This window comes from Amborella trichopoda, chromosome 2 (genome assembly GCF_054954075.1).
Source record: "Amborella trichopoda isolate Santa Cruz 75 chromosome 2, AtrichopodaSantaCruz75HAP2 v2.0, whole genome shotgun sequence".
Lineage (NCBI taxonomy): Eukaryota > Viridiplantae > Streptophyta > Magnoliopsida > Amborellales > Amborellaceae > Amborella > Amborella trichopoda.
The window spans coordinates 49,876,754-49,990,509 of record NC_142337.1 but is presented as its reverse complement, the minus strand read 5'-3'; the positions used below and the strand labels follow the sequence as shown (position 1 = coordinate 49,990,509).

At 35.1% G+C, this 113,756-nt stretch overlaps 1 protein-coding gene, 36 non-coding genes and 1 pseudogene across 38 annotated transcripts; 36 read left to right on the top strand and 2 right to left on the bottom strand.

The window, feature by feature from the left end:
* Positions 1 to 6,009: 6,009 nt before the first annotated feature.
* Positions 6,010 to 6,081, bottom strand: TRNAD-GUC (transfer RNA aspartic acid (anticodon GUC)). Its single transcript has one exon. It is a non-coding gene; the product is annotated as a tRNA-Asp (tRNA).
* A 2,210-nt stretch (positions 6,082 to 8,291) lies between these two features.
* GAUT10 (galacturonosyltransferase 10) lies at positions 8,292 to 23,040 on the bottom strand. Its single transcript, XM_006841742.4, has 2 exons — positions 22,799 to 23,040; positions 8,292 to 10,166 (listed from the first exon to the last, which is right to left on the bottom strand). Exons 1-2 carry the CDS (start codon positions 22,946 to 22,948, stop codon positions 8,715 to 8,717), a joined length of 1,602 nt encoding a protein of 533 aa, XP_006841805.2. The 5' UTR covers positions 22,949 to 23,040; the 3' UTR covers positions 8,292 to 8,714.
* A 25,106-nt stretch (positions 23,041 to 48,146) lies between these two features.
* Positions 48,147 to 62,355, top strand: LOC105420431 (putative galacturonosyltransferase 10; annotated as a pseudogene). The gene is made up of 2 exons (XR_016049478.1): positions 48,147 to 48,719; positions 60,808 to 62,355. The product of XR_016049478.1 is annotated as a putative galacturonosyltransferase 10 (transcript).
* Positions 62,356 to 63,219: 864 nt separating this feature from the next.
* On the top strand, positions 63,220 to 63,305 carry LOC148783303 (small nucleolar RNA U36a). Its single transcript, XR_016050752.1, has one exon. It is a non-coding gene; the product is annotated as a small nucleolar RNA U36a (small nucleolar RNA).
* Positions 63,306 to 63,560: 255 nt separating this feature from the next.
* On the top strand, positions 63,561 to 63,649 carry LOC148783302 (small nucleolar RNA Z223). The gene has a single exon (XR_016050788.1). It is a non-coding gene; the product is annotated as a small nucleolar RNA Z223 (small nucleolar RNA).
* A 954-nt stretch (positions 63,650 to 64,603) lies between these two features.
* On the top strand, positions 64,604 to 64,724 carry LOC148783301 (small nucleolar RNA Z278). Its single transcript, XR_016050726.1, has one exon. It is a non-coding gene; the product is annotated as a small nucleolar RNA Z278 (small nucleolar RNA).
* A 291-nt stretch (positions 64,725 to 65,015) lies between these two features.
* Positions 65,016 to 65,104, top strand: LOC148783300 (small nucleolar RNA Z223). The gene has a single exon (XR_016050779.1). It is a non-coding gene; the product is annotated as a small nucleolar RNA Z223 (small nucleolar RNA).
* Positions 65,105 to 65,881: 777 nt separating this feature from the next.
* LOC148783299 (small nucleolar RNA snoR134) lies at positions 65,882 to 66,024 on the top strand. The gene has a single exon (XR_016050744.1). It is a non-coding gene; the product is annotated as a small nucleolar RNA snoR134 (small nucleolar RNA).
* A 1,188-nt stretch (positions 66,025 to 67,212) lies between these two features.
* Positions 67,213 to 67,301, top strand: LOC148783298 (small nucleolar RNA Z223). The gene has a single exon (XR_016050781.1). It is a non-coding gene; the product is annotated as a small nucleolar RNA Z223 (small nucleolar RNA).
* A 746-nt stretch (positions 67,302 to 68,047) lies between these two features.
* LOC148783297 (small nucleolar RNA snoR134) lies at positions 68,048 to 68,190 on the top strand. The gene has a single exon (XR_016050748.1). It is a non-coding gene; the product is annotated as a small nucleolar RNA snoR134 (small nucleolar RNA).
* Positions 68,191 to 69,509: 1,319 nt separating this feature from the next.
* Positions 69,510 to 69,596, top strand: LOC148783296 (small nucleolar RNA Z223). The gene has a single exon (XR_016050785.1). It is a non-coding gene; the product is annotated as a small nucleolar RNA Z223 (small nucleolar RNA).
* A 726-nt stretch (positions 69,597 to 70,322) lies between these two features.
* On the top strand, positions 70,323 to 70,465 carry LOC148783295 (small nucleolar RNA snoR134). Its single transcript, XR_016050747.1, has one exon. It is a non-coding gene; the product is annotated as a small nucleolar RNA snoR134 (small nucleolar RNA).
* An 8,514-nt stretch (positions 70,466 to 78,979) lies between these two features.
* Positions 78,980 to 79,065, top strand: LOC148783294 (small nucleolar RNA U36a). Its single transcript, XR_016050754.1, has one exon. It is a non-coding gene; the product is annotated as a small nucleolar RNA U36a (small nucleolar RNA).
* A 227-nt stretch (positions 79,066 to 79,292) lies between these two features.
* Positions 79,293 to 79,378, top strand: LOC148783293 (small nucleolar RNA Z223). The gene has a single exon (XR_016050780.1). It is a non-coding gene; the product is annotated as a small nucleolar RNA Z223 (small nucleolar RNA).
* Positions 79,379 to 80,117: 739 nt separating this feature from the next.
* LOC148783292 (small nucleolar RNA snoR134) lies at positions 80,118 to 80,261 on the top strand. Its single transcript, XR_016050742.1, has one exon. It is a non-coding gene; the product is annotated as a small nucleolar RNA snoR134 (small nucleolar RNA).
* A 1,613-nt stretch (positions 80,262 to 81,874) lies between these two features.
* On the top strand, positions 81,875 to 81,960 carry LOC148783291 (small nucleolar RNA U36a). Its single transcript, XR_016050755.1, has one exon. It is a non-coding gene; the product is annotated as a small nucleolar RNA U36a (small nucleolar RNA).
* A 257-nt stretch (positions 81,961 to 82,217) lies between these two features.
* On the top strand, positions 82,218 to 82,306 carry LOC148783290 (small nucleolar RNA Z223). Its single transcript, XR_016050787.1, has one exon. It is a non-coding gene; the product is annotated as a small nucleolar RNA Z223 (small nucleolar RNA).
* Positions 82,307 to 83,040: 734 nt separating this feature from the next.
* On the top strand, positions 83,041 to 83,184 carry LOC148783289 (small nucleolar RNA snoR134). Its single transcript, XR_016050743.1, has one exon. It is a non-coding gene; the product is annotated as a small nucleolar RNA snoR134 (small nucleolar RNA).
* Positions 83,185 to 83,813: 629 nt separating this feature from the next.
* Positions 83,814 to 83,926, top strand: LOC148783288 (small nucleolar RNA Z278). Its single transcript, XR_016050727.1, has one exon. It is a non-coding gene; the product is annotated as a small nucleolar RNA Z278 (small nucleolar RNA).
* A 62-nt stretch (positions 83,927 to 83,988) lies between these two features.
* LOC148783287 (small nucleolar RNA Z278) lies at positions 83,989 to 84,109 on the top strand. The gene has a single exon (XR_016050728.1). It is a non-coding gene; the product is annotated as a small nucleolar RNA Z278 (small nucleolar RNA).
* Positions 84,110 to 84,838: 729 nt separating this feature from the next.
* LOC148783286 (small nucleolar RNA U36a) lies at positions 84,839 to 84,923 on the top strand. Its single transcript, XR_016050757.1, has one exon. It is a non-coding gene; the product is annotated as a small nucleolar RNA U36a (small nucleolar RNA).
* Positions 84,924 to 85,157: 234 nt separating this feature from the next.
* On the top strand, positions 85,158 to 85,246 carry LOC148783285 (small nucleolar RNA Z223). The gene has a single exon (XR_016050786.1). It is a non-coding gene; the product is annotated as a small nucleolar RNA Z223 (small nucleolar RNA).
* Positions 85,247 to 85,992: 746 nt separating this feature from the next.
* Positions 85,993 to 86,136, top strand: LOC148783284 (small nucleolar RNA snoR134). Its single transcript, XR_016050741.1, has one exon. It is a non-coding gene; the product is annotated as a small nucleolar RNA snoR134 (small nucleolar RNA).
* Positions 86,137 to 86,928: 792 nt separating this feature from the next.
* On the top strand, positions 86,929 to 87,037 carry LOC148783283 (small nucleolar RNA Z278). The gene has a single exon (XR_016050725.1). It is a non-coding gene; the product is annotated as a small nucleolar RNA Z278 (small nucleolar RNA).
* Positions 87,038 to 87,775: 738 nt separating this feature from the next.
* LOC148783282 (small nucleolar RNA U36a) lies at positions 87,776 to 87,861 on the top strand. The gene has a single exon (XR_016050750.1). It is a non-coding gene; the product is annotated as a small nucleolar RNA U36a (small nucleolar RNA).
* Positions 87,862 to 88,088: 227 nt separating this feature from the next.
* LOC148783281 (small nucleolar RNA Z223) lies at positions 88,089 to 88,177 on the top strand. Its single transcript, XR_016050778.1, has one exon. It is a non-coding gene; the product is annotated as a small nucleolar RNA Z223 (small nucleolar RNA).
* Positions 88,178 to 89,763: 1,586 nt separating this feature from the next.
* LOC148783280 (small nucleolar RNA U36a) lies at positions 89,764 to 89,849 on the top strand. Its single transcript, XR_016050756.1, has one exon. It is a non-coding gene; the product is annotated as a small nucleolar RNA U36a (small nucleolar RNA).
* A 257-nt stretch (positions 89,850 to 90,106) lies between these two features.
* Positions 90,107 to 90,195, top strand: LOC148783279 (small nucleolar RNA Z223). Its single transcript, XR_016050777.1, has one exon. It is a non-coding gene; the product is annotated as a small nucleolar RNA Z223 (small nucleolar RNA).
* Positions 90,196 to 90,943: 748 nt separating this feature from the next.
* On the top strand, positions 90,944 to 91,087 carry LOC148783278 (small nucleolar RNA snoR134). The gene has a single exon (XR_016050738.1). It is a non-coding gene; the product is annotated as a small nucleolar RNA snoR134 (small nucleolar RNA).
* Positions 91,088 to 91,869: 782 nt separating this feature from the next.
* On the top strand, positions 91,870 to 91,990 carry LOC148783277 (small nucleolar RNA Z278). The gene has a single exon (XR_016050729.1). It is a non-coding gene; the product is annotated as a small nucleolar RNA Z278 (small nucleolar RNA).
* Positions 91,991 to 92,730: 740 nt separating this feature from the next.
* Positions 92,731 to 92,805, top strand: LOC148783276 (small nucleolar RNA U36a). The gene has a single exon (XR_016050759.1). It is a non-coding gene; the product is annotated as a small nucleolar RNA U36a (small nucleolar RNA).
* A 234-nt stretch (positions 92,806 to 93,039) lies between these two features.
* On the top strand, positions 93,040 to 93,128 carry LOC148783275 (small nucleolar RNA Z223). Its single transcript, XR_016050776.1, has one exon. It is a non-coding gene; the product is annotated as a small nucleolar RNA Z223 (small nucleolar RNA).
* Positions 93,129 to 93,880: 752 nt separating this feature from the next.
* On the top strand, positions 93,881 to 94,024 carry LOC148783274 (small nucleolar RNA snoR134). Its single transcript, XR_016050746.1, has one exon. It is a non-coding gene; the product is annotated as a small nucleolar RNA snoR134 (small nucleolar RNA).
* A 1,697-nt stretch (positions 94,025 to 95,721) lies between these two features.
* Positions 95,722 to 95,807, top strand: LOC148783273 (small nucleolar RNA U36a). Its single transcript, XR_016050753.1, has one exon. It is a non-coding gene; the product is annotated as a small nucleolar RNA U36a (small nucleolar RNA).
* Positions 95,808 to 96,063: 256 nt separating this feature from the next.
* On the top strand, positions 96,064 to 96,152 carry LOC148783272 (small nucleolar RNA Z223). Its single transcript, XR_016050789.1, has one exon. It is a non-coding gene; the product is annotated as a small nucleolar RNA Z223 (small nucleolar RNA).
* Positions 96,153 to 96,829: 677 nt separating this feature from the next.
* Positions 96,830 to 96,972, top strand: LOC148783271 (small nucleolar RNA snoR134). Its single transcript, XR_016050745.1, has one exon. It is a non-coding gene; the product is annotated as a small nucleolar RNA snoR134 (small nucleolar RNA).
* Positions 96,973 to 98,635: 1,663 nt separating this feature from the next.
* Positions 98,636 to 98,721, top strand: LOC148783270 (small nucleolar RNA U36a). Its single transcript, XR_016050749.1, has one exon. It is a non-coding gene; the product is annotated as a small nucleolar RNA U36a (small nucleolar RNA).
* Positions 98,722 to 98,951: 230 nt separating this feature from the next.
* Positions 98,952 to 99,041, top strand: LOC148783269 (small nucleolar RNA Z223). Its single transcript, XR_016050783.1, has one exon. It is a non-coding gene; the product is annotated as a small nucleolar RNA Z223 (small nucleolar RNA).
* The last annotated feature ends 14,715 nt before the right edge of the window (positions 99,042 to 113,756 follow it).

Sequence of the window (113,756 nt, the reverse complement as noted above, 5' to 3'; positions counted from 1 at the left end):
GCTCACGGGCTTTAAATACCCTCTATTTCTTTGATGTCAGCTCAAACTTTTGCTTATAAATCTACTTTCCGTATTGAAAGCTTTATGATGACTTGAAAATCTATTTTCTTTGGTATTAATATAATTTAAAATTAAAAAATATATATAAATCAAGCATATCAATAAATATTTAGATTTAAAAATTGATGGTTCAGATAATTTGTTATAATATTCGTCATTTTTTTTACTTCAAATTCTTTTTTTTTTCATGTCTATACATATCGAGGTCAAAATAATCAATTGGGGGTTCTTAAAAACCAAAACACTATCTTCTATAGGATTTTTGAGGTGCACTTTACTTCAATAGTGTAAGGTTGGTTGCAACCATATGTAAACATTTTCCTCTTTCTAGCAAGTAGGTAAAGCCGCTCCACGAAATGTAGTCAAAAAGAAAAAAAAATATTTGATTAAAAAGAAATAAAAAGAATATGATTATAAAATAAAATAAAAGAGGAAACTATCATAAATATACCTTAATTTTCGTCTAATTGAAAAAATAATCAACTTCCATAAACCTCGTCAACACCTTTTTTTTCTCATTTTTGACATTTTTTAACCAAAATAGCATTCACAGTTGTCATATTAGAATAGTTACTATCGCATTTTATATAGTATTTAAAATTCCATAATAACTTGAAGTAATATTACAGTACTCGAAAGACCGAAATGACTAGCGCATTTTTAAATGCCTATCATTACAGTAGTTTAAGTACCATAAAAACTATCGCATCTTATACAATATCGAAATATCTGTTAACGTATGGATATAGAAATGTATCATACTGATACATATCAATATGGATATGCATATGTATGGATACATATCTCTTGATAAGATTAAGTGTTGTCTATCCATAACTATTGATATTTATTTTTAACTGTTATTGGCCATATATTTACACGAAGTCTTGTATATTCTGAAAATTCTAACATGGTATCAGATCTAAGTTTCAATCCTGGGACCTGTGGGTTATGGCCCACCACCCTGTAACTTTTGAAACCCTCATTCTTACATTTGGCCATCCTCTCTCTCCCTACTTTATACTTTGTTGCCCACTTTTGTTGGGCAAAAAGTGCACCTCTAAGTTTTTTATTATTCCAAAATGCATGCCTCCATTTGATAGATGGAAACCTCTTTATTTGGGTAAAATCTTTTTTTTGTTGGGCATCCTTTCTTTCATTCTACACTTGCAAAAAGTGCATTTTAAGCAAGTGCACCGCTAGGTTCTTTACTATTTTATAAAAAGTAAACCATTGTTGTTGTGCTTTCTCTTAGCTGTCTCTCTGCCGAGTCGTGTTTCAACTATTTGATGTTTTGGATCTTACTGTTCTCAACTCCTAATCTAAAGTCTAACTATTTTTGTTGATCCGCTGCTGACTTCTGTTGACTCTTCCAAGTGCCTCATGTTTGATGATCGAATTTCTTGACCCTGGTTGATAATCAAGTTGATGTTACTTAATCATGTTTAATGCTTTAGTTTTTCGTTACTCAATCTTATTGGATGATGGAGTTTTTCGTTACTCCATCATGTGTGATGATCAAGTTTTTTTTGTTACTCGATCTTGTTTGATGATTGTGTTTTCTGTTACTCGATCTTGTTTGACGATCGTATTTTCCATTATTCGATCATGTCTGTTGATCAAGTTTTTCGTTACTCAATCTCGGATGTTCTAAAGGCCTGTTTATCTGTTGTTGATCGAATTTTTCGTTACTCGATCATGTTTGTTCCTGAGGTCTGCCGCTTTTCTGTACTTGTTATTCAAGCAATCTGAGCATGGAGACCACTGCTTCTATCGGTCACACCAGGAACCTGAAGATTGAACTCATTTGTTTATGCAGCTTGTTGTTCAAACTCCATATGCTTTGTGTTAAAGCATCTTGAGTTTAAGAGAGGGTGTTAATGTATGGATATGAATATGTATCATACTGATACATATCAGTATGGATATGCATCTATATGGATACATAGCTCTTGACAATATTGTAATAATGTCGTATCTTATAAAGCCCCATGAAGCCCTTTTTTTCATTACGGTTTACTGTTTTAGGGTGGCTCTGTTCTTCTCCTCTGATTCAAAATTTCTCGAGGCTCAATCTTTCACTGGTCTCATTTCCCTCATCTCATCAGATTCTCCATTGAGATAAGAAATCTTCTCCCTTTTTTTTTTTTTTTTTTTTTGTTCAGCATTGCCAATTTTAGGTTTTTTATCTAATTTAGGGTAAATTGGGCGAGTTTTCCATTGTTTTTTAGCATGTTTTTTAATAGGACTTTGGTGTTGGTATTGTTGAAATGAGTACCCTGTACTATTTTGGGTTGATATGGCTTTGATTACCAGCTTAATTTGATTCTTATTATTGTGATGGTGGTTATCAACTTGGTTTTAAGTTGGATGTTTTGAACCTGGTTTATGTCACAAATTAGCTATTATTTATGTTTAGAAAAAACAAAGACAAAAAGAGAAAACATAAACTCAGAATTAGCAATAAAAAACCTCAAAAACTTGGCTTATTTTATTTAGAAAAAACAAAGAATAAAGATAAGTTTTCATTATTTTATCAGTTAATATCACAAGCCAAAACCTCAAAAACCTAGTTCATTTATGCAATATTTTAAACAAAAAAATTACAATGGCCAAGCCAACTACATCAAGTACTATAGAAAAAACAACATAATATTTGTTAAAAAAATGTTATCGCATATCCAAGGAAATATAATTAAAAGCTTGACTATTTTGATGACATACCTATAAAATAGAGTTGGTGTGTATATTTGATGCTCACGGATTGGGAAATAGCTCTCAAAGACCTCGTTCAGAGATTGAAAAATAAAATGAGATGATAGAAAATAGAGGATAAATTAGAGAGAAAAAGAGAGAGGAGGATAAGGAAGAGAGAGAGAAGGCTAAAGAAGAGAGAGAGGTAGAGAGAGGAGGCTAAGGAAGAGAGATGTGGGGTTAGATAGAGTGGGATGGGAAACCATGGTTTTTAGGATGAATAAAATTGCAAAAAGCGCAAGAGAAATTAAATTTAGAAATATTCATGGTTGTCTTTGTATCGTATAAATCATCCAATAAGGTTACGACACTTTAAGTATCATAAGACATGCAAATATCTTCACGACACTTAAAGTACCGTGATGCCTAAGACTTCAAGTTAGGTAGTATTACAGTAATTCGAGTACCGTAATAAGTCTTGGGGTTATCACGGCATTTTAAATGCCATATAAAATGTGGTATTCATTACAGTACTTAAAATATCGTAATTCAATATTCACAGTAATACAATTACCGTGAAGGCTATTTCGGTAAAAAAAAATCAAAATTGAAGAAAAATGGTATAGACGAGGTTTATAAAAGTTGAAGGTCTTTTTCCAATTATGTGAAAAACAAGGTATATTTCATATAATTTTTCAAAAAAAAATTAAAATAAAAAAAAACTAAATTTTGTGGTTAAAAAATAAATTAAAAGGATGTGGCTGAAAAAGAAAAGAACAAAAAAAAGATGTGATTAAAAAAGAAAGAAATAAAAGGGAAAAAATGATGTCCATACATCTTGAGGTCAAATTGATCAGTTGGAGGGTTTTTCAAACTTGAAACACTTTATTATGTGTGTGGTCAAAAAAACCAAAAAAAAAAAAAAAAAATCTAAAAGATGTGGTTAAAAAAGTTTAAAAGGATGTTGTCAAATAAAAAATATGTATCTTGAGGTTAAATTGATCAATTTGAGGGTTCTACAAAGCTAAAACACTTTATGATATGTGGTAAAAAAGGAAAAAAGAAAATAAAAAAACAACACTAAAATATGTGGTTAAAAAACTTTAAAGGATGCTGTCAAATAAGGAAAGAAGAATAAAATGATAGTGTTTAAAAATGGTGAAAAGTTCATATAGAGCCGAAGCTCTAAACAATCAAATTTGAGCCTACGTCAAAAATTTCATTAGAAGGGGTTGTTTTGATGCTCAAATATCTTCAAATTGATCATCTCGACATCAAGATGCATGGACATGAGAAGAAAATGGATTGTAAGTTTTGAAAATAGTGTATTTTGTAACGCATTTTTTGACCGTCAATTTTCAAGATTTTCAAGATATCATAGATATGATGATCTACACTATTTTTGAAGCTTTAAACTTTATAAATAAATATGAAAATACATTTTAAAGCTATCACAAAGATTTCCAATATTGAAATCACATTTCTCGACACTATTTGAAGGTAGGCTCTTATTTGCTTGTTTAGAGCCTATGCTCTATACAAACCGCACCTTTAAAAAAATAAGAAACAAAAAGACAAAAAAAAAAACCGCACCCTTAAAAAAGAAAGTCAGAAACAAAAACATAAAAAAAAAAAAAACGCACCCTTAAAAAAGTAAGAAACAAAAAAAAGAGGGTGTAGTTGGCATACGGATGCGTCTGTAAACTGTAGAAAGAATGTGCACCTTCAAATTTTATCATAGTATATAATTTTAATGTAAATGTTCTTACGATTATCTCAAAATCTCTTTTTATATCTAATTATAAAATTTTAAATTTCAAAAATGGTTAAAATCAAGTAGATCTATAAATATATGAAAATCTTGAAAATGGACGGTGTAGAATATATTGTAAAATGCGCTATTTCTGAGACCTAAAATCTTTTTATTTTTCATGGTCATACATCTCGACATCAAGATGATCAATCAAAGCATTTTTCAACATTAAAACTACCTTTTCCGATGGATTTTTGAGGTGCATCCGTAGTTCTACATTATAAGGTTGCATCCTTATATAAATTTTTACCAAAAAAAAAAAGAAGTAAGAAGCAAAAAGATAAAACCGGACCTAAGAAACAAAAAGATAAAAAACCGGACCCTTAAAAAATGTAAGTAAGAAACAAAAACATAAAAATAAACTGCACCCTTAAAAAAAGTAAGAAACAAAAAGATAAAAAAAAGAAAAAGAAGAAGAAGAAGCAAGAAACAAAAAGATTAAAAAAAGCGCAACCTTAAAAAAGTAAGTAAGAAACAAAAAAATAAAAAAAAACCTCACCCTTAAAAAAGTAAGAAACAAAAAGATAAAAAAAAAAAAAGAAGTAAGAAACAAAAGGATAAAAAACCGGACCCTGAAAAAAAGTAAGTAAGAAACAAAAACATAAAAAAGTAACGGCACCTTTAAAAAGTAAGAAACAAAAAGAAAAAAAAACAGATAAAAAAAAAAGCACCCTTAAAAAAGTAAGAAACAAAAAGATAAAAAAAAAAGAAGTAAAACATTAAAAAAAAACAGCACCCTTAAAAAAAATTAAGAAACAAAAAAATAAAAAAAAGAGAGAGTAAGAAACACCCTTAAAAAGTAAGAAACAAAAAGATTAAAAAAAAAGACACTGCACCCTTAAAAAACAAGTAAGAAACAAAAAGAAAAAAAAAAAAAAGTAAAAAAGTAAGAAACAAAAAGATAAAAAAAAACAAAAATATAAAAAAAAGTAAGAAACAAAAATATAAAAAAAACAAAAAGATAAAAAATGTAAGAAACAAAAAGAAAAAAAAAAAAAAATGCATTTCCTTGATTGAACGCGGAAAAAAACATTAACGCACCCTTAAAAAAGTAAGAAACAAAAAGATAAAAAAAGAAGAAGTAAAACATAAAAAAAAAAACGGCACCCTTAAAAAAATTAAGAAACAAAGAGATAAAAAAAAAGAGAGTAAGAAACACCCTTAAAAAGTAAGAAACAAAAAGATTAAAAAAAAAAGACACAGAACCCTTAAAAAAGTAAGAAACAAAAGAAAAAAAGAGAAGTAAAAAAGTAAGAAACAAAAAGATAAAAAAATTTAAAAAAAGTAAGAAACAAAAAGATAAAAAAATTTAAAAAAAGTAAGAAACAAAAAGATAAAAAAATTTAAAAAAAGTAAGAAACAAAAAGATAAAAAAAAAAAACAAAAAGATATAAAAAAAAAAAAAATGCATTCCCTCGATCGCACGCGGATAAAAACATTGACGCCGTTGCCGGGGATCGAACCCGGGTCACCCGCGTGACAGGCGGGAATACTCACCACTATACTACAACGACCGGTTGATATTTTTGTTACTTAAGTTTATTTGACAGGCAAGATCAATGCAATTGACGGCTTGCGTTAACCTACAACGGTGGGCGCAATTTATTTTTATTTTTATTTTTAGTTTTTTGTACGTGTTGTATTTATGGGCCGAAATCCATACCACCTCTTTACAAAATTTGAGCTCAAAATATTTTATAAAAAATAATAAAATGAAAAAGTTTATATAAGATTGCAACCTTAAATTGTAGAATTACATATGCATATCAAAAATCCATCGGAGAATGTTGTTTAATGTTGAAAAACTCTCCAATCGATCATCTCGACATCAAGATGTATGAATAAAAAACAAAAAAACAAAATTGAATCCTAAAAATAGTGCATCTTGCAACACATTATTTAGATTATCCATTTTCAAAATTTTCATATGTTTATAGATCTACTTGATTTTAATTATTTTTAGAATTTAAAATTTTATAATTAAATATAAAAATAAATTTTCAGATAATCCTAAGAACTATTTCCATGAAAATTACATGTTAAGATAAAATTTGGAGGTGTGTCTTAATTGGATTGTTTAAGGTTGCAACCTTATGGAAACCACACTCTATTAAAAAAAAGGAAACAATCATGTTGCCTGCCTGGGTTACATCTGAATCTACTGTTCCTTAGGTAGGCCAGCTCACAGACATATTCCTTATCTTAAAGGCTAGTATACCTTTAATTCTTTAGGTGTGGTTTGTATAAGATTGCCTCTTTATACCATAGAAGTAAGGCGTACCTCTGAAATTTGCCTAGCAATGTCGTTTGAGTGTTAGAAACTATATGATTATTTAAAAATCTATTTTCATTTTTAGTTATAAAATTTAAAATTTCAAAAATAGTATAAATTTAGTAGATCAATAAACACTTTAAAGTTTTGAAAAAGAGACGGTCCAGATAACTTTTTATAGGATGCACCATTTTTTTTTTGTGTTTTTTTTCTTTCTCTCATGTTCATACATTTCAAAGTTGAGATGATCAATTGAAGGGTACTTCGATGTCGAAACACTCTTTTCTATAGAATTTTAAGATGCACCTTACTTCATAATATAAGGTTGCAAGATTATGTAACCTTTTCCTGATTCTTTTGGCCCCAGTCTGTCTGTTGACCCAAACTTCCTCAACATCCACACAATCCCATATTACAATGTCATCAGACTGATGAAATTAATCCGGTTAGCTTAAAAATTTATTATCTATCTTAAAATATAGTGAAATTTATAGAAAAAATAATATTTTATTTTTAAAATTAAAAAATAATATCATATATTTCATATTTTACAATCAAATCCCATTTTGTAAGGGTATAAAGTGTACTTTAAATTTTTATATCTTTTTTTTACATATAGGATCAAACCTAAATTTGGAATATCATACATCTCACCTTAGATACCTATAAAAATATTTAAAATAATTTAAAATAAATAAAATTATCAAAATACATGTTAGAGCAATGATTTCATGCAACGGTTACATAGTAATATAATGCAAAAACCTTCAAAAACCATGTTTGCGCAATTTGTTTGATCCAAATTTTAAAATATGCACTATTTCCATTCTAATGAACAATAACAAAAAAAAAAAAAAAATTTGAAAATGCAACTTCGAAAGTATTTGTTTAGCCCAATTGACATAGGCCATCCATTTTGATAAGATACTTAGATCAATGCCTTACAAAGATTTTTTCGTTTTTAATTTTTTTAGATGGCTTTATTAACATTAGATGAACAATGTTAAAAAAAAAAAAAAATGATTTTCAAGTTGTAAAAACTAAGATCTTGATATTCACCAAATGAATGGTCTAGATTAGTTGTTGAAGGGATTTCATTTCGACAAAATCTAGAGTTCAAATCAAACTTTTTTTTTTTTGGATTGATTTTTGAGATGAAGAGTGTGCAAAATTTTGGATCATACAAATACCACAAACATAGTTATCTAAAAATGTGGTTGCATTACAATCCTTGCATTAGATTGTTGGCCTCCAATTTAAATTCTGAACACAATTGTTGGACCAATTGTGCTCCAACAGTGGGTATGCCTATAAGCTCATTTGATAATAACGAATTAATTAAATTTCCTTGTACTTTGTATCATGATGTATGTCTTATTTGATTCATCTTCCCATCTTATAACTTGCCGTTTTGTTAGCTTTTGATGTTGAAGCCCCCAGCCACACACCAAGTTTAACTTGATGGTACATGTCATTTAATTCATTAAATAAAGAGCTTCAATTAGCTATTACATTGGGATCATCGACATTAGATATTACCCATCTAAAGTCATGGATTCGAACCTTCAAAAACAGCAGAATATCAGAGCCCCTCTCTCTCTCACACATACATGTGCATGCATGCACACATGGTGGAGCTGCCTTGGCACATGCCTGCCATTCAAAAAAACTGAAGGAGAAACCGAATGAGCCCCACCCCAAAATTAGTAGCCAACCCAACAAAATCAAATACAATCTAGCCGCTGACAATTGCTCCTCAATTACCCACAAATATCACATCCAAAAATATTAAATAAGAGAACATGAGAAAAAAATAAAGGAGGCCCCTAAAAATGGTAGAAAAAAATCGCTAATCTCAAATTCTCCGAACCCAGCTTAATGCACATTACATTGCTGCAACAAGGGGTGTGAGTAACCAACATACTTCTCCCACAACCCCTTGTATTTGCTCATACCAATTTTAAGCCAAGGCTTCATATTTCCATTATAATGAACCACTGCCCCATTCTCAATTGCCTTAGGGTCGACATTGGGATCATACCCTAACCCTAGAACATGCCATCTTGGGTCCAGAGGCTCTGTTAACCCATAAAAAGTAAGCAATCCAGGAGGTAAAGTCCCAAGCTTCCAAAGAGTTCGGTCCACATTCCTCTCTTGCCAATAGTGATAGATGCCTGTCACATTCCTCTCTCTCCACTCCACCAAATCAAACACATTCATCCCAAAAGCCCAACCACAAGCATCAGGATCAAAGTGGGCTCGAATCAAAGGGTGGGAGAAGTTCAAGTATTTGTGATATCGATGGAAAGTTTCTAAGCATGTTTCTACGGCACCATTGACATTTCCATGCAAATCCAAGGAAAAGAGGGGGGAGAGGTCCTTCTGCACCACCACATCATCATCTAAGAACACCAACTTCTTTAGGAAAGGGTACACCTCAGGGATATAGAACCTTAGGTGGTTGAGCATCGATAGATACTTTGGATTTCGAAACTTTATCGGGCTTTTACTATCTGGGGTTCCGGAGAAGTAGTAGGACTGAGTTTCTGAGTCTTGAAGTTGCTTCAAAACTGGGGCATAAGAGGCATTAAGCCAACTGAAGTCCTCTATATTTTGAACCTCTACAGTTATTCCTTTGAATCGGTTCATAGAAAACCAAGCTTTCATGGCTGGCAAATTGACCCCATCAGTGACCAAGTGGAAGACTATGAGATCAGGGCGGTTCGCATTCAAGGCAGTCGAATTGACCACAACAGAGGCAGCAAGGAGGTTATCGGAGAAAACACAAAAGTGGTAGAGGCTATTGTCCCTGAGTTTTGAAGCAAGCCTCTTCTCTGAGAAACTAGGGTTTCGAGAATTAGAGTTTTTGAACCACTCAATCGTAAGCTTGGTGCCGAGGCAGTAGAGGCTCTTGGGGATCGCCTCGGCAGCCAGCTGGCCAAAGGTGGTGCTTTGGACAGAGGCAGAGTTTACTCGTTCTTCAAGTGCAGAAATTTGTGCCTTGAGTTTCATTATCACTGTCGCGCTGTCATAATGGAGCTGTTTGGCTTGGTGGATCAAAAGAGACATGTCTCTAATAGAGGTTTCGGCTTCAGAGGCTGTTAACGGGCTTGATCTTGTTGCTACATTGGAGAGTAGGATTTGAGAGTTTCGGATTTGGGCACTGAGCTCCCATGCAAATTGCAAGTTGTTGCTTTCTTTTGCTATCACAACAAAGGCCTTAGCAAGGGAGATTTGATCTCCTAATTGCCTGGTTAATGAGTAGGGGTCCACCATTTCTTCAGTGATGTTCAGTCCTGGTATGATACTCGCCTGCCTTCGAGCTTGCTGTAGAATAAATGGAGAAGCTAGTGAATGCAAACACAAAATTTGGGAACCAGTTGCCAACATGGAGCTTGGCCTAGAATTAAGGACAAGGAAAGGAAAAGTTCCAAAAGACATATGAACATATCAAGCAAATATAAGAATTCTCAAGAAAATTTGTTATGATTTAAGCATTAGCAAATTACATTGCTCGGTTCCAACACACTTCAAAGTATGAAACTCTTTAATGGAAGTGTGAAAGTAACATGAATCAATTCTTAACAGATAGTTCAGAGTCGGTTCCTACATACTATGAAACTCTAAAATGGGAAAGTGAAAGCAACAGGAATCAGTTCTTAACAGGTAGTTCAGAGTTTCCAGAAGCAAACATGTGGCAATTTTGAACAACACAGACAAATGAACTGAACATTTTTTTTCTATTCAAAAGAAACACATCAAGTATTTACTGAAAAAGAAAAAAGAAAAAATAAAACATGGAGACCCACATCTGCCTTAATCTGCTGTCACATAGGGCACTCACTTAAGAAAATTTATAATTCAAACTGAGAGTATCATTTTATGTCTCCTTGCCAACACATGGCAACGGTACAACGAGTGAAACAGTTTCAAAAAACCACTGAAAGAGCAAGAACACCACATTCATAAAATGCAAACCACCATCATGATCACATAATGTGCATACTATTACTCATAAACATAACCTGAAAGCCATCATTCTCGTCCTGTTCAGCCCAAGTGCATATCTTGCTTAGGAACAATATCAACGAATCTTCATCTTCAAAATGATAATTACATGTAAGGTGTTACTATGGCGTAGTAGATATGGTATGATCATTTATTTTTGTAGCTACTTGGTCATTTTCTTATTGCATATATTTATTTTTTGACGCATCATACTTCCTTTTGTTGCTGCCACAATGACAAAAAAGCTTGAGCCATTTGACTATATTTACAAGTACAATTGAATCATGGACTCCACAATGGCACATTTTACTATGTCCATATCTTGAAATAGTAACATGGAAGACCTCAAGGGTTTTACATTGGTGAGTCAACATTTGGTGAGGATAACGCTTTCTTTCTGTAGTCACAAAATAAAATCGGTGTACACACATCATGCAAGTTTATGCTGTAAATACTAATCTGTAATTACATAGTGTGTATCATAGTTGTTGGAAACACATGGGAACCAGAATCATTTTAAGAATCAGAATCATAGAATCACGGCCAGCTAGAAGATTCCTGTTTTTGGAAGTGACATCCATACAATGGGAATCACGGCGAGCGAGATTCCTATTTTTTGAAATTGAGAATTGACCAAAATGGAATCGAGATTCCGCCACATATGGAATCAAGATTTTGACCTCCTTGGAATTGAGATTTCTACCACCTTGAAATCAACCCCCAGGGAATCGAGATTCTAAAATCTTAAGAATCGAGTTTCCAATGTATGTGGAACTGATATTCGCACCAGTTTGGAATCGAGATTCCGGCATATTTGGAATCAATTTTCTGACGTATGTGGAACCGAGATTCCTGCTGGTTTGGAGTCGGGATTCATATTAGTGTAGAATGAAGTTGATCCCATCTGGCAATCGAGATTTGTAACTCTATGGAGTCAAGTACAAAGCCCTATAGAAACAAGTCTCCTATATCAACGACATCTCACGCTTTATCGGCTTAGAACCTATTTAAGCAATCGATATCAAATATATATTATTAGACTTGTAGAAGGGTTCCTCAGATTTGAAGTCAATGTATTGATTCTTGAACTTAGGGTCAAGTAGTCCACTAGGGAAACTATCTACAAAAGATACAAATGTTATCCCATGTATTTCCAAATTGTGATCTTGACTTCAATATTATACAGACAAAATAGGATTTTCTTTGTGCCATGGTATTTATTGTATGTGTTGTAGCTACCAATTACACTTTAAAGTAAAGGAAGTTCATCCTAGCACTATTAGAAATGTGATACGAGCCAATCCTAGCACTATTAGAAGCATTTGCACTATTAGAAGTATTTGAATTGAATGAAGATTTCTACTCCAATTTCCTTTAAAAAGTGGTAACCACTCAGAAAATTGGACACTATGTACTTCAAATTGTTTTCTTTATTCTTGTATTTTATTATGGAAAAAGTTTATATAAGGATGCTACCTTATAATGTAGAACTACAAATGCCCCTGAAAAATCCATCAGAAAAGGTTGTTTTAATGTTGAAAAACCCTTTGATTGATCATCTCGACATCCAAATGTATAACTATGAAAAATAAAAAGATTTTAAGTCTTAGAAATAGTGCATTTTACAACATATTATCTACACTGTCCAATTTCAAGATTTTCATATGTTTATAGATCTACTTGATTTTAACCATTTTTGAAATTTAAAAGTTTATACTTAGATATAAAAATAGATTTTGAGATAATCCTAAGAACATTTTATATCAAAATTATATACCATGATAAAATTTCAAGGTGCACCTTACCTCTACACCTACAGATGCATCCGTATGCAAACTGCACCCTTTTATTATTTCTTTTTTGCTTGCATTCCCATTATGCCCTTGTGATAGGGAAGAAATTGAGTCAAAACATCAAGCACACACATGGATACATTATGGCATGAATTTTCAACACGTGGGTAGAGAGAGATTTTGACATCAAACAGGGTTTTTATGGACGATGGAGGTCGAAGTAAAATTCTATGTTGATTGAATCACAGTTCCTGCTCCCAAGAACCGAGGTAGTTTATGCTGCAGATTCTAGATTCAAAACCATAACGAATCAAGATTCATCACATGTGGAATCAAGATTCCATAAATGTTGAAATCGAGATTTGAAACATTTAGGTAGAGGTTCAACAAATAATGGGACTGAGATTCCTAAAAAGGTATGAAACGAGATTCCTAACTTATGGAATCTAGATTCCTAAGTTCCAAAAAACGGTTTCTGTGACGATCCCTTGGCGGAATCGCCGAATCGGGATTCCGAACGGGAATCGCGACCTCGGCAGAGAGATTTGGGTAACTTGTAAACTGTTTCCTCCCTAATGTGCAATTCAATCATTTTGATTGGTGAAGAACTACATAAATTTTTAGATTTAAATATCTTACTAATGATATTTACTTTAGCATTCACTTTGATCAATGGGGTGACTTGGCAATTGGATTGCTACTAACATTTCATAATTGGAACATGCACAAGTCACCAATGCTTTCCCATTGCATCCAATCACCCTGCATCATTACTACATGCACTTGCTAGAAACTACAATAATTAAAAGCCCTAACTTTACTACAACCCTAGGCTTTTCATGCCTCAAATGCACATTCAATCAGAAGCCAAAAATCTCCACATATTCAAAGTTGCGGTAGTCCGCAACCTTCAAGTTCCCCACTTGTATCATATGAGATCATTTGTTTGAATATATTGCAACATTTTGCATACGTTTTAACTCTTTGAAGGCTTTTGATTGTCTCAAAGAGACACACCTTCCGGGAAGGCAATCTGATTTGCGGAATTGTGGTTATGGTGCTAAGGGCTGCAGCATAACATCCAAAGATCAACTCTCGCCGCCAATCTAACTAGCCTTAAAGCAATGACAGACGTCAAAGCTGAGGAAAATTGATTATCTCTACAACCTCATCATGTCATTACAACTGCTTCTTTTAAGAATGTTATCTAGCACAACTAGAACATTTAGATGAGGATACTGTATTATATTGTTCTAACGCCAGAGGGACACCAATTTCTAAACTGATACTAAAACAAGCCAGGAAATGTATTTACAGATTAGCAAAATTGCCTCAGGCCAATGCTACAACCCAGATTCTAGTTTCTCTAATTATAGTGGACACCAACTACACTAAACCAAGCATGTATCAATAGTCAATGGACAGCGATCATCACACATGGGAGGTTTTCTACCATATTGAAGGGCCAAGTAATCTTCTATACTGGCCTTTAAAGCTGTAGTTCACCCTATTTGAGTTCGTAGGAACTGAACATGGATGTAATTGTTCTTGGTAAGTAGGCAGAACCACCATAATTTTGTTGAGTTGCAGATCATAGATGCAGTTAAATTCTTAAGATTCACAAGTACGTCTAGTAAAAAATGAAAGCATGTGTGTGAAAAAATTTGCAATGCTACAAGGAAGTGCAGCAACAATGGAGTGCAGCGAAATGCTAGAACAGATAATTAAGAAATTTGTAAACGGCTTTCTTAGTTAGAGATTCAGAAACATGTCAAGGAATTTTGATGTGGCCTCGGTCATTTTGATAAAATGGAGAAGGCATTTCCTTATAAAGTATGTTAAGTAGCTTAGGAATATTTTAAGGGGCATGTAATGATGATCTTAAAAGGGTATTTCAGGGAACCATGTTTTTTAAGAGCAATCATTTAAGTGTTAGAAATATGTTCTAAAAGTTTTCAAAAAGGAAGGTCACATGATAGTTCAGGAAAAGTAGGAATGCTTTAGAAAATGTTTTGAGTTATCCTATAAAAGGATAAAAAGATGTATACGAAGAACAATCTCCATGGAAAGAAAGCTAGAGTACTGACTACTGAGGAAAAAGAGAAGAGATTACCAGAAGAGAGAGAGAGAGAGAGAGAGAGAGAGAGATGAAATGTGTCCTAAAAATTTTACAAAAGAAAGGTCGCATGATAGTTCAAAAAATGTTTGAAGGCATGCTTGGAAAGTATTTGAGTTATCCTATTAAAGGATAAAAAATGTATTAAAAGAACAATATCCAAGGAGAGAAAGCTAGTGGCAGAGGGAGGAGGGAGGGAGGGTGGGAGCCATAGGTTTTTCGGGAATTTTCTCATCAATGCAAACTTGGGGTTTGGGTTGAGGGACAGAAATAAAAATTCAAGGTTTGCTACCAGTTTATTGCAAGTTGGGTTTTTAGGGCATTTTCTCATCTGGTTTGGGAGGGAAAGAAAAAAAAAATCAAGGTTTGCTACCAGTTTATGCAAGTTGAGTAATTTTTGGGAATATAGATGATCAAGTAATTTCAGGAAGAAGACAGATTAAACACAGGTGTTATAATTTGATTGGATTTGCTAGGGCAAGAGTTTGTATGGTTTTATTGGATTTCCTGGGGCACGAGTTTGTATCATGAGGATACTGTATATTATGAAGACTCTTTCCATAGGGCACGAGTAGAGTGCATAAGCATTGAGTAAGGCCTTACAACACTCGTTGGTATGGATGATGGTCTTCCTCTGATGTCTCCAAGCCAGCCATAATAGAATCGATAGGCGTAGTAGCCGATACCAGGTAGCTCTGTTCTCACCTATCTATTGGTTGGTTAACCAAATATGGTTCATTAACATGACTTCTATCTTCCATTCTGTTATATCTTACCCCACCTCTGAACCTTTGTTGAATTGCTATCTATCAAACTATATATATCTCTAGAATGGGGATCCAAGCATCACCAATACCTATGCACCTATAAAATATTCCTCATGTTTCTTTCTGTTAGAAATGGCATAGTATGCAACATAATAGGTTACATTCACAACAGATCCTAATTCAACACAAAGTTGGATTTTTTTAAAATCCAGATTATAAACCAAACAGTAATTGGACCCTATATATGCTACGAATATCTCGATTTCAATTCCAAAAAATTATCCAAAAATAGCCACATTAGCCACTCAGTACTTTTCATGATCCCGTGGTTGCGCTGCCAGTTACTAGGATTGCCCAAGAAGTGATCGCTCTAGCTTCGGAAGCTTGATCCAGCGCTCCAAGACAAGGGATCTCGATTCCAGACGCTTTTTGAATTTAAGGATCTAGATCTGCAAAATTGAGGATCTCGGACCCTAGTTAATGGGATCCATATCCCTGTCATCCAAATCATGGGTCCATGAATTAGCTAGCTCTCTCTCTCTCTCTTCTCTCTCTCTCTCTCTGTGCAAAAGCATATATCTAAAATATTCATAAATCTGAATTGGTTTTTGGCATAGGGATCAACCAATTGAGAAAGAATCCCAATGCCCATAACAGAAACCAGGGTTTGAAGCTCTCTCTCTCTCTCTCTCTCTCTCTCTCTCTCTCTCTCTCTCTCTGCAAAAGCATATATCTAAAAAATTCATAAATCCGAATTGGTTTTTGGCATAAAGATCAACCAATTGAGAAAGAATCCCAATGCCCACAACAGAAACCAGGGTTTGAAGCTTGAAGTTTGAAACTTAAACTTGTAAATCGCGAAAATAAAAACCATAACTTACAAGCTGCTGCCATATTATATTATGGAACCAGTATATGAAGTAGAGTAGCTGCAAAGCTGAAACTTCACCATGTCCTACCCTAAATCCTTTACATTTCACCTATTGGAAGCTCTTTAACGCTTTATACAATTTATCTGGGTCTCTAATGCCCCTCTTGTTGACTATTTCTTCTATTAGAGGAATATTTACATGTTGACTCTTTCTTTGCCTTTGGATCATTTTTTCCTCTAAATTTATAGAGTGCTTGACCAATTGCATGCCCAATTGCATGTAAAGAGAAAAGACCCAAACAAATGAAAACAAGGATACAATTGTCATGCTAGAGCTCCTTCCATAACCGGGACTGAAGTTTGAAACCTCATAACGGGTTTTCAATATTATGCCTCACTTATGAAACACAATCCAATGATAACACAAAATTAAAAATCATTTTAAAAACATGATTCTTGTTTTTAATGATACTTTGGTTTTTGAAATTCAAAAAAAAAATTTATCACATTGTTCAACGAACTTTGTTCCGGAGCTAGAGTACCCTAGTTAAGTGCCCTTAGGGAGTCTCGATTCCAAGATGGACTGACCTCAATCTCCATATACTATATCACTTGATCTTGGGCAAATATGGAACGCTCCCTGAAAATTGGGATCACGATCCCTTCAACTCATGGTGTTTGGATCTTGATCCCTATCCCGTGGATCTTCATGCATCTCTCAAGCTTGTAGCCCCCATCCTAATCCAAGATCTAGCCTCGCTCCCAATCCTGGTAACTATGGTTTCTAGTTTCTAAACCTACTCATGACCTGGCGAATTTCCTACTAGCATATTTATGCATTTTGGACTTAAGTTATGGATGTGAGTAATTAGACCATTGTTATTAAGATCAAAATGGTCATTTGAAAGGGTGATGGCTCTAGTTCAGTCCAAACTGGTCTGACGACCAGTTGAACCAGTCGGACTGGATTTTATAAATATAAAGAAAAATTTGAACAATAGTTGAAAAATATTTGATGTATTACAAATAAGAGTTCACCAACTTTGTATGGTTGGTTGAACAAGTTAAAATCAATTAGTCAAACCAAAAAAAACCAGTAAATGTTGGTTTTGACTAGTTATTGACCAAACGCAATTTTCCTTCGAACCAGACCAGCAAAGGCAATAGTTAATGGCCCAACTGGTCAGACCGGGCAATCTGGTCCGCTCTTGATAAATATGGATTAAACCATATACATATAACCATGAACCTTAGTATATCAATAATACTCTAAAACCATAAACTCGACTATTAGATGAAGTACATACTTTAAACACAACCCATGGGAAACAATAGTTATACATTAGGTTTTACTTTTTAAACAACTAGTCCATTAATCTTATTTTTCTTAGTGAACTTGTAGTCCAACATAGTTAATGATACAATATTACTTCCTAAAATGTATTCTATGGGACCCTATAATTGGTCAATTGATTGGTAATGGTCATAAAGAGAGCAGGCGCTTGAAATGGGATTCATTTGTTTCACCATTGCATCACTTCCATTATGGCACAGAATAAGGAAACTAGTCCAATTTATCTATTAAGGAATTTTGTATAAGCACAAGCTCAATATGCATAATGATTATATTATACATTGTCGTAAGCTTTCCTCTTCCTAGAAAAACTTCGAGAAAACAATCAATTGCCCATTGAACGTATGAAATTCTACTAATTCCCCTTCTAAACCATTCTTAACTAAAGCTGCATAGTTACCAGATATTTTGTTTATAAACGAAAATCGAGGTTATTAGATATGTAAATTTAGATGAAGGAGAACCTTCACATGCTAAGTAATAAGACTCGTCAGCATTTATGGTAATTTGACATACCAATGCACTACATACTCTAAGACAGGTATACAGAAACGAGAAATCTATGTCGACATGCATGCATAGTTTCAAAAAGCGCTAGGCCAGTCCTAGGCGGCCTGGGGAGTCCAGGCTGCCCAACGCCTAGGTGGGCACCCAGAACCTAGGCAACCCAGTTGAATCCAAAAAGGATTCTACACTTATATATTGTATAAATATAAGAATTAAGTATTTAGGGCACATCAGAATTCAAAGTATATTACACATTAGCACACACTCCATAAGCATAACCATAAGTCGGTCCATATCCAATTAAAACTTAAAATTTACCAACCAAATTACCAAACTAAAGTTACCAAATACGAAACCAATGGAACTACAAATCCACTATCCACAAGGCCACAACCAAGAGGAAGAAAACAAAAATGAAAGCAATACCTGAAGACTCAAAAGAATCTTCAATAGTTCAATCAATGTTCAAAGTTCAATCATTATTCAACATCCATCATTCATCATCACAAAAAAGTAGGGTCAGCTGCATTTGCATCATATTCATTGCCATCAAAGTTGTCATCCTCCTCGACATATTGGTTGTCCTCCTTTGTCTCTTCTGAATCTATCTCTTCTTCCTCCACCCTCGTCCTCTATGCAGAAGATCTAGTGTCATTCACCCCTCGCCAAAAAGCTTTAGAAATGATAATATCTCTCACCTTCTTCCCAACCTGATCCTTGGACCACTTGCATGCTCTCCAGGAGGTAAACATTTGCCTTAACTGCACTCTCCTCAAATGTATGTTATCTAGGCATAAGTACCAGGTCGCATATCTCGTGATGCCAGGCCTTACAATCTTTTTCTTCTTTATAAATCTACGCATCATGATGAGGGTGAAATGGTGGCTATAAATGAAATTTGTAACTGACCTTGCCTTCTTCACTGCACCTGATTTCTCGGTTAAACTGCCAAGAGCCTCAAGCATGAGGTCTATACAATGTGCTCCACATGGTATCCAAAAGATTCTAAGATAAGCTATGCACAACAAATTAGCTGCAACAACATTAGGAGTAGCATTGTTTGTGACAACCAGTACAACAAGATGCTCCCCAACCTCCTTGATTCCCTTCTCTATAACTTGGAATATGTAATGGGCATCATGGATATGATTAGAGGCATCAATAGACCTCAAAAAAACAGTCCCTAAAGGACAATTCACAAGTAAATTCATCTGCCTTCTTCTCTTCCTATAACTCCAAGCATCAGTCATAATAGAAACCCCATATTGAGTCCATGCATCTTTCTTAACTTCTACAGCTTCCTTTGTGACACTGACCGCTTTTTTCAAAGAAGGCTCTGAAAACTCATATGGGTTGGGGGTTTTATCCCAGGTCCAAATTGGCCAACCGCCTCTACCGCGGCATAGGAGCTGCTTAGACGAGCGGTATTGAAAGGAATGCCCACCTCATAAAACCATGTAGTAACATAATAGGTAGCTTTATCTCTCTCTTCCTTCTTCATTATATTTTCAATGGTGGTTAGCTCCTTTGTTTTCTCTCCTGCAACCTCAGGGTCAGGCCGAGGCAAAAAACTATCCATAGGGCCTCTAACCCGCGGCTTCTTACTCCCAAAACTATAAGCAATTACAACTCTCTTTCCCTTCCCCCTAATAATGGATTGTTCTACCTCTTGACATCCCTCTCCAATCCCATCCTTATCACTATCATCATCATCATCATCATCATCATAATTGACCCGAACCCCGGACCTAATCTCTGCAACAGAGGCAAATCTCTCATCTTTTTTCATTTTTACCATACTCAAAAAATTGGTTATTTCCACTTTGAGAGAATCAAGAGTCTTTTTACATGGGGCAACATCCCCCCTGATATCGGCAAGATGTATCTTGAACCGGTTTATGCCCCCTTTTGTATCCTTCTCACAAAACTTGCATCCTATGCAATTTTTATCATTAGGATATGGGTTGTAGCCATATTTCCAACCGGGATCACCACTCCTATTAGATCCGGAAGAAGACATCTCAAAATAATACAACTTATACAAGCAATAAAAAAAAAAACTTACTTTAATTGCTCAATATCCAAACTTCCACCTTATAGATGCTTCTAAGGAATCAAAATCTTCTAAAAACCCCTCAATAGATTTAGAAAACATCAAAAATTAAATCTAAGTAGATGTTTTGATCAATTTCTCATAACTTTGAGAAACCCTTCGATCCTAAAGAAATCACCAAAAACTAGTTTTTTGGGGGGCTTTCTCTCTCTAAAATGGGCTCTCTAAAATGGGCTCTAATGAGTTTTAGGTTCATTTAGTTTCAAATGAACCTAAAACCCCCATTTTTGGCCCCTTAATATAAAAAAATGGACAAAAATAGCCCCCACCAAAAGTATTTTCCGCCTCTGAGTGTGGCGCTGGACCAAGGCGGCCGCCTAGGTCTGAGCGCTGGGTGGCCGCCTAGGCGGTTTCCTGGGGGCCTAGGCGGGTGCCCAAGAACCTCCGCTTTTTTTGGGCGCCTAGGCCTGGACGATGCGCCCAGACCCCCAGATCCGCCTAGGCGGCCGCCCAGGCACTGAGCGGTCGGCTTTTTGAAGCACTGCATGCATGTCTGGAAATTTTCTTGTATTGGACTTGCAAACCAAGTGTTTGTCATGTGGACACGCAAGTCCACAGAATGGGAAAAAAAAAGGAACATGAGTCCATTTTGTATGACACATGTGTCATACTAGACTTGGCAAATTATAGGTAGGTGAATCATGAGACGGATTCTTCGAATCTGAGTCAAACTCGTATCCTTATCCTTGTAACATGGTTCGCATGTGATGTCCCAATCATTCATTTGCCGTACTTAATCGTTGATTGATTATTTCAATGTATGCACAGCATTATTTTTTTAAATGTAAGTTACTATCATTAAGTGTTAGGCTCTTGACTATGTGTTCAGCATGTATGGGAGCCACACAAGGTCAAAAGTTCCATTTCAAATCCACATGTCCAAATAAAAAGCAATCGCCTTGAAGGAGTTAATAGATTGATTAGTACCCAAAATGATACCAAATTCCAAGTTTTGCATTCAAACTCTCAATAAAATTGGATTTCAACGTTACTATAAAGTAAAACTTGAATTGTTTGCCAATACTCGTGTCTGAGTATTCCTCCGACTCTGAGAGATGGTTCAGTAGCACAAAAAAAGTGAACATTAAAATAGCGGGAACAACACTTTTTCTACAAATGCACCTTGGAAGTTTCACAATTAGGCTCTTATTACATAGGACAATCTCATGGTTTGACTGTCACTATTATCTAAGAAAAACATATCTCATATAAATATAGCCAACGAGAAATACTCTTGGTCAATTCACAAACCCTTTATAACATGGTGTCAAAAAGAACATTTTGGCAAATGAATATAAGGAGAAATCTACTAAATTGCAGAAGATGGTGCGGCCTTATAGCATAAAGGCTTTAGTTGAACACTTGGTGAGGGTACTTGGTACAAATATAAATGACTATTGGACAAGAGGCTTGGAAAGAGCAGACTTGGAAGTTTAATGTTAACTTGTTCTCATAAGTGGGCTCGCCTTAATTGTTGTCTAGTGGGCACAGCCACATTAAACTATGTAAATAACATTTGATGTTGTGGTTTGATTTCTCTTCATTCATTTGGTTTATATGTAAGTGGTTTGATCAGCACAATAAATTCTAAACCAATTAACCAGATCCTAGAATTTGCCAAATGCCTAACAATTATAACTATGTGGATTTCAAATAACTCACACCTATGCCATCTAAGAAGCAAGAGCAAATTACAACTTCCCACTCCAAACAGGAGAAAAAATAAATGAAATTCGTATTTTACAGAACAATTAAAAGAATAATATTCATATAAAAGTTCACAGAATGAGTATCATTTGATGCAATTGTTTTTTTTTTTTTTTTCCATCATAGTTTCACACTGGAGCGGACCCCAAATAATTGGGATAAGGCTTGGATGATAATATGATAGTTTCACACTGGCATTTAATAAGTATTCACGCCTTGAAAAAGTATAATAGTTACCAGATCTTAAGAGTATCTGGCACACTCAAATTTTATTTAAAAAAAAACAAAAAAAAAAACAAAGGTACAAACAATATAACAAAGTCAAGCTTCAAAATCCCATAGCTACATAAAAGCCACAGATTCATCTCAAACAAACTGAAAAACCAGAAACCAAATGAAAAATGAAAGCAAAGCTTTCTAGTACTAAGCACGGAAATGGTCATCTACAATTATCTTCAGGCGACAAACATGCAGATCTAACATGTTTCCAAAAAGATGAGACATATCAAGCAAATATTACTAGAACTGGGTTTATACTTATCAACAAATGGAACATGAAATCTCTCTTAGCACGTAATATTTACAAACCAATATCATAAGATACATTGAAAACTATGAACTTCTGACACATATAATTCGCAAAGTGTGGTGCTTGTGTGGGTGTGTGTGTGTGTGTGAGAGAGAGAGAGAGAGAGATAGAGAGAGAAAGAGAGGAACCCTAACCTGGCTGAGTAATGGGTTAACTTCAGGCTTCCTTTCATGGCTGAAGATCACAATAAATAGAACAATCACCAAACCAAAAAGCACAATCCAAAACCCTCTTGAGAGCCTCCTCTTTGCTGGCCGCCTAAATTCAGCGGTCCTCCTCCTCATTTTTCAAATAAATAATCCCAGTTCATTTAAAAAAAATCACTGTCAGAACTCATTTCTTCCCTACCCTACCCTAAAACCCATAGATTATTCCTTATTACCAGTTCTTGAAATTCATCAAAATCCAACTATTACAGTAACTTCAAAGCCATGAAAGTTGACAAACGCCTCCACATCCCAGTCCAGAATCACATAAAGCCCCCTTCCTTATCAGTTGATGCAATTCATGAGAATCCGACTGCAACAATAACTTGAAAGCCATCAATTATCAGCAAAATAGAACAGGTATAACAATAAAGGGGTATGAATAGGTAAAGTAGAGAGGGATCTGAGTACAATATCAAGATCTATTAGGGCAACTAAAACCTAGATACTCAATCGTCGGGATCTGACAGGATTTTCGTTTTCAATCTTTTGATGTGTCAATAATCGAGACTGGCTCAGTTCACGGCAGCATCTACTTCAAACCCGAAAAATTGAAGATTGATGATGGATATTTTGATTGCTGTATTATGAGAAAGAGAGAGAAAGGTGTAACAGTGTGCTGTGTAACTGAGCAATGTCTCGTTGTCGTACGGCCCACGAGTTTGTTCGACTTGATGTACGTGATTCCAAAAAATATAAAATCATCTTGGAAGACCTAACATGGATTTATTTGATTTCCTGTCTCAGAATAAATAATTAAATTTTACTGAATTAAGGGAAAATATTCAAAATGTCTTTATGTCTTCAAAAAAAATTAAAAATAAATTATCAAATATATCTTAATTTTTGTCTATTTAAAACTTTCGTAAACCTCGCCGCACTTTATTTTTTCCATTATGAGCGTTTGTTTACCAAAATAACATAGTCGTATTACCCCTTTTTAAAAAAAAATTGAACGTTTTTTACCAAAATAACCTAGTCGTATAACCCTTTTTTTTTTCAATTTTGAATATTTTTTTATTAAAATAACTTTCACGATAGTTGTATTGCGAATTACGGTACTTTAATTACTATAAAAACCAAATCAATTACGGTACTTTAATTACTGTAATCCATGCTCTACGGCATTTTAAGTATCTTAAAAACTAGTACATATCATACAGCATGTTAAGTACCGTAAAAACTAACCCATGTTATACTTCACGCAGTAACTCTTTTCTCTTGCTCATATTTATCTCTTTCATCTTTTAAAAAAAAATTTTATGTTTATCTCTTATTTCTCTCTCTAATTCTTTTTAATATTTATTGCTTCTTTCTCTCTTTTATTCTTTTTAATATTTATCTCTTCTTTCACTCTCTCTTTCTCTCTCTACTTAGTTCATCAACTCAACAAATGCAATTCCAATGCGATACAAATCTAACTCTGTCTAATTTTCATTAGGAATGGGATTGAAATGAGTTTTTATAAGGGATAGTAAGGTACACAGGTTGTTATATAAATTTCTTTGAGAGAGAAAGAAGAGATAAATATTAAAAATAATTAAAAAAATAGAAAAACGATAAATATTAAAAAGACTTAAAAAGAGAAAGAAGATATAAACATAAAAAAATTAAAAAGATGAAAGAGATAAATATAAATAGGATGGAAGAGACAAACATAAAAAGTAGAAAAGTGTTTATAGCATTTCGAGTGGCGTATAAGATGAGTTACTTTTTACAGTACTATTGTTAGTTTTTACGTATTTTAGTTTTAAGTGTGCTTCACATTAATACAATATTATTTTGGTGAAAAAAAACGCCATGAAGATAAAAAAACAAAAGTGTCGGGAGGTTTATGAAAGTTAAAAGTTTTTTTCTAAATAAAAAAAAGGTATATTTGTAATAATTTCTCAATTTAAAAGCATAATTTTTGTATTTTAGTTTTAAGTGTGCTTCACGTTAATACAATATTATTTTGGTGAAAAAAAAAGCCACGAAGAAAAAAAAAAAGGTGTCGGTTTATGAAATTTAAAAGTTTTTTTCTAAATAGAAAAAAAGGTATATTTGTAATAATTTTTCAATTTAAAAACATAATTTTTTTAGAAGATACGTGGATGCCCAATTTTTCATTGGATTTTAAGATATTTTTAAAAACTCATAATTCTTAATAGATTTCTTAAAATCAAATACTTTTTGAAAAAATCGTATTTTAAACATAGACTACCTATTTAGGTAGTGGTTTGGGAAAAATAGGGTTGCGGAAGTGGTGTACATGAGAACCATTTGAAAAACATGCATACTAGCCATAAAAGCCCAACTTGTTAGTTGTATATTTGTACTTCTAAAATATAAATAATAATAATTTGGGTTGTTTGGAAGATTAGTAGGATTAACCAGGGAGAGCATTATGAAGAAGAGATACGGTTTGGATTTATGTAGAGAGAAGTTAGTAGGATTTGCTTTATGTAGAGGGGGAGACTAATAGCAATGCCTTTTATGTAGAGAGCATAGAAGAATGGCTTGCTTTGTATAAAAATAATGTTCTCTAGGAATGGTTTTGACTTTCACGAACAAAATATAAATGGTTTTTTTGTAGATGATCTTACATTAAATACAGTAAGACAATGAAATATGAATTACAATAATCTAATAAATCATAAATTATAAAAAATTACAAATTAACATAAATTACAATAATCAAATTAAACATGAATTACAATAACCCAAACCAGAGTTTTGCAAAACCCAAATATGTGTTTCAAAATTGTTGCAATCTAAATTGCAATAAACCCATAAAGGTTTTCGAAAACTCCATGGCGAATATTATAGGAGTTGTCGTGATTTGGAATTAGGGTTTCAAAAACAAGGATGGGGTTTTGAAACGTTTCAAAAAAAATACATATAAAGAATTAGTAATTGAAGGTTGTGGTTTATGTAAGGTTGCAACCTTAAACAATCCAATTAAAGCGCATCTCTAAATTTTATTATCACATGTAATTTTGGTGTAAAATTTTTTTAGGATTATCTCAAAATCTATTTTCATATCTAATTATAGAACTTTAAACTCCAAAAATGGTTAAAATCAAGAAGATCTATAAACATATGAAAATCTTGAAAATGGACGATCTAGATAATGTGTTGCAAGATGCACTATTTTTTGGACTCAAATATTTTTTTTCTTCGTATCTGTACACATCGTTGTTGAGATGATTGATTAGAAGGTTTTTCATCATTAAAACAACCTTTTTGGATGGATTTTTTAGGTGCATATGTAATTCTACATTTAAGGTTGCAACCTTATATAAACTTTTTCTTTTAAAAAAAATACTACATCGACTCACACTCTAAATATTTTGTATACATGTACTAAAAAACACGAACCAGGAATGGAACCCGGGCACGAGCAAGGTCTGGGTAACCGCCCCCAAGTGGGCTAAAATGGTCACAAACAAAAATCCAAGAAAACTCAAAAAATCCAAAAAACAATGAAAAGTATATTTAAAGTACTAATAAAACTACATAAGTGAAAAAATAGATTTTGAAAAATCAATTTGTATCCAGAAGTATTTTAGAAATAAACTAAAAAAGATGAAAATAAATGCAAAAATAAGTATTTATAGCCAATATACTTCACAGTCTTTTCCAAAACAATAGAAAAGATCAAAATATTACATTACAATCAAATTTTTATCTTTTTGAATTTTTTACAATTTTTTTTTAAGTTAGGGGTTCAAGCCACTGTAATCGACCCACCCAGGCTATGGCCGATTATGAAAAACCTAGCCGAGTCCAAATCGACCCGCCCGGTTTTGCGAATAGGACTTTTCACACGTCACGTTATCAGTGTGCATTTTCTATGGCTTGGGGGTGACTTTGAAAGTTGTGGAGCCAAAAGTCTCAATTTTGGCCAGGAGGGACATGACTTTTCCACAAGCACACTTAATTGGAAAAGTTTGAGGAATCTTTGGTTCTTAAGAGAAACTTTTTTACCCACCGTATTGAATAATGGAATTGTGTCTCGGGCGCGGTTTTCATGACGCCAGCCCGCATATTGTAGAAATGCAGGCTTGGCAATAAATTTATTTTTAAATATAATTTGATCTTAATTTTTTGAGAATATCTAATCTTTAAACATAGAGATTATGAATATGGAAAAAAAAAAATGAAAACTGAAAATAATAATTATATCAATGAAAAATTTGGACCTCTAGTTACCATGGTTTTTAGATGGACCACCTATTTGCATCCATCTTTAAGATGGATGCTTCATACATATGGATTGCCTATTGTAGAAATATCCAACCTACATGAAACAATTTTCCTTGTGTCTCAGATCTCAATAATTTTAACAAGTAGGAAATTGTACATATTAAAAATTTATTGAAACGAACAAATAAATGATACAAAGATCAAAGCATTCCAGCATAAAATATAGCAAACATCACATCATCAAGCAATCACAATAAAAGAAGTCATGCAGTAGAATCACTAACTTCAGGTCCAAGGTTAGAACTTCTACCTTATCCTACAGGAGAAGTGCCACTCACTTTCGTTCGAGGTGTAACACCTCACTCACACACAGTTCCCAACGTGCTTTGGGACTTTTGATAGACACTAGCCTTTCAAGACACTACTCCCTATGCCCACTTGGCAATGAGTTTGCAACGTCTGTATGCTAATCATTATGAATGGGGAGCGACCACCTAAACATCTCCTGCCCCTACTCCCGTCCTATCATGGGGAATCGGGAAAGTCACAACTACTGGCAACAAGTCAGGCCATGAAATACGCTCAAAGCATGCGAAGAAATCACATATCACATCATGTGCACCTTTATGCAATACTCCCAAAGCATGCCAAGAAATCACATATAATCACAAGAGACATCACCATATTATATTATCATGCTTATCAATTAAAAAAACAATAACATGTCAGTAGCATGTTATATATTAATATAATAAACATAACTATGTCATACTATCATGTTTATCAATTCAATAGACATTACTATATCAGTAGCATGCTATATATCAATGTAATAAATATCACTATGTCATATTATCATGCTTATCAATTCAAGAGGCATTACCATGTTAGTAGCATATTATATATTAATGTAATAAAATCATTATGTCATATTATCATGTTTATCAATTTAAGAGACATTACTATATCAATAAAATGTTATATATCAATGTAATAAACATCACTATGTCATATTATCATATCTATCAATTCAAGAGATATTATCAGGCAATAGCATGCTACATATCAATGTAATAGACATCACTATGTCAATTTCTGGTTTTTCCAGATTAACACTGTCCACCTTTAAGGTATCATTTAAACTTACAACCAATTTATTGACAATCTAAACTCATAACCAAACACCTTTCATATGGGAAGTAACCTCAAATATTGGTCTAAAGTTTGTCAAACTACTTGGTTTTCCAGGATGAAATTTATGTTATGCGTAGCAGAAAATACAGGGTGACACCCTACTATAAAAATGGCTATAACTTTCAAACTAAAAGGAATTTATTATGAGTCCAAGACTAATTTTAAACTATGCTCGTTTATCTAACATTTAAAAGTGGTTTCACATCATTTTAGTAAATTCTGATCAATCAAAAGCCTCGCACAAAAGTATATTAAATCCCTAGATTTTCATTTCACATATCTAGCATGCTTCAACATATAGTTAATAGTTTTAAAATTATATAAGATAGAAAGAAGGGGTCTTTTCTATGTGGAAATACATTCAACATCTTTCTGACTCACCAAAATTCATAGTCTAAGGCAAGGTTTAAGGTACCCTAATAATCTCTCAAACAATGACCACAATTTTGAGAATCATAATACCCTTTAATAGCATTTTAGCAAGGATGCACCCACACTCACTCTCTCTCACACACACACGCTCTCTCTCTCTCTCTCTCTTTCTCTCTTGAAATTTAACTTTGAAATAGGCAAAGAAACATGCATTATATTCAAAAAAAAAGAAACCCAAAAATCCTCAATTTTCAGTACCCCAAACTTATGAAATTTCAATTATTTGAGTCATGGATTTTACCCCCAAATTTACTACATTAGCTAATATAAACAAAGTCCTATTTTCTATACTAATTACATGAAATTTTATATTATTCTAAGTACTTTAGTTTGTATGAAATCAGAAATGCAATATTCCACTTATTGTTTAGATCCACAAGGTGGCATGGCCAAGGCTTGAGTATTGAATTCTTGCACAAGTGGCTTCAATTGATGAGAGGTGGTGAGGGTGAGAGGTGAGAGAACTCACAGTAGGAGGGTAAGAGGGCTCAAGGTAAGAGGTATGAAGGTTTAATAGTTGAGGGAGAACAAGAAGAACAGAGGAGAAAGAAGGGCATGTGAGGGAGTGAATAACGGGTGATGAGAATGAGTAAAACCTAATTTATTAGTGAGTGGGGGGTATATATATAAGTGTGGCGGTGGAAGCATGCATGTGCCACATGGCACTCAAGTGATGATGCATGAAGAGAGAGAGGGCATGCATGAGGACTATAATAATGGGGGTGAAAGTATGCATGTACCAAATAACACTCAAGTGATCAAACATGAGGAGAGAGATGGCATGCATGAGGAACACAACGATCAAGGTGGAAGCATGCTTTAAAAGAAAGAGCATGTGAGAGGAAAGAGATGGAAGAGATTGTATGTGTGTCATCATTATGTGGAGAGGCATGCATGATATAATCATGTGCATTGCGATGGGCTAATTTTTATGGGGATTTGTGCACATAAGATTGTGTGCATGTTTGGGGATACATGCATGCGAAAAAATAATCGGGGTACTGATCATGACTTTCTAACGGTATCTCGGATTTGAGCGATTTTGTACCGTCGGAAAGCTCACGATCCCTACAAAACACAGTACCACTCAAAACACCAGACATAGGTTAATCAACAAATCAAAAAAGAAACTCGAGGTAAGCATTAGTAGGAAACGATTCAGGATGTAAATAGAATCAACAACCGGAAAAGTCTCAGACCTTACATCATTCCCCCTTGAAAGGGATTTATTCCTCTAAATCGCATACCTTATCATAAAAAAACATTGGGGGGGGGGGGGGGGGTGCTAAAAGTGACACTCTTCTCAAAACAATCTACTGAGGCATGTTGAACATATTACTAATTTATGCCCATGATGGCGTCAAAATCCTAAACATCAAAGAGAATCAAATCTATAGGCAGAACTTTACCTCCCAATAGTACCCCACAGTGTCTAAACACTGTGTCAGTCACTATAGAGTCCCAACAGGTGTGCTTACTACCAAAGTATGATCAAGACGTTCATACTCAATGCTCAGGTGACATGCAAAATGTGGTGTTATAAAAGAGTGAGAAGCTTCTACACCACAAATTAAAAGCATACCTTTGATCACCGAAGTTGATGACTTAGCTTCCTCCCCATTAAGTGCAAAGGCCAAACCCTGAGTCTTTAGCTTAGACTCGCTCCTCGTAATTAGGCAGTCTCTAAACAAGTGGTCTGGCATGCCACACTTGAAGCATGCCTTCGTCTTCAGCTAGCACTCGAAAGTCACATGACCAGGCTTCGCACAGGAGGCACACTGGTTGGTTTTGCTTGACATTGCCCTGGAAGGTCTTCTGGGCCTTACCATTTCCCTGATTTCTTTTTTATTGAAAACATCTCGGAGGCGGAGGCCTTGCCTTTTGCTTCTCCTTGCTTAACCGATAATTATCACAATCTCTTTCTATCTTCCTGGCCAAGTACACCAATGGGGAGAAAACCTTAAGGTTGGCTGACATAATTCTTCCCCGGATATCAGGTCGCATGCCCCTCTCAAACTTCCTTGCCTTACGAGCATGCGAGCTGATAACATGCGACGCATATCGAGATAACTCCAAGAACCTAGCTGCATACTAATCCATGGTCAGCCTCCCTTGCTGCTTTTCTATGAACTCGACCTCCTTCCTTTCCTTCGCCAAGTTAGGAAAATATTTTTTGTTAAAGGCCCCTGGGAATTCCTCTCAAATAGGTACTGCCCCTAGTTCTTCCCAAGGCTGTTGGACCGAACGTGTCACTCCCCAAGAATTTACAATAATGATATTCTTGAGATGTGACAGTCAAAACATATATACATCTCTTGATATGACAAATTTACATTGGTGAATTCTTACAAAGCAACAAAAGAAAGTTTAAGCACGACTACAATATCTTCCAGAGTTGATCCTGACGAGCACTCAAAATGAAACCGCAGTTATCCTGAAAAAAATGTTTACCATAATTTGATGAGTTTGGCTACTCAGTAAGTGATCATCATAATCCTAAAAATAATCATGGTTGAAAGATATCAGTATTTTCAAAAAGGAAATCTATTAACATAAATGCATTAACAGATTCACTTTAAAAAATGCATACTATAATCCGAATAATTGAAATGCATATAACATTTTAACGGCAGTGCATAATTCAAAGGATTTCACAAATTACCCTACTGGCGTCCCAAGTAGGTCACCTATATACCCCATCAGCATCCTGATGGGTCCACTTAATCCCTATCGATGTCCCAGATAGGTCCACTTAATCCCTGCATGTCCACTTATACCTCACTGGCGTACCAGATGAGTCCACTTAATTCCTATCGACGTACCGGATAGGTCCACTTATACCTCACCGGCGAACCGGATGAGTCCACTTGCATACTCAAAGTATTTCTAGATCTCTTTAAACATCCGAAAGCCGCAATATCATGTACTCAACATATCATTGAAATTATTAATATGAATTTCACTGAAACCATTGATAACAATCACTTTCAATAACAATTCAAAAATAACCAGTCAAATATTTTGGGCTCAAATTTAAAAAGGTAGTAGTTCATAAAGACATTATAGCATAATTTTCAATCTAATATTTATAGGAAAATTCTTATAGAAATTCAAGAATACAGAATTATCACAATTTATGGGATGTTAATTTGCAAATAAACATTTCACAGACAATGCTATAATTAATTGCAAAATATCAGTTTTCAAATAATAAGGAAGTCGTTTGTACATGAAATTTACAATGTCTAAATATTCAAAAGTAGTAGAAAGAAATCTCACAATTGTACTAAAAGCAGAAATATCACATTTATTTTTAATAATTTTACAGTATCTAAAATTTTCTAACAATAGACAAAAAAAATAAATAAATTTATTTTCTAAGAATTTACAGCATTTAAGATTTCTACCATAGATAAAATATCACAATTTTATTAAAAAGATTATTTTTCAAAATAATGAGGTCGCTTGCGCATAAAATTTATCGCGCCTAAAATTCATGATAATAAACAGAAGTAATTATTTCATTTCATTTTTAAAAAGAACGAATTATTTTTCAAGATAATGAAGTCACTTACCTAAAATATTTGAGAGGGAGCTTCCGATAAAAATTCGGCTAAAGAGACTCAAAAAATTTTTAGGGTGGGAGTCCTCGCCTCTCTTATTTAAATTCTCAATATACCTTATTATATTAGTTTATTAAGTTACACCTCATACACGAGGTGTAACAATTATATTACACCTGAAACGTTTAAAGCCCATGTCCACTAAAGGACGTGGTAATGAAAGGAAAAAAAATTAACAAAGTGGTGATGGTCCCTAAGGACCATAATACTTATATGGACCATCACACTATAAAGAATTGTTTATTTATTTATATTTATTATATATATATTTACTTATTTTTTTTAATTTTTTTTTTGTTTTTTTTTTGTTTTTTGAAAGTTTAGGATTGTTACAGAATGCCACCAGTGTTCAGGGCCCCCTTCTAGCATGAAGGTACCCAACCTCAACTTCTGCTCATATGAGCATTGTAATACCCCAAAGGTCTTCTCAACTTGCATTAGCCACCTCTTGGCACTCTCTACTCCGCCATACCCCGTGAAGGCTGATGTCTCGAGCCTCTTAAACTTCTCTATGAGGCAACTATCATTATGCCCAGGGATAGGGGCAGCGGGGGCCAGCATGCTATCTAGCATGACCTACATCATGACTCCTAGAGTCTTAAATAACTCCTCGAAACTCCCAAGGTCCGCATTTCCTATGTCCGAACCACTGGCACGAGTTCTCCGCATCCTAATCTGAAATAGGAATCCCCAAAGAGTTAGACATAATCCTAAGGACATTACTGATACGCTAGGTTAAGAATCCTCTCCTGGCCGCTCTGATACCATAAATTCTGTCACGACCCCACCCCTACTGACCCCTTCTAGCCCACAAAGGCCAGCACCGAGTCCGCAGGGTGTCGGATCGGACACAAAGGTCAAAACAAACTCGGTATCAAACAAACACTCAAACAACTTGAAAAACCAACCGATGCATTGTACCTCTTATGGGAAGCCTGGTCATGTGACTTCCGAGTGCTGGCTGAAGACGAAGGCATGATTCAAGTGTGGCAAGCCAGACCACCTGTTTAGAGATTGCTCGATGATGAAGAACGAGTCTAAGCCAAAGACTTAGGGTTGGGTCTTTGCACTAAATGGGGAGGAAGCTAAGGCCTCAACTTCAGTGATCAGATGTATGCTTTTGATTTGTAGTATAGAAGCTAAAATTTTGTTTGATCCTGATTCTTATCACTCTTTTATAACACCACATTTTGCATGTCACCTGAGCATGGAGTTTGCACCTCTTGATCATGCTTTGGCAGTGAGCACATGTCACACCCCAAGAATTTACAGTACTGTTATTCTTGAGATGTGACAGACAAAACATATATACATCTATTGATAGGACAAATTTACAGTGGCGAGGTCTTACATAGTAAATAAAGAAAGCTAACACAACAACAATATCTTTCAAGGTTGATCTTGACTAGCACTCAAAATGAATCCGCAGTTATCCTGAAAAAATGTTTACCATAGTTTGATGAGTTTGGCTACTCAGTAAGTGATCATCATAATTCTAAAAATAATCATGATTGAAAGATATCAATATTTTCCAAAATGAGATCTATTAACAGAACTGCATCAACAGTTTCACTTTCAATAAATGCATAATTAAGTATAATTCGAGTAATTGAAATGCTTATAACACTTTTAACGGCAGTACATAATTCAAAGGATTTCACAAAATACGCTACTGGCGTCCCAAGTAGATCACCTATATACCCCATCAACGTCCTGATGAGTCCACTTAATCCCTATCGGCATCCCAGATAGGTCCACTTAATCCCTGCAGGTCCACTTATACCTCACCAGCGTATCGAATGAGTCCACTTAATCCCTACCGGCGTCCCAGATAGGTCCACTTATACCTCACCGGCGAACCGGATGAGTCCACTTGCATACTTAAATTATTTTTAAATCTCTTTAAACATTCGAAAGCAGCAATATCATGTACTCAAAATATCACTAAAATCATTAATATGAATTTCACTGAAACCATTAATAACAGTCACTTTCAATAACATTTCTAAAATAACCAATCAAATATTTTGGGCTCAAATTTAGAAAGGTAGCAGTTCGTAAAGGCGTTCTAGCATAATTGCCAATTTAATATATATAGAAAAACTCTTATAGAAATTCAAGAATACGGAATTATCACAATTTATGGGATATCAATTCACAAATAAACATTTCACAACAATACTATAATCAATTACAAAAATGTCAATTATTATTTTTAAATAATAAGGCAGTCATTTGCACATGAATTTCACAATGTCTAAATATTCAAAACAGTAGAAAGAAATATCACAATTTTACTAAAAGCAGAAATATCACATTTATTTCTAACAGTAAACAAGAAAAATAAATAAATTTATTTTCTAATTTACAGCATTCAAAATTTCTAACATAGATAAAATATCACAATTTTTATTAAAAATATTATTTTTCAAGATAATGAGGTCACGTGCGCATAAAATTTATCGCGCCTAAAATTCATGATAATAAGCAGAAATAATTATTTCATTTTTAAAAAGAATGGATTATTTTTCGAGACAATGGGGTCACTTACACACAAAACTTATAAAATAAAGATCCTGGACGGAAATATCACTATTTATTAAAAATAGACTATTTTTCAGAAAGACGATGTCACTTACCCACAAATGTTTGAGATGGAGCTTCCGATAAAAATTCGGTTCGAGAGAGGAGTTCACTGTGTTTCGACCAGAGAGAGAGAGAGATCTCAAAATTTTCTAGGGTGGGAGTGCTCACCTCCCCTATTTAAATTCTTATAACGTATTATTATAATATTTTATTACGCTCTACCTCATACTTGAGGTGTCGCGTTAAGCGTCTGCTTTCAACATACGAAAACCACGTCCGCTAAAGGACGTTGCCAGCTGCAAGCAGCAACTGCAAAGGCTGCAAACAAAAGCAGCAACAAAAGTTTTAAACCAAGTAAAAGTTTTTGAAAATAGTGATGGTCCCCAAGGACCATCATACTCAAACAGACTATCACTTATTTAAAAGCATCTTTTCTCCTTTTTTTTTTTTTTTTTTTTTTTTTTTTTTTGAAATTTTAGGATTGTTACATTCTTCCCCCCTTAAAGAAATTTAGTCCTCTAAATTTGTGTACCTGATTACTGAAAAAGATAGGGGTATTTTTCTCTGATTTCGTCTTCTAGTTCCCAAGTCGACTCTTCTCTTGAATGGTACTGCCATAATACACGGACTAAAGGAATCTCCTTGTTACGCAACACTTGCACCCTTCTATCCAGTATCAAAATTGACTGCTTAATGAAGGATAGGTCCTTCCTGATAGGTAAAGGTTCATATTTTAAGATATGGGATGGGTCGGGCTGATATTTTCGTAGTGAAGATACATGAAAGACATTATGGACATTTACCAATTCGGGTGGTAAGGCAAGTCTATAAGCGACACCTCCGATTCTTTCCAGGATTTCAAATGGTCCGATGTAACGTGGGCTCAACTTTCCTTTCTTGCCGAATCTCATAATGCCCTTTATTGGTGAGATTTTTAGGAAAACTCGATCACTTTCCTCAAATTCAAGATCTCTCCTTCGGTTATCGGCATAACTCTTTTGCCGACACTGAGCTGTCCTGAGCCTTTCACGAATTAATGCTATTTTATCTGTGGTTATCTGGACAATTTCTGGCCCCAAAAGCTTTCTTTCACCAACCTCGTCCCAACACATGGGTGACCTGCATTTCCTTCCATACAGGGCTTCATATGGTACCATCTGAATACTGGCTTGGAAGCTATTATTATAAGCAAACTCAATCAGGGGTAAATGGTCATCCCAGCTTCCTGTAAGGTCAATAACACAGGCCCTCAGCATATCTTCCAAGGTTTGGATGGTCCTCTCCGATTGTCTATCAGTTTGGGGGTGAAAGGCAGTACTAAAGGCGAGTCTCGTCCTATGGTTGACTGTAGTCTAGCCCAAAATTTAGAAGTAAACCGAATATCCCTGTCCGATACAATACTGACAGGAACTCCATGCAACCGCACTATTTCCTTAATGTACAACTGAGCCAGTCGATCCAAAGTGTACGTCGTGCGAATCGGTAGAAAGTGGGCAGCTTTGGTTAACCGGTCCACAATAACCCAAATGCTATCATGTCCTGAATTTGTTATAGGCAAGTCAGAGACAAAATCCATGAAGATGTGCTCCCACTTCCATTCTGGTACCGGTAAAGTTTGCAACAACCCAGCGGGCCTTTAATGTTCAGCTTTTACTTGCTGGCATGTTAGGCATTTAGACACAAATAGTGCTACCTCTTTTTTCATAGTATTCCACCAAAAGGTTTTCTTCAGGTCCTGATACATTTTAATACTTCCGGGATGTATTGTATAACGAGAATGATGTGCTTCTTCTAAGATAGCTTTCTTTACACTCTCATCATTCGGGACACAAACCCGACCTTTGAATCTTAGCAAATCCTTACTACATATAGAGAATTCATCTCTCTTTCTTTGCTTCACCTCTTCTATAATTGTTATAAGCTGAGTGTCTTTCTTTTGTGCCAATTGAATATGTTGGATTAATTGGGGTTCCGCCTTAATATTGGCAATCATACTTACCACACCATTAATGGACGGAGTTGGATGCCAATCCACTATTTCCTCTAACAATCGCATTTCTTGGATCATTAGATGAGCTAAGACTCCCGTAGATTTTATACTTAGAGCGTCGGCCACAACGTTAGCTTTTCCTGAATGATAATGGATTGTACAATCATAATCTTTTAAGAAATCCATCCATCTTATCTGCCGCATATTTTAATCCTTCTGAGAGAAAAGGTATTTCAAACTCTTATGATCCGTGTATATTACGAATTGCTCACAATATAGATAATGCCTCCATATTTTCAAAGCGAATACTATTGCAGCTAGCTCCAAATCATGAATTGGATATTTTTTCTCATATTCTTTCAACTGTCTGGATGCATATGCCACTACTTTCCCATATTGTATTAATACACAGCCCAAACCTTTATGTGAAGCATCACTATAAATCACAAATCCCCCACTCCCCTCAGGAATAGTTAAAATAGGTGCTGAAGTTAATCGAACTTTTAGTTCTTGAAAACTCTCCTCACATTCACTTGTCCATTCGAATTTGACATTTTTCTGTGTCAATCGAGTCAATGGGGTTGCGATTCGAGAAAATCCTTTTACAAATTTTCTGTAATATCTTGCCAATCCCAAAAAGCTTCGAACTTCAGTCACATTGCTTGGTTGTTTCTAATTAACAACGGTTTCAACCTTTGAAGGATCAACTGATAGACCTTTTTTTGATATGACATGTCCTAAAAATGTCACTTGTTCAAGCCAAAATTCACATTTACTAAGTTTGACATACAATTTCTTCTCTCTTAATATTTGCAATACTATTCTTACATGCTGCTCATGTTCCTTCTGATTCTTGGAATAAATTAAAATATCATCGATGAATACCACAATAAATTTGTCTAAAAAGGGCTTAAAGATCCGATTCATCAAATCCATAAATGCAACTGGTGCATTGGTTAATCCAAAAGGCATGACTAAAAATTCATAATGGTCATACCTTGTTCTGAAAGCTGTCTTGAGTACATCTTCACTTTTACTCTTAAGCTGATGGTATCCAGATCTAAGATCAATTTTTGAAAACACTTGTGATCCTTGTAATTGATTAAATAAATCATCAATTCTAGGTAATGGATACTTATTTTTCACTGTCACTTGGTTCAACTGTCTATAATCAATACACAATCTCATAGTCCCATCTCTCTTTTTGACAAACAATACTGGAGCACCCCAAGGTGACACACTGGGCTTGATAAAACCTTTATCTAATAATTCTTCCAATTGTTGTTTCAGTTCTTTAAGTTCTGCAGGAGCCATTCTGTAAGGTGCCTTAGAAATTGGTGTTATCCCTGGCACTAATTCAATGGAGAAATCAATTTCCCTGTCCGGCGGTAATCTTGACAATTCTTCAGGAAAAATGTCGGGAAATTCTCGGATAACCGGAGTGGTATCCAAATTTATTTCTTCCTTCCTATCTTCTTTGATATAGGCAAGAAAGCCTTGACACCCTTTTCGAAGGAGGCGATTAGCTCGAATACAAGAGATTAAATATGATGGGGAGTCTTCTTTGACACCATTGAAGTAAAATACTGGTTGATTCGGAATACTAAAGGTAACAATTTTCTTATAACAATCAATACTTGCATGGTATGCAGAAAGCCAATCCATGCCTAAGATTACATCAAAATCTTGAATTTTCAGGAGTATTAAATCAACCAACTGTTCCTTTTCTTCTATCTTTATTACACATGATTTATACATTATATTGGTGTTAATTGAATCTCCCATCGGTGTGGCTACCTCTAGAATGTATTCTAATTGTTCTGGTTCTACCTTTAAGTGGCATGCAAAGTGTTGTGACATAAATGAATGAGTAGATCCAGGATCAATCAAAACATGAGCTATTTTTTGGAATATAGTAAGAGTACATTGGATCACTGATTTTGAGGCCTGAGCGCCTTGCTCGGTAATCGCAAATACTCTTCCCTTCATCTGAGGCTTTGGAGCTATCTCTCCCTGCTTTGGAAGTTGTTGTGTCTGTAAGCTAGGACATTGTTTAATCTGGTGTCCCAATTTTCCACAATTAAAACAGGCTCCGGTATTCCAATAACAAGGGCTTGATCCATGATTTTTCCCACACTTTCTACATGGTTCTATTGGGTTTTGAAATGGTGAGGGCCTTGGCTTCTTGTTTGGCCTTTCAAACTGTTGTCGATTAGATGATGTAGGTCTAACATGACTGTTCTGATTTTTTCGTCTTTTGGTAATCTTCAAAATCTTTTTCGACAATTTGGGCACGATCCACTATTTCAGCATAAGTTCTTAATTTCAAGACTGATATTCTGCTTCTAATAGCTGACCTGAGACCCCTTTCAAATTTCTTCACCTTTCTTGCTTCATTGTTAATCATATGTGGTGCAAACCTGGCCAATTCAGTAAACTTGGCCTCGTACTGTGCTACTGTCCTATTTCTTTGGATTAATTCTAAAAATTCCATTTCTTTTTGGTCTCGAATAAAATCTGGGAAATATTTTTCATTAAATGCCTTTAGAAATACTTCCCAAGTCAAGGTTTTATTTTCTTTGACCAATACTCCTTTTGCCATTCGCCACCAGTGTTGTGCCTCACCTTCTAACATAAAAACTGCCAAGGCCACCTTCCTATCATCAGGACATTCCATAACCTCGAATATTTTTTCCAATTGCATAATCCATCCCTCGGCTTCCAGTGGGTTTACAACACCCTTAACAGAAGGTGGGTTTAATTTCTTAAATTGTTCGATATTACTCCCACCATTTCCTGTAACTGACTGCCTGGGTGGATTATTGTTTTCCATCTAATGTTGCATTAGAGCAACCATATTTTCCAAGGCTTTGTGAATTTCTTCCATATTGGCTTCAGCTATTCTGGATCTTGACTTTATCCCGGTCTGAACACAATAAATGTAATTTTAAGTACATTCTTTTTAAATTTCCTAAGGATCTTAAACCTATTGCTCTGATACCATAATTGTCACACCCCAAGAATTTACAGTACTGTTATACCTGAGATGTGACAGACAAAACATATATACATCTATTGATAGGACAAATTTACAGTGGCGAGGTCTTACATAGTAAATAAAGAAAGCTAGCACAACAACAGTATCTTTCAAGGTTGATCTTGACTAGCACTCAAAATGAATCCGCAGTTATCCTGAAAAAATGTTTACCATAGTTTGATGAGATCTATTAATAGAAATGCATCAACAGTTTCACTTTCAATAAATGCATAATTAAGTATAATCCGAGTAATTGAAATGCTTATAACACTTTTAACGGCAGTACATAATTCAAAGGATTTCACAAAATACCCTACTGGCGTCCCAAGTAGGTCACCTATATACCCCATCAGCGTCCTGATGGGTCCACTTAATCCCTATCGGCGTCCCAGATAGGTCCACTTAATCCCTGCAGGTCCACTTATACCTCACTGGCATACCGGATGAGTCCGCTTAATCCCTACCGGCGTCCCAGATAGGTCCACTTATACCTCACCGGCGAACCGGATGAGTCCACTTGCATACTTAAATTATTTCTAAATCTCTTTAAACATTCGAAAGCAGCAATATCATGTACTCAATATATCATTGAAATCATTAATATGAATTTCACTGAAACCATTAATAACAGTCACTTTCAATAACATTTCTAAAATAACCAATCAAATATTTTGGGCTCAAATTTAGAAAGGTAGCAGTTCGTAAAGGCGTTCTAGCATAATTGCCAATTTAATATATATAGAAAAACTCTTATAGAAATTCAAGAATACGGAATTATCACAATTTATGAGATATCAATTCACAAATAAACATTCACTACAATACTATAATCAATTGCAAAAATGTCAATTATTTTTTTTAAATAATAAGGCAGCCATTTGCACATGAATTTCACAATGTCTAAATATTCAAAACAGTAGAAAGAAATATCACAATTTTACTAAAAGCAGAAATATCACATTTATTTCTAACAATAAACAAGAAAAATAAATAAATTTATTTTTCTAATTTACAGCATTCAAAATTTCTAACATAGATAAAATATCACAATTTTTTATTAAAAAGATTATTTTTCAAGATAATGAGGTCACGTGTGCATAAAATTTATCGCGCCTAAAATTCATGATAATAAGCAGAAATAATTATTTCATTTCATTTTTAAAAAGAATGGATTATTTTTCGAGACAATAGGGTCACTTACACACAAAACTTATAAAATAAAGATCCTGGACGGAAATATCACTATTTATTAAAAATAGACTATTTTTCAAAAAGACGATGTCACTTACCCACAAATGTTTGAGAGGGAGCTTCCGATAAAAATTCGGTTCGAGAGAGGAATTCACTGTGTTTCGACCACAGAGAGAGAGAGATCTCAAAATTTTCTAGGGTGGGAGTGCTCACCTCCCCTATTTAAATTCTTATAACGTATTATTATAATATTTTATTACGCTCTACCTCATACCTGAGGTGTCGCGTTAAGCGTCTGCTTTCAACATACGAAAACCACGTCCGCTAAAAGACGTTGCCAGCTGCAAGCAACAACTGCAAAGGCTGCAAACAAAAGCAGCAGCAAAAGTTTTAAACCAAGTGAAAGTTTTTGAAAATAGTGATGGTCCCCAAGGACCAACATACTCAAACAGACCATCACCTATTTAAAAGCATCTTTTTCCATTTTTTCTTTTTTTTTTTTTTTTTTTTGAAATTTTAGGATTGTTACAGCACACATATTGGAGGACTCTCTAGTGACTGACATAGTGTTTAGACACTATAGGGTACTATTGGGAGGTCGAGTCCTACTTATATATTTGATTATCTGAGATATTTAGGATTTTGACGCCATCCTGAGCATGGATTGTTTGTATGCTCATCATGTCTCAGTATATTATTTTGAGAATAGTGTCACTTTCGGACCCCCCCTTTTTTTTTATGATCAGGTATGCGATTTAGAGGACTAAATCCTTTTCAAGGGGGGGACGTTGTAAGGTCAGGGACTTTTTCGATCATTGATTTTGTTTACATCCTGAATCGTTTCCTACTAATGCTTACCTTAGGTCTCTTTTTATATTTGCTGATTGACCTTTGTTTGGTGTTTTGAGTGGTACGATGTTTTTTTAGGGATCGTGAGCTTTTGGACAGTACGAAAATCGCTCAAATCTGAGATACCGTCAAAAAGTCATGATCCGTACCCGATTATTTTTCTGTGCGCATGCCAATGTATCGTGCGCATATACACACTCTTATGTGCATGAATCCCCATAAAAAGTCACCCATCCCTTTGCACATGATTACATCATGCATGCCTCTCCCCCCCACACAATAATTACACACACTCTCTCTCTCCTCTCACATGCTCTCTCTCTTCATACATGCTTCTACCCCATCACTGTGTTTTTCATGCATGCCCTCTCTCTCCTCATGCATGATCACTTGAGTGTCTGTGGCACATACATGCTTTCACCCCCATCATTGTGTTCCTCATGTATGCCTTCTCTCTCCTCATGTATGATTACTTGAGTGTCATGTGGCACACACATGTTTCCACATCCAACTTATATATATACCCCCCACTCACTCATAAATTAGATTTCACTCTCTCTCCTCACCCCTTCACTCCCTCAAATGCCCTTCACCTCTCACCCTCACTAGCTCTCATCGGCTGAAGCCCCTTGTGCAAGAATTCAAGACCCAAGCCTTGACCCTGCCACCTTGTGGATTAAACAGTATGAGGAATCTTGCATTTTTTATTCCATGCAAATTAACATGGTAGAATAATAGAAAATTTCATGTAATTAGTATAAAAAATAGGATCTTGTTTATATTAGCCCATGTAGTAAATTTGGGGGTAAAATCCTTGACTCAAGTAATTGAAATTTCATATGTTTGGGGTACTGAAAATTGGGGATTTTTGAGTTTGTTTGCTTTTGAATATAATGCATGTTTCTTTGCCTATTTGAAAGGTGAAATTCAAGTATGTGTATGAGTGTGGGTACATGCTTAATAAAATTATGTTAAAGGGTATTCTAATTTATGGAATTATGGTCCCTATTTGAGATATTGTTAGGGTACCTTATGCCTTGCCTTAGATTATGAATTTGGTGGGTCAGCAGAATGCTGAATATATTTCCACATGGAAAATACCCATTGATAATATATTATGTAATTTGAAAGTTATTAAGTATTTACTAATGCATGTCAAATGTGTGAAATGAAAATCTTGAGATTTAACAAGTTTTTGTGTGAACCTTTTAGCTGACCAAATTTTACAAAAATGAGATAAAATACTTTGAAATATTAGATAAATGAGTCTAGTTTAGAATTGTCTTTGGACTCATAATAAAATTCCTCATGGTTTGGAAGTTATGGTCATTTTTCTAGTAGGGGGACCCCTTGTATTTATTGCTCCGCAAAATAGAAATTTCATCTGATCAAATAGTTTGATAAACCTTAGACCAATATCTAAGGTTACTTCGTATAGGAAAGTTGTCTTGGTATGAGTCTAAACTATCAAGAAATTGGTTGTAGGTTTAAATAATCTTTAAATTTAATGATATGCCCTTAAAGGTGGACAATGTTCATATTGAAAAACCAGAAATTGACATAGTGATGTCTATTACATTGATATATAGCTTTTCTATTGACATGATAATATATCTTGAATTGATAAGCATGATAATATGTTATAGTGATGTTTATTACATTGATATATGGCATGCTATTGATATGGTAATTTATCTTGAATTGATAAGCATGATAATATGATATAGTGATGTTTATTACATTGGTATATAACATGCTACTGATATAGTAATGTTTCTTAAATTGATAAGCATGATAATATGACGTAGTGATCTCTATTACATTGATATGTAGCTTGTTATTGACATGATAATGTATTTTGAATTAATAAGCATGATAATATGACATAGTGATTTAATTACATTAATATATAGCATCCTACTGACAGACAATGTCTCTTGAATTGATAAGCATGATAATATGATAGAGTGATATTTATTACATTGATATATAACATGCTACTGACATGGTAATGTCTCTTGAATTGATAAGCATGATAATATGATAGTGACGTTTATTACATTGATATATAACAAGCTACTGACATGGTAATGTCTCTTGAATTGATAAGCATGATAATATGATAGTGACGTTTATTACATTGATATATAACATGTTACTGACACGGTTATTCTCTTGAATTGATAAGCATGATTATAAAATATGGTGACGTCTCTTGTGATTATATGTGATTTCTTGGCATGCTTTGGGCGTATTGCATGGCCATATTTTGCACCATTGTGTTTATGATGAAAATCAGATAGATCTTTCAATGAAGATCTCTCAATTTTAACACCTTCAGCTAAATGAAAATGAAATAGTAGAGAAGGTGGGACAAATCGAATTCAGATCTGAGGCCAGATCTTCCCGAAAATGAGCATATATGTTCTCAGATCTGTGGCAGGGCCAGCATGATCTAGAGCGTTCAAATTGCGATCTTAAATAAAATTAACAAAACAGATCAAAATAAAATTAAAATAATAAAATAAGAAGAAAAGGAAATAAATGGTATCACACCGGGTTAGATGGCTCGAGACTCCCGAGCCTAACAGGGCTCGCTTGTATCATAACAGATTCTCTTATGTCTCTCTGAGTCGGATGTTTATCAACAAATTCCTTCGATATGAAGGCTTTGATTTGGGATTTTGTGTCCTAAGGATAGATCCGGTCTGTATCCTAAGGGTAGATTTGGGGTTTCTCTGAGGGCTAAGGCTTCCTGATGCAATTTTCAATGTTTTCTCTAGTATAGTTCTTTCAGGTTTTTTATCTCTCTCTCTTATATCTTTTTCTTCCTTTGCAGGTTTCTAATCTCTCTCTCTCTATTTCTTGTTCTGGATGGTCTTTCTTTCTCTCCAATCTCCTAAGGTTTCTATCTCTAGCGTTTTCTTTTTCTGAAGTCCTCATGTTTCTCTCTCCATCCTCTCTAAATGGTCCCCAAAAGATCCTCGATAGGGGGCCAAATTTGTTGGGGAGAATAAACTCGCGCAATAAATAAATCCCTGGCCAAAAGTCCACCTTTTGAGGGTCACGGATATGGGCGACATGCCTAGTGTTGCCCAAAAAGGTAAAAAAGAAATATTCAAACCCTTAAAATTTTGTTTCGGGACAAAATGGTCCGGGCAACACTGGTAGTGTCACCCAAATCTGGGCGACACTAGGCCAGTCTAGGCCGGGCGACAGTGCCCGTGTCGCCCAAGTTAAACTTGGTCAAAGTTCATTTTTTTTAACTTTGAGTGCATTGCCCATCCTCTTGTGAAGCTGGCAGAAAACATTTGGGTTAAAACGACTTTTTTTACTATTTTAATGATTTTTTTTTGTAAAACAGGACATTTACTATAATGACTTGGGCGACACTTCCAGTGTCGCCTAGTTCAGGCTGCAATGTAGATAGCTAATCAGCACTGTTGGAAAGCCTGCGCCAGGAGACCGTCAGGGTAGATGCCGACCCCGTCGAGACGTTAGACTTGTATATATTTTTATGACAGTTTGCCTTTGGGCAGTGGCCCCTTTTGATTATGTTATGATCTAGGTTGTATATATATATATATATATATATATATATATATATATATATATATATATATATATATGGGTGCGGTTTGTATAGAGCCTAGGCTCTAAACAATGAAATGAGTGCCTACCTTCAAATAGTGTCGATAAATATGCTTTCAACACTGGAAATTTTTGTGGTAGCCTTAAAATATGTTTTCATCTTTATTTATATAGTTTAAAGCTTAAAAAATAGTGTAGATCGATAGATCTATGAAAACTTGAAAATCTTGAAAATTGACGTTCCAAAATGCATTACAAAATACACCATTTCAAAACTTGATCTATTTTTTTCTCATGTCCATGCATCTTGATGTCGAGATGATCAAATTAAGGATATTTGAGCATCAAAACAATTTCTTCTAGTGAAATTTTTGAGGTAGGTTCTAATTTGATTGTTTAGAGCCTCGGTTCTATATAAACTTCTCCATATATATATATATATAATTTTATTTTTTCTGTGTATAGGGTGTATGGGCCTCGGTATGGTCATGATGCATTTTGTAATGTTCTTGTTTTTATGGGAATGCTTATGCTTATCTTAATATCTGGTGAATGCTCAAATCTTTTTGGTTGGTTGGTTATTATAATTATTTTTCAAGTTGTTGAGTGCTTGTTTGATACCGGCTTTGTTTCGACCTCCGTGTCTGACCCTATGCCTTGCGGGCTTGGTGTTGGCCTTTGTGTTCCGGATGGAGCCGGTAGGGGGCGGGGTTGTGATTGAAGCAAGAGAGAGATGTTTATGGCAATGTAAATGTAAATGCAAGAGCGAGAGAGAGTTTATAGTATTGTAGACATGTAATTATGTAATTTGAAGTAGCGATTGGAGATATCCCACAGAGGATACTGGGAGAAAATACAACCATAAAAAGGTATAAAGACCACATCACAAATAAAAGGTGTTTCTCTTGAGGTAAGTGTGATAATAAAAGGTGTATTTATGTAAGTGAAGTTGGTGGGCCTTACCACAATACTTTTTATTAAAAGGTTTTGAAAACTTTTTACTGAAAAAATTGAAAACTTTTTACTGAAAAAATATTGAAAAAATGCAGTTCATTAGGAACCAAATGGTTTTTCATTCTTTGGCAATCAAATAACCGGCTCGTATGTTTTGAGAGGACACGGAGCGATCCGGAACGATAAAGATGATATCCGATCCGGATTGGGTGATTATGTCTAGGAACCGATTAGTTCTTTATTATCAGGCAAGCAAAGAACCGGCTCGTACCAGTTGGTTCTAAGAGCACACGGAGGGATCCAGAACGACGAGAACGATACCCAATCTGGATTGGGCGATTTTTCTAAAATCAACGATTTTTCAAACCTTGTGTTAAACAAATAAATTTAAGCTAAGAACTAAGCTTAAAACACATAAGAAAACTTGAATTATTTTGGCAAATAACCAAATCATAGTTGCCTTTTTTTAGAAATTTAATTTAAGGGAATTATAAAAAGGAAAAAATTTATATAAGGTTGCAACTTTATATTGTAGAAGAAAGGTGCACCTCAAAAATTTAGTGGAAGAGCGTTTTGAATTTGAAAACCTTCTAATTGATCATCTCGACCTCAAGATATATGGATATAAAGAGAAAAATGAATTTTTAATACTAAAATTCATTTTGTTCCAAGTTATCTAGATCGTTTATTTTTAAGATTTTTAAGTTTTTATAGATTTGCTCGATTTGCATCATTTATAGTTTCAAGTTCATATATGATTTTTGATATTGGAACTACATCTTTCTGCAAAATTTAAATACACGCCTTGCTTATCTAGTATAAAAAATATTCAAATTTTCAAAAATTAAAAATGCCATTTTTTAAATTTATATTTATACTCAATTTTATCATGATTTTTTCTACCTAGAATGCCGTTTGTGGCCCTATTAGGGCCGTAACACCGAGGCAAATCCCTTGAGCATGTACCCCTTTTGTCATCGTGGATCTAATGGAGCCATGATCCCAAAAGGCAGTATCTTGGACATCATGGCTATTTTTTTTTTGCTAGAATAAGTGGTTCGACTTTTTGAAGTTGCGGTCCGACATTTTGAAAGGGCAGTCCGACTGCATTTTGAACGGGCAGTTCAACATTTTGAAGTGGCAGTCCGGCGTTTTGAAGTGAACAGTCCCATGTTGTACAAGTACAGTCCGGTGTTTGCTTTTATTGGGATCCGAAATTGATTTGTTACATGAAGCAAATGTATTTTCGTTAAAAAAAATTAACTTTTTGTATAAGGGTATTGGCTAGGAAACATGATTTCTTTTGGGGGAAGTCATTCGAAAAAGTTGGTGGGTAAAGGTGTGTAAAAAGTCAATTTAATTGTTTTTATTTATTTATTTATAATTTTTCCAAGAAAATAAAAAAAAGACATGGACGTATCTGGCAAAAAAATATGTTTTTAAATTTTTTAAAGATATAAGGACATTTTGAATAATTTCCCTTCATTTAGTGAAGTTTAATTATTTATTATGAGACATCAAATCAAATAAATTCAGGTTAGGTCTTCAAATATGATTTTTTTTGTTTTGTTTTTGGAATCACAAGTTTATTCGAAAAGCCCACGAGCATCAATTTATAGGCTGAGCCAGTCTCGATTCATTGACACTTACAAAAGACTGAAAACGAAAATCCTATCAGATCCAGAACATTGAGTATCTGGGTTTAGTTGCCCTAATAGATTTTGATCTTGTACTCAGATCCCTCTCTACTTTACCTATTCATGCCCCTTTATTGTTATACCTGATATATTTTGCTGATAATTGATGTCTTTCAAGTTATTGTAGCAGTCGGATTCTTATGAATTGCATCAACTGATAACGGTGGGGGCTTTATGTGATTCTGGACTGGGATGTGAAGGCGTTTGTCAACCTTCATGGCTTTGAAGTTATTGTAACAGTTGGATTTTGATGAATTTCAAGAACTGGTAATAAGGAATGGGAATCTATGGGTTTTAGGGTTGGGTAGGGAAGAAATGAGCTCTGAGAGTATTTTTTTTAAATGAACTGGGATTATTTATTTGAAAAATGAGGAGGATGGCCGCTGAATTTAGGCGGCCAGTAAAGAGGAGGCTCTCAAGAGGGTTTTGGATTGTGCTTTTTGGTTTGGTGTTTGTTCTACTTATTGTCATCTTCAGCCATGAAAGGACGCCTGAAGTTAACCCATTACTGAGCCAGGTTAGGGTTCCTCTCTTTCTCTCTCTCACTTTCTCTCTCTCTCACCCACACAAGCGCCACACTTTGCGAATTATGTGTTTCAGAAGTTCATAGTTTTCAATGTATCTTATGATATTAGTTTGTAAATGTTACGTGCTAAGAGAGGTTTCATGTTCCATTTGAGAAGTATAAACGCAATTCTAGTAATATTTGATTGATATGTCTCATCTTTTTGGAAACATGTTAGATATGCATCTTTGTGGACTGAAGCTAATTGTAGATAACTATTTCCGTGCTTAGTCTGGAAAACTTTGCTTTCATTCTTCATTTAGTTTCTGGTTTTTCAGTTTGTTTGAGATGAATCTGTGGCTTTTGTATAGCTATGGGATTTTGAAGCTCGACGTTGTTATATTGTTTGTACCTTTGTTTTATTTATTATTATTATTTTTTAAAATTTGAGTGTGCCAGATACTCTTAAGATCTGATAACTATTATGTTTTTTCAAGGCCTGAATACTTATGAAATGCCAGCGTGAAACTATCATCCCAATTATTGGGGGTCTGCTCCAGTGTGAAACTATGATGGGAAAAAAAAAAAAAAAAACAATTGCATCAAATGATACTCTTTATGTGAACTTTTATATGAATATTATTCTTTTAATTGTTCTGTAAAATACGAATATATTTATTTTTTCCCCTGTTTGGAGTGGGAAGTTGTAATTTGGTCTTGCTTCGTCGATGGCATAGGTGTGAGTTATTTGAAATCCACATAGTTATCTTTGTTAGGCATTAGGCAAATTTTAGGATCTGGTTAATTGGTTTAGAATTTCTTGTGCTGATCAAACCACTTACATATTAACCAAATGAATGAAGACAAATCAAATTATCAAACCACTACATCAAATGTTAATTACATAGTTTAATGTGGTTATGCCCACTAGACAACAATTAAGGCGAGCCCACTACGGCCCAAAATGGATGTTGGCTAATACTTATGAGAACAAGTTAACATTAAACTTCCAAGGCTGCTCTTCCCAAGCCTCTTGCCAATAGTCCTTTATATTTATACCAAGAACCGTCACCAAGTGTTCAAATAAAGCCTTTATGTTATAAAGCCACACCATCTTCTAGAATTTAGTAGATTTCTCCTTATATTCATTTGCCAAAATGTTCTTTTTGACCCCATGTTATAAAGGGTTTGTGAATTGACCAAGAGTATAACTCGTTGGCTATTTTTATATGAGATATGCTTTTCTTAGATAATAGTGACAGTCAAACCATGAGATTGTCCTGTGTAATAAGAGCCTAATTGTGAAACTTCCAAGGTGCATTTGTAGAAAAAGTGATGTTCCTTCTATTTTAATGTTCACTTTTTTTGGGCAACTGAATGCAAAACTTAGAATTTGGTATCATTTTGGGTACTAATCAATCTATTAGCTCCTTCAAGTTAATTGCTTTTTATTTGGACACTCACACACACACACACTACGGACTACAAGTTCACAAACAAAAATAAGATTAATGGACTAGTTGTTTAAAAAGTAAAACCTAAAGTACAACTGTTGTTTCCCATGGGTTGTGTCACACACACACACACACACACACCTAAAGTACAACTGTTGTTTCCACACACTACTACGGACTACAAGTTCACAAACAAAAATAAGATTAATGGACTAGTTGTTTAAAAAGTAAAACCTAAAGTACAACTGTTGTTTCCCATGGGTTGTGTCACACACACACACACACACACACACACACACACACACCTAAAGTACAACTGTTGTTTCCCATGGGTTGTGTCACACACACACACACACACACACACACACACACTACTACGGACTACAAGTTCACAAACAAAAATAAGATTAATGGACTGGTTGTTTAAAAAGTAAAACCTAAAGTACAACTGTTGTTTCCCATGGGTTGTGTTTGAAGTATGCACTTCATCTAGTAGTCAAGTTTATGGTTTTAGAGTATTATTGATATACTAAGGTTCATGGTTATATGTATATGGTTTAATCCATATTTATCAAGAGCGGACCAGATTGGCCGGTCTAAGGGTTGATCCATTGACCATTGCCTTTGCTGGTTTGGTCCGAAGGAAAATTGGGTTTGGTCAATAACTAGTCAAAACCAACATTTGCTGGTTTTACTAAGTTGGACTACAAGTTCACGAACAAAAATAAGATTAATGGACTAGTTGTTTAAAAAGTAAAACCTAATGTATAACTGTTGTTTCCCATGGGTTGTGTTTGAAGTATGCACTTCATCTAGTAGTCAAGTTTATGGTTTTAGAGTATTATTGATATGCTAAGGTTCATGGTTATATGTATATGGTTTAATCCATATTTATCAAGAGCGGACCAGATTGGCCGGTCTAAGGGTTGAGCCATTGACCATTGCCTTTGCTGGTATGGTCCGAAGGAAAATTGGGTTTGGTCAATAACTAGTCAAAACCAACATTTGCTGGTTTTTTTTTGGTTTGACTAATTGATTTTAACTTTTTCAACCAACCATTCAAAGTTGGTGAACTCTTTTTTGTAATACATCAGATATTTTTCAACTATTGTTCAAATTTTTTTTTATATTTTTAAAATCCAGTCCGATTTCAACTGGTCGTCAGACCAGTTTGGACTGAACTAGAGCCATCACCCTTTCAATGACCATTTTGATCTTAATAACAATGGTCTAATTACTCACATCCATAACTTAAGTCCAAAATGCATAAATATGCTAGTAGGAAATTCGCCAGGTCATGTGTAGGTGTAGAAACTAGAAACCATAGTTACCAGGATTGGGAGCGAGGCCAGATCTTGGATCAGGATGGGGGCTACAAGGTTGAAAGATGCATGAAGATCCATGGGATAGGGATCAAGATCCGTACACCATGAGTTGAAGGGATCGTGATCCCAATTTTCAGGGAGCGTTCCATATGTGCCCAAGATCAACTGATAAAGTATATGGAGATTGAGGTCAGTCCATCTTGGAATCGAGACTCCTTAAGGGCACTTAACTAGGGTACTCTAGCTCCGGAACGAAGTTCGTTGAACAATGTGATTCATGTTTTTGATTTTTTGAATTTCAAAAACCAAAGTATCATTAAAAACAAAGAATCATGTTTTTAAAATGATTTTTAATTTTGTGTTATCATTGGATTGTGTTTCATAAGTGAGATGTAAAACTGAAAACCCGATATGAGGTTTCAAATTTCAGTCCCCTGGCATGAAAGAAGCTCTAGCATGAAAATGTGTATCCTTGTTTTCATTTGTTTGGGTCTTTTCTTTTACATGCAATTGGGCTTGCAATTGGTCAAACGCTATAAATTTAGAGGAAAAAACGATCCAAAGCAAAGAAAGAGTCAACATGTAAATATCCCTGTAATGGCAGATATGGTCAACAAGAGGGCATTAGAGACACAGATAAATTGTATATAGCTTAAAGAGTTTCCAATGAGTGAAATGTAAAGGATTTAGGGTAGGACATGGTGAAGTTTCAGCTTTGCAGCTATCAACATGTAAATATCCCTGTAATTGCAGATATGGTCAACAAGAGGGCATTAGAGACACAGATAAATATTATAAAGCTTAAAGGGCTTCCAATGAGTGAAATGTAAAGGATTTAGGGTAGGACATGGTGAAGTTTCAGCTTTGCAGCTGCTCTACTTCATATACGGGTTCCATAATATAATATGGCAGCAGCTTGTAAGTTATGGTTTTTATTTTTACGATTTACAAGTTTAAGTTTCAAACTTCAAGCTTCAAAACCCTGGTTTGTGTTGTGGGCATTGGGATTAATTCTAAATTGGTTTATCCCTATGCCAAAAACCAATTCAGATTTATGAATTTTTTAGATATATGCTTTTGCAGAGAGAGAGAGAGAGAGAGAGAGAGAGAGAGAGAGAGAGAGAGATAATTCATGGACCCATGATTTGGATGAGAGGGATAGGGATCCCATTAACTAGGGATCGAGATCCCCAATTTTGCAGATCGAGATCCTTAAATTCAAAAAGCGTCTGGAATCGAGATCCTTAAATTCAAAAAGCGTCTGGAATCGAGATCCCTTGTCTTGGAGTGCTGGATCAAGCTTCTGAAGCTTGAGTGATTATTTCTTGGCCAATCCTAGTAACTGGCAGCAACCAAGGTATCACGAAAGGTAGTGAGTGGCTATGGCTATTTTTGGGTAATTTATGGAATTGAAATCGAGATATTCTTATCATATATAGGGTCCAATTACTGTTTGGTTTATAATCTGGATTATAAAAAAATCAAATTTTGTGTAGAATTAGGATCTGTTGTGAATGTAACCTATTATGTTGCATGCTGTGCCATTTCTAACAGAAAGAAACATGGGGAATCTTTTATAGGTGCATAGGTATTGGTGATGCTAGGATCCCCATTCTAGAGATATAGAGTTGGATAGACAGCAATTCAGCAAAGGTTCAGAGGTGGGGTAAGATGGAACAGAATGGAAGATAGCAGTCATGTTTATGCACCCATATTAGTTAACCAACCAATAGATGGGTTGGAACAGAGGTACTGGGCATCAGCTACTTCACCTATCTATTCTATTATGGCTGGCTTGAGACCTCAGAGGGAAACCATCATCCATACCAACTAATGTCGTAAGGCCTCACGCCATGCTTATGCACTCTACTCGTGGCCTATGGAAAGAGTCTTCATAATATACAATATCCTCATGATACAAACTCGTGCCCCAGGAAATCGAATAAAACCATACAAACTCTTGCCCTAGCAAATCTAATAAAATTATAAAGACTTGCCTCTATATAACACTTGTGTTTAATCTGTTTTCTTCCTGAAATTACTCGATCATCTATATTCCCAAAAATTACTCAACTTGCATAAGCTGGTAGCAACTTGATTTTTTTTTTCTTTCCCTCAAAAACCAGATGAGAAAATTCCCTAAAAACCCAACTTGCAATAAACTGGTAGCAAACCTTGAATTTTTATTTCTGTCCTTCAACCCAAACACCAAGTTTGCATTGATGAGAAAATTTGCAAAAAAGTTATGGCTCCCTCCCTCCTCCCTCTGCCACTAGCTTTCTCTCCTTGGAGATTACTCTTTTAATACATTTTTTATCCTTTTATAGGATAACTCAAATATTTTCCAAGCATGCCTTCAAACATTTTTTTAACTATCATGGGACCTTCCTTTTGTAAAATTTTTAGGACACATTTCATCTCTCTCTCTCTCTCTGTCTCTTCTGTTAATCTCTTATCTTTTTCCTCAGTAGTTAGTACTCCAGCTTTCTGTCCTTGAAGATTGTTCTTCGTATACATATTTTTATCCTTTTACAGTATAACTCAAAACATTTTCTAAAGCATTCCATACTTTTCCTGAACTATCATGTGACCTTCCTTTTGTAAAACTTTTTGAACACATTTGTAACACTTAAAAGATTGCTCTTAAAAAACACGGTTGCCTGAAATACCCTTTTAAGACCATTATTACATGTCCCTTAAAATATTCCTAAGCTACTTAACATACTTTATAAGGAAATGCCTTCTCTATTTTATCAAAATGACCGAGGCCACATCAAAATTTCCTTGACATGTTTCTGAATCGCTAACTAAGAAAGCCGTTACAAATTTCTTAATTAACTGTTGTAGCATTTTTCTGCACTCCATTGTTGCTGCACTTGTAACATTGCAAATTTTTCCACACACATGCTTTCATTTTTTACTAGACGTACTCTTGAATCTTAAGAATTTAACTGCTCCTATGATCTGCTACTCGACAAACTTATGGTGGTTCTGCCTTATAACTAGTTAATTAAGTACCATACAGTACTTAGCAAGAACAATTACATCCATGTTCAGCTCCTATGAACTCAAATAGGGTGAACTACAGCTTTAAAGGCCAGTATAGAAGATTACTTGGCCTTTCAATGTGGTACAAAACCTCCCATGTGTGATGATAGCTGTCCATTGACTATTGATACATGCTTGGTGTAGTGTAGTTGGTGTCCACATTAATTAGAGAAACTAGAATTTGGCTTGTAGCATTGGCCTGAGGCACTTTTGCTAATCTATAAGTACATTTTCTGGCTATTTTAGTGATGGGAAATCACTCCGTTTATAATTTGGTGTTCCTCTGGCATTAGAACGATATTATACAATATCCTCATCGAAATGTACTAGTTGTGCTACATAACATTTTTAAAAGAAGTAGTTGTAATGACATGATGAGGTTGTAGAGATAATCAATTTTCTTCAGCTTTGACATCTGTCATTGCTTTTAAGGCTAGTTTGATTGGCGGCGAGAGTTGATTTTTGGATTTTATGCTTCAACCCTTAACACCATAACCACGATTCCGCAAATTAGATTGCCTTCCCAGAAGATGTGTCTCTTTGAGAGAATCAAAAGCCCTCAAAGAGTTAAACGTATGCAAAATGTGGTAATATATTCAACCTTATGATCTCAGATGATACCAGTGAGGAACCTGAAAGGTTGCGGACTACTGCAACTTTGAATATGTGGAGATTTTTGGCTTTTGATTGAATGTGCATTTGAGGCATGAAAGCCTTGGGTTGTAGTAAAGTTAGGGCTTTTAATTATTGAAGTTTCTAGCAACCGCATGTAGAAATGATGCAGGGTGATTGGATGCAATGGGAAAGCATTGGTGACTTGTGCATATTCCAATTATGAAATGTTAGTAGCAATTGAACTGCCAAGTCACCCTATTGATCAAAGTGAATGCTAAAATAAATATCATTATTAAGATATTTAAGTCTAAAAATTTATGTAGTTCTTCACCATTCAAAATGATTGAATTGCACATTAGGTAGGAAACAGTTTACAAGTTATCCAAATCTCTCTACTGAGGTCGTGATTCCAGTTCAGAATCCCGATTTGGCGATTCCACCAAGGGATCTTCACAGAAACCATTTCCTGGTACTTGGAATCTAGATTCCATAAGTTAGGAATCTCGTTTCAAACCTTTTTAGGTATCTCAGTCCCATTATTGTTGGAATCTCTGCCCCAAATGTTTCGAATCTCGATTCCAACATATATGGAATCTTTATTCCATGTTTGTTGATTCCTGATTCCACATGTTATGAATCTTGATTCGTTATGGTTTTGAATCTAGAATCTATAGCATAAACTACCTCGGTTCATGGGAGCAGGAACTGTGATTCAATCAACATGGAATTTTGCTTCGACCTCCATAGTCCATAAAAACCTTGTTTGACGTCAAAATCTCTCTCTACCCACATATTGTAAATTCATGCAATAATGTATCCATGTGTGTGCTTGATGTTTAGACTGAATTTCTTCCCTATCACACGGGCATAATGAGAATGCAAGCAAAAAGAAATAATAAAATACAAGAATAAAGAAAACAATTCGCAGTACATAATGTCCAATTTTTTGAATGGTTACCTCTTTTTCAAGGAAATTGGAGTAGAAATCTTCATTCGATTCAAATGCTTCTAATAGTGCGAATGCTTATAATAGTTCTAGGATGGACTTACTTTTCTTTAAAGTATAATTTGGTAGCAACAACGCATACAATAAATACCATGGCACAAAGAAAATCCTATTTTGTTTGTATAATATTGAAGTCAAGATCACAATTTGGAAATACATATAACATTTGTATCTTTTGTAGATAATTTCCCTAGTGGACTACGTGACCCTAAGTTCAAGAATCAATACATTGACTTCAAAATCTGAGGAACCCGTCTACAAGTCTGATAAGATATATTTGATATCGATTGCTTAAATAGGTTCTAAGCCGATAAAGCGCGAGATGCCGTTGATACAGGAGACTTGTTTCTGTAGGGCTTCGTACTTGACTCCATAGAGTTACAAATCTCGATTGCCAATTGGGATGAACTCGATTCTAAACTAATTTGAATCCCGATTCCAAACTAGCATGAATCTCGGTTCCACATACGTCAGAAAATTGATTCCAAATATGTTGGAATTTCGATTCCAAACTGGTGCGAATATCAGTTCCACATACATTGGAAACTCGATTCTTAAGATTTTAGAATCTCGATTCCTTGGGGGTTGATTTCAAGGAGGTAGACATCTCAATTCCTAGGAGGTCAGAATCTTGATTCCATATGTGGCGGAATCTCGATATCATTTTGGTCAATTCTTATTCCCAAAAAATAGGAATCTCGCTCCCCGTGATTCCCATTGTATGGATGTTTTCCAAAACAGGAATCTTCTAGCCAGCCTCGATTCTGCGATTCTCATTCTTAAAATGATTCTGGTTCCCATGTGTTTCCAACAATTATGATACACAATGTGATTATAGATCAGTATATACAGTTTAAACATGCATGATGTGTATACACAGATTTTATTTTGTGACTACAAAAGGCAAGCATTGTCTTCACCAAATGTTGACTCAGCAATATAAAACCCTTGAGGTTTACCATGTTACTATTTCAAGATATGAACATAGTAAAGCGTGCCATTGTGGAGTCCATGATTCAATTGTACTTGTTATAGTCAAATGGCTCAAGCTTTTTTGTCATTGTAGCAACAAAGAAATGCGAAAGGAAGTATGATGCATCAAAAAGTAAATGTATGCAAAAGAAAAATGACCAAGTAGCTACAAAAATAAATGATCATACCATATCTACTACGCCATAGTAACGCCTTACATGTAGTTATCATTTTGACGATTAAGATTCGTTGATATTGTTCTTAAGGAAGATATGCACTTGGGCTGAACAGGATGAGAATGATGGCTTTCATGTTATGATTATGAGTAATAGTATGCACATTATGGGGCAGTTTGGATACCTGAAAATATGTTGTCTGTGAAATATATTACTGGTGTAATACATTATTGCGTAATACATTACCTGCAAATGGATTGTTACTGTTTGGGTAGTATTTAGATGCAACTTGGGAAATACATTGCTACTGTTTGGAAGAAATATGGGAAATGCATTACCAATATTTTACCAACACTTGCCTATAAACTATCATTTCTTAATTTTTTGTCACAAAATTCCACTGAAATACGAAATTAAAGTGATCATCACACCATTCCAAAAGTATTTTCTAATAATAACATCATCACCATTCCAAAAAGATTTTCTAATAATAACTTGTACCATTCTGAAGTCATGATGACACCATTTACTACTTTTTTTGCATGCCTTTGGCACTTGCATGGATTCACATGTCTTCTAACATGATTCGACTTTGGTTTCAACATGATAAGTCATTAGAATAATATGATTAGAACAACATGATTTTATTGTGATAAGCCTTGATTTTATTTATTTTTTATAGAAGTCTTTCAAATGTCTCTCTAGATAATTTCAAATAAACAGTAAATTTATGATACCAAATTCAAAATCTTTATAGTACAAGTTAAAAAATGGGAAGAAGTTTGATTAATAAACTAGAAGGTTTGGTAATTGCAGTAGAAAATTTTGAGGCATTGGAGGAGACTAAAGAGGTATCTTATTTCAATTGAGCTTTTACTAATCTCTTATGAAGATTATGTTGTGTAAAATTTTTTATTATGATTGTGTAGGGCTTACAATCAATTGAGCTTTTACTAATCTCTTGTGAGATTATGTTGTGTGAAATTTTTTATTATGATTGTATATTCGTTCATAAAGCTTAGGACCAGACTGGTGTAGTCCACAAATACCTGAGTGGACTTCTTCTAACACCTTATTTGATTTCTTGGACGTCCACACATCTTAGAAGAATACCGTCAAACGACTGTCTGAAGAGAGCATCTCCTTCAAGGAGGGTATACTTGGTAAACATTCGACGTACGCTGTTGTGTTCGGCGTAATCTTCCGGGAGCCGGCCATGTTTTAGGAAACTAGTGATGGGCTCTCTCCAATCTTCTACCTGTTCAATTTCCATGCATATTGGGTCAAAGAATTATGGTTCTTGGTTTCGACCCTTAGCTCCTTGACTCCGTGCCATTTCTTGTTCAGTCTTAATTACTTCCTTAGCTGATAGAAGCACTCCAAATGGATAAGGAGGACACTGCAAGAAGATATTTCTCTTGTCATTCGCGTTGACCTCGATTCTTAGTTCAATGTGTCTCCATTCTGCCACCCAATTAAGCGTGGGTCTTGATGAGGACAACAAAACTGTAGAGCCGAGTTTCGCAAGTGCGTCAGCCTGCGAGTTTAGGCTCCTGGGGATGTGACTCAGGGATACATCTTCAAACTGGGGCATATATGATTTTGCAGTATCATGATAAGGTTTGAGAGTGTCTTTTCTCACAGCATAGATCCCTTTGAGCTATCAGATAACGAACTCAGAGTCGCCATAGATCTTGAGCTACCCCAAGTCGAGGTCGATGGCTATCTCCAACCCGATTATAAGGGCCTGATATTCTGCCTCATTATGAGAACCGGCTTGAGCGAGAGAGAACGAAAGTGGAAATACTGCTCCTCTCGGAGTCAGGAATACTACTCTGGTGCCTCCTCGATCTGATTGGAAGGCTCTGTCGAAGTACAATCCCTGCGCATGAGCAAGGTAAGCACAAAACACTTCTTCATCAGGGAGGTCGCTTGATAAAGGAGATTCTACCGGTATGGGATGTGTTGCAAGAAAATCAGCCAAGGCCTAGCCCTTGATGGCCTTCTGTGGGACATACGTGATGTCAAATTGACATAAATTTCACTTCATGACCAAGCAAGTAATGGCGGAGTTTTTGTACTATAAAGATCAGGGCCAAGCACATCTTCTCAATAGGGGGATAATTCTTCTCAGCCCCTTGCATCCTGCGGCTGAGATAATACAATGATGTTTCTTTTCCTTTGTCATTGTTTTGTGCTAACAATGCCACGAGTGACTCGTCCAGAGCAATCAAGTATAGGATAAGAGGTTTTCCCAACACAGGTGTAGAGAGCACTGGAGGGTTGAGTAAATATTGTTTGACGTCATCAAGAGTTGCCTAACATGCTTCATCCCAAATGAATGGCATATGGCTTACCAAGACTCTCCTGCTTCTCTCTCTTCAGGTTAGTTGTAGCGACTCTCTTGCTTCTCTCTCTTCAGGTTAGAAGCTGAAAGGAAAAAGTCCAGATGGGAGAAAGGGTCTTAAAGAGAGAGGGAGCACCTTATGCAAACCAGTTATTAGGGCTCAAGAGAGAGAGAGGGGACGGGCTTAGAGAGGGAGGGAGCATCTATGCAAACCCCAAAGATATTTTTTTAAGCGGGGGATAAGGCAGAGAGACGCGTGAGAAAGATTTTCCAAAGATTACTCATCAAGGTGCGTAATAGATTTTTCAACCCTCACCGCGTGTATTGGGTTTCGTGATTTTTGGGAAAATCTCGGACAATCTTGGATAATCTCTTTCCATTTCCTTGCTATTAAAGTGTACCTAAACAATGGAAATGTCATATTTCTTGTAATCTATTGTCATGTAGTAGATTTTCAGGTACCCAAACGGCCCCTATGTGATCGTGATGCTGGTTTGCATTTTATGAATATGGTGTTCTTGCTATTTCAATGGTTTTTAGAAACTGTTTCACTCATGTGGTACAGTTGCCACGTGTTGGCAAGGAGACATAAAATGATCTCTCAGTTTAACTTATAAATTTTCTTAAATGAGCGCCCTATGTGACAGCAGATAAAGGCAGTTGTGGGTGTCCATGTTTTTCTTTTTTCCTTTTTCTTTTTCAGTAAATACTTGATGTGTTTCTTTTGAATAGAAAATTATTCAGTTCATTTGTCTGTGTTGTTCAAAATTGCCACATGTTTGCTTCTGGAAACTCTGAACTACCTGTTTAGAACTGATTCTTGTTGCTTTCAATTTCCCATTTTAGAGTTTAATAGTATGTAGGAACCAACTCTGAACTATCTGTTAAGAATTGATTCCTGTTACTTTTACACTTCCATTATAGAGTTTGATACTTTGAAGTGTGTGGGAACCGAGCAATGTAATTTGCTAATGCTTAAATCATATCAAGTTTTCTTGAGAATTCTTATATTTGCTTGATATGTTCATTTGTCTTTTGGAACTTTTCCATTCCTTGTCCTTAATTCTAGGCCAAGCTCCATGTTGGCAACTGGTTCCCATATTTTGTGCTTGCATTCACTAGCTTCTTCATTTATTCTAAAGCAAGCTTGAAGGCAGGTGAGTATCATACCAGGACTGAACATCACTGAAGAAATGGTGGACCCCTACTCATTAACCAGACAATTAGGAGACCAAATCTCCCTTGCCAAGGCCTTTGTTGTGATAGCAAAAAACTTGCATGGGAGCTCAGTGCTCAAATCCTGCTCTCCAATGCAGCAACAAGATCAAGCCTGTTATCAGCCTTTGAAGCCGATACCTCTATTAGGGGACATGTCTCTTTTGATCCACCAAGCCAAACAGCTCCATTATGACAGGGCGACAGTGATAATGAAACTCAAGGCACAGATTGCTGCACTTGAAGAACAAGTAAACTCCACCTCTATCCAAAGCACCACCTTTGGCCAGCTGGCTGCTGAGGCGATCTCCAAAAGCCTCTACTTCCTCGGCACCAAGCTTACGATTGAGTGGTTCAAAAACTCTAAATCTCGAAACCCTAGTTTCTCAGAGGAGAAGAGGTTTGCTTCAAAACTCAGGGACAATAGCCTCTACCACTTTTTGTGTTTTCTCTGATAACCTCCTCTCTGCCTTTGTTGTGGTCAATTCGACTGTGTTGAATGCGAACTGCCCTGATCTCACAGTCTTCCACTTGGTCACTGATGGGGTCAATTTTGCAGCCATGAAAGCTTGGTTTTCTATGAACCGATTTAAAGTATAACTATAGAGGTTCAAAATATAGAGGACTTCAGTTGGCTTAATGCCCCTCTTATGTCCCAATTTTGAAGCAGCTTCAAGACTCAGAAACTCAGTCCTACTACTTCTCTGGAACCCCAGCTAATAAAAGCCCGATAAAGTTTCGAAACCCAAAGTATCTCTCGATGCTCAACCACCTAAGGTTCTATATCCCTGAGGTGTACCCGTCCCTAAAGAAGTTGGCGTTCTTAGATGATGATTTGGTGGTGCAGAAGGACCTCTCCCCCCTCGTGTTCTTGGATTTGCATGGAAATGTCAATGGTGCCGTAGAAACATGCTTAGAAATTTTCCATCGATATCACAAATACTTGAACTTCTCCCATCCTTTGATTCGAGCCCACTTTGATCATGATTCTTCTTGTTGGGCTTTTGGGATGAATGTGTTTGATTAGGTGGAGTGCAGAGAGGAATGTGACAGGCATATATCACTATTGGCAAGAGAGGAATGTGGACCGAATTCTTTGGAAGCTTGGGACTTTAGCTCCTGGATTGCTTACTTTTTATGCGTTAACAGAGCCTCTGGACCCGAGATGGCATGTTCTAGGGTTAGTGTATGATCCCAATGTCGACTCTAAGGCTATCTAGAATGGGGAAGTGGTTCATTATAATGGAAATATGAACCCTTGGCTTAAAATTGGTATGAGCAAATACATGGGGTTGTGGGAGAAGTATGTTGATTACTCACAGTTGTTGTTGCAGCAATGTAATGTGGCTTTAAGCTGGGTTCGGGGAAGTTGAGATTAGCGATTATTTTCTACCATTTTTAGGGGCATTCTTTATTTTTTCTCATTTTCACTTATTGAATATTTTTGGATGTGATATTTGTGGTAATCAAGGAGCAATTGTCAGTGGCAAGATTGTTTTTGATTTTGTTGGGTGGGCTACTAATTTTGGGGTGGGCTCATTCAGTTTCTTCTTCAGGTTTTTTGAATGATAGTCATGTGCGTTAGGCAGCTTCACAATGTGTGCATGCGTGTGTGCTAAAAGAGGCGACAATGTTTGATTTTGTTCCATCTTGGAGATGCAAGGCCCTCTTCACGAGGAGAACCTACTTGGAGTTGCCCCTGCATTCCTATGCATCACTGAATTTTATTTGATGCCTTGACGCATTTTCATGCTCGATCAACAACCAAGTGTTTGCTGTTTTAATTCTTGTATTATCATAGTGCATTAGATGAAGTAAATTCTTTGAACATGGTGCTTTGATTTTTATAAGATTGCCAAGTTTAATAGCAAATTGTTTGAAATTTGAAGAATGAGTGACTTGTGGTTCTGTCGTATTTTTATGGAAAATTCAGCGAGGCCGGTGACGATAATATGCATGTTGGAGGGTCAGGGTTCCGAGTCCTTGATTACAAGGAGAACCTACTTGGAGTTGCTCTTGCATTATTGCGACATTACCGCTGGATAGTAACTGTGGCTTTGATGTCTCTTGCCAACATCTGTTTTCTAAATTTGTCATATAATTGATATTGAAAACTATATTCTTTGTATTGTTTTTCCATGTTGACTAGCATTTTTAAATTGTAAAACATGTAATTGATTATGTCAATTTCTCAGGTGTTTTGTTTGCATTTTTCTTGTGGCCTTGTTATTAAATTGCTTTTTGGGAATTTTTGTGTTGTGCATTTCTTTACTGAATTTACATTTCCTTGTTTTGTTTTTTTTTTTTTTTAATTTCTGGTTTTACAATTCCATGCTGATTTTTGTGTAAATTGATGGCGATGATTTGAATTTATCCGCACTTCTGAGTTTATGAACCATGAAGCAAAAAAGTCATTGGTTGAATTTCTTAATATGAGCCATTAATTAAGTTTTCTCTTTTGTTACTTAATTCTTTGAATTCTTATTATCGTTTTGTCAATGGTCTTCAAAGTGTCATAAAATTGAATAGTTTTTTATGAACTTTTTTGAATTTAATGGTACCTCAACTTTTTAATTTTTTTTTTTCTGCCAAAAGATGATTTTATATTTTTCAGTTATGTGCTTAGTGTGGTTGACCGCACCATGTTTGTTGTTTGGTTATTCCTTTATATTAGTTTTTTGGACTACTTAGACAGAGTCGGCTGTAAGGATCATCATTCAACTCATTACCAGTTCTGCTTCATAAAATTTTTGATTGACAAATTGATTAATATCTGAGCCTTTTATTCTCTTGTCCTCGATATAGGTGCATTGTTTCGTTATTCTGTTTTGCTTGTAGCTATATAGTAGGATGAACTTAGCCATTGAGATCATTGGAGGTTGATAAATATTAGTGTGGTTTTTATTTGTCATGTAGGGTAATTTCTTTATAATTAATAACATGAGGGCTTTTGCAAAAAAATTATGATTTATTCATGTGATTGTAAGAAAAACCTCTTTCTACTTCTAAATGGTTAATAGTAGCCTCTTCTCACCTTTAGCTTGTGGAGTTTTTTGGTGCCACAAGTGCACAGTCATGGATGCAGAAACCAACCATGACGAGTTTAACGTGGGCACATTCCGATTTCTAATGGTTTAGTGTCTAAAAAACGTCGTCACACTGGTTTGGATTTTCTGTCATTTTATTGGATTTTTTATCATTTGCTTATGTTGTTCTAGATTAATTCCATTCTCCTATGTTTATTTATTTTTTCGGGGTTTGATTTCAATGTTTACTCTATTTCCATTTCTGCATATGATCTTTTTGTTAAAGTTCCTTATATTTGATCCAATCATCTCATTTCTCTGGATATTTCATGTAATCTGAGTTTCCTCTTATACCTCAAGACTTCTAGGGTTTCAATTACATGATGATGATGTTTTATGTATATTTTTGATGTTGGATGTCATATTTCTTGTGATGTTTCTATTTCTATACAATTAGGACCACTTGATTCGGTTTTCGATCAATGAATTCGATGTTCTTCGTTTGGTTTCCAATTAATCAATTGGGTATGTTATTTGCTGATGATGATTTTGTCCATGTTGGAGATACTGGGGTTCCAAGTCCTTGTTTTACAAGGAGAACCTACTTGGAGTAACCCTTGTATTGCTTGTGACATAATTGGATATTAACTGATGGCTTTAACGCTAAATTTATCCTCCATTTTTTTTTCAAAAAATTGGATGTGCTAAAAGAGGCGATGATGTTTTGATTTTGTTCCATCTTGGAGATGCAGGAGTTCCAAGTCCTTGTTCACAAGGAGAACTTACTTGGAGTTGGCCTTGCATTCCTATGACATCAATGGATTTTATCTGATGCCTTGACGCATTTTCATTATCGATCAACCCCCAAGTGTTTGTTGTTTTAATTCTTGTATTATCACATTGCATTAGATGTAGTAAATTCTTTCAATGGTCTTCAAAGTGTCATAAAATTGAAAAGTTTTTTATGTATTTTTTTGAATTTAATGTCTCCTCCGCTTTTCAATTTTCTTTTTTCTGCCAAAAGATGATGATTTTATTTTCAGTTATGTTCTTAATGTGGTTGACAGCTGCATGTCTGTTGTTTGGTTATTCCTTTATGTTAGTTTCTTGAACTATTGACACAGAGTCGGCTGTGAGGATCATCATACCGCTCAATGCCAGTTCTGCTTCAAAAAATTCTTGATTGATAAGCTGATTAATATTTGAGCCTTTTGTTTTCTTGTCCTCTATATATGTGCGTTGTTTTGTTATTTTGTTATTTTGTTTGGCTTGTAGCTGTATAGTGGGATGAACTTATGCCATTGAGATCCTTGGAAGTTGATAAATATTAGTGTGGTTGTTTTTTGGTCTTGGGGAAACTTCTCTATAATTAATAACTTGAGGGCTTTTCCATAAAAGTTATGATTTATTCCTGTGATTGTAAGACAAACTCCTTTCTTTTCTAAATCGTTAATTGCAATCTATCTTTGGGTATTGGGTGTGCCATTTGTTTCTAGGGACATAAGTGACTCTTCCATGTCTGCAGGATAGAATATGAACCAAGCAGGGTTAGGGTTTTTCCCATATTAAAAATGGAAAGGGGCCAAAGCTTGTCGCTATCTTTTTTTTCTCATTTTATGCTAGGGTTTCTTATCTATTGCTGTAGTTTCTCCGTTTCTAGGTTTTTTGTGCTTCCCTTACAAGGTTTCTCATATGTCGTTGAAGTTTGTTTTCGTCTTTGCTTTCATGTTTTCTATCGTTTATGAAAACTCTAGCCTTCATACTCAGATTTTGGCTATTATGATTTCTGATACTTTTGATTTTCGGAGTTTCATCTGTAAACCAAACAGTTAATAGGATTTCTCTATGCAATATGTTTCGGCTTACCTATTACAGGAGGCCTCGTTAGTACCAAAACCTTAGGATTTTACATCCCATTGTTTCCAAAGGCCTAATGTTCCTCAAAATCTTGGGTTTTATAACCTAGGGTTTTTCTCTGCTATTTCTGTCATAGCGTGATGCAAACCCGGGCTTCGCCTATATGTTTTCATGAAGATGAAAGCCCCAATGCCCGTGCAATATAAATCAGTTGTTGAGTGTTGTAGGTTGGCGAATCTATCGGTCTATACCTGTGTCAAAGCAACAACAACATCTTTGTTTAGCTATTAAAATTTTTAAGACTTGTTACCATTATGTTTGGTCACCTCTGTAGTTAGTTAATCATGTGAAAAATAAATAATATTGATGCCTCACCTTAAGCTTGTGGAGATTTTCGGTGCCACAAATGGTTTGTTATGGAGGAAGAAAGTAACCATGGCGAGTTTAACGTGGGCACATTCCGATTTCTAATTGTTTAGTGTGATTCTTTGTCATTTTCTTGGATTTCTGTCATTTGCTTATGTTGTTCTAGTTTATTCTTTTCTCCTATATTTTTATTTTTGGGGGCTTGATTTCAATGTTTTCTGGATTTACATTCCAACATATGATGTTTTTGTGCAAGTTCCTTATGTTTGATTCGATCATCTCATTCGTTTGGATATTTCATGTAATATGAGTTTCCTCTTATACTTCAGGATTTCTAGGGGTTTCAATTACATGATGATGATGTCTTCTATTTTTCTTTGGTGTTGGATGTCATATTTGTTGTGATGTTTCTATTTCTATAGAATTAGGACCACTTGATTTGGTTTTCGATCAATGAATACGATGTTCTTTGTTTGGTTTTCAATTAATCAATTGGGTATGTTTTTTGCTGATGATGATTTTGTACATGTTGGAGATACTGGGGTTCCAAGTCCTTGTTTTTAAAAGGAGAATTTACTTGGAGTAGCCCTTGTATTGCTGTGACATAATTGGATATTAACTGATGGCTTTAATGCTAAATTTTTCCTCCCTTTTTTTTTCAAAAAATTGGATGTGCTAAAAGAGGCGATGATGTTTTGATTTTGTTCCATCTTGAAGATGCAGGGGTTCCAAGTCCTTCTTCACAAGGAGAACCTACTTGGAGTTGCCCTTGTGTTCTTATGACATCAATGGATTTATTTGATGCCATGAAGCATTTTCATGCTCGATCAACCACCAAGTGTTTGCGGTTTTAATTCTTGTATTATCACATTGCATTAGATGAAGTAAGTACTTTCAATGGTCTTCAAAGTGTCATAAAATATAATAGTTTGTTTATGCACTTTTTTGAATTTATTGTCTCCTCCACTTTTTAATTTTTTTTTTTCTTCCAAAAGATGTTGATTTTATATTTTTCAGTTATGTTCTTAATGTGGTTGAAAGTTCCTTGTCTGTTGTTTGGTTATTCCTTTATATTAGTATCTTGGACTACTGACACAGAGTCGGCTGTGAGGATCATCATTAAGCTCAATGCCAGTTCTGCTTCAAAAAATTCTTGATTGATAAGCTAATTAATATCTAAGCCTTTTATTATCTTGTCGTCTATATATGTTAATTGTTTCGTTATTTTGTTTTGCTTGTCGCTGTACCGTGGGATGAACTTATGCCATTGAGATCCTTGGTGGTTGATAAATATTAGTGTGGTTTTTATTGGTCATGTAGAGAAACTTTTATAATTTAATAACATGAGGGCTTTTCCAAAACAATTATGATTTATTCCGGTGATTGCAAGATAAACCTCTTTCTACTTCTAAATGGTTAATAGCAAACCATCTTTGGGTATTGGGTGTGCCATTTGATTCTAGGAGCATAACTGAATCTTCGTATGTCTGCATGATAGAATATGAACCAAGCAGGGTTAGGGTTTTTCCCATCTATTGAATTGGAAAGTGGCCGAATCTTTTCGCGATCTTTTTCTTCTCCTTTTTTCCTTTGGTTTTCTCATCTGTTGCTGCAGTTTCTCCGTTCTTAGGTTTTTTGTCTTTCCCTTACAAGGTTTTTCATCTATCGCAACAGTTTTTGTTTGTCTCTGCCTGAATGTTTTCTGTCGTTCCTGAGAACCCTAGCCTTCATACTCAGATTTCGGCTATTGTGATTTCTCATATTTTCGATTCTCAGAGTTTCCTCTGTGCAATATGTTCTGGCTTACCTCTTACAGGAGGCCTCGTTTGTACCAAAAAACCTAAAATTTTACATCCCATATTTTCCAAAGGCCTTAATGTTCCTCAAAATCTAGGGTTTTATAACCTAGGGTTTTTCTCTGCTACTTCTGTCATTGAACGATGCAAACCCTGGGCTTCTCCTACATTTTTTATGAAGATGAATGCCCCAATGCCTGTGCAATGTGAATCACCTGTTGAGTGTTGCAGGTTTGCCGATCTATCGGTCTATACTTGTGTCAAAGCAACAACAACATCTTTGTTTAAGTATTAAATGCCTGTGCACTATGAATCACCTGTTGAGTGTTGTAGGTTTGCCGATCTATCGGTCTATTCCTGTGTCAAAGCTACAACAACATCTTTGTTTAGGTATTAAATTTTTCAAGCCTTCTCACGATTGTGTTTCGTCACCTCAGTAGTTAGTTAATGCTGTGAAAAATAAGTAATATTGATGCCTCACCTCAAGCTTGTGGAGATTTTTGGTGCCACAAATGCGCAGTCATGGAGGCAGAAAGCAACCATGGCGAGTTTAACGTGGGCACATTCCGATTTCTAATGGTTTGATGTCTAAAAAACATCGCCACACTGGTTTGGATTTTTTGACATTTTCTTGGATTTTCTGTCTTTTGCTCATGTTGTTCTAGATTTATTCCATTATCTTATATTTAGTTTTTTTTTCGAGGTTTGATTTCAATGTTTACTGGATTTCCACTGCAACATATAATCGTTTTGTGAAGTTCCTTATATTTGTTCCGTTCATCTCATCCCTCTGGATATTTCATGTAATATGAGTTTCCTGTTTTACTTAAAGATTTTTAGGGTGTCAATTACATGGTGATGATGTTTTTCTATATTTTTTTGATGTTGGATGTCATATTTGTTGTGATGTTTGTATTTTTACAGAATTAGGACCACTTGATGTGGTTTTCGATCAATGAATTCAATGTTCTTCTTTTGGTTTCCAATTAATCAATTGGGTTTGTAATTTGCTGATGATGATTTTGTCCATGTTGGAGATATTGGGGTTCCGAGTCCTTGTTCCACAAGGAGAACCTACTTGGAGTAGCCCTTGTATTGCTGTGACATAATTGGATAATAACTGATGGCTTTAGAGCTAAATTTTTCCACCATTTTTTTTTTTCCAAAAAATTGGATGTGTTAAAAGAGGCGATGATGTTTTGATTTTGTTCCATCTTCGAGATGCAGGGGTTCCAGGTCCTTGTTCGCAAGGAAAACCTACTTGGAGTTGCCCCTGCATTCCTATGACATCGATGGATTTTATTTGATGCCATGGCGCATTTTCATACTCGATCGACCACCACGTGTTTGCTGTTTTAATTCTTGCATTATGGCAATGCATTAGATGAAGTAAATTCTTTCAATGCTCTTCAAAGTTTCTTAAAATTGAATGGTTTTTTACGCACTTTTTTGAATTTAATGTCTTCTCCACTTTTTAATTTTCTTTTTTCTGCCAAAAGATGATTTTATGTTTTTCAGTTATGTTCTTAATGTGGTTGAAAGCTGCATGTCTGTTGTTTGGTTATTCCTTTATATTATTTTCTTGGACTACTGACACAAAGTCGGCTTTGAGGATCATCATTCATCTCAAAGCCAGTTCTGCTTCAGAAAATTCTTGATTGATAAGATGATTAATATCTGAGCATTATATTCTCTTGTCCTCTATATATGTGCATTGTTTCGTTATTCTGTTTTTCTTGTAGCTGTATAGTGGAATGAACCTATGCCATTGAGGTCATTGGAGGTTGATAAATATTAGTGCGGTTGTTATTGGTCATGTAGGGAAACTCCATTATAATTAATAACATAAGGGCTTTTCGAAAAAAATTATGAGTTGGTCTTGTGATTGTATGATAAACCTCTTTCTACTTCTAAATTGTTAATAGCAATCTATCTTTGGGTATTGGGTGTGCCATTTGATTTTAGGGACATATCTGAAGCTTCCATGTCTGCAGGATAGAATATGAACCAAGCAGGGTTTTCCCATCTATAAAAATGGAAAGGGGCCAATGCTTGTCGCTATCTTTTTTTTCTCCTTTTTTGCTTTGGGTTTATCATATATTACTGCACTTTCTCCGTTTCTAGGTTTTTTATCCTTCCCTTACAAGGTTTCTCATCCATCGCTGCAGTTTCTTTTCGTCTGTACCTTCCATGTTTTCTATCGTTTCTGAAAATGCTAGCCTTCTCACTCAGATTTCGGCTATTATGATTTCTCATACTTTCGATTTTTCGAGCTTCAAGGCTTACCTCTCATAGGAGTCCTCGTTAGTACCAAAAACCTTAGCATTTTACATCCCATGGTTGCCAAAGGCCTTAATGTTACTCAAAATCTTGGGTTTTATAACCTAGGGTTTTTCTCTACTACTTCTGTCATCGCACGATGCAAACCCCGGCTTCTCCGATATGTTTTCATTAAGATGAAAGCCCCAATACCCGTGCAATATGAATCAGCTGTTGAGTGTTGTAGGTTGGCCAATCTATCGGTCTATACCTGTGTCAAAGCAACAACAACATCTTTGTTTAGCTATTAAAGTTTTCAAGCCTTGTCGCCATTGTATTTCGTCACCTCCGTAGTTAGTTAATCATGTTAAAAGTAAATAATATTCATGGCCCACCTTAAGCTTGGGGAGATTTTTGGTTCCACAAATGCGCAGCCATGGAGGCAGAAACCGACCATGGCGAGTTTGATGGGGCCACATTCCGATTTCTAATGGTTTAGTGTCTAAAAACTTCACCACACTGGTTTGAATTTTCTGACATTTTCTTGGATTTTTTGTCATTGGCTTATGTTGTACTAGATTATTCCATTCTCTTATATTTTGTTTTTTTTTCGGGGTTTGATTTCAATGTTTACTTGATTTCCATTTCCGCATATGATGTTTTTGTTAAAGTTCCTTATATTTGATCCGATCATCTCATTTCTCTGGACATTTCCTATAATCTGAGTTTCCTCTTACACTTCAAGACTTCTAGGGTTTCAATTACATGATGATGATGTTTTCTGTATTTTTTTTATGTTGGATGTCATATTTGTTGTGATGTTTCTATTTCTATAGAATTAGGACCACTTGATTTGGTTTTTGATCGATGAATTCGATGTTTTTCGTTTGGTTTCCAATTAATCAACTGGGTACGTTATTTGCTGATGATGATTTTGTCCATGTTGGAGATACTGGGTTCCAGGTCTTTGTTTTACAAGGAGAACCTACTTGGAGTAGCCCCTGTATTGCTGTGACATAATTGGATATTTACTGATGGCTTTAGTGCTAAAATTTTCTTCCATTTTTTTTTATCAAAAAATTGGATTTGCTAAAAGCGACAATGATGTTTTGATTTTGTTTCTTCTTGGAGATGCAGGGTGCCCCTGCTTTCCTATAGCATTATTGGATTTTATCTGATGGCATGATGCATTTTCATGCTTGATCAAACACGAAGTGTTTGTTGTTTTAATTCTTGTATTATCACATGGCATTAGATGAAGTAAATTCTTTCAATGGTCTTCAGAGTTACATAAAATTGAATAGTTTTTATGCACTTTTTTGAAGTTAACGCCTCCCCCACTTTTTAATTTTCTTTTTTCTGCCAAAAGATGACGATTTTATATTTTTCATTTATATTCTTAATGTGGTTGAAAGCTCCATGTTTGTTGTTTGGTTTTTCTTTTATTTTAGTTTCGTGGACTACTGATACAGAGTCGGTTGTGAGGATCATCATTCAACTCAATACCGGTTTTGCTTCAGAAAATTCTTGATTGATATTCTGATTAATATCTAAGCATTTTATTCTCTTGTCCTCTATATATGTGCATTGTTTCGTTATTATGTTTTTTTTGTAGCTGTATAGTGGGATGAACCTATGCCGTTGAGATCCTTGGAGGTTGATAAATATTAGTGTGGTTTTTATTGGTCATGTAGGGTAACTTCTTTATAATTAATAACATAAGGGCTTTTCAAAAAAAATTATTATTTATTCTTGTGATTGTATGATAAACCTCTTTCTACTTCTAAATGGTTAATAGCAATCTATGTTTCGGTATTGGGTGTGCCATTTGATTTTAGGGACATAACTGAATCTTCCATGTCTGCAGGATTGAATGTGAGCCACGCAGGGTTAGGGTTTTTCCCATCTATAAAAATAGAATGGGGCTGAAGCTTGTCGCTATCTTTTTCTCCTCCCTTATTGCTTAGGGTTTATCATATATTGCTGTAGTTTCTCCGTTTGTAGTTTTTTGCCCTTCCCTTACAAGGTTTGTCATTTGTCGCTGCAGTTTCTTTTCGTCTATGGCTTCTTGTTTTCTATCGTTCTTAAAAGCTCTAGCCTTCATGCTCAGATTTCGGCTATTATGATTTCTCATACTTTTGATTTTTAGAGTTTCATCGGTAAACCGAACAGTTAATAGGCTTTCTTTATGCAATATGTTTCGGCTTACCTATTACAGGAGGCCTCGTTAGTACCAAAAACCTTAGGATTTTACATCCCATGGTTTCCAAAGGCCTTAATGTTCCTCAAAATGTTGGGTTTTATGACCTAACGTTTTTCTCTGCTATATCTGTCATCGCATGAAGCAAATCTTGAGCTTCTCCTATATGTTTTCATGAAGATGAAAGCCCCTGTGCAATATGAATCAGCTGTTGAGTGTCATTTTGGCCCATTTATTGGTCTATACTTGTGTCAAAACAACAACATCTTTGTTTAACTATTAAATTTTTCAAGCCTTATCACCATTGTATTTTGTCGCCTCAGTAGGTAGTTAATCACGTGAAAAGTAAGTGATATTGATGCCTCACCTTTAGCTTGTGGAGATTTTTTGTGCCACAAATGCGTAATCATGAAGGCAGAACCAACCAGCACAAGCAATTTTATGCCAAGACTCCCTGGAATTGAATTTGTATTTTGCAGCTGTGGTTTAGAGAGTGATTGGAGAATCTCAATAGCTGTTTTATGTTTTGAAGAATGGTATGAAAGACCTTGTTCTGCATTTGTTTCAGATGGCTGAAGCTGTCCAGGATGCCAAGGGAAACCACCATTGTCAGACTGATCAAAGATACAGCTGCTCAGTGTGGCTCTAGAAAATATTGAGGTCGTACTCAATTGAGCCCCACATTGAGCTGCTGGGCAAATATTTTGATTAGTTGTAAGGTGTTCGCATGTGCCCTGGTTGCAGAAAACTTGACCGCAGATTGTCACCATAGCACCCTCTGGTGAATCCTACAATAAAGAACCAGAAACAAATTGACTAAACAACAAAGGTTCCAAAATGGCAAGCCAGTGGGAGACACGAAGAAGATTCCCACAGAGGATCTAAACAATGAGATCACAAACACACAGAAGAGTGAAAACATCAATTGAAGAAATTGCTGAGAAAAAAAGCTCGTATACCAGTACAAAAATCTCACTATAGAGTAATTTGTGTGAGCATCTACTTTTTGAATTGGCACTATATAAAGGAATGTTATGTTCTCTTGTATAATCCGAGTTGAAGGGTTCCATGTCTTTTTGAACGTTCAAAATGAAAGATACTTATGATGGGCTAGAAGGGCACCCATCTTTCCATTCCAACCTTGACCCGTTGAATCACTTTACAAATTTTGGATCTACAAGACCCAAATGAGGCCTATAATCTGTTAAAAAAAAAAAACAACATGAAACCTCATAACAATCAAATGTGTTTATATTGTGAGAACAATGAATAAGCAATCCATCCATATGGCCAAACCACTACCCCGGACAAAATTAAAAGTTAGTCACTCAAAAACTTCATAAATAATATTTTATATTGCATGAATTACTTTTGGTATATACAAAAGTAAACAATATCTAATAGCATGATCTAGACTACAAATAACTTAATAGTGATTGTAATTGAGAAACTCTAATGAACGAAATTTCTCATCTTCAATTGCGAAATGCACGGTATTCAAGCACTAGATATAAATCACGAAACGAACTCAAGAACAAAAGCAATGGAAACCATGATCTTACATTGCAACTTCCACAAATCGCCAAGCAAGCTCCCAAACAATTCCACATGAGTATTAGCTTTTCCTTCGGAGTTTCCTAGCCATCTCCACAGATGATTTCCAAACGGAATTTGAATCATATCCTTTGACGAGCTGAGGGTGATCACATACCTGACGAAGCCTCAGAAGCATTAACAAGATATTTACATAATTCGGTTTAACAGTCCCCTTAGCCGCATAGACCTGAACAAGAAAAAGAAACAAGCAAATCTTAAAGAAAAAAAAAATTCCACTAACAGATAGATGACACACTTAAGGGATAAATTACTCTGAGAAGAAATATAATGTCAATCTGTACCACTTCCGACCACGTACGTTTGGGCCTGCTCTTGTCTTTTCAGTCCTTCTATTTGAACTAACTTGCACCTCCAAACATGTGTTATATTGGTCGGCGCCACACATGGTTAGCCCACCAAAATCTATTCTCTCATCTTATTGCCTATATAAGAAAAGAATAAAAGAAATGATCCTATAGGACCTCAAAGGATCACCATTAAATTTGGCACGGATCTATAGAAGTTCAAGTCTCATATCTATGTAATAACTTTTCTAAGGATATGTGCCAACTTTAATGGTGATCCTTTGGGGTCCTACACACATGAGTGGGGGAGGATCTTACAGGATCATTACTCCAAAAATAATGTGTTATGTTATACTCGTTTGGGTACCACAAAGGCCTGGATATGATTCAGGTTCTGTTTATTTCATAATGCCTATTAAAATTGGTAGACATGAATCTACTTTTGGCTAATTATGACATTATTTCTGCTGCATCTATTCCATCTTAAATGGTTTGTTAGTTGCTTTATCTGAAAAGGATGCACATTAGTTTTCTAAGTTCCACCTGTCATTTGTTTTCATAGTAAAATTGAATTGAGACGAAATGTGATTATACATTGTAGGATCTATCCCAACAAAATTAGAAATTAGAAATTAGAAATTAGAAATTAGCCCAGCAGAAGGTGTTCTTGCAATGCCCCTTTTGAGCACCAGGTTGGGCTATTTAGGCTATTTTATGTTGTTTTCTTTTGAGAAGTCATTGAACTGAATGGTACCATGTGGTCTGCCATGTTAAATAAACTGCTCTAGTATCACTTTACGGCGAATTGCTCTTTCGTGGATGGTCCAAAAAGAGACAGCAAGTTTGCACTGCTGTGGTGGAATCCTCGCTGATGATCAGCTTTTGTGATTTAAAATTTTAACATCAACATTTATTTATGTCGTTTTTGTTCCAGTCCACTCAGGATCCTTTCTTGTTTGCAATTTGACGGGCTTGGCAAAACAATATGAACAATTGCACTTATACTCGTGGAGAGGTCTCCATCTTCCAATTGCACTACTGAAGCAACCGAACATGACAAACATGAAGCATTGAATTTGGATGAGGATGATGAAACAGGGGTTTCTGCAATTGATGGACTCAAGGATGCTGAAAATTCTGAATCTGCTATGTCGGATAAGAAACCTTTGGAGAATAGAGATTCACATAGTATGTAAAAGGAAGGCCAGCTGCTGGAACTTTGGTTGTGTCCTACTAACGTTCTTCGACAGTGGGCAGAGGAATTGCAGAATATAATTCTTGGCAATAATATTAAGTATAGCTTCCTTTTTTGTGCGTGAACGTGTGGGTGGGTTTGCGTGTGCGTGTTGATATGTGTGTGAGCAACTCATATGAGAACATACACACGTTCACAAAAACCATCAATTCCCACCCAAAATATTTATACAAGCTTTTCCAACCGGATTTCACTAAAAACTACAGAAACCTGAATTATGCTGATGAGGTTACTGCTAATCTAGAAATCACTTAAAAATAAGGATTCCTGAAATGCTTCTGAAAGCGGTAAAAGTGAACCATGCAAACAAAAACAGAAAACAACTCCAAGAGAGTGAAAATAAGTGCAACTGTCCGAAAAAAGTAAAAACCATGCTACTGCTACACATCAAATTGTGCACGTGACTCCTCTTCCAGTTTGGAGTAAAAATCACGTTCCTTCATAGAGAAATCAATCTTCTTCAGAAGCACCGACTTAGGTGGTAAGGTAACAATGGGCTCCCCATCAAGAAGTGTCCCTAGGAAAATCAATTGCGAGATCAGCGATACAATGATTAGGATATGATGCAGCATTGACATAGCAAGTGTACAGTTCACATGAATCCAATATCTTAGAAAGACCAAAAAGAGAAAGAAAAGAAGAAAGAAAAGTACTAAGCTCAAAGCGAATTAGATGTGGGCATCAACTATTCCAATGAGCATGATCCCCAAACTGATAAACTGCAATATCATGTGTGCATAAAAGGAAGCAACAATCATATCTTAACATTGAGGAATGGGTGAAGCAGTTGTTGGTGCCATGGCCTAATATGTGGAAATTTTAAGGAAGCATTCCAAGTTTTTTTTCTTTTTTTTCGGAAATAACGAGCTGGTGCATGATTCCATTGTTTGTTTGGAAAATAGAAAGCGAACATGGGTATGACATGGAACCAAATGGGTTATTGCATTTGAAAGGAAGATGTTTCTACAGTTGCTATAGGCATTCTCACGGTTCTTAGCAATTCAAAGCAGTCAACAGAAGTATCATTTTCTGAGTTATTCAAAAGCAAGATGTAGTCCTTATGAAGTAAGTAAAAGCAGCAGTTACGGCCGCAAGGATAATAAATAGGAATTCCAAAGGGGGCCATGGTAAAGTAGGTTTGGGTGGTGCGGTTTGTATAGAGCCTAGGCTCTAAACAATCAAATTAGAGCCTACCTTCAAATGGTGTTGACTGTTGAGAAATGTGGTTTCAATATTGGAAATCTTTGTGATAGCCTTAAAAGTATATTTTCATATTTATTTATAAAGTTTAAAGCTTTAAAAATAGTGTAGATCGATAGATCTATGAAAACTTGAAAATATTGAAAATTGATGGTAAAAAAATGTATTACAAAATACACACTTTTCAAAACTTGAAATCCATTTTTTTCTCATGTCCATGCATCTTGATGTCGATATTTGGATATCAAAATTTTTTGAGATGGGCTCCAATTTGATTGTTTAGAGCCTTGACTCTATATAAACTTTTTCGAGTAGGTTTTTGGAAGGGGAGCTATCTGCAATAAAGGGGCAAATAACAACAATTGTTATACAGGTGCATGGAACTGGAGACTTGATTTGGGCCAAGGACCACCACTATACCAGTGGGGTTACAAATTTTTACAAAGTGATTTCTAAAAGGCTATCAGGGCCATCTGCTGACTCAGGGCAACCTTCACAGATACTTCTATGGCAATATCTTTCATAAATGTCACAAACAAACCAAAATTGTCCATGTATCTAGGAAGCTAGGTTGAGGGTTGAGAGTTGAGACACTGCCACGTGCGCGTACGCACACATAAGCATGGAATTTAGATTCTCGAGTCACAAAAAAAGTTATTTGATTTTATATTGGCGCACAGGATCTAGTGCTGCTTTGTCTATTGATTAGGGACCGTTAGGTCATATTCTAGATTAAATAGCCTTATGTCCTACAGAACGTTGTTTAGGGTCAATATGGTCATGAGGGTTCCAGAAACCCGAAGTTCCCCAACCCTAATTTCCTCACTTTTTAGTCTCTCTCCCCTCAACCCTAATTTCCTCATTTTTAAGTTTCAAATTTCAATGTGTCTAACCATATAGTCGCCCCAGCCTCTTCTATGCATATATAACCATACGCATGGTGTTCATTTGGGATTTGCACCACGGGCGAATTTCCACAGAAAGCATAGTTTTCAACTGGGTCACAGACAGAAAGCATAGTTTTCAACTGGGTCACAGATGGCGCAAGGTACACCATGGCATTGTTTGGCTAGAAATAACATTGTAAGTAACTTCCTAACACAGGCTTTGAGATTGCTAGTGCGTAACTTTGCAGATTCATGTGAATCTCCAAGCTAATGCACAATAAGAATTTTTGGATTACTATCAGAATGACTACTAATGTGTTAATATTCATAAATTGTACTAGGGGTAAGATCTACATATTGAAAACCTTATCATCCACAAAGATCAATACTGGATTACTTGTATAATGAAATTTTTTTTTGGGTAAGTACTTGTATACTGAAATTTACCTTTAGTACGGCGCAACATTATTGTCTTGAGGACAGCTTGTAACTTCTTGTATCCTATTGCTGGATTCCTACTTACAGGGGCCTTTATCATAGAACAGAATTATAGACAGCATAAGGATCATATCTTAGAAATCTGAAGTAGCTGTAAATATCATGAACTGCATTCTGGATTGGGGTTCCTGATAAGCACCTCCTTCTTTTAGCTCGAAGACCCCAACATGCCCGAGCAACTTGAGTTCTGTGATTTTTTATGCTCTGAGCTTCGTCTAATACCACCCTACACCATCCAACTCTAGCAAGAGGGTGGGCAGATGATTCAAGCAATGAACCACCCGTTCTTTTCTTATCCTTCAGACTTTTGATTTTTGTCCTTTTCTCATAGCGAATTGTTTGAACTTTGAAGTATGAGTGACTTGTGATTCTGTCATTTTTTTTGGAAAATTCAGTGTTCTATGAACATGGAGCTTTGATTTTTACAAGATTGCCAAGTTTAATAGCAAATTGTTTGAAGTTTGAAGTACGAGTGACTTGTGGTTCTGTCGTATTTTTATGGAAAATTCAGCGAGGTCGGTGACGATAATATGCGTGTTGGAGAGTAAGGGTTCCAAGTCCGAGATTACAAGGAGAAATTACTTGGATTTACACTTGCATTACTCTGACATTACCGCTGGATAGTAACTGAGGCCTTGATGTCTCATGCCAACATTTGCTTGCTAAATTTTTGTCATATAATTGACATTGAAAACTATATTCCTCGCATTGTTTTGCCATACTGACTAGCTTTTTTAAATTGTAAAAACCTGTAATTTCTTATGTCACTTTGTCGGGTGTTTTGTTTGAATTTTTCTTGGGGCCCAGTAATTAAATTGCTTTTTGGGGATTTTTGTGTCCTACTTTTCTTTACTGGTTTTGTAAATTGATGGTGATGATTTGAATTTATCCGCGCTTTTGAGTTTGTGAACCATGAAGAAAAAAAGTCAATGGTTGAATTTCTTAATATGAGCCTTTAATTGAGTTTTGTCTTTTCTTATCAATGGTTTTCTAAATTTCATAAAATTGAATAGTTTTTTTTGCACTGTTCTTAATTTAACGTTTCCTCAACTTTTTAATTTTCTTTTTTGTGCCAAAAGATGATAATTTTATATTTTTCAGTTATGTTCTTAATGTGGCTGAAAACTCCATGTCTTTTGTTTGGTTATTCCTTTATATTAGTTTCTTGTACTGCTGACACATAATTGGCTTTGATGATCATCAATCTCAATGGCAGTTCTGCTTCAGTAAATTCTTGATTGATAAGTTGATTAATAAATGAGCCTATTATTCTCTTGTCCTCTATATATGTGCATTGTTTCGTTGTTCTGTTTTGCTTGTAGCTGTATAGTATAGTAGGATGAACTTAGGCCATTGAGATCATTGGAGGTTGATAAGTATTAGTGTGGTTTTTATTGGTCACATAGGGAAACTTCTTTATAATTAATAACCTGAGGGCTTTTCAAAAAAAATTATGATTTATTCCTGTAATTGCAAGATAAACCTCTTTCTAATTCTAAATGGTTAATTGCAATCTATCTTAAGGTATTTGGTGTGCCATTTGATTCTAGGGACATAATTGAATCTTCCATGTCTGCAGGATAGAATATGAACCAAGCAGGGTTACAGTTTTTCCCATCTATAAAAATGGAAAGGGCCGATGCTTGTGGCTATCGTTTTTTTCTCCTTTTCTGCTAGGGTGTCTCATCTATTGCTACAGTTTCTCTGATTCTATGTTTTTTGTGCTTCCCTTGCAAGGTTTCTCATTTGTCGCTGCAGTTTCTCTTTGTCTTCATACTCAGATTTCAACCATTACCATTTCTCGTACTTTCGATTTTCAAAGATTCTTATGTAAAACGAGCAGGTAAGAAGATTTTTTTTATGCAATATGTTCAGGCTTACCTCTCACAGGGGGCCTCGTTAGTACCAAAAACCTTAAGATTTTACATCCCATGGATGCCAAAGGCCTTAATGTTCCTCAAAATCTAAGGTTTTATAACCTAGAATTTTTCTCTGCTACTTCTGACATCGCACGATGCAAACCCCGGGCTTCTCTTATATGTTTTCATGAAGATGAAAGCCCCAATGGCTGTGCAATATGAATCAGCTGTTGAGTGTTGCAGGTTGGCCGATCTCTCAGTCTATACCTGTGTCAAAGCAACAACAACATCTTTGTTTAGCTATTATAATTTTCAAGCCTTGTCGCCATTGTATTTCGTCACCTCTGTGGGCAGTTAATCATGTAAAATGTAAATAATATTGATGCCTCACCTTATGCTTGTGGAGATTTTTGGTGCCACAAATGCGCAGTCATGGAGGCAGAAACCAACCATGGCGAGTTTAACGTGGGCACATTCCGATTTCTAATGGTTTAGTGCCTAAAAACTTCGCCTCACTGGTTTGGATTTTCTGTCATTTTCATGAATTTTCTGTCATTTTTTGATGTTGTTCTAGATTGTACCATTCTCCTATATTTAGTTTATTTTTTCGAGGTTTGATTTCGATGTTTACTAGATTGCCATTCCAAGATATGATGGTTTTGTGAAAGTTTCTTATATTTGATCTGATCATCTCACTCCTCTGAATATTCATGTAATATGAGTTTTCTCTTATATTCTATTTCTATAGAATTAGGACCACTTGATTTGGTTTTCGATCAATGAATTCGATGTTCTTTGCTTGGTTTCCAATTAATCAATTGGGTATGTTATTTGCTGATGATGATTTTGTCCATGTTGGAGATACTGGGGTTCCAAGTCCTTGTTTTACAAGGAGAACCTACTTGGCGTAGCCCTTGTTTTGTTATGACTTTATTGGAGATTACATGATGGCTTTAATGCTAAATTTATCCTCCATTTTTTTTTTCTTTAAGTTGGATATGCTAAAAGAGGGGATGATGTTTTGATTTTATTCCATCTTGGAGATGCAGGGGTTCCAAGACCTTGTTCACAAGGAGACCTACTTGGAGTTGCCACTGCATTCCTATGACATCAATGGATTTTTTCTGATGCCATGACGCATTTTCATGCTCGATCAATCACCAAGTGTTTGCTGTTTTAATTCTTGTATTATCACATTGCATTTGATGAAGTAAATTCTTTGAAAATGGTGCTTTGATTTTTACAAGATTGCCAAGTTTAATAGCGAATTGTTTGAGGCCAAGTTTAATAGCGAATTGTTTGAACATTGAAGTATGAATGACTTGTGATAATGTCTTTTTTTTTTGGAAAATTCAGTGTTCTATGAACATGGTTTTTTGATTTTTACAAAATTTCCAAGTTTAATTGCATATTGTTTGAAGTATGGATGACTTGTGGTTCTGTCGTATTATTATGAAAAATTTAGTGAGGCTGGTGACGACAATATGCATGTTGGAGGGCAAGGGTTCCAAGTCCTTGAATACAAGGAGAACCTACTTGGAGTTGCTCTTGCATTACTGTGACATTACCGCTGGATAGTTACTGAGGTCTTGATGTCTCATGCCAACATCTGTTTGCTAAATTTTTGTCATATAATTGACATTGGAAACTATATTCCATGTATTGTTTTGCCATACTGACTAGCATTTTGAAATTGTAAAAACATATCATTGCTTATGTCAATTTGTTAGGCGTTTTGTTTGAATTTTTCTTGTGGCCTAGTTATTAAATTGCTTTTTGGGGATTTTTGTGTCCTTTTCTGTTGTGGTTTTAAATTTCCTTATTTTGTTTTTTTTATTTTTATTTTTATTTTTATTTTTATAATTTCTAGTTTTACATTTCCATGTTGATTTTTATGTAAATTGATGGCGATGATTCGAATTTATCCACGCTTCTGAGTTTATGAACCATGATGAAAAAAAGTCAATGGTTGAATATCTTAATATGAGCCACTAATTAAGTTTTCTCTTTTGTTACTTAATTCTTTGGATTCTTATTATCGTTTTGTCAATGGTCTTCAAAGTGTCGTAAAATTGAATAGTTTTTTATGCACTTTTTTAATTTAATGTTTCCTCAGCGTTTTAATTATCCATTTTGTTCCAAAAGATAGTGATTTTATATTTTTCAGTTGTGATCTTAATGTCGTTGATAGCTCCATGTCTGTTATTTCGATTTTCCTTTATATTAGGTTCTTGTACTACTGAGACAGAGTCGACTGTGAGGACCATCATTAACCTCTATGCCAGTTCTTCTTCAGAATATTCTTGATTGATAAGCTGATTAATATCTGAGCCTTTTATTATCTTGTTCTCTATATATGTGCACTGTATGTGTTTCGTTATTCTGTTTTGCTTGTAGCTGTATAGTAGGATGAACTTCTGCCATGGAGATCCTTGGAGGTTGATAAAGATTAGTGAGGTTTTTATTGGTCATGTGGTCAAACTTCTTTATAATTAATAAGATAAGAGCTTTTGCAAAAAAATTGTGATTTATTCTTGTGATTGTAAGATAAACATATTTCCACCTGTAAATGGTAATAGCAATCTATCTTTGGGTATTGGGTGTGCCAGTTGATTCTAGGGACATAACTGAATCTTCCATGTCTGAAGGTTAGAATATGAACCAAGCAGGGTTAGGGTTTTTCCCATCTATAAATGTGGAAACGGGCTGAAGCTTGTCGCTATCTTTTTTCTCTCCTTTTATGCTAGGGTTTCTTATCTATTGCAGTAGTTTCGAGGTTTCTCATATATCGCTGCAGTTTTTATTCGTCTCTGCCTTCATGTTTTCTATCGTTCCTGAAGACCCCAGCCTTCATACTCAGATTTCAGCCATTATGATTTTCGTACTTTCGATTTTCAGAGTTTCCTATGTATAACGAGCAGGTAATAAGATTTTTTTATGCAATATGTTCAGACTTACCTCTCACAGGGGGTCTCGTTAGTACCAAAAATCCTAGGATTTTACATCCCATGGATGCCAAAGGCCTTAATGTTCCTCAAAATCTAAAGGATTTTTCTATGCTACTTCCGTCATCGCACGATGCAAACCCCGGGCTTGTCTTATATGTTTTCATGAAGATGAAAGCCCCAATGCCCGTGCAATATGAATCAGCTGTTGAGTGTTGTAGGTTGGCCAATCTATCGGTCTATACCTGTGTCAAAGCAACAACGACATCTTTGTTTCGCTTTTAAAATTTTGAAGCCTTGTCACCATTGTATTTCGTCACCTCAGTGGGTAGTTAATCATGTGAAATGTAAATAATATTGATGCCTCACCTTAAGCTTGTGGAGATTTTTGGTGCCACAAATGTGCAGTCATGGAGGCAGAAACCAACCATGGCGAGTTTAACGTGGGCACATTCCGATTTCTAATGGTTTAGTGTCTAAAAAACTTCACCACACTTGTTTTGATTTTCTGTCATTTTCTGGAATTTTTTGTCATTTTCTTATGTTCTTCTAGATTATACCATTCTCCAATATTTAGTTGTTTTTTGATTTCGGGGTTTGATTTCGATGTTTACTGGATTTCCTTTCCAAGATATGATGTTTTTGTGAAAGTTCCTTATATTTGATCCGATCATTCATTCCTCTGGATATTCGTGTAATATGAGTTTTCTCTTATACTTCAAGACATCTAGCGTTTCAATTACATGATGTTGATGTTTTCTGTATTATTTTGATGTTGGAAGTCATATTTGTTTGTATGTTTCTTTTTTTTTGGAATTTGGACCACTTGATTTGGTTTTTGATCAGTGAATTGGATGTTCTTCGTTTGGTTTCCAATTAATCAATTGGGTTTGTTATTTGCTGATGATGATTTTGTCCATGTTAGAGATACTGGGGTTCCAAGTCCTTGTTTTACAAGGAGAACCTACTTGGAGTAGCCCTTGTATTGCTATGACCTTATTGGATATTTAGTGATGACTTTAATTCTAAATTTATCCTCCATTTTTTCTTCTAAAAGTTGGATGTGCTAAAAGAGGCGATGATGTTTTGATTTTGTCCCATCTTGGAGATGCAGGGGTTCCATGTCCTTGTTCACAAGGAGAACCTACTTGGAGGTTCCTCTGCATTCCTATGACATCAATGGATTTTATCTGATGCCATAATGCCTTTTCATGCTTATTCAACCACCTTGTGTATGCTGTTTGTATTATCACATTGCATTACATGAATTAATTTCTTTAAACATGGTGCTTTGATTTTTACAAGATTGCCAAGTTTAATAGCGAATAATTTGAACTTTGAAGTATGAATGACTTGTGATTCAGTTTTTTTTTTTTTTTTTTAAATTCCATGTTCTACGAACATGGTGCTTTGATTTTTAAAAGATTTCCAAGTTTATTGGAAATTTTTGAAGTTTGAAGTATGAGTGACTTGTGGTTCTGTCGTATTATTATGCAAAATTCAGCGAGGCCGGTGACGACAATATGCGTGTTGGAGGGCAAGGGTTCCAAGTCCTTGAATACAAGGAGAACCTACTTGGAGTTGCTCTTGCCTTACTGTGACATTACTGCTAGATAGTAACTGAGGCCTTGATGTCTCATGCCAACATCTGTTTGCTAAATTTTTGTCATATAATTGACATTGGAAACTGTATTCCTTGTATTGTTTTGCCCTACTGACTCGCATTTTGAAATTGTAAAAACAAGCCATTGCTGATTTCAATTTGTGAGGTGTTTTGCTTGGATTTTGTTGTGGCCTAGTTATTAAATTGATTTTTTGGGATTTTTGTGTTCTGGTTTTCTTTTGTGGTTTTAAACTTCCGTATTTATTTGTTTATTTTTAATTTATAGTGTTAGAATTCCGTGTTGATTTTTTTGTAAATTGATGGCGATGATTTGAATTTATCCGTGCTTCTATGATTATGAACCATGAAGCAAAAAGTCAATGGTTGAATTGCTTAATATAAGCCACTAATTAAGTTTTCTCTTTTGTTACTTAATTCTTTGGATTCTTATTATCATTTTTTCAATGGTCTTCAAAGTGTCATAAAATTGAATTGGTTTTCATGCACATTTTTTAATTGTCTTTTATGTTCCACAAGATGATGATTTTATATTTTTCAGTTATGTTCTTAATGTGGTTGAAAACAGCATGTTTGTTGTTTCGTTTTTCCTTTACATTAGTTTCATGGACTACTGAGACAGAGTCGGCTTTGAGGACCATCATTAAGCTCAATGCCAGTTCTGCTTCAGAATATTCTTCATTGATAAGATGATTAATTTCTGAGCCTTTTATTCTCTTGTCCTCTATATATGTGCGCTGCATGTGTTTCGTTATTTTGTTTTGCTTGTAGCTATATAGTAGGATGAACTTATGCCTTGGAGATTCTTGGAGGTTGATAAATATTAGTGTGGTTTTTGTTGGTCATGTGGGGAAACTTCTTTATAATTAATAAGATGAGGGCTTTTGCAAAAAAATTATGATTTATTCTTGTGATTGTAAGATAAATATCTTTCCATCTGTAAATGGTTAATAGCAATCTATCTTTGGGTATTGGGTGTGCCATTTTATTCTAGGGACATAACTAAATCTTCCATGTCTGCAGCTTAGAATTTGAACCAAGCAGGGTTAGGGTTTTTCCCATCTATAAAGTGGAAACGGGCCGAAGCTTGTCGCTATCTTTTTTCGCTCCTTTTATGCTAAGGTTTCTCATCTGTTGTTGTAGTTTCTCGATTTCTCTTATGTCGCTGCAGATTTTGTTCGTCTTTGCCTTCATGTTTTCTATCGTTCCTGAAAACCCTTGCTTTCATACTTAGATTTCAGCCATTATCATTTCTCGTACTTTCGATTTTCAGAGTCCTATGTAAAACTAGCAGGTAATAAGATTTTTTAATGCAATATGTTCAATCTTACCTCTCACAGGGGGCCTCGTTATTACCAAAAACCCTAGGATTTTACATCCCATGGATTTCAAAGGCCTTAATGTTCCTCAGAATCTAAGGTTTTATAACCCTAGATTTTTCTCTGCTACTTCTGTCATCGCACGATGCAAACCCCGGGCTTCTCTTATATGTTTTCATGAAGATGAAAGCCCCAATGCCTGTGTAATATGAATCAGTTGTTAAGTGTTGCAGGTTGGCCGATCTCTCGGTCTATACCTGTGTCAAAGCAACAACGACATCTTTGTTTCGCTTTTAAACTTTTGAAGCCTTGTCACCATTGTATTTCGTCACCTCAGTGGGTAGTTAATCATGTAAAATGTAAATAATATTGCTGCCTCACCTTAAGCTTGTGGAGATTGTTGGTGCCACAAATGCGTAGTCATGGAGGCAGAAACCAACCATGGCGAGTTTAACGTGGGCACATTCCAATTTCTAATGGTTTAGTACCTAAATTCTTCGCCACACTAGTTTGGATTTTCTGTCATTTTCTTATGTTGTTCGTGATTATACAATTCTCCAATATTTAGTTTATTTTTTTTCGGGGATTGATTTCGATGTTTACTGAATTTCCATTCGAAGATATGATGTTTTTGTGAAAGTTCCTTATATTTGATCCGCTCATTCTTTCCTCTGGATATTCATGTAATATGAGTTTTCTCTTATACTTCAAGACATCTAGCATTTCAATTACATGATGATGATGTTTTCTGTATTATTTTGATGTTGGTTGTCATATTTGTTTGTATGTTTCTATTTATATGGAATTAGGACCGCTTGATTTGGTTTTCGATCAATGAATTGGATGTTCTTCGTTTGGTTTCCAATTAATCAATTGGGTATGTTATTTGCTGATGATGATTTTGTCCATGTTGGAGATACTGGGGTTGCAAGTTCTTGTTTTACCTGGAGAACCTATTTGGAGTAGCCCTTGTATTGCTATGACTTTATTGGGTATTAATTGATGACTTTAATGCTAAATTTTTCTTCCATTTTTTTTTTTAGAAGTTGGATGTGCTAATAGAGGCGATGATGTGTTTATTTTGTTCCATCTTGGAGATGTCGGGGTTCCATGTCCTTGTTTACAAGGAGAACCTACTTGGAGTTGCCCTGCATTCCTATGACATCAATGTATTTTATCTGATGCCATAACACATTTTCATGCTCAATTAACCACCAAATGTATGCTGTTTTAATTCATGTATTATCACATTGCATTAGATGAAGTATATTCTTTGAATGTGGTGCTTTGATTTTTAAACGATTGCCAAGTTTAAAAGCGAATCTTTTGAACTTTGAAGTATGAATGACTTGTGATTCAGTCATTTTTTTTTGGAAATTCCATGTTCTACGAACATGGTGCTTTGATTTTTTCAAGATTTCCAAGTTTACTTGCAAATTGTTTGAAGTTTGAAATATGAGTAACTTGTGATTCTGTTGTATTATTATGAAAAATTCAACGAGGCCGGTGATGACAATATGCGTGTTGGAGGGCAAGGGTTGCAAGTCCTTGAATACAAGGAGAACCTACTTGGAGTTTCTCTTGCATTACTGTGACATTACCGCTGGATAGTAACTGAGGCCTTGATGTCTCATGCCAACATCTCTTTGCTAAATTTTTGTCATATAATTGACATTTTAAAGTGTATTCCTTGTATTGTTTTGCCCTACTGGCTAGCATTTTGAAATTGTAAAAACATGTCGATGCTTATGTCAATTTGTGAAGTGTTTTTTTTGGATTTTTCTTGTGGCCTAGTTATTAAATTTTTTTTGGGGGATTTTTCTGTTCTGGTTTTCTTTTTTTGTTTTAGACTTCCTTATTTATTTTTGTTTTTTTTAATTTATGGTTTTTCCTTTTCATGTTGATTTTTTTTTAAAATTGATGGCAATGATTTGAATTTATCCGCGCTTCTGAGTTTATGAACCATGAAGCAAAAAAGTCATTGGTTGAATTTCTTAATATGAGCCACTAATTAAGTTTTCTCTTTTGTTACGTAATTCTTTGGATTCTTCTTATCATTTTTTCATTGGTCTTTAAAGTGTCATAAAATTGAATAGTTTTTTATGCGCATTTCTTAATTATCTTTCATGTTTTGATGATTTTATATTTTCCAGTTATTTTCTTAATGTGGTTGAAAACACTATCTATGTTGTTTGGTTTTTCCTTTATATTAGTTTCTTGGACTACTGAGACAGAGTCGGCTGTGAGGACCATCATTCAGCATAATGCCAGTTCTGCTCCAGAAAATTCTTGATTGATAAGCTGATTAATACCTGAGCCTTTTATTCTCTCGTCCTGTATGTATGTGCACTGTTTGTGTTTCGTTATTCTGTTTTGCTTGTAGTTGTATAGTAGGATGAACTTATGCCATGGAGATCCTTGGAGGTTGATAAATCTTAGTGTGGTTTTTATCGGTCATGTTGGGAAACTTCTTTATAATTAATAACATGTGGGATTTTTCAAAAAAATTATGATTTATTCTTGTGATTGTAAGATAAACATCTTTCCTCCTGTAAATGGTTAATAGCAATCTATCTTTAGGTATTGGGTGTGCCATTCGATTCTAGGGACATCACTTAATCTTCGTTGTTTGCAGATTAGAATATAAACCAAGCAGGCATAGGGTTTTCCCATCTATAAAAGTGGAAACGGGCCGAAGCTTGTCGCTATCTTTTTTCTCTCATTTTGTTATTTGATGTCATATTTATTTGTATTTTCTATTTCTATAGAATTAGGACCACTTGATTTGGTTTGCGATCACTTTATTCGACGTTCTTTGTTTGGTTTTCAATTAATCAATTGGGTATGTTATTTGTTGATGATGATTTTTTCCATGTTTGAGATATTGGGTTTCCAAGTCCTAATTTTTCAAGGGGAGCCTACTTGGCGAAGCCCTTGTATTGCTATGGCTTTATTGGATGTTAAATGATGGCTTTAATGCTAAATTTATCGTCCATTTTTTTTTTCTTAAAGTTGGATGTGCTAAAAGAGGCGATGATGTTTTGATTTTGTTCCATCTTGGAGATGCAGGGGTTCCAAGACCTTGTTCACAAGGAGACCTACTTCGAGTTGCCCCTGCATTCCTATTACATCAATGGATTTTATCTGATGCCATGGCGCATTTTCAAGCTCGATCAATCCCCAAGTGTTTGCTGTTTTAATTCTTGCATTATCACATTGCATTCGGTGAAGTAAATTCTTTGAAAATGGTGCTTTGATTTTTAAAAAATTTCCAAGTTTATTAGCGAATTATTTGGACTTTGAGGTATGAATGACTTGTGATTCAGTCTTTTTTTTTTGGAAAATTCAGTGTTCTATGAACATGGTGCATTGATTTTTACGAGATTTCCAAGTTTAATAGCAAATTTTTTGAAGTTTGAAGTATGAGTGACTTGTGGTTGTTTCGTATTATTATGAAAAATTCAGTGAGGCCGGTGACGACAATATGCGTGTTGGAGGGCAAGGGTTTCAAGTCCTTGAATACAAGGAGAACCTAGTCGGAGTTGCCTTTGCATTACTGTGACATTACCGCTGGATCGTAACTGAGGTCTTGATGTCTCTTGCCAACATCTGTTTGCTAAATTTGTCATATAATTGACATTGGAAACTATATTCCATATATTGTTTTGCCATACTGACTAGCATTTTGAAATTGTAAAAACATATCATTGCTTATGTCAATTTGTTAGGCGTTTTGTTTGAATTTTTCTTGTGGCCTTGTTATTAAATTGCTTTATGCGGATTTTTGTTTCTTCCTTTTCTTTTGTGGTTTTAAATTTCCTTATTTTTGTTTTTTTTATTTTTTATTTATTTATTTTTTATTTTTAATTTCTTGTTTTACATTTCCATGTTGATTTTTATGTAAATTGATGGCGATGAGTTGAATTTATCCGCGCTTCTGAGTTTATGAACCATGAAGAACACAAGTCAATGGTTGAATATGTTACTATGAGCCACTAATTAGGTTTTCTCTTTTGTTACTTAATTCTTTGGATTCTTATTATCGTTTTGTCAATGGTCTTCCAAGTGTCATAAAATTGAATAGTTTTTTATGCACTTTTTTAATTTAATGTTTCCTCAGCATTTTAATTATCTTTCATGTTCCAAAAGTTGATATTTTTATATTTTCCAGTTATGTTCTTAATGGGGTTGAAAGCACCATGTTTGTTGTTTGGTTTTTCCTTTATATTAGTTTCTTGGACTACTGAGACAGAGTCGGCTGTGAGGACCATCATTCAGCTTAATGCCAGTTCTGCTTCAGAAAATTCTTGATTGATAAGCTGATTAATACCTGAGCCTTTTATTCTCTTGTCCTCTATATATGTGCACTGTTTGTGTTTCGTTATTCTCTTTTGCTTGTAGCTGTATCGTAGGATGAACTTATGCCATGGAGATCCTTAAGAGGTTGATAAAGATTAGTGTGGTTTTTATTGGTCATGTGGGGAAACTTCTTTATAATTAATAACATGAGGGCTTTTGCAAAAAAATTATGATTTATTCTTGTGATTGTAAGATAAACATCTTTCCACCTGTAAATGGTTAATAGCAATCTATCTTTGGGTATTGGGTGTGCCATTTGATTCTAGGGACATAACTGAATCTTCCATGTCTGCAGTTTAAATATGAACCGAGCAGGGTTGGGGTTTTTCCCATCTATAAAAGTGGAAACAGGCTGAAGCTTGTCGCTGTCTTTTTTCTCTCCTTTTATGCTAGGTTTTCTCTTCTATTGCTGCAGTTTCTAGGTTTTTCATATGTTGCTGCAGGTTTTGTTCATCTCTGCCTTCATGTTTCTATCATTCTTGCAAACCCTAGCCTTCATAGTCAGATTTCAGCCATTATGATTTTTCGTACTTTCGATTTTCAGAGTTTCCTATGTATAACGAGCAGGTAATAAGATTTTTTTATGCAATATGTTGAGACTTACCTCTCACAGGGAGTCTCGTTAGTACCAAAAACCCTAGGATTTTACATCCCATGGAAACCAAAGGCTTTAATGTTCCTCAAAATCTAAGGTTTTACAAACTAGGATTTTTCTATGCTACTTCCGTCATCGCACGATGCAAACCCCGGGCTTCTCTTATATGTTTTCATGAAGATGAAAGCCCCAATGCCCGTGCAATATGAATCAGCTGTTGAGTGTTGCAGGTTGGCCGATCTATCGGTCTATACCTGTGTCAAAGCAACAACGACATCTTTGTTTCGCTTTTAAAATTTTGAAGCCTTGTCACCATTGTATTTCGTCACCTCAGTGGGTAGTTAATCGTGTAAAATGTAAATAATATTGATGCCTCACCTTAAGCGCTTTGAGATTATTGGTGCCACGAATGCGTTGTCATGGAGGCCGAAACCAACCATGGCGAGTTTAACGTGGGCACGTTCCGATTTCTAATGGTTTAGTACCTAAAAAGAAAGCCACATTAGTTTGGATTTTCTGTCATTTTCTTATGTTGTTCTAGATTATACAATTCTCCGATACTTAGTTTTTTTTTTTTCGGGGTTTGATTTCGATGTTAACTGAATTTCCATTCCAAGATATGATGTTTTTGTGAAAGTTCCTTATATTTGATCCGATCATTCTTTCCTCTGGATATTCATGTAATATGAGTTTTCTCTTATATTTCAAGACATCTAGCATTTCAATTACATGATGATGATGTTTTCTGTATTATTTTGATGTTGGTTGTCATATTTGTTTTGTATGTTTCTATTTCTATAGATTTAGGACCACTTGATTTGGTTTTCGATCAACGAATTGGATGTTCTGCGTTTGGTTTCCAATTAATCAATTGGGTATGTTATTTGCTGATGATAATTTTGTTCATGTTGGAGATACTGGGGTTCCAAGTCCTTGTTTTACAAGGAGAACCTGCTTGGAGTAGCCCTTGTATTGCTATTACTTTATTGGATATTAATTGAAGACTTTAATGCTAAATTTATCTTCCATTTTTTTTGCTAGAAGTTGGATGTGCTAATAGAGGCGATGATGTTTTGATTTTGTTCCATCTTGGAGATGTCGGGGTTCCATGTCCTTGTTCACAAGGAGAACCTACTTGGAGTTGCCCCTGCATTCCTATCACATCAATGGATTTTATTTGATACCATAACGCATTTTCATGCTCAATCAACCACCTAGTTTATGCTGTTTTAATTCATGTTATTTCACATTGCATTAGATTAAGTAAATTCTTTGAATGTGGTGCTTTGATTATTAAAAGATTGCCAAGTTTAATAACGAATTGTTTGAACTTTGAAGTATGAATGACTTGTGATTCTGTTATTTTTTTTTGGAAAATTCCATGTTCTACGAACATGGTGCTTTGATTTTTACAAGATTTCCAAGTTTAATAGTTAATTTGTTTGAAGTTTGAAATATGAGTGACATGTGATTCTGTCGTATTATTATGAAAAATTCAGCAAGGCCGGTGACGACAATATGCGTGTCGGAGGGCAAGGGTTCCAAGTCCTTGAATACAAGGAGAACCTACTTGGAGTTGCTCTTGCATTACTGTGACATTACCGCCGGATAGTAACTGAGGCCTTGATGTCTCATGCCAACTTCTGTTTGCTAAACTTTTGTCATAGAATTAACATTGGAAACTGTATTCCTTGTATTGTTTTGCCATACTGACTAGCATTTTGAAATTGTAAAAACATGTCAATGCTTATGTCAATTTGTGAGGTGTTTTGTTTGGATTTTTCTTGTGGCCTAGTTATTAAATTGCTTTTTGGGGATTTTTGTGTCTTGGCTTTCTTTTGTGGTTTTAAAGTTCCTTATTTTTTTTTGTTTTTTTTAATTTATGGTTTTATAGTTCCATGTTGATTTTTTTAAAAAATTGATGGCAATGATTTGAATTTATCCGCGCTTCTGAGTTTATGAACCATGAAGCAAGAAAGTCAATGTAATATGAGCTACTAATTAAGGATTCTCTTTTGTTACGTAATTCTTTGGATTCTTATTATCATTTTTTCAATGGTCTTCAAAGTGTCATAAAATTGAATAGTTTTTTATGCACATTTTTTAATTATCTTTCATGTTCCAAAAGTTGATATTTTTATATTTTCCAGTTATGTTCTTAATGGGGTTGAAAGCACCATGTTTGTTGTTTGGTTTTTCCTTTATATTAGTTTCTTGGACTACTGAGACAGAGTCGGCTGTGAGGACCATCATTCAGCTTAATGCCAGTTCTGCTTCAGAAAATTCTTGATTGATAAGCTGATTAATATTTGAGCCTTTTATTCTCTTGTCCTCTATATATGTGCACTGTTTGTGTTTCGTTATTCTCTTTTGCTTGTAGCTGTATCGTAGGATGAACTTATGCCATGGAGATCCTTAAGAGGTTGATAAATATTAGTGTAGTTTTTATTGGTCATGTGGGGAAACTTCTTTATAATTAATAACATGAGGGCTTTTGCAAAAAAATTATGATTTATTCTTGTGATTGTAAGATAAATATCTTTCCCCCTGTAAATGGTTAATAGCAATCTATCTTTGGGTATTGGGTGTGTCATTTCATTCTAGGGACATAACTGAATCTTCCATGTTTGCAGGTTAGAATATAAACCAAGCAGGGCTAGGGTTTTTCCCATCTATAAAAGTGGAAACGGGCTGAAGCTTGTCGCTATCCTTTTTTCTCTCATTTTATTCTTGGGTTTCTTATCTATGGCTGCAGTTTCTAAGTTTCTCATATGTCGCTGCAGTTTTTGTTCGTCTCTGCCTTCATGTTTTCTATCGTTTCTGAAAGCCCTGGCCTTCATACACGGATTTCGGCCATTACGATTTCTCGTACTTCCGATTTTCAGCGTTTTCTATGTAAAATGAGTAGGTAATAAGATTTTTTAATGCAATGTGTTCAGGCTTACCTCTCACAGGGGGCCTGGTTAGCACCAAAAACCCCTCGGATTTTACATCCCATGGATTTCAAAGGCCTTAATGTTCCTCAAAATCTAAGGTTTTGTAACCCAAGATTTTTCTCTGCTACTTCTGTCATCGCACGATGCAAACCCCGGGCTTCTCTTGTATGTTTTCATGAAGATGAAAGGCCCAATGCCCTTGCAATATGAATCAGCTGTTGAGTGTTGCAGATTGGCCGATCTCTCGGTCTATAGCTGTGTCAAAGCAACAACAACATCTTTGTTTAGCTATTAAAATTTTGAAGCCTTGTGACCGTTGTATTTCGTCACCTCAGTGGGCAGTTAATCATGTAAAATGTAAATAATATTGATGCCTCACCTTAAGCTTGTGGAGATTTTTGGTGCCACAAATGCGCAGTCATGGAGGCAGAAACCAACCATGGTGAGTTTAACGTGGGCACATTCTGATTTCTAATGGTTTAGTGTCTAAAATACTTCTCCATATTGGTTTGGATTTTCTTTCATTTTCTTTAATTCTCTGTCATTTTCTTATGTTGTTCTAGATTGTAGTATTTTCCTATTTTTAGTTTATTTTTTCGGGGTTCTATTTCGATGTTTATTGGATTGCCATTCCAAGATATGATGTTTTTGTGAATGTTCCTTATATTTGTTTCGATCATCTCACTCCTCCGGATATTCATGTAGTATGAGTTTTCTCTTATATTTCAAGACTTATAGTGTTTCAATTGCATGATGATGATGTTTTATGTATTATTTTGATATTTGATGTCGTATTTATTTGTATCTATTTCTATTGAATTAGGACCACTTGATTGGGTTTGCGATTATTGAATTCGATGTACTTTGTTTGGTTTGCAATTAATCAATTGGGTATGTTATTTGCTGATGATGATTTTGTCCATGTTGGAGATACTGGGGTTCTAAGTCCTTGTTTTACAATGAGAACCTACTTGGCGTAGCCCTTGTATTGCTATGACTTTATTGGATATTAAATGATGGCTTTAATACTAAATTTTTGTTTTTTTTGTTTTTTTTCTTAAAGTTGGATGTGCTAAAAAGGCGAAGATGTTTTGATTTTGTTCCATCTTGGAGATGCAGGGGTTTCAAGGCCTTGTTCACAAGGAGACCTACTTGGAGTTGCCCCTGCCATCCTATGACATCTGTGGATTTTATCTGATGCCATGGTGCATTTTCATACTCGATCAGTCACCAAGTGTTTGCTGTATTAATTCTTGCATTATGCTGTATTAATTCTTGCATTATCACATTGTATTAGGTGCAGTAAATTCTTTGAAAATGGTGCTTTGAATTTTACAAGATTGGCAAGTTTAATAGCGAATTGTTTGAACTTTGAAGTATGATTGACTTGTGATTCAGTCATTTTTGTTTGGAAAATTCCGTGTTCTACGAAAATGATGCTTTGATTTTTACATGATTTCCAAGTTTAATAGCAAATTGTTTGAAGTTTGAAGTATGAGTGACTTGTGGTTGTTTCGTATTATTATGAATAATTCAGTGAGGCTGGTGACGATAATATGCGTGTTGGAGGGCAAGGGTTCCAATTCCTTGAATGCAAGGAGAACCTACTTGGAGTTGCTCTTATACTGTGACATTACCGCTGGATCGTAACTGAGGTCTTGATGTCTCTTGCCAACATCTGTTTGCTAAATTTGTCATATAATTGACATTGGAAACTATATTCCATGTATTGTTTTTCCATACTGACTAGCATTTTGAAATTGTAAAAACATGTCATTGTTTATGTCATTTTCTTAGGCGTTTTGTTTGAAATTTTCCATTGGCCTAGTTATTAAATTGCTTTTTGCGGATTTTTGGTTTCGTCTTTTTTTTTGTGGTTTTAATTTTCCTTATTTTGATTTTTTTATTCTTTTATTTTATATTTTATATTTTTAATTTCTTGTTTTACATTTCCATGTTGATTTTTATGTAAATTGATGGCGATGATTTGAATTTATCTGCGCTTCTGAGTTTATGAACCTTGAAGAAAAAAAGTCAATGGTTGAATATCTTACTATGAGCCACTAATTAAGTTTCTCTTTCGTTACTTAATTCTTTGGATTCTTATTATCGTTTTGTCAATGGTCTTCAAAGTGTCATAAAATTGAATAGTTTTTTATGCACTTTTTTAATTTAATGTTTCCTCAGCATTTTAATTATCTTTTTTGTACCAAAAGATGGTGATTTTATATTTTTCAGTTATGAGCTTAATGTCGTTGAATGCTCCACGTCTGTTGTTTCGTTTTTCCTTTATATTAGTTTCTTGTACTACTGAGACAGGGTCGGTTGTGAGGACCATCATTAACCTCAATGCTAGTTCTTCTTCAGAATATTCTTGATTGATAAGCTGATTAATAGCTGAGCCTTTTATTCTCTTGTCCTCTATATATGTGCACTGTTAGTGTTTCGTTATTCTGTTTTGCTTGTAGCTGTATAGTAGGATGAAGTAGTGCCATGGAGATCCTTGGAGGTTGATAAATATTAGTTTGGTTTTTATTTGGTCATGTGGGGAAACTTCTTTATAATTAATAAGATGAGGGCTTTTGCAAAAGAAATATGATTTATTCTTGTGATTGTAAGATAAACATCTTTCCACCTGTAAATGGTTAATAGCAATCTATCTTTGGGTATTGGGTGTGCCATGTGATTCTAGGGACATAACTGAATCTTTCATGTCTGCAGGTTAGAATATGAACCAAGCAAGGGTAGGGTTTTTCCCATCTATAAAAGTGGAAACGGGCTGAAGCTTGTCGCTATCTTTTTTCTTTCCTTCTATTGCTGCAGTTTTTAAGTTTCTCATATGTCGCTGCAGGTTTTGTTCTTCTCTGCCTTCATGTTTTCTCGTAGTTTCAATTTTCAGAGTTTCCTATGTAAAACGAGCAGGTAATAAGATTTTTGTATGCTACATGTTCTGGCTTACCTCTCACAGGGGGTCTCGTTAGTACCCAAAACCCTAGGATTTTACGTCTCATGGATGTCAAAGGCCTTAATGTTCCCCAAATTCTAAGGTTTTATAACCTTGGATTTTTCTCTGCTACTTCAATTATCGCACGATGCAAACCCGGGCTTCTCTTATATGTTTTCATGAAGATGAAAGCCACATTGCCCGTGCAATATTAATCCACTGTTGAGTGTTGCAGGTTGGCCGATCTCTCGGTCTATACTTGTGTCAAAGCTACAACAACATCTTTGTTTAGCTATTAAAATTTTGAAGCCTTGATGCCATTGTATGTCGTCACCTCAGTGGGCAGTTAATCATGTAAAATGTTAATAATATTGATGCCTCACCTTAAGCTTGTGGAGATTTTTGGTGCCACAAATGCGCAGTCATGGAGGCAGAAACCACCCATGGCGAGTTTAACGTGGGCGCATTCCGATTTCTATTGGTTTAGTGTCTTTTATACTTTGTCACACTGGTTGGGATTTTCTATCATTTTCTTTAATTTTCTGTTATTTCTTATTGTTTTCTAGATTATACCATTCTCCAATAATTAGTTTTTTTTTTTCGGGGTTTGATTTCGCTATTTACTGGATTTCCTTTCCAAGATATGATATTTTTGTGAAAGTTCCTTATATTTGATCCAATCATTCATTCCCTTGGATATTCATGTAATATGAGTTTTCTCTTTTTCTTCAAGACATCTAGCGTTTCAATTACATGATGATGATGTTTTCTATATTATTTTGATGTTGGATGTCATATTTGTTTGTATGTTCCGATTGCTATAGAATTAGGACTACTTGATTTGGTTTTCGATCAATGAATTGGATGTTCTTCGTTTGGTTTCCAATTAATCAATTGGATATATTATTTGCTGATGATGATTTTGTCCATGTTAGAGACACCGGGTTCCAAGTCCTTGTTTTTCGAGAACCTACTTGGAGTAGCCCTTGTATTGCTATGACTTTATTTGATATTAACTGATGACTTTAATGGCTAATTTATCTTCCATTTTTTATTCTAAAAGTTGGATGTGCTAGAAGAGGCGATGCTGTTTTGATTTTGTTCCATCTTGGAGATGCAAGGGTTCCAAGTCCTTGTACACGAGGAGAACCTACTTGGAGTTGCCCCTGCATTCCTATGACATCAATGGCTTTTATCTGATGCCATAACGCATTTTCATGCTCAATCAAGCACCAAGTGTATGTTGTTTTAATTCGTGTATTATCACATTGCATTAGATGAAGTAAACTTTTTGAACATGGTGCTTTGATTTTTACAAGATTGCGAAGTTTAATAGCGAATTGTTTGAACTTTGAAGTATGAATGACTTGTGATTCAGTCATTTTTTTTTGGAAAATTCCATGTTCTACGAATATGGTGCTTTGATTTTTACAAGATTTCCAACTTTAATAGGAAATTGTTTGAAGTTTGAAGTTTGAAGTATGAGTGCCTTGTGGTTCTGTCGTATTATTATGAAAAATTCAGCGAGGCCGGTGACGACAATATTGCGTGTTAGAGGGCAAGGGTTCCAAGTCCTTGAATACAAGGAGAACCTACTTGGAGTTGCTCTTGCATTACTTTGACATTACCGCTGGATAGTAACTGAGGCCTTGATGTCGCATGCCAACATCTGTTTGCTAAATTTTTGTTATATAGTTGACATTCGAAACTGTATTCCTTGTTTTTTTTTGCCATACTGACTAGCATTTTGAAATTGTCAAAACATGTCATTGCTTATGTCAATTTGTGAGGTGTTTAATTTTGGTTTTTTCTTGTTGCCTATTTAGTAAATTGCTTTTTGGGGGTTTTTGTGTCCTGCTTTTCTTTTGTAGTTTTAAACTTCCTTATTTATTTATTTTATTTTAATTTATGTTTTACAATTCCATGTTGATTTTTTTTGTAAATTGATGGCGATGATTTGAATTTATCCGCGCTTCTGAGTTTATGAACCATGAAGCAAAAATGTCAATGGTTGAATTTCTTAATATGAGCCACTAATTAAGTTTTCTCTTTTGTTACTTAATTCTTTGGATTCTTATTATCATTTTGTCAATGATCTTCAAAGTGTCATAAAATTGAATAGTTTTTTATGCACATTTTTTAATTATCTTTCATGTTCCTAAAAGTGATTTTATATTTTTTAGTTATTTTCTTAATGTGGTTGAATGTACCATGTATGTTGTTTGGTTTTCCTTTATATTAGTTTCTTTGGCTATTGAGACAGAGTCGGCTGTGAGGACCATCATTCCGCTCAATGCCGGTTCTGCTTCAGAAAATTCTTAGATTGATAAGCTGATTAATATCTGAGCCTTTTATTCTTTTGTCCTCTTTATCTGTGCACTGTTTGTGTTTCGTTATTCTGTTTTGCTTGTAGCTGTATAGTAGGATGAACTTATCCCCTGGAGATCCTCGGAGGTTGATAAATATTTTTATTGGTCATGTGGGGAAACTTCTTTATAATTAATAACATGAGGGCTTTTGCAAAAAAATTATGATTTATTCCTGTGATTGTAAGATCAACCTCTTTCGACCTCTAAATTGTTAATAGCAATCTATCTTTGGGTATTGGGTGCGCCATTTGATTCTAGGGACATAATTGAATCTTCCATGTCTGCAGGTTAGAATATAAACCAACCAGGGCTAGGGTTTTTCCCATCTATAAAAGTGGAAACGGGCCGAAGCTTGTCGCTATCTTTTTTCTCTCATTTTATTCTAGGGTTTCTCGTCAGAGATATAGTTTTTTCAATTGTCCTAATTTTTTCTGCAAGTTTTAATATAATTGACACAAATTTCTTCTTTTTTTTTTATCAAGTTTCACATTTCTTCCCAATTTTTAATACATTTCTTCCTTATTTTTAATAGACCTTACGTTGGCAATTTAATTTTTTATAGGGAATTTAGGTTGTCTATTTCCAGACAATTTTTTTCTTCGACCTTTTTTTAATGTTTCAAATTTCTCAAAAATTCTCTAGGATAACAAATTTCTTAGTTACCAATTAGTATCTTACTATAAACCATGGTTAAAATTAATTCATTGTAAATTAGAAATTGCATATTGTAATAACAATTACACAATCAAAGCAGAATAAACGATTCATAAAAATACTTAAATTAATATATTTGTTCAGTTTCCTTGAGTGCTCTAACTATTTTCTTTTTCTAACGATTCATAAAAATACTTGAAAGGCTTTTATCATACAATAACGCACAATGCATGCATGTTACTTCAAAGCCATAAAATATTAAGGCATGTGAGCCCAATAATCAAAGGAATGAAAAATCATTGATCCCTCGGAGGTCTCTTCTGCTTCTCCTGTTTCAGACTCTTTGAAGTTGGCAAATTCTGCTGCATTGAATGAAGCATTGATGTTGGAGAAGCTCTATTGCGGAGCAAGTCTTGATGGGCCAGGTTCCACCTCTAACCATCCTTGTAATAAATATTCTCTCATGGAATGTTAGGGGTCTTGGTGACCCTAGGCGTAAGAGGAAAGTTTTATTTTTGGTTTCTAAGTTTAAGCTCTGGATTTTAATTATTCAAGAGATTAAACTTTCTAGTCCTACTGTTTCTAGGGCTCAAGGGTTGTTTCTTTTTGTGGCTTGTTGGTATTGTGGGACCTTTTTGTTCTACAAAATTTTGAGACTGTTATTCGACACAAATTGTTACTTCTTGGCTTTCATGGTCCTATCTCGGGGTTTTCTTGGGGAATTATGAATGTTTATGCTCCTAATGACTCTGCTCTTAAGGAAAGTTTTGTCAATGATATGGATGAAATGATTTAGCAATTTCATTTCCCCCTGTGCATAGGGGTTTTTAATCTTATCAGGTTGTTAGAAGAGTAATCACCATGATATTCTATTAATTCTTCGATGAGGTTGTTTAATAGATTTATAAAAAGTAATTCTTTCTTTGATCTTCCGATTGTTGGGGTTAAATGTACTTGGTTGAATACTAGTACCATTAGTCTTTCAATGTCGAAATTGAATAGATTTTTGGTATCTGCAAATTGGGTGGATGCTTTTCTTCTTGTCTCTGTTAGAGCTCTTCCACGTCTATCTTCTGATCATATCCTCATTTTGTTATACACTAGCATGGAGATAGGTGGGCCAAAGCCTTGGTTGGAAGAGAAAGAAGTTGTAGAAATCATTATAACCACCTGGCAGAACACAATTTCTATTGGTTCTTTGGATTTTCTATTGCATAAAAAGTTGCTCATTATTAAATATAAGCTCATCGTCTGGAAAAAAGAGAATAATTTTAATGTTCAGTCCAAAATCGATGAGGTCTTATATGAAATTGAAGCTTTGGACCAGCATGTTCAGTCTATAGGTGTGTTAACCGAGGACTTGATGGGTTAAAGGAGTTCGAAGTTGAAATCTCTTCATGAACTTGTAGAGCTGAGGAGTTATATTGGAAGAAAAGATCAAGGATAAAATGGTTAAAGGAGGGTAATTTGAATTTTAAGTTCTTTCATTCTATTGTGGATGCGAGAAGAAGGAAAAATGATATTTTTGGTTTGACTATTCATGGTAATGAGGCAGATGATAGTGTGGCAATGGAAGGGTTATTGACCATTTTAAGAAGACTTTTTCGACAGAGGTGAAGTTCACTCCAAACTGAAAAGGGTACCTTTTAAAGTTTTGACAGTAGACAAGAGTTCTAATTTGGAGTGTAACATCTTTATGGAAAACTAGAGGGGGTCGTTTTTGCTCTATTTGGTGATAAGGCTCCAAGCATAGATGGTTTTCCTCTTTCTTTTTTCCATAGATTTTGGAACTTGATTAAGTCTAAATTATTAGAGATGGTTAGAGCTTTTATGACTGTGGGTGAGATATTCAAGGGGGTTAATGCCACTTATATAGCTCCCTTAAAAATCAGTGATTGCAAAGTTATCATATATTAGGCCCATCAGTCTTATGACCAGTCTTTATAAGATTGTGGCTAAGGTCTTGGCTGAAAGATTGAAGTCAGTCTTATCTTTTCTTATCTTTAACACTCAATCTGCTTTCATTCAGAATCATTAGATCACTGATAGTATTTTGGTGGTTCAAGAGTTTATTCGTTTTAGAGTAAGAAGTCAAATTCCTAGAGTCATTATTAAACTTGATATGAAAAAAACTTATGACAGTGGAATGGGGGGTGCTTATGAAAATTCTTAATAATATGGGTTTTGGGGTTAAATAGAGGAATTGGATCTTTAGATGTTTATCCTCTACCCATTTTTCAATACTTTTTAAGAGAAGCCCTATTGGTTTCTTTAAGGCTTCCAGTGGTCTTCACCAAGGGGACCCCATGTCACCATTCTTTTTTTTTTATCTATGTAAAATGCTTTAGCCTGATGATTCATAAAGTGGAAGGCTATGGGAATTCCTCTAGTTTTAAGTTGTTGAGATGGGTCCAAGAGTTTCTCATTTGCAACATGCGGATGATACGCTTATTTTTTGTGAAGCAGATGAGACTCAAGTGAAAAACATTGTTCGATTTTTAGATTGTTGTGAGGTAGCTTGGATTCGAAGGTCAATTTCCATAAGACCTCAATGATAGGTATTAATTTTTCTCCGACCTTGATTAAATATTTGGTAAATCTTTTTGGTTGCTTGGTAGGCTTCTTCCTTTTTACTTATCTAGGAATGCTAATATCAAATTCTAAGCATTCTATAGCGGTTTTGGATAAGGTGTTAGAGAGAGTCCAAATGAAGTTGGTCTTTGGAAACCGAAATACTTGTTTATGGGTTGTAGGGTTACATCGCTAAGTTCTTGTTTAGCTAATTTACCAATCTATTTGATGTCTTTTATTCAAATGCCAGCCTCCGTGATAAAGAAAATTGAAATAATAATACGTAATTTTCTATGGGGGTCTTTTGGGGAAGAAATGAAGTATCACTTACGTAGGTGGGATCGTGTTTGTACCCTTAAGAGTGAAGGTCGTCTTGGCATTAGAAAGATCAAATATATGAATGAGGTTTTTCATTGTAAGTGGTGGTGGTGAAGTTTTCAGTATACATATCAGTTTTGGTTTCAGATTTTGTCTAAATATGGTTTGGATAGGCAGGGAATGTGGTTAGGATGGGGTAGAAATATGGAGATATGTTCTTTGTGGACGTCTATTTACAGATGTAGGCCGATGATTGCGAGTTATTTTCGTTGGAATGTTGGTCTCTTTCTGGCATTATAAGTGGATAGGTGATGCCTCTCTGAGGCTTACTTATCAGGAACTTTTTGCTAAGGTTTTGCAACCAAATGTTAAGGTTTCTAATATGGTTGAAGTGAGAGGTAATCGTGTTGCTTGGAGTATTAATTTTCCATATAATAAGCTGAGTGATGATATTTATCTCCAATGAAATGATTTAATGGGTATTTTGGATTCAGTTTATATCTCCCAGGGGGCAATAGATGAAGTGATTTGGGAAGTTGAGTGCAATAGGGTATTTTCGGTCTAGTCTTGTTATAGGCTCTTTTTTCACGATAGATGGAGATGGTCTTTATCTGCCGCAGCCAAAGTGTGGAAATGACATGTTCCCCATAAGGTGCAGGTATTTTTATGATCATGATGGTGGATAATTTGATTAAGAGGGTGAAATTTTATCTAACATATGTTTGATGTTTAAAGCGGATGAGAAATCTGGGGAGCATCTTGTCATCCACTGCCATGTTGCCTCAAGAATTTGGTACTTGTTATTTGGGTTACTTGGGGTTCATGCTTCACTGTCCCAATTTGTGATGGGTTTAATGTCACAATTAGCCTTTAATCATTTACCTTCTTTGGGTTTTTGGGGTGGCAAATAATGAGAGGGGATACTTTATGGGAACTATGGAAAGAAAGAAATAAACAGACTTTTGAGGGAGAGAGTTTATCTTTTGATAGACTACACTGAGTAAAGTCGAATTGTCTATTTAATCTTGACTCTCAGTTATTAAGGAGGGTTGGGGGATTTCACAACCAAATGTTGAATTTGCCAAATTTGTTTTTAATGGGTAGAGTAAAGATGGGACCAATAAGTATTTAGGTGGCACCAGAGAGTGGGGGATTTAAGTTAAATTTTGATAGGAGCCCTCTTTGGGCAATCCAGGTTTGGCAGGCATTGGGGGTGTGGTGCGAGACTATTTTAGAGCAGTCATCTTCTCATATGTTGGCCCTATTGGTATCGCCACCGTTAACCGATCGGAGTTATTGGCTTTGTTATAAGGGTTAAAAAAATTTATCTCTATAAACATCGGGAATAACTGCATTATTGAAGGAGATTCAATGAACGCAATTAATTGGTGCAAGAAGGAGCAATGCATTCTATGAGAACTAAGGTCTAGCTGGTTGCAGATTAAGGATCTGGTGACTCCACTTTGAATTTCTTTTTGTCATGTCTTTCGCGAGGCAAATTCCTTGGCTGACTTTCTGTCTAAAAGTGGGGTTTCTTTGTCCGCTCTAGCTATCTCCTCTGATATAATTTCTTTTAAGTAGATTTTATAAATAAAGTGAAGAATATTTGTCAAAAAGAAAAAATTTACACCCTAAATACCTGGTTGGGACATCTTACTAATGTAAAGCACCACCACTGTTCACCCAAACTTTTTTTTTTGTTTTTGTTAGAAGTTCTCCTATAGGTACACATTGTATATGTGCTCCCTTAGGTACACCCAAACTACTACTACTACTAATACTACTAGTAGTACTACTAGTTTAGTAGTAGTAGTAGTACTACTAGTTCTAGTAGTACTACTAGTAGTATTAATAGTTGTAGTAATACTAATAATAATAGTAATAGTAGTAGTATTACTAATATTAGTACTATTATTACTATTAGTAATAGTAATAGTAGTGATAGTAATAATACTACTATTAATAACTACTATTAATATTATTAATACTACTATTAGTATTATTAATATTATTACTATTAGTAATACTAATTTTACTACTATTAATAGTTGTAGTATTACGATTACTATTATTACTACTAGTACTACTAGTAATACTATTAGTAGTACTACTAGTAGTTTTATTTGTACTAGTACTATTAGTACTAGTGTTACTACTAGTAGTATTACTAGTAGTACTACTACTTTTATTACTAGTAATACTATGAATATTAGTAGGATTAGTATTATTAGTAGTACTAGTATTATTAATAGTACTATTAATAATAGTATTACTATTATTAATAGTAGTAGTATTATTATTAATAATAGTACTATTAATACCACTACAATTAATAGTAGTATTGTTAATACTAATACTATTAATAGCACTATATTAATAATAGTAATACTATTAATAATATTATATTACTATTAGTACTAGTAGTATTACTACTAGTAGTATTACTATTAGTACTAATACTAGTAACAGTACTATTAGTACTAATAGTAATACAATACTATTAACAATATTACTATTATTAATATAGTATTATTAATAATAATCGTATTAATAGTACTATTATTAATATTACTAGTAGTAATAAGTATTACTAGTAGCAGTACTAGTAGTAGTACTAGTAGTATTACTAGTAGTAGTAGTACTAGTAGTAGTAGTAGTACTAGTATTAACATTACTATTATATATATATACATATGTATATGTATACATGTACATATATACATATGTACATTTTAGTACTAGTAGTAATATAGTACTATTAATAGTATTATATTATTAATAGTAGTATTATTAATACTACTGCTATTAATAGTAGTAGTATTAAGAGTACTCCTATTAATAATAGTACTATTTTCTCATAATAGTACTGCTATTAATAATACTATTACTAATAATAATATTATTAGTACTATTAATATTAATAATAGTAGTATTTAATGCTATTAATATCAATAGTACTATTACTATTAATAGTAGTATTAATAGTAATAGTTATGCTATTAATAATAATAGCATTAGTACTAGTACTAGTATTAATATTATTGCTAGTAATAATACTACTGTTAGTAATAGTACTATTACTATTAATAGTAATCGTACAAGTATTAGTAGTAGTATTACTAGTTTTACTAGTAATACTACTACTACTACTAGGACTAGTATTACTATTAGTACTAGTATTACTAGTAGTAATTACTATTAGTAATACTAGTACTTGTAATACTACTAGTACTAGTAATAATAAACTACTACTATACTACTACTACTATTATTAGTAAAACTACTAGTAATATTACTAGTAGTACTAGTACTAATACTACAAGTAGTATTACTTCTTACTGTTAGTAGTAATAATAGTAAGAATAATACTACAATTGATATTAGTAATAGTAATGCTACTACTATTAATAGTAGTATTATTAATAATAGTAATATTATTAATAGTATTATAATACTACTAGTACTAGTAATATTACTACTAGTAGTATTACCATTACTAGTAGTACCATTACTATTACTATTACTAGTACTACTAGTAATAGTAAGCACTGATAGTACTAGTAGTACTACTAGTAATAGTAATACTACTAGTATTACTATTAGTACTAGTAATAGTAGTATTACTAGTAATGTATTACTAGTAGTATTAGTATTAGTAGTATTACTGCTTGCTGCTAGTAGTAATAATAGTAATAATAATACTACTACTATTAATATCAATAATAGTATTACTACTATTATTAATAGTAGTAATATTAATAATAGTAATACTATTAATAGTACTATTAGTAGTATTACAATTACTAGTAGTACTAGTAATAGTAATGGTACTACTAGTACTAGTAGTACTACTAGTAATAGTAATACTACTAGTAGTAATATATTAGTATTACTATTAGTACTAATAATAATAGTATTACTTGTAGTAATATAGTACTATTAATAATATTACTATTATTAATATTGTCATATTCATAATAGTAGTATTAATAATACTACGATATTGGTAGTAATATTAATACTACTACTATTAATAATAGTACTATTTACTCTTAATAGTATTACTATTAATATTACTATTATTAAGAATAGTATTATTAGTACTATTAATGGTAGTATTTAACATTATCAATAGCAATAGTACTAATAGTTAGTAATAGTAATAGTTATACTACTAATAATAATAGTATTAGTACTAGTACTAGTATTAATACTATTCCTAGTAATAGTACTATTACTTTTAATAGTAATAATAATATTAATAGTAATAGTACTAGTACTAATAGTAGTATTACTAGTACTACTAGTAATACTAGTACTAGTACTAGTACTGTTATTACTAGTAGTATTACTAATACTAGTAGTACTAGTTTTACTACTACTAATACTAGTAGAATTAGTATTACTACTAGTACTACTAATACTAATACTACTAGTAGTAATTACTACTAGTAATATTAGTACCTGTAGTATTACTAGTAATATTACTAATAATAATACTACTATTATTAATAGTAGTAATATTAGTAATAGTAATACTACTACTATTAATAGTACTAATATTAATAATAGTAATATTATTAATAGTACTATATTACTACTAGTATTAGTAGTACTACTATTAGTAGTATTAGAATTCTTGAAGTACTACTAGTGCTTGTAGTACTATTACTGTTATTAATACTAGTAGTAGTACTACCAGTACTATTACTATTAGTAGTAGTACTACTAGTAGTAGTAGTACCGCTAGTACTACTAATACTAGTATTAATATTATTAGTATTACGATACTATTATTAATAGTAGTACTATTAATACTATTACTATTAATAGTAGTATTATTAATACTACTACTATTAATAGTATTATATCAATAATAGTAATACTATTAAAAGTACTAGTAGTACTATTACTACTACTAGTATTACTATTACTAGTAGTAATATTATTATTACTACTAATAGTACTATTAGTAGTATAGTACTATTAACAGTATTACTATTATTAATATAGTACTATTAATAGCAGTAGTATTAATATTATTACTATTAGTACTACTAGTAATGAGTATTACTAATAGTAGTATTAGTAGTATTACTAGTAGTAGTACTAGTAGTATTACTATTAGTACTAGTACTAGTAATAACTGTACTATTATATATGTATACATATGTATATGTATACATGTATATATATATATATATATATATATGTATACATATTTACATATATATGTATTCATATATACATTTATATATTTGTGTATGTATATATATATACATACGTATACTCAAATGTATGTATATACATATGTATATATTTGTATATACATGTATACATATATACATATATGTATATACATATATATATGTATACATATATACATATTAGTACTAATAGTAATATAATACTATTAATTGTAGTACCATTTACTCTTAATAGTACTACTATACTATTAATAGTAGTATTAATAGTAATAGTTATTAATAGTAATAGTTACACTATTAATAATAATAGTATTAGTATTAGTATTACTATTAATGCTAGTAATAGTGCTATTAATAGTAATAATAATATTAATAGTAATAGTATTAGCAGTAGTACTACTATTAATACTAGTAGTACTTGTATTACTACTACTAATACTAGTACTACTAGTAGTAATACTAGTACTTCTAGTGCTAGTATTAATAAAACCAGTACTATACTACTTCTAATAGTATTACTAGTACTAATAAAACTACTAGTAGTATTATTAGTAGTACTAGTACTATTACTACTAGTTGTATTACTGCTTACTGCTAGTAGTAATAGTAATATTACTGCTATTAATAGTAGTAATATTAATAATTGTAATACTATTAATAGTACTATATTAGTACTAGTATTAGTAGTAGTACTATTACTATTACTAGTAGTACTAATAATAATACTAGTATTACTAGTAGTACTAGTAGTAGTAGTACAATTAGTTGTAATACTACTTGTCGTATTACTATTACTAATAGTATTATTACTAGTACTAGTAATAGTACTAGTACTACTAGTAGTACTAATATTACTATATTACTACTTGTATTAGTAGTATTGCTATTAGTATTATTACTATTACTAATAGTACTAATAGTACTACTAGTAGTAATACTACTAGTAGTATTACTGTATTATTATTACTTATAGTACTACTAGTAGTATCAATCGGGGAAGGTTTTTGGTGACAACACCTGGAGATATCAGAAGTGAGAATGCTGACATGAGTAACGAGAAATCCTGTGAAAAACACGATCGCTTGTCAGTTGTGTTCAGTCAATCTCGCAGAGTGATCCGGTCCCTAAGGAAGCCCTGAAAGGGCTGCCGTTCGATGGGTACATGAGAGTGATGAAGTTGCTTTGACTACTGAACCATGCCTGTCTGTTGGAGCGAATTAGATGATCGGGCTGAGGGCTGCCCCCTCTTCCCCTCGCTCTCCTTTCACTAAGATGAACCTTGAGTTAGAAAAAGCCTTTTTGACTCAGACGTGCCTGGCCCCCTAAGCTAATGGCGCTTCAAAAGGCAAAACTCTCCTCGTAATTTGGTGACCTAAGAACAAAGTAGTCAGTTGTTCAAGCAGTGGTAAGGCAAGCAAGGAGCAAAGCCAGTGGTAGCAATGTCAAAGCACTAGTTGTTGAGGGCGGGAGAGCGCGGTAGCGCATCCGTTTTCTTGCTGAGCGCTAGCGCGAAAGCCGTTGCGCGGTAGCGCATATGTTTTCTTGCCAGGAAAAAATAAACCAACGAATGCAAGCAAGAAAACGGATGCACGGCGTGTTAGCGCCCTTGCTTCTTGCTTTCGAGCATACGCTTGCTGGCTTTTTGCTCTTGCAAAGCACTCACTCGCTAGAGCGAGTGCTTTGATGTTGTCGGTCCTAGCTTTTGGGCAAAAGCAAAAAACGCTCGACTACTTGAGCTTTGACAAGACTTAGCTAACCTAACGACTGAACTCGCGTAGCAAAAAGGGCTCTTTACTATGTACTTGGTTTGGTTGGGCTTTGACATTGCCCTAACTACTGAACTCACTGGGGCTTTGCTCATTGCATCAAAGTAGCACACTATTGAGCAGCAGCAAAAAGCCCTCAAGAGGGCTTTGACAAGAGTTAGCTAACGACTGAACTCGTTGGGGCTCGTTGGCTACAAAGCAAATCGCTTATGAGGGCTTTGCAAAAAGCAAAGCTCTTGTTTGAGAGTGCTCAGCAAAGTTCTCGTAAGCAATTTGCTTTTTGACAGGAAAAAGCCATGCCAATAGTTTGACCTTACTACGTGGAGTAGACTGAACGAGCTAGGCGGACACTTTGAGTTATCTAAAGGCGAAGACGGGTGAAGACTCGGCCCAGCGGGCGCTCTTTCCCATAGGTGAGCTCCGGCTCCACGCACCCGTTAACACCTTTATAAGCAGTTTCTAGTGTGAACCCTTCGGTTGCCTTTCTCATTTCAGTGCTCGCCTAGGGGCCTTTGGTCTTAGAATAGGGGTCGCGAGAGAGCAGAGCGTACCTCCCTGCCATAGTCGCGAGTTTGTTTATAGTCGCGACTGTTGTCATAGTCATAAAGGCTTTCAACTTTCAGGAAAAAACTTTGAATTGGGAGGGCGATCCTTTCAGTGAACTGACCGTACCCCAAACCAACACAGGTGAACAAGTTGAGTATACTAGGGCGCTTGAGAGAACCATGTCGAAGGAACTCGACAAAATGACCCCGTAACTTCGGGATATTGGGTGCTCTCCTATCTTTTGATTAGGAAAGCGGCACATACCAGGGGGCAGCGACTATTTATTAAAAACACATGACTCTGCCAAGTGTTAACACGATGTATAGAGTCTAACACTTTCTTGGTGCTGGAAGGTCAAAAGGAGAAGTCTTATAAGCTTTGAATGGAAGCCCCGGTTAATGGCGTCAGTAACTCTAACTATCCTAAGGTAGCGAAATTCCTTGTTGCATAAGTAGCAACCTGCACGAATGGTGTAACGATTGCCTCGTTGTCTCCGACATGGACTCGGTGAAATTGAATTCTTCGTGAAGATGCGAAGTACCAACGGCTAGACGGTAAGACCTTGTGCACCTTGACTATAGCTTCGCAGTGACAACCTTGATCGAATGTTTAGGATAGGTGGGAGGTGGTGACACAGATCTCCCAATCTTGAAAGACCACTCTTTCGTCTAACAATGCCTAACTGCCGCACCGATCATTCGGGGGGGGGGTGGGTAGTTTATCTGGGGCGGATAATTCCTAAAGAGTAACGAACGTGTGCGAAGGTAAAGATTATGCTTGTGAGCGTAATGGTATAAGCCTGCCTGATTGTGAGACGGACTGGTCGAATAGAGACGAAAGTCGGCCATAGTGATCCGGGAGTCCCGTGTGGAAGGGCTCTTGCTCAACGGATCAAAGGTACGTCGGGGATAACAGGCTGATGACTCTCAAGAGCTCTTATCGACGGAGTCGTTTGGCACCTCGATGTCGACTCATCACATCCTGGGGTTGAAGATGGTACCAAGGGTTCTGTTGTTCGCCGATTAAAGTGGTACGTGAGTGGGGTTTAGAACGTCGTGAGGCAGCTCGGTTTCTATCTACCGTTGGTGTTAAAGGAAGAACTGCGAGGAGCTAACCCTAGTATGAGAGGACTGGGTTGGGCCAACCTTTGGTGTACCGGTTGTTATGCCAATAGCAGCGCCGGGCAGCTAAGTTGGTATGGAAGAACTGCTGCGCCGTAGCTGAGCTGAGCTATAGACTCACTCCAGAAGCAACGAGAGGAGTTTACGTCAGTTTAGTCACTCGTTGTCTTAAACATTGGAAATCCTTCCCTATAGAAGTTCTCGTACGATGTTTTTTAACAGAACTTCGATAGGCTAGAGGTGTAAGCACCGCGAGGTGTGAAGCAATCTCGTACTAAACGAAACTACTTTCTCTTTACGGGGTGGGGTCTTTTTGATGAAGAAGATAATAGGGGGAAGAGGAATCAAGGAAATAGTGAAGGAGAAGGAAAGGCAAGTGATTGAATGAGCAGTGGGAATGGTGAAGCAAAGAAAAGGAGAACAAGCGGGGTAGAGTAATTGGTCAACTCATCAAACTCATGATTTGAGAATTATAGGTTCAAATCTTGTCCTCGCCTAATCAAGGTGACACTCTATCGTTGAGTTATATCCCTTCCCCTCTCCCATCGAGAAATAGAGCTGACTAATCTTAATTCAAAGGGTCAAAAGTCGAGCTCGTGACCCTTATGTACTCGATGAGGGTGGGGTATGCCGCTCGGGGAGACACGGGTGAAGTCGTCACAAGGTAGCGGGGGAACCTGTGGCTAGATTGAATCCCCTGCCTGACCGAAGACGCGAGAACTGCTATCTTACAGTTCGCTAAGTAATTCGAGTGTGTTCCTTGCAGAATCTCGTTATATGCTTAACACAAGCCCAGATAAGCTTCCATCGAGTCTGAAAACCCTTGCGTCTCTTCCATTAATGAGCTTAACATTGTCTATGGTGATTGAACGAACATCGAACGGAACCCACCGCCCACAAAGGTTTATGAAAGCTGGTCACCGATGGTAGTACTTCGAAACCAATCACCACCAAGATGCAACTCGGAATATATTCCTCATGCAAACACATCTATAGGAAGTAGGAGCTGTATGAAAATCTTTTATGGCTGCAACAAGGTGATAATTGTCTCAGTGAATATTACAGTGCTCTCTGGGGGGGGGTTGTTGATACGAGGTGTAGAGCGTAGTCTGGTCAGCGTATCTGTTTTGGGTACAGAGGGCCATAGGTTCGAATCCTACCACCTTTATTGTGCATCATCATGGATTTACCGATTGCTATATTATTTACCCGTGCCACAGAGGCCAGACATCGGTTGAGCTGAGTTGGGCCGTCCATTGGGACATGATCTTAGGTTTGATTGAGTTTGATTTGAGGTAAAAACCTCGCTTCCCTTTGGTTCCTCCTGTCCCTCTTTCAAACCAGGATTTACGGTCTAATTCCTCAGGTTTCATTTACATGTTTTCATCAGGCTTCCTACTTCACGATCGTATCTCCCCTATCATCAAGGAAGTACGGGTTAGGGTCCTCTGTGCCCTATCTCTAGCTTTTAGGTTCTGGTCCCCCATGTGCCTGATTTCCTCTCCTATCGATTTAGTTGGCTCTTTCGACTCGAACGGTCTCGAAAAATAGGAAGTTGATTATTTTATTGGCCTTTCCCTCTTCCCATACTTTCTAAGCACTCTTACGTCCACTGTTAGCTTTGGGGGATTTTTGGTTGGGGATCTCATCCGTACTCTTTCTCTCATATGTATTGACACAACCCACACCCCCCTTACTCCATAGGGGACCGAACTTGACTCCTGTGAAACAAGCGGCCAGGAAGTTCAGACCCGAACTTGAGATAGAGATTAAGGTATAAGTTTAACAATTATTGGCTGTCATGCCAAGTTTATCCGAACTGAGAAGGATCCAGATTGGTTAGCAAAGGTCGTGCCAGTAAAGAAAAAGAATGGGCAGGTTCGTCTTTGTGTCGCTCTTCGTGACCTCAACAAGGCGGCCTGTCCCAATGACGATTTTCCCCTACCCAATATTCTGATTCTCATTGATCATACGGTAGGGTACGAGATGTTTAGTTTCATGGATGGATACAGCACGCTTCATTTCAGATCAAGATGGCTCCTGAAGACATAAATAAGGAAGACCTCGTTCATCACACTAGCTGGCACGTACTGAAATACTGTAATGTCGTTCGGACTAAAGAATGCCGACGCCACGTATCAGCGGGCAATGACGACTTTGTTTCATGATCTGATGCACAAAGAGGCGATAGTATACGTTGATGACATGATTGTCAAATCGCGAAATAGAGAAGATCACTTAACAACCTCTAGAAAATGTTCTACCGCCTCAGAAAGTACAAATTGCTGTTGGATCCTCAAAAGTGTATCTTCGGCACTAAATCAGGCAAGTTATTAGGATGAATCCTAAGTCAAAGAGGGACCGAGATAGACTCGAAAAAGGCAAAGGCGATTATTGCCTCCGCAAACGAAAAAAGAAGGGGTTTATTATCACACAAGCTGTCTTGGCTTCATCTCACAACTCACGCCCATCTGTGAGCCGATATTCAAACTCCTTAAAAAGGACTCCCCTAAGCA

Bases quoted from the DNA above. Each gene is read 5' to 3' on its own strand.
- GAUT10 (XM_006841742.4), bottom strand. From the start codon at position 22,948: ATGAGGAGGAGGACCGCTGAATTTAGGCGGCCAGCAAAGAGGAGGCTC. The intron at 10,167-22,798 runs GTTAGGGTTCCT...TTTATTCTACAG, and splicing joins TTAACCCATTACTCAGCCAG to CAAGCTCGAAGGCAGGCGAG.